At 39.3% G+C, this 131,643-nt stretch overlaps 2 protein-coding genes across 3 annotated transcripts; one reads left to right on the forward strand and one right to left on the reverse strand.

Moving 5' to 3' along the window:
- Positions 1–1,581: 1,581 nt before the first annotated feature.
- LOC129761436 (heat shock protein beta-1) lies at positions 1,582–19,434 on the forward strand (the record flags this gene model as incomplete). Its single annotated transcript, XM_055759155.1, has 4 exons — positions 1,582–1,658; positions 10,573–10,660; positions 18,190–18,285; positions 18,348–19,434. Coding segments are annotated over 4 exons (462 nt in total), but the record flags the coding sequence as incomplete, so codon positions are not given.
- Positions 19,435–19,445: 11 nt separating this feature from the next.
- LOC129764150 (gamma-aminobutyric acid receptor subunit alpha-6) lies at positions 19,446–90,780 on the reverse strand. Of its 2 annotated transcripts, none has more exons than XM_055762984.1 (8): positions 90,221–90,780; positions 69,099–69,295; positions 34,993–35,139; positions 34,157–34,713; positions 34,033–34,100; positions 33,218–33,970; positions 20,021–20,351; positions 19,446–19,906 (listed from the first exon to the last, which is right to left on the reverse strand). In XM_055762984.1, exons 2-8 carry the CDS (start codon positions 69,185–69,187, stop codon positions 19,749–19,751), a joined length of 2,103 nt encoding a protein of 700 aa, XP_055618959.1. In that variant the 5' UTR covers positions 69,188–69,295; positions 90,221–90,780; the 3' UTR covers positions 19,446–19,748. The 2 variants fall into 2 exon arrangements, with proteins under 2 accessions (XP_055618959.1, XP_055618950.1); XM_055762975.1 differs by having other exon boundaries at positions 19,447–19,906; positions 90,234–90,780.
- Positions 90,781–131,643: the final 40,863 nt, after the last annotated feature.

Raw genomic sequence — 131,643 nt, forward strand, 5'->3', positions numbered from 1 at the left:
ACGGCTACCAAATTGCGAGAGGCTTACAACCGATTCAAGGAATTGAACACTGAAATACAAATCGGATTTTAATGATTTGCTCAGTTCCGGCCTAAAAACTGTAAACTCTTAACTAGCTCGGGAACTCACAACGTGTGTGAATGTACCATTCACGAAAATGTGAATTGCTAAACGATCAATGTATTTTACATTTTCCTCTGAAGTAATTGCATCTCCTGAGTCTACGTTCTTTTCGAACCGCAAATTCTCTTGATTTGATGAAGCACTCAGTTTTGATTTTGACATGTAAGTTAAACGCATATTGTTCAATCGACGTTATCCACGCCATCGCAGCAAATTGTTATCAACATTTTGCCAAACGGTATACGTAGAAGTTCCGTGAACTGAATACATGAAGGGATATCTTCCAATGCAGTCTTGATTAACCGAACCACAGCGTTGTGTGCACACATTCCGGAGTGCAAAAATGCATGCGGGTACAAAAGTTTAAAAGTCTCTGGTAGGGAAACACTCTGGTAGGGAAACACACAGATTCCAGCGATCGTACATCAACCACTGCGCAATGGATTCCCGAGCGGACGCCAGCTTATATATGGAGCTATTTTTGAGCTATTGAAACAAGTTTTCGGGTCAATAATTAACAATCATTTAACTCTTGGGTTTTTAATACCACTCTGTTCAGCCGGCAAAGAGGTACTAACGTTCGAAACCTTGCACTCCAAGCGTCACTCTCTCGTTTTCGAAACGAGGTACAGAGTTGAAAGACGTAGTCCTACGTCAATACGGCTCATCTAATGGATTGAAAGTGTTTACAGATAGTTTGACATGTGAAAATACAGCAGTGGATTATTTTTTTCGCCGATGTGAAAATCGCATACAACTTTCTTAGAAAAAAGTATTAGAAGAAATGAAAAAAAATTGGTTTCAACGTTATATGTATTTATTTTCTAGTTATTTATCTATTTATCCTTAATCAAATGTATGAAGGTAAAATGAAGAGGAAGGTTGGCTTCACCTTCTATTTAGATTTTATTATCATCATTTACTAACCATACTCGAACAACAACAAATTAAAGTAACCTGAGCTATATTTCTAAGTTATTTTTGATGGTTCGATATAACGTGCAACTTTGAAATTGAAATGTACGTTATGTCGAAGCTTTCCTGTGTTCAAGCGACGAATGACTTGGTGTAATTTCATTTGAGGTTCCTCAGATTGATCGGAAGATGGATATGGTAAGTGGAGTGGTATGATTGCGGTGTGTGTGATAATGACAAATCATGATAAGGTATTGTTCATCCTTCCGTCATGACATCATGCGATGAACCCTGGAATTTTTAGGATCATTGCAGCGCGTGTAGCAAAACTAACTCTAACCTTTTCTGCTGCCCGTAGACAAGATGACAACTAACAATTGGATTTTTCTTCTTTTTTTCCCGCTCCGGCCAACCTAAACCGTGGCTAATTATCTTCCCGCAAAACAACCAAATGTTTGAAATAATACCTACAAAATCAAAACAACAAAACTGCGCATGCGCATAACCAATACTCCTCGCCAAAAATAAATATTGTTGCGGTGGTTTAACAACCCGAAACACGAAAAATATTGCAATAAAAACAAAAGCTTCTCAACCAAAAAGACAGCGACATCCAGCAGGTATTTACGAAATCGAGAATTTTCTTACGCTAGCATCAGTTATAGTTTCACTCTTATTTTAAATATCTGCCTGTGTCCGTGTGTAGAGCTCCACACCGTTATTAAAAGTATGGATGACTGTTATAATTCCGTAATCGTTTCTTGTTTTTCCTCCGATGTTACCATTTTTATATCTCCCACTAAAAGCATGATTACGTAGAAATTGCTTTTATTTGATCATCATTACTCATCACAGATTAGGTGGGGGAAGGGATCACACATCGGGTCACATTTAACTCCTTCAATTAATTCAGTTTCCCATCCGTTAGCTAGTTTCACTGTATCTCTTGCATCAATCCCATCAGCATCGATTGGATTCCATTATCCCTCTCGTAGATATTCATATACCCACGCCACCTACGCGCAACCAGAGCACACCCACCGCACGGAATGCAAAGTCAATATTCACACTCTCTAATTGACAATGTTGATAGGTTGATAGCAACAACAAAAAAAAAAAGTTCGATCTCCGTCCATCACATAACACACAAACAAACCCCAAACAACGGTAATCTATATGTGATTATTATTTATTACTGTTCAATCCTATTATTGGTACATGATCTCATCGCGTACCGCACTCGTTTATCATCTCATGGGCGAGGGGAGGGGATAGACAGTCGCGCTGTTGTTGGGTGATCTTCGCTTTTAAAATCAACAAGTGAAAATTAGCACATCACTCGACGCCGATGCAGCAGCAGCAGAGAAATCGCGCTCGGATCGGATCAGAATCTTGGTGATGGCGAATCAGCAGTGTGGCGTCATTTATGGAACTTATCCGTCGCTCGTGGATTTTCTGCAGGTTCACGCTGTGTCTGCTGTGTCTATGGCATGTGTCAATTATTCAAATTAGATATGTCGCCCCTCGTTACGGTCGCTGGATATGGTTCGAGGCTAGACAAATCGATTAGGACTCATTGGGTGACCTGATGTTGATGGGTTTATAATTGCTTGGAGTAATTATGTTTGGATTAACTACGAAAGCTAGACGTCGATCGATTCATGTCTCGGATTGAGCTGTTTACTTTTTTACTATCGGATTAGGTGCACACCTTGCCTACTAACCTTTTTTTAAATTTATTTGTGGCAAATGAACTGCTTATCGTTTATCGCTGCCCACTATTTAATTCAATCTTTAGCAGCCACGAAAGAACTGATAATCCTCTAAACCACGAACTGATTCTATATTTTATGAGATCAAAAATATCTTATCAGTCAGATCGTGTATCACTGATGGAAACAAGTTCCGGGCAGATGAAACAACATCTGGAACGCATCGTTTCCATGTATGTCTTGACATCTTGATAGCATGGTAAATCCATTTTCGTCCCTCAAGCATCGGTTCATAAGCACACGACACTGACATCCTTTTCGCTCTATCTATTTTCCAACAACTTTGTCAAACATCATATTTTAATCAGACCTCTGGATTTTGAGTAACGATTTTTTGGAGGAAAGATCAATGATCTTGAATGCGCCCTTTTTAAAAAATCAGTCGTAATTTGAATTGCTCATAAAATAATGAAAATTGTGATTTTAGGTAGACGAATTTCATGCCAACTCGACTGGCCGTTGGCATCACCATCTCAGATAGCAGTGAAACGTTGTGGGCGTAAAGACATGGGTCATTTAAGCAATTTTGCATACTTGAAATATTCGAAAAATAATTAGACTACTTTTTGGAAAAAGCCATTTTTTTTTCTTAATTTTTTTACAAAAATTTATAACTTAAAAACTATGATACCCACAAAATTCTTTTAAAGGATGAAATGTAGGAAATTATTTAGATTTTCACAAAAAATACCAATTTTTTTTGGGAAAAAATTGCGCTGACAAAAAAGTTAATTTAAAAATTAAAATTAATTTTTCTCAAAAACGTATTTTTTTGAATAGCCCTTACAATTTCCAACAAGTCGTCCATACATCGGAAGATGGGTACTTTTACAGGGAAAAAGTTTTTCGAACAACAACTTTTTCATGTTTTCTTTGAAAAAAATACAACTAATCCTAATTTTGTTCAAAGTCAAGATAGCGATATAGTGTATTCGACAAAGTTTTAGATCTAGTTAAAATATAAACTTTTGTCGAAGACATCAACTTTCTATCTTTTATAATTTTTGGAATATAAGTCATTTTTGTATGAAGACTCCTGAAAAAAATAATGTTTTGCTCGTAACATTTTTGTGTGTAAATTCTCACGTTTGACATGTTCTTGATATGTTTCTCAATAGAGAAAAATTAGCAGAGCATGGAAATTGCGATAATTTATACATAAAAATGTTATGGATTAAACATTAATACTATTTTTTCAAAGAAAAAAATTTAAAAGTTGTTGTTCGCACAACTCTTTCCATGTAAATGTGCCCATCGTCCGATGTATGGAAAACTTATTGGACATTTTAAGAGCTATTTATATCTATTTTTTCAGAATTTTGATAGCGTATGTTTTCGAGAAAAATGAATTTTAATTTCCAAATTTTTTGTTCAATGAAAATTTTTTCCGAAAAATTCTTTGATCATTTTTAATGAAATCCTACATTTCATCCTTTGACAAGAATTTTGTAGGTATCATAGGTATCATAGTTTTTAAATTAATAAATTTTTGTAAAAAATTAAGAAAAAAATTGTCCAAAAATTTCCAAAAAGTAGTCTAATTATTTTTCGAATATTTCAAGTATGCAAGGTGCTTAAATGACCCATGTCTTTACACCCACAACGTTTCACTGCTATCTGAGATGGTGCTGCCAACTCCTAAGACGAGCTGGCATTAAATTCGTCAGCCTGCATCATAAGTACCAAGTTTCAAAAAAAAAAACAAAAATTGGAGAGAATCGGGTCAGCGGCCGGCTGATTTGGCGTGCAATCGCTCTACAGATTTTACTCACGAGCAGTGTTTGGATTTCGATTAAAATCGAATGTTACACAATGTGTCATGCAAGTAAACTCTCACGAACATATAACCATATATGAGAGGATCATTCAGATACTTGTATGAATGTCAGTAATCACTTGTGTAATATTTAGTGATTAAACTAAGAGAGGAACGAAGACTGTTGATTGCATATCCGATCTGATCTAATTTTGTTCAAAGTCAAGATAGCGATATAGTGTATTCGACAAAGTTTTAGATCTAGTTAAAATATAAACTTTTGTCGAAGACATCAACTTTCTATCTTTTATAATTTTTGGAATATAAGTCATTTTTGTATGAAGACTCCTGAAAAAAATAATGTTTTGCTCGTAACATTTTTGTGTGTAAATTCTCACGTTTGACATGTTCTTGATATGTTTCTCAATAGAGAAAAATTAGCAGAGCATGGAAATTGCGATAATTTATACATAAAAATGTTATGGATTAAACATTAATACTATTTTTTCAAAGAAAAAAATTTAAAAGTTGTTGTTCGCACAACTCTTTCCATGTAAATGTGCCCATCGTCCGATGTATGGAAAACTTATTGGACATTTTAAGAGCTATTTATATCTATTTTTTCAGAATTTTGATAGCGTATGTTTTCGAGAAAAATGAATTTTAAATTCCAAATTTTTTGTTCAAAGAAAATTTTTTCCGAAAAATTCTTTGATCATTTTTAATGAAATCCTACATTTCATCCTTTGACAAGAATTTTGTAGGTATCATAGGTATCATAGTTTTTAAATTAATAAATTTTTGTAAAAAATTAAGAAAAAAATTGTCCAAAAATTTCCAAAAAGTAGTCTAATTATTTTTCGAATATTTCAAGTATGCAAGGTGCTTAAATGACCCATGTCTTTACACCCACAACGTTTCACTGCTATCTGAGATGGTGCTGCCAACTCCTAAGACGAGCTGGCATTAAATTCGTCAGCCTCCATCATAAGTACCAAGTTTCAAAAAAAAAACAAAAATTGGAGAGAATCGGGTCAGCGGCCGGCTGATTTGGCGTGCAATCGCTCTACAGATTTTACTCACGAGCAGTGTTTGGATTTCGATTAAAATCGAATGTTACACAATGTGTCATGCAAGTAAACTCTCACGAACATATAACCATATATGAGAGGATCATTCAGATACTTGTATGAATGTCAGTAATCACTTGTGTAATATTTAGTGATTAAACTAAGAGAGGAACGAAGACTGTTGATTGCATATCCGATCTGTATCAAACATCGCATACCATTTTCGAAGCCTGCATACAAGTTTGAACCTTGAACCCCATATATCGTCCCATTTTACTATAGCGAAACCCACTGTACAGAAAAGTGCAAAGCAATAAATGATACAAGAAAAATTACGTCATCATTTAGTCACCATTTGTGGAGAGCAGCGAATGGGAAAAGAGATAAAACGCGAGAGTTTTTGCTTCTCACTGGAGCGGTGTTGCTAGTAAAACTATGCCGTCTATATGAAAATATATATAAATTTCAAGGGATAGCGGCGTTAAAAATGGAAAATATAATCTGACTACCCTCCCTTAGCCTCTATCGAGCTAAATAATCATATAGTTTGCACTCTCTGAGACTTAAAAATCAGGATCTGCTACATTAGCTGAATATGAATCTTTCGCTTTGCGTGGTCCGTACGATCCTGCTGTTTCATGATGCATGGAGAGGTCGATATGCATATGTTAGAGGCAAACAAGAAAATAAGCTTTCTGATCAAAAGCGTATATGATAGCTTTGCTTGCATGCTGGTGTGCAATAAAGTGCGAGCCGATGCAGAGTTGTCTCGTTCTCTTTTGTGTCGTGATTTGCAACACATAACAACAAAAGAATACCGCTGGGGGAAATGTTTCCTGAAAGATCATATTTGAACGAACGAAAGCGATTTTTTCAATGAGTGGATCATTTGGCAAACACTGCTCACGAGTAACAGCTCCAGGCTCTAGCTCGTCAATCGCATTTTGCGAACAACCTCGCATGTGTGTGGCCTGCGATGAACTGGATTTTGAGTCAATTTTAGTTCTCTAACTATGGCGATGGTGTTCAAATATGTAGACTCTTGAACTTGGATGTCGACGGAGTGGGTATTTATTCGCGAGTATAAGTCATTTAATAACTGGACGCAAAAAACTGATCTTTCTAGAAAACTGATTAGTGATATACAATTTTGAGTAATAATAAGGAAATTCATTCCAATCACTTTAAAGGAAAAAATATAGAACAAAATTATTCCGATTTGTTTTTGATGAAATCTCGAACTTTGCATCGAATACCACTCATCATATTTTGGACACTCTGTTGGCTAACCTAAGCGGCCATTTTATTCCACCATTTCTTAATCTCTATCGCATTCCCATTCACTTTTCCACTCTTTTTGAACTTGTCAACTGTCCAATATTTCTCAATTGGGCGAAATTGAGAGCAGTTGGGTGGATTGGATGTCCATCCATTTCGCCGTTGTCACGATACCGTTGTTGTCCTTCTTCGCTGTATTGACAGTCTGCCAAATCAGGCCAAAATTTTACAGATCCATTGTGAGCTTCAATGTACATAGAAATTAGTTTTTTTTTCAGACTCTCCTCCTTATACATTTTGGAATCCATAGTCTTGTTTGTCACAAAAACCGTTTTTTTGTCCGTGGTTCAAAATACATCAGTGGTTCAAAATACATAGTCAGTTTTAACGAGATTAAAAGAATTTCCTCGGTGATCTTTTCCGGTTGAGAATATATCGTCGATTAGAGAAATACTTAAAGGGTTTCTTAGCGACCTTCTCAGGTTGAAAATTTACCCTTGGTCTCCGCGATTGTATAAAAATATGTAGATCGAGAGTTTTTAAAGGAGTGTTTTATGATCTTCTCAGGTCAGGAAAAATATCTATGTACTATGCACGACGAATAACGAAATGCATGACCGGTTAGAATGTATATTTTCTTCAAATCTCATTTTGCCGAATAGCTGAGAGTTCGCGTTTTTAGAATCACATCACTTACCGCAGTGAATTCTGATTTTTGTTAACCATTCCCACTATCCCTTTCATGATAAACGCTAGTCAACCACGCTATAGAGGCGATCCTGCTGATTGATTTGCTAGTCCCAAGCGTCATTCTGTGTGTTCTTTGTGCAATTTGGTTGGTTCAGGTCAATCACGGAGAGCAACTACGAATTGTACAGTCTACCCAAGCTCAAGCTCAAGTAGCTGTGAATACCCTGTCAGTTCATAAGCTGTCTTGTGAATTTGCGGGCTTACACGAATTTGTTCACGGCTTCCATCGAGTATAACTTCTTTGAAATGAATTGAATCGCGACGAACTTTTAGGTACTGAAAGGGAAAACCATTTCCAAACGAACTGTTGTCAAAGCATTCCAGATCCGATTACTAGAAGCGCTGCAGTGAAATAAACAGTGCGTCCAGATATTAATTGACTCGAGCTTTACTCGTAATGAAAGCTTTCCCATCACCATTTAGGGAGAGTCGGTGAAGCTGTCACGGACCGGGTCTAAATTTTTGAGTCGCAAATGAGGATCTCGACCTTTTACTCTATGTCGTTCGATTGACCACAAAAGTATCCTTTGTCCTGTAGTTCGACTGCATCAGTTGGCACAAAACACTGGGTGATGCTAAGACTACGAACCCGTGTGTGATCCATTTAAATCTGGTTATCTGACAATCACGAAAAATTATGTGTAACTTAATTTCTTCGTTTTGCCGAGCTTCCTTTGATAAAAATTTCACTATCATGTTCAAAATATTCTGCAACTAATGTTAATCGTTAATTATGAGTGGAAGAATGTTAGTTAACCTTCCTAGGAAACCTAGGAAACTTTCAGCGTCAACTTTCATCAGCGTGTTCTTTCTCCATCTTATTGTCAAAAGGTAGTGATTTATTGCCATTCTCTCGTACACGAGCTCTCGCGATCAACAACAAAAAAAAAATGCCAACAAAAATAGCAATATCTACGCACAGCTTATCGGTACGTGCCAAAGGTAGTAGAGTGTGCATTTTCCATTTGTTGTTTCACTCGCATTTTTCTAGTTGTTTCACTCCCTCGACAGAGGTGCAAACTTTGTGGGATTGAAACATTTTTGTTGGTGATAAACGCCACAGAAAAATTGAATATGTGTTCGTTATTTAAAAACCAATTGTTGGATCTCGCCACTGCCATAAATCAGTCGCAGCATCCCATTACTGTTGACGATGACGGCACTTTAAATTGTTTGCCGCTGCAGTTTTCAACCGGTTGATTCAAAGCCCTGTATAAAATCGGCGTCATCTTCTTCTGAACAATTCTAGATCCAATTTGGCTGAAGTGTATTATACATTCATCACCAGTGGAAACGCTTATCCAATTAATATGCATTCATGATCAAAAAATGCTGCCGCCCACCATTTTTTGTACATTGTCAAACCCTCGGAACAGGTTACTCAGATCACCTTGATGATCTGATCACACGTCCCATGCTTGCGTGGGCGTTACTTCGCGGCGTCATATATTACGTATTCCGGTGCGTGATACAACAAAACAGACAAAATGAAGAAGATGTAGGCGGCTGCTCTCTCTCACCACTGATATCTGGTCCCATTCGGAGCGAATGGATTTATGTGGTTTTAAGACATTCTACCATATTAGTCCTCATCGTTGGTGCTGCTGCTGCTACGGTTGTTATTATTAGCCAAGGCTTGAGTTATTTAGCACCTTCCTACACCTACCAACGCGATAGCAGTCGGAGCGGGAGTTCTCAATTACGTTAACAAGGCTCTTTGAATGGCTATTCTTCTGAACGGAACGAAGGAATGCTTGGACGCGAGGATGAATGGCCTTGCTGTGTGGCACGAAGTTGACGTCTCCGCCGCCGCCGCTAGTCGCTGAGTTGCTGATTGTGATTTATGGTTAGGAAATAATGGTGTTGCTATATATGCGTGCTGTTCCGTGAATGTTCTTGGGCTTCTTCGGGATAAACGACAGTGCAAAAAAGTTGTCGCCGACCTACTTTTATGGAGGTGATTCGATGGAGACACGTCATACACCTGTCTGCACGCAAGGAATGCCATATTCCGTGTCGTAAAACGACGGACTATTTGAGTTCTAATTTAACTATTTTTGTTCAGTACAAAAAAGTGGATACATTACTCTGCCGTCATTCCGTGGAACATGTTTACTCGCGCGTTACACAACGTTCTTGAACCATGTTTGCCAACATTAATGATAATCGAGACACCGGAGAATTATTCACATTTCCATCCAACAAAAGCGAATTATAGGGTTTTTCCCCACTCGTGAGTTGAAATGTTTTCCCCCATATTTCCACCAGAATATACCACCCACTCGCACATACATTCCCCCGGTCAGTAGGCGAAGACGATGGTTTTTCCGTAGAGAGGATGCGCGTTATATATAGATCTCACCCGGGACACCGCGCGCGCCGTTTCAAACATTCCACGGTTCGCATTTGATTCGTGAATATTTCATTCGTATCTCACCGTTTCTAGAACCATACGATGAGTGAAAACAGTTGCCGGAAAGTCAACTGGCACCTGTGATTTTCTTGACTAATTATAATGTTACATAAGGTTACCCTTCACAGGTTTTAACAGAGAAAATGCATACCATGGCGCCTTGGAATTTCGTTTGACCTTAAAATTCTTTTGTTACTAAATTTCATAACTATATTCACATTCTGAAGTTCCTAATCGATACACGCACACGACACGTTCATCAATTATTATTATATCACATAAATATCAAAATATATCTTTCACTCGAAACTATCAATCGTTACAAATTTGTCTGAAGTAAGTTATCGCAGAGGATAACATTTTTCAAACTACAAATTACACGACCATCTGCAATTCATTTTTGCATCTTTCCTGGAAAACGTTTCCTCTGTGACAAGGATTCCTATGCTGACACCAAATTGCACAATAGTAATGTGTGTTTTTCTATACTTTTAGCACCACCACATCGAACGCCGCCTCGGCCCTGAAACATCCCCAGCAGAGCAGCACACAGGTGCAGGATATCAATTCGCCACTGATACAGGTAGGGATTCGTATAAGTTATACCGAACATACATAAGATGTCACATTGAGGTTCTTATTCTGCAGTTTTATTCAGAGAAATGTATAAAACACGATACATTGTCTGATTAATACGGCTGGTGGGGTCTTATGCTTTTGCTACATGCTGTCGAACATTATCGCACAGAAAAATCATTTCGCCACGTCTTGCGGCATCTCATTGAGAGCTCAATTTAACTACATCAATTGTTTCCCAGTGATTAAACCGTTTGGCTGGAGAAGCTTATAGTAAATCAATTTGAGCTGATCCTACTATCAGGTTTACCCCACGTTCTTCCGCGATTTGGGTTGTAGTGAACTTTTTTCCGTACCCCGTTTGTGTAGAATAACTCTTTCTATTTTGCCGGCGTCTCCTGAATTGATCTCATACAGAATCCAATTTTGTTATTTATGCACCCTATCCAATGGCCTTGCAATGACTTGAAAATAGCTTGCTGAGACACGTCCCAGAATTTGACGAACGTCTCTTGATTTCAGTATAAATATTGGTTCAATAACATTCCCCACCTAGCGCCTTCCAACTTTATTGGCTTCCTTTGTCGCAGGATTTCAAAATCGTTCGGTAGATGCAACAGAAGATTTTTGATAGGGGAAATCAGGGTAAAACCGATTTCCACATATTCCCAAGAGCTACTATGTATCTTCGACTTCAAATCATTACAGAACCTCTCTTCAACTGTTCATGAGCCATTCTACAGTATCTGTTGATCATGTTATGATTGGTACTCGAATTTTGATAGAATACAAAAATAGATGTTTTCAGGTGAAATAAATGGGAGTGCGGGTGAGATCGACACCCTGGCGGGTAAAACCGGCACTTTGAAGAAACGAATGAAAACTTTTTACAATAATTTCAAAGTATTAACAAGTTATTTGCATACCATGTGGACACTTTGAGATCCCAGTTTAGATGACCATCCACTTGAATTGTGCCAATGGGCGTTGAACGAAGGGATACCATGAGCTCTGCCAGGCCTGTATGTATCCGGCCTATCCGGCCAATATTCACGATCCGGCCGGATACCGGATATTAAAATATAAATAATACCTCATGAATGCAAGATGAACCATAACGAAATAGCCCATCAAAATCGTGCATACATTATGAAAAATAATGTTCGATTACTGAAATGCCAGATTTTTTTTTTCAAAATCTATATAAATAAAAATCATTTGGTGTCCGTTCCTCACGCTTTAACTGAGGAACGGAGCAACGGATTTGAACAGTCAGTATCAGGATTGAAGTGTCTCAGTTTGCGTCAGGTTTATATGCTGAGAAAATTATGAAAACCATTCGGAAAGTTGAAAAAATTTAAAAGTCATTTTTTGGCAAGTTTTGTATATCTATATTAATAAAAATAATTTGGTGTCCGTTCCTCACGATTTAACTCAATGACGAAGCAAAGGATTTGAACAGTCAGTATCAGGATTGGTGTGTCTCAGTCTGCATCAGGAGTATATTTCAAAGAAGAAATTATATACTGTGAATATAGATCGCAAAGAAAGGAATCATTTCCAGAAGCGTGAGTGTTCGAAATTATATAAATCAGAAAAGCAATTGTGGGCGGGACGAAGTTTGCCGGGTCAGCTAGTTAAATTAATATTAATTCTAGCAAATCTTGTTGAGGGACCCCTGTCTGGAAGTTCGAAAATTATCAATTTTTGTGATGTTTTTTCGAATATTAGGAATAAAGTGGAGTGTTCGGGGATTTTGGTTATTGTTCAAGGTATATTTGAAGATTTATTTTCCATTTTTTGAGCGAACGAATAATGATTATTACGCTGTTGACAGCTGGATGCGTAGATACTGTCTGAAAATCGGTACCTTGCTGATGGTATCGGTTCTGAAACTACGGGATGTCGAAGAACGAATTCCAATGAAAATTTAGCTTTAGGACAATACCTAAAACGTTACATAGAGGTATTTGAAAATTTGAAAAATTGCCAAAATGTCGGCCATTTTTGTGAAAAATGAGTTATTTTTCATGAAAAATCGCTGTTTAGAAGTTCAAAAAATCGAAAAAATGAGATGTCAAAAAAACGGCTAAATAACGCTTTAGATAATTCATTTTTAATTGCTGATAAAAAAAATCAGCCAAATCGGTGCAGTGGATCCTGAGATATCGATACAACCAGCTGGAAAAAACAGGGATAATCTCATACTTTTGGCAGTAACTTGCCCACGAAATCAAATATCGAAAAATCGGTGGCTGCCATACAAATGAAACACAAATTTCTGCGTTACTCGATAATTAATCAAGCAAATGAAACCAAATTAGGCATATGGAGGTTTTAGGGTGCAACAGGTGTTTTTATGGTGGTTTGACACTCCTTTCCTCTCTCTAAAGAGGGGGTCGGGCGTTGCTGAACAACTGGAGAACTAATCAAGCGAATGAAATCAAACTTAGCATATAGATGTTTTAGGGATCGATAGACGTTTCTATGGTAGTCCGGCACTCCTCCCCTCTCTCTAAAAGGTTGCTCCCATACAGATGACCACAAACTTCTGCTTAACTCGAGAACTAATCAAGCAAATGGAGCCAAATTTGGGATGTGAGGGTTTTTGGGTACGAGAAATGTTTCTATGATGGTATGACACCCCTTCCTCCTCTGGAAACGAAATTGATTTTTGTTGGAAACTGGAAATGGATTTTAATGTGATAAAACGCACTCCTATATCGTCTTCTATCTATATAAATAAAAACTGATAGCCTCGAATGCCTCGAAAACTCGAGAAAGGAATTGTCCAATTTAGGGTTGTTCATTCTATCATATTTTCTGTATCAAACATTCATTCCATGTAACGGAGTAACATGTTATTTGCAAGTGGATGAAAAATTTTGCACGAGAATTGTGTCTGAAAATAATATGATATTATAATGTCGAGTTTTGGTAGAAGTATTTTTATAGTAAAAAATATAGTAAAACATAGTTTCATAGTAAAAAATAATTTTAAAGGGTAGATTAGAAGATCAATCAATGAACAGTGCTGCGATTGGACCCATGAACGTACGCTTAGTAAGAAAACGTGGATGTGATAACGAAAAATAAATTTTGGGTGGGACGAAGTTTGCCGGGTCATCTAGTAAATACATAAAGCATGTTTTGTAGTGAAGTCTCTCAGATTATCATCGCTGAAGACACAGCCCACAAAAATTGATACTCTATTAAAGGTCATTCATTCTAAGCGGAAAACTTTATCATCGTTCATTATATTAATGCCAAAATATGTTGATCCTTCTCCCTAAAATGTAATCCTTTTTTTGGTTCAGTTTCTTCCAGTTCCACATATTCGCAAATAGAAAGCCGAATATCCGGCTATCCGGCCTCGGTTCTACTACTATCCGTTCATCACTAATAAAAAGTGTGCCCAAATAAAAGTGTAACTGCATAAAGAATTGTAATATCATATTAAAGTTATTCGGTTTTGTCAGTAATGTTTTCTGCAATACTGTTTTTCTCCGAACAAACAGTATTTGAAGCTTTCGAATGCCGAAACTCCTTTTTAAGTTAAGGCACTACTATACAAGAACGACGCAAGTGCTTCAATTACGTACAAATATTTATTTTTTTTTGACGTAGGACTACGTCTTTCATTTCTATACCGGGGTGTAAAATCAAAGTTTCGAAAACGAAAGCGTTACGCCGGAGACCGAGATTTTGAGTGTTAATAGCTCCTAAACAACTGAACGAAATGGTATGATAAACACTTCATTCGAAAGATAAAATGTCTACGCGTTCTATACTTGTTACTTTCTGATCCAAAAACTTGTTTCAATAGTTTCAATAGTAGTTCAATAGTTAAATTTGCTTTCAAAATAGGCTATTGAAATCACCAATCGGTATATAAGCGAGCGCCGCTCGGAAATCCACTCAGTTCTAATTGAACAGCGATTGGAGCATGTTGTCGCTGTTGTGGTGAAGCTCTTCATTTATCATGAAAGCGCGGATGAACGGTGTCACCAAGAGCCTGTTTGTGCACCTTAGGCCAGAAGGGAATCCATCAGGAGGAGAGTGATAAACGGTCATAAACGGTTCCCCGGGAAGATCTCGAAGCAGCCGCTACACATACACGCGCGGAATTCTTTCCGTTTGGATGCCATTCAGCATCGAGAAAGATCCAGAAAATAATCTGCCAGTTCCTCTGAGAATTTAAAAATACATTCATGTGAAAGAGTTTATTTGAATGTTTCCTATCCATGTAACACTGTGACCAAATATGTTTCAATCAAGTGCTATTAACAGATGGTTATCGAGTTAGCATTAACCACTGGTGCGCTTCCAGTATCGAGGAAAATGTGGAAACATCTAATCGTTACTGAAAATAATCTGCCAGTTCCTCTGGGAATTTAAAATTACATTCATATGAAAGAGTTTATTTTAATGTTTTCTATCCATGTAACACTGTGACCAAATACATTAGGTTTTGTGATTTTTCAATCAATCGCAATCAACAGGATAGCTTCTGAAGATTATTCTTCCCCATCAGTAGGATATTTCCGTATCCAATATTGGATGCATAAAACCTTGTGCCTCCAACGTAACGCTCTCGTTTTCGAAGTTCTCCAAATATTCATTCATTCAGAATGAATTCAGATTCAACTTCATACAAATGATCTCTAAATCAACGATAGTCCTACGTCACCCTTGCGGTTATACCATAGATATAACCCACTTCCTGTTTTTTTTTGCAAGTGCATCACTTTGAGTTTTTAAAAATGTTATCTTTGATGTCCAATTTTTTGGTGCTCTCCCGGTGGATTTTTTTTTATCTCGCCTATTTGTCGTTCCAAAGGAATAAATACAAACTTCAATTGGGAAAGGCTGTCACAACAATGTATCATCCATAGATGTTAATTCTGAGCTTATGAAATTAGTACTATAGGCATTCAAAAGAAATGCGCAATATTCGCTACAAATCCCAAATTACGGTTGATTACTGCAAAGTTTCAGCTCAATCGGACATGAATCCACTCAGACTAAGTCCTAAAAGGTCGATTTTCGACCAAATTTCGACCAGATCTCAACGTTTCATGCAGTTTGAAGACATTTGGCATGAAAACATTTTTTCCCCGATTTCATGTACTACCCGCTTGGGAGATTTTCGAGGGTCAAAAAACCTAAATCATGTCTGATTGAGCTGAAATTTGGCACATGTCATTTTTATCAATTTTTTTGAGATAACTGTAAATCTCGACGTGTCATGCAATTTTAAGACATTTGGCATAAATTTTTTTTGTTAAAAACCCCGATTTCCAGAGATTTTCGGTTTTCAAAAAACTCAAATTTTAACGTTTGTGACACCAGTAAATGAAGTCCGAATGAGCTAATATTTTGCATAGGGTATATTATCGTGCAAATCAAGATTTCGATTCAAATCAAGATGCAAATGCAAATCAAGATTTTCAAAAAACTCAAACTTAGACTGCTTTGCGCCACTCTGCCTTAAGTCAGATTGAGCTGATATTTGGCTTGGGGTTTTTTTTTCGAGGTGGTGAACATTTTTTATGGGGTAATTTTTTGAAATTCGAGATGACCATTTTCATTGGCACCCTAACCTATATACAGCAATTCCATGCCAAATCGATATAGTGATTCTCAGATATTCATGAAAAGTGGTAGTTTTGTTCCTTTTCGTAAAATATTAGACCCGTATTTTTTTTTTATTCATTAGGGTGCCCAATTCGATTTCGGGGTTGTCCGAGAAATCCGCTTTTTCCTCTTTTTTCCAAACGCGACTTTTTTCAAAAATTCATAACCTTTGAACAACTGAACTGATTAGGATGTTCGACATATCAAATTAAAGCCAATGAGCTAGTTTTTTTTTTGCAAAAATGTTAAACTTTTGAATCTTGTTTTTATAATTTCGGGGCTGTGGAGTCGGAGAAAAAATTCCCGATTCCGACTCCTGCTGAAAAAAAATTAAGTAATTCGAAACCAGGTTTTTCATTAGAACGTTTTATTTACGATTTGCTCTGATTAGACAATAAAAAAACACCAAATTCAGAATGCTCGTAAAACAGATGTGACTTCATAAAATTTCAAAGCAAAGAACAGCCTCTTTACGCTGACTTGAGAACCATTATATCGGTTTGGCATGGAATGGCTGCATATTGACTCACTTTTGTTGTTTTTGGACATTATCGACTTATAAATGAAAATAAATTGACTTCAAAATGCATTACACTTGGTTCGTTATTGGATTAGCCCTCTTAACACGGTTTTACATTTAATGGCAGCCCTTTGGCTGTCTCACTTACATGATTCCGATGACAACTGTCTCCAGGAGCTGTCCGTAACAGAAAAATCTGCTAAAGATTCGGATAAATAGGAAATACTACTTTTTTGAAGGGAACTATCACTATCCTCCGATGCCATTGTGTTGGTTTATGGTTCGCTCTAGTTGAATGCAATTCGTTTTTTCACAATCTGCTACACAGAATTTTCGTTTTGGAGCCGTTGTCAACTGTCCGAATGACATGATTTAATGTCGATAGATTATCAGTGGTTAGCATCACACCTAACATGCCGGGGGTTCGGGTTCGATTTCGGTTCTGGTCGGGGGAATTTTTCGTCAAAGAAAGTTTCTCCGACTTGCACTGTGGTCACGCATATTCTAGAGCTTACCACTCAGAATTCATTCAAGGCTTGTTATTTGGGATAGAAATCTTAACTAAGTACTAATAAAAATCACGTAAGTAATACTACGTTGAGACGGCGAAGTTCCTCTAGGAACGTTAGTGCCATTTAAAAAGAAGAAGAAGATTATCAGTTTCTGCATCCAGTGGTGTAAGTAAATCAATTTTGAAAAAATGGCGATTCCTAATCTGAGCAATCCAATTACATACAATTTGCATCTATTCGCCCTCTCCCCTCTTGAAGCATCCAAACAGTATATAGATAGCCTCTTGATACTTAGAAATTATTGTAACAAGTTTACATTCGTTTCTCTAAAGGTGTCGGTTTTACCCGCACTCCCATTTATTTCACCTGAAAACATCAATTCTTGTATTCTATAAAAATTCGAAAAATCACAACGTCACGAATTATCTCAAAAGAAATCAAAAGCTGAAAAAAGTTAGTTGACAAACGGTGGCCTGTTTGTGGCAGTCGAGTACTTCAAAATGGTGAAGCACATCCCCACTGACCACTTGAGCGGATACATGATATCGAAGTTCCATCCTGTTTGGATCCACTGCGAGTTTGGAGTAGAAGGTACATTGGTGAGGAGATTTGCCAAGAAAGTATTTTTCTTGACATCTGGGAAAAAAATCCAGGAAGCTTAAAACAATTATATATATCTGAGCAGATGTCCTTGAGCTCAATGATGTATTATCGGTTTATTTGAATCTGCTATTTTCAAGACCTGAAAATCATACATTATACAATTGCGTTTTCTCTTTCACATCATTGTAATTTACATCTGATTATATCAAACTTAATATCAGAACAGTACCATGCAACTATATTTCATATTGTTCTCTTTTCCAGGAGGATGGCGACAACAAGGTATTGAAGCTCCGCTTCGACGTTAGTCAGTACGCACCGGAGGAAATTGTAGTGAAGACTGTGGACAACAAACTGCTGGTATGTGCCACAAAACAAGTGTATATATTTCTCCATAATTGCTTAAAACCATCCCTTTTTAGGTTCACGCCAAGCACGAGGAGAAGTCCGACACCAAGTCGGTCTACAGGGAGTACAACCGCGAGTTCCTGCTGCCCAAGGGCTGCAATCCGGAGCTGATCAAGTCATCCCTCAGCAAGGACGGCGTCCTCACGGTGGATGCTCCCTTGCCACCACAAGCGCTGACCGCCGGCGAAACTATGATTCCAATTGCCCATCACTAGAAAGACCATCCCGGGGGGAACGCAGCGATAACATCTAAAATCTGAAAATCAGTAGAGAGCGGGAGCAGCTCGTCTTTGAAGCCATATTGATACATTAGCCGCGCAGCGTGCATTCAGTGAACAAATGAACAGAATCATCAAAAGGAAAAAAAAACAAATCATTGCTTTTATACTCATCATTGTTTCTAGTTTAGAATTCACCTGCCAAGTAATTGGAATAGGAGATCAAGCAATCACTCCTAGAAGCAAAGCAACAGCATCACTTGTAAGAGGAAACCATTTTTTGATAAACGATATTTAATGTGATAGGACTAGTACGCATGCACACTATTACTTACGATTTGATAACATCTCCTAACACAATTCTATTGTTTCAACCAGTCAGTCACCATATGAAGCATCCGGTTATACAAAACACACAGTTTAAAGTGGCCTTTACTCATCGGTTTTACGTCGCATCAACGAAACAAAAAGCCTAACGGTTCTAACCTATTCTAAACTTAGTTTGTTCAGGAAGATTTTACAGTGACCAATCGCTATTGATTCTTGCTAAAACTTAATGTGCACCTCGACCGATCCGATTGATATTGCTAGCAGGGGTAACTCTGAGTACATTATTGTTATAACATTGGCGCGCAGCAGAGACATGTTTTTTATACGAACGGAAACTGCGTTTTAAGTGAGAAGGTTTCACACCGACTGGTATTTGCAGAGCGATTTCTTTTCTAGTTTTTTTGTTTTTCGATGCAACAACAATCGATATGTGTGTGATGACACCAAGAGACCAGATTTGAGTCGACTACAATCGTTTGTGTATTTGTGCTTTATTTATTTTATATAACGTAAAGTTTCTGAATAAGGAATAAAATCAAAACATCTAGTTTAAGCCGTCGAGTGGCTTGGCAGAACGAAAAAAGAAAGCACTGTTTGGCAGAAGGGTCATCTTAGTTCAAAAACTCGGGGTAAATTGTTACATAATAACTTTAATTATCAACAACCGTCGGTATTTTCATAATTTCATTTTAATTGGGGTGGGCTAAGTTTCTTTGCTAGGGTTTTAACTACACATACCTACTTGTTTGAAACCTCGTTCTTAAGCGAATTTGTCTATAATTTTAGTATTATCTGTCTATAGTACTTTTTCGTATATTGTATTTTGATATTCAATTCTCAATTCGAAATTTTTAGGGGTAAACGATCTTAACTTTGTTCCTTCAAGGGAGCCCACGTGAAATCAGCCTGATAGGTGTAATAGCATAACCAATAGAGTACATTGAAAAATGTGAAGGAAGCTGGAAACATCACTCTAGCGGCTTGATCAATCAGGGACACACTGTTAACGTGGCGGCTGGCTCCACCTTAAAAAATGAATGAATATGAGAAATTTTCGTTCCAAAGATGGGATGATTCCAGTTGCATATGTGTAATACAGTATTTGATTCAATGAGTTCAACAACAATTCATCACCTCACCTCTTCCAGAAGCTTCCCGTTGTCTCCGGCGACGAAACTGATCATCTCCTAGAAAGCAGAGCCACAACTGCTTCCAGCCTGGCTCTTTCGGGGGTTCGGTCTGAGTAGTCCTTTCCATCGTAGACAGATGCGAAGTCGTTGCCTTAAACATATGCTGCGGATCGTTGTAGATGGGACAGATAAGCGAGCTGCGTCTGCGCGCTGCCATCAATCGCTGGGGTGAATCGTGAATGGATGCTGGGTTCGATCGAACACCACCTCCACCAATCTCCTGCACATTGTCAATGTCTTCCCATTCGTCTTCGTCCAGTGGGATCTCGCCGCTTCCGACCTACGAGAGTAATATGGGATTGTATTTACAGTGTGCTTGTATAATGGACCGTTACTAGCTTAAGCATATAAAAAATCATAAGAAGAATATTCTGTAAGTAAACTACAATAAAGAAAACAGTGTTGTTCACTAAAATTTAATCTTTGAGCTGCTGAGGAGCGCGGCATGTTTTGTAACTATTTCAATTTATTTCATGTGCATATGATTTGATTCAGTTATAATCCGGAATCCCTTTTTATTTTACAGCAGCGGTCGTAGTAGGCGTGTCTGAATTCTTTTGACAGTAAATTGTTTGGAAAACCTGTATCTTACGACAGTAACATTTAACGTTGAACCGTTCTATTTTGAAAAGTTGTGCAGGACAGAAGCCGAGAGGAGAAATTTGAAAATATAACTCCAACCAAAGTACCATCCGGAGAATCCGCATGACAGAAGGTTATCGTAATTTCTGTGTTTGCAAGCAAACAAACAGTTGTTCATCAAAGTTTTAACGAAGTAAGAAGAGTGCATGCTGATGGATGACTAAACGTACGTGAAGATGGATTTTGGACAGCTATCGGGTCTGAAATTCTGTAAGGTCACTGCCAGAGGATAAAAACATTTAAGTTCGTTTTCGCTGATAAATTTTCCAGGAAGTTCTTGATTTGGCAAGGGATTTGCACCTGAGGACAGATAACCAAGGTTCTCGACACAAAGAAGACAATGGACTCGAAAATGTAATGGGGAGAGTGCCTGCAGAAATTATGTTTATCGTATGTTTATTAGTAACGGAATAAATTCCAAGCAAGTAGCACATTAAAAAGCATCATAACCGCACAGTAATTTTTAGAGTATTCAAACGTTACAGGGGAAATGCGGTTAAAATGAACACCCTAAGGAATATGCCCATTTACTGCGTCCAGATACCGCTACAATCTCCGTTCTTCGAAGAATATTATAGATTAACTAATTATTGTTTAAGATATAAAACGGTTTTTATTTTAAAAAGTAAAAATAGTACATATCTCTTTAAAAGAAAAATAGTTGTGAAACCAAACATTTTTTCAGTGTGCGATTAAAATGATCACCTGGTGGTGGTAAAATGAACACCTGTTCATATCATGTTGAATGGGTTAGATTTATACGTTGTTTCATGTCCAAATTTGTTTAAATCATTATTGAGAAAGTAGGTATATCCATGAAATAATCTGGGCCTATTCATCTAGAGTAGTAATTAGAATTTTCTCATACGTACAAAAGCGGGGTAAGAAACACATATCGCTTCACATATTGAAGTTTGGTTTTGCTTGGTCTGGCATATTTTCCCGGGGTCAAAGCCACAAAAGGAACACTTTGAAGGGCAACATGAGATAAGGTATATCAGCTTCAGAATACATAACATTCTAAGTGGAGCCGATCTGGCGTAGTGGTAACATCCATGCCTCTCACGCTAAAGGTCACGAGTTCAATTCTCACTCCCGACATTCTTCCAAAAATGGAAGTAAAAGTGACGAACCAGCCAAATGAGTTGAAAGTCACTATAATACAGACAAAAAAAATAACATTCTAAGTCATTATCTGGTGGTGGCTCATTTTACCCCACACAACAAAATAATTTAGAATGCGATTTAATCGATGAAATTAAACAAAATATCTGTTAACCTCGAATCGAATACGTGAACAGTTGTCCAAACTGATAACTTGTCGAAGATATCATGTCGAATAACTTAAATTTTACGGGAAATTCCTTAAATACGGGATATTCCTACTGTGAGAGATATTTCTGGTTTATCTTCTTCTTTCTTTGTTTTTAAGAGGCTTTAAACTTTGCAGTTCATTCGCCTCTAGTCTGGTTTATTCATTTTTTTTTCTACATTTGACAGTTTCATGCATAACAGGGTGTCTTAAATAGCTTCATATGTTCTAAGAATAGGATAATCAAGAAGAATCGATTGGTTTTTACTTGAATTGCCGGAATTTGAGCACCTGTTCATTTTAACCTCATTTCCCCTATATTGTCTTAGATGAACGGAATTAAGGCGCATAACGGTACAGTAAACATTCACTAACTGGGCGAAAAGGGAAGACCAGTTATCGACATTCTCGTTTTAACTGGTCCGGCATGTTAAACGTCAAATAAAATCGAGGGGAACTTCAATCGCGTTGATTATGAAATTGGATAAACAAAAGGATTCCAATTGAAGTTTCGCATTGAGTTCGGCAACAGGTATGAAATATAATTTGATGAAATTATTTTTCTGTAATTCAATCAATGTTTTTGTCATACGAAAATAATGTCAATTTTCATAACATTTCAAATTACATTCGAATGCCTCTCACAGCAAATCTTCCATTTGAATATGGCGTCGATTGTTTACGAAATTCTGCTTTCTAATTGGTCCAAAGTCCAGTTAACGTTCGCCCAGTTAAACCAAGACCAGTTAGCGAACGATTACTGTATATCATATATGGTTTGATCAATATATTGAAACGTTCGCTGTCATTTTTTTGCATTGATAGACTTCCAACATCGTCCTGAAGGCAAGTACGTGTATTTTCTGACCAGTGCAGCTCTTGATCTGCTCTCCAGTTTTAGCATAACAAGGGGCTATCAGCTATCACCTCCTGCCAGCGAATTCGTGGAACGCAATGATGTTCGTACTTTGGAAGCCCCTAATCCGCCTGCCACAGTCGTGCTTTCTCTATCTTCGTGCAACAATCGTCCCATTCCTGTGTGTGGGTTCGGAGAAGGGGTCTTTCAACCCGCGATTATGGTTCGAACAATTCTTTCCCTGATTCGCTTACCGCTTCCAGTGTTGTCGACAACGAACACAGTATAATAATGAGCGAATACTTAGTACAACTTGATGAAGTCTCTGCTGCATATTACTCGGCTTTTCCAGCCTCCAATGAACCGTTGCGTGAAGACTACGATGCTACCAACGATGAGATTAATGTCACTCGCGTGACGACCTGCTTGGAAACTGACTGTATCCGAATGTATTACCAGAACGTCAGATGTCTCCCGACTGAAAAAAGGTTATAGGAGGTTGTGTCCAAGATACAACCGCATTGTTGACGTAGAACTACGCTGTCATTTTGTATAAGTCGCTTGTTTCTGACTTAATTATTAATTATTTTAAAATGCTGTGAAATTTTGAAAGTAACTGTTTAGAAGAATGGTACGATCGCTCTAAAAAGGTTTTTTTTATTGTAGAATCAGTTGACGATAATTGATTGATAATTCATTCTTGCCATCCCAGAACAATACACAAGCTGATCGTATGTCGCAATTTGTTTCATGTCAATGCATTGAAAATTTACCTCGAACGCTATTCCGGTGGCCTTTTTCAGTTCAATGCATTGATGCAATGTCAAAGGCAGCAACGAAGCCTTTATGATGACGGAAAACAAACATTTACCATACCGTAAATGCTTCCCTCCCGCTATCTCCCCTCCTTGTTTATATTTATCATTACGGCTGCATAATTCGCACCACAAATCGATCGTTAATCATAGCATTAAAAAATTAGAGGATTGTTGCAGAGAGTTTTGCTACCGTCATGCGAAACCAAATCACTGACAAAATTCCAGAACATTTATTTTCTTGGTGAGCAGACGATAGCCTAGCTTGATGATTCCCCACACAATTGTGTAGCTTAGAAACTTAATGCAATGGCGTCAGTTTGATGCAGTGATCGCAATGCCAGAGACAGCAGCGAGTGAGTTTGGTCGCGTCCACAGCTTAATCTGAAACGAAGACATCTGATGACGCATAACAAGGAAGAACAAGCGATGTTCATTGCTTTGAGTACTGAACGAGACTTGAAAGTTTGATTGTTGAATTAAAGAGACTTTACACTTCTTCAGTTTATTTATCCCCAGCCTTCAAAAAGGCAATTGGAAAACTTTACTTTTTACTCGTATTACTCCTCCACCCCCATTGCCTCGAGAAAGGCATTCGATCCCTCACCGTCCAGCTCGCCCAGCAACGATGTTGTCCAGTCGATGTCCTCACGAAGAATGAAAGTTTGCCTCGGCGAGATCCACTGTATATACTCTAGGTAAATATTTGCCTTCGTTCTTTTTCTTTCCCCTTGTTCACGGAGACTTTAAATCTTACGATTTCCCCTTCGTTGCTGGTCGATAAGTTGCTCGTTATTGACGGCACGGGTAGCTCACAAATCAGCAGAACAAATGTATAGGCAAATGGAAACGCTTGTATTTTTCGTGAATTGTATTGTACAGCATATCAAACAAATCTTAGCGAATTTGCGATTCGTTTTGTATGTAAATCGCCAAAATCCGATCGCGGCAAAAATAGTTATTAACGTTAACCTTATTTCATAAAAACGTGACCTGTTTTCTGATTTGGCACCCTTAATGAAAGACGTAGCTCTACGTCAAAAGACATTTACCTCGGTTAGCGATTCGGAAATTGACGTTCTGATACTAACTGAGACGTGGCTGATACTAACTGAGATCATTCAACCCAGCTTTTCGGAACTAGATACAACGTTTACCGCAATGATCATTATGTCATTAGTACTGGAAAAATAAGGGGTCACCACCTAATTGCTGTTTCAAACCGTTGCATTTCGTCAGAATCAGATGTTGGTATAGTGACTAACATGGAACAGTTAGGGATAAATGTGAATGGGGGATATCGAACTATTTATTTCGGAGTGGTATATATGCCTCCAGATTCTTCTGCTTCCGTGGCATGTATAGAAAGTCACCTTGGTTCTGCACTGACCATATCTTTGTGGACTACAATCAACCTGGCCTGAGTTGGGATTCTTCGCCTGCTGGACATATGTCCATTGATCCTACTGACCTAACTGTGGCAAACAGTGCACTCAGTTATGGAATGACATTACTCGACATGAAGAAGATAAATCGCCTAGTGAATTGCCTCAACCGTACTTTAGACCTTGTTTTCGTGAATGCCGAGGTCGCCAATCAGTGTAATGTAATGCAATCGCCTGAAATTCTCGTTGATGCTGATTCATATCATCCTACAATATTGGTCAACCTCAAGTGTCCCTCTGTCATTCGATTCAATGACTTATCTGACGACAAGGCGTTAGATTTTCGCCACGCTGATTACATTGGTTTGAATGGGGCCTTACGATTAGTCGATTGGTCATTTCTAGATGTAAATGTCGTGAATACAGACGTATCTCTTTTCAATCAAGTGCTCATTACACTACTCCGTGAACATGTTTCTCGACCCAAACTGAAGCCTAAACCAGCCTAGTTGAATTCATGGTTTCACCGACTAAAAACAGTCAGATCTACTGCGGTGAACAGATCTCGACTTTTTATGCATTTTTGAGGCATTTGAAATCGATTTTTTTTCGGAAAAATTCAACGAGGGAGTGTCGTCATGGATCTAGGTTTTGTATTGAACAGTGGCCTCACCTTCTAGAATCATTGCAGTAGCATCATTGCTAAAGCGAACAAAAACCTGGGATGCATATTAAAAGTTGCAAAGAACTTTCGTGATACGTATTGTTTTACAGCTCTTTTCTACGTCCTCGTTCGCTTTATTCTCGAAACGGCGGTGGTTGTTTGGAGCCCTCACACCGATACTTGGTCCGGACGAATTGAGTCTGTTCAGAGGAAGTTAATCAGGGTTGCACTTCGAAATCTTCCATGAATGAACTCGATGGCTCTTCCTCCATATGGAAGCGATGCAAACTATTAAACATGGATACACTGGCGAAAACGAGAGACGATTTGCGAGCTGTCTTCGTAGGAAAATTACACCTTGGGACAATCGACGCATCAATATTCTAGCGAAGGTCAATGTGAATGTGACCTCGAGTGTTCCCTTCCACCGGACAATTTACGGTCAAAAAGAACCAAGTTGTGCTATGTGTTATATGTTCAATTCTGTTTACCATTTGTTCGATTTTAATATTAACTGTGAAACTTTCAAATGTCGCTTGCGTGATCGTAACATAATTTAATTTGTTATATAATTTGTTAGTTTGTTGTTTTCATTATGTAGACCGTGTCATCAGATGATTTTGCTAATAAATAAATAAAGATAATAAGCATTCTCTGATTTTCGGGAACTCGGTGTACGATATTCACTGAAATGTCAGTGGCTTCTATGTGGGCCTCAAGTTCATCAAGAATGGTTGGTTTGTTGGCATAGTCACAACGAACATAAATGAAATGTATTAAGTCACACGATCTCGGTGATCAGTTACGTGGCATGTTGCATCATCCTGTCGGAAGGGAATGTCATTACAATTGATTTAATTAACTTTACAAATGAAAACATTTCCCAATAACGCTTGCATTTCCCAATAACGATTGCTACAATATCTGTGCGACCTTCAGTTTTTTTTAAAGTACCCGATGATACCACTAGAGAACAATCGTTTTTTTGAAGAAGCACTATTACCACAAAAAACTACATGTTAGCGGTTGGAGTTTTGACGTAGGACTACGTCTTTCATTTCTATACCGGGGTGTAAAATCAAAGTTTCGAAAACGAAAGCGTTACGCCGGAGACCGAGATTTTGAGTGTTAATAGCTCCTAAACAACTGAACGAAATGGTATGATAAACACTTCATTCGAAAGATAAAATGTCTACGCGTTCTATACTTGTTACTTTCTGATCCAAAAACTTGTTTCAATTGTCTTAAATTTGCTTTCAAAATAGGCTATTGAAATCACCAATCGGTATATAAGCGAGCGCCGCTCGGAAATCCACTCAGTTCTAATTGAACAGCGATTGGAGCATGTTGTCGCTGTTGTGGTGAAGCTCTTCATTTATCATGAAAGCGCGGATGAACGGTGTCACCAAGAGCCTGTTTGTGCACCTTAGGCCAGAAGGGAATCCATCAGGAGGAGAGTGATGCTACAAACGGTTCCCCGGGAAGATCTCGAAGCAGCCGCTACACACACACACACGCACGGAATTCTTTCCGTTTGGATCGAGAAAGATCCGGAAAATAATCTGCCAGTTCCTCTAGGAATTTAAAAATACATTCATGTGAAAGAGTTTATTTGAATGTTTTCTATCCATGTAACACTGTGACCAAATATGTTTCAATCAAGTGCTATTAACAGATGGTTATCGAGTTAGCATTAACCACTGGTGGGCTTCCAGTATCGAGGAAAATGTGGAAATATCTAATCGTTACTGAAAATAATCTGCCAGTTCCTCTGGGAATTTAAAATTACATTCATATGAAAGAGTTTATTTTAATGTTTTCTATCCATGTAACACTGTGACCAAATACATTAGGTTTTGTGATTTTTCAATCAATCGCAATCAACAGGATAGCTTCTGAAGATTATTCTTCCCCATCAGTAGGATATTTCCGTATCCAATATTGGATGCATAAAACCTTGTGCCTCCAACGTAACGCTCTCGTTTTCGAAGTTCTCCAAATATTCATTCATTCAGAATGAATTCAGATTCAACTTCATACAAATGATCTCTAAATCAACGATAGTCCTACGTCACCCTTGCGGTTATACCATAGATATAACCCACTTCCTGTTTTTAAGGAGGAAATGCAAATAGAAGTTTGCGTTACGCGTATACTGTTTTATTCATGAGGGATCCAGTTTCGGGAATAGTTGTCGAAACAGTCAGTTCTATTTTTAAATTGAGCTAACATCAGTGTTTCAATAGAAGTTAGTTATTTATTTACAATGATGCTTCATCCCACGCAGCGATTAGATCTTATCCATAATATTGTTTCGCTAAGAAACCCAGTCCATAGCTGTAGTTCTCCAACTCAGTCCTGTTCCACCCGGTTCAATAGCTTCGCTCGCTGTGTTTTTCTTGCCCCCACAGGATTCGATGCGAACACCACCTATTGCGGGGCTGTTGTCTGTCAATCTTGTAACATGCCCGGTCCATCGCACTCATTCAGCCTTGGCGAGTTTGTGGGTGCTGGATTCGCCAGTTCATCAGTTCGTGGTTCATCCTCCATACTAGCGTTGCTTTAAGAAACACCATTACATTTTTTTTAATTGAAGAAAATAAAAAAAAAGTCATGAAACTAACTATCGAACAATTGAAAAATCTCATCCCCTATCCTAACGGAAATACCCACTTCTGATTGGTCGAAATTGACGACAAATGCGGCGGATCCCTAACAGAGACATCAAAACCAAGCTGCCTGGGGAAAATCGGTATTGCAAATACATGAAAGTAGGGAGAGCTTTTGTTCCTACCGAAATGGATTCCCTAACAGAGACATCAAAACAAAGGTCCCTAGGGGAAATTGGCATTGCAAATATATGCAAGTCGGGAGCATTTTTATATTGCAAGTAAGGTGAGTGATACGATTAATTGTAACAAATAAAATTTAAATTTGGAATGTTGGTTGCTTCGTGAAATTTAATATTAATGACCGATCGAGTATTGTGAAAAATTTAGCACAAGTGTAAGTGTAAAATTGTATATGGTAGCAGATGTTTTAAAAATGACTTCATATATTGGGTTGGGGAAAAAGAAATGTCGTATATTGTCAATATATGGCAACACTTAAACATATCTTGTGTTGTACTTATCGCATCGGGTCATACTATACGGCTATTTAAAGACGACAATCTGTGCTACAAATGTCGTTTTGCCAGTGTTGTGATTGTCCTTTTCAGTCTCAAGTTATATCGCGTCAAAGATGGAGGCCACCAAGCAAGAAATTCGCCATATTTTACGTTTTTACTACCTGCGAGGTAAAACTGCAACGAAGGCGGCCGAAAAAATTCGTGTAGTTTATGGACTCAATACTGTAACGATTCGCACAGCACAGCTTTGGTTTGATCGATTTCGCTCTGGTGTAGTGGCTGTCGAAGATACACCCCGTACTGGTAGGCGGCCAATCGTCGTGAAAACCGATAAAATCGTTGAAATCATCCAAGTAGACCGGCATGTTAGCACTCGCTCGATTGGCCAGGAACTGGATATAGACCATAAAACCGTTTGGCACCATTTGCAGAAGATTGGATTCCAAAAAAAGCTGTATGTATGGGTGCCACACGAGTTGTCGCAAAAAAATCTTTTAGACCGAATCAACGCCTGCGATGCACTGCTGAAACGGAACGAACTCGACCCATTTTTGAAGAAGATGGTGACTGGTAATGAAAAGTGGATCACGTACGACAACCTGAAGCGAAAAAAGTCGTGGTCGAAGCGCGGTAAGCCAGCCCAAACCATCGCCAAGCCCGGATTGACGGCCAGGAAGGTTTTGCTGTGTGTTTGGTGGGATTGGAAGGGAATCATCCACTGTGAGCTGCTCAACTATGGCCAGACCCTCAACTCGGTTCTCTACTGTGACCAGCTTGACCGTTAGAAGCAGGCGATTGACCAGAAGCGGCCAGAAATGTTCAATAGGAATGGTGTTGTTTTCCACCAGGACAACACTCGGCCTCACACATCTTGGATGGCCCGCCAGAAGTTACGGGAGCTCGGATGGGATGTCCTATTGCAACCATCGTATAGTCCGGACCTGGCTCCAAGTGATTATCATCTCTTCCGGTCCATGTAAAACGCTCTTGGTGATACTAAGTTGGCCTCAAAAGAGGCTTGCGAAAACTGGCTGTCTGAGTTTTTTGCAAATAAGGAGGGGAGGTTTTATAAGGGGGGGATAATGAAGTTGCCTTCTAAATGGCAACAAGTTTACGAATAAAACGGCGCATATTTGACTTAAATTGAATAATTTTAAGTATGTTAAATAAAGTGTCAAATTTCGATCAGAAATACGACATTTCTTTTTATCCAACCCTATATGATACCCCTTCTTTCCACTAGTTCGGTATACATTCTATAAGATTCACTGGACTTCCCTTGAAGATCTATATAAAGCTGCCCGTTTTGTTGTGTTCATTTTCACCCAAGGAAAGTTTATATGGTGAGAAAAATTGGAAAAGTGAAGATATATTAGAAAAAGTGATTTCCCATATGCTCATATAGTATTAGTTGTTGTTAGTCCAATTAATTTCTCATTGGGTTGAATAAACACTCAGAAAGTAAAAGTTATAAAAAAAAAATTACCTTTCCCATTTCTAATATGTTTTCTCTATATTAAAGTAACACGTTTTTACTAATGAGACAAAATGTTAATTGTGTTCGGGGTTGGTAATTTTATCTTATATTACATTGGTGAGTTTTTTTTCTTTATTTCATCCATACATAACATAGGAGGCATCTCGTCTAGGATCACAGAGGGCGGTTTTCATCATATCTCGTTCCACTTCGGTATCTTTTATCTGATACGCACCATCCAACGACTGTTTACCATCCTTCTGTCACCATCACTCGGTAAACACTTGTGGAGTGAACAAACCATACCCAACAACCAAACAAAACGGCTCTTTTCAGGACCACCAAATCATTATCAAAGAGTTTAACGATGCAATTCTTCATACATATTCAAAATCAACAAATCGGAATCCTACGACAACTACGCGGTCGTGTCTCGGACACAACCCTCCTGTGGCTGTTTTGGCCAGAATTGGAAGATCCTCACATCAATGGTATGTGGTTTCAACAAGACGTTTGGTGGTATTTCGAGAAATTGACCTGTCGATTGGCCGCCTCGTTCATGCGATTTGACGCGATTGGATTCCTTTTTATACAGACAAGCCAGCAACTTTAGAAGAGCTCAGAGACAACATACAACGTGAAATTTGCAGTATTCTGGTCGAAATGTATGGCCGAGTAGTGGAAAATTGGGTCCAACGGATAGATCGCTTTAAACGGGTCCATGGTGGTCATATGACCGAAATCGAATTTTATTCTGAAAATGTATGAGTGGAACTACAACCAAATTAAATTTGAACTCAATATCTTAAAAAATCTGTCAAAGTTGACAAGTTCTTAATGTAAGACCCGTCATTTAGTCTTAGACTCATTTATTCCAAGTTCAATTGGATGTGGATAAGGATCTGATACTTGCGGCACTTTTTGAGGATCTGCAGCAGTGTTAACATCTGGTCCGTCGACGAGCAACTGGGCATAAATCCGACCTGACAACTTCTCACAAAGCTGCTTACTATTGACGATAGAATTCGAAAGAGGATCTGAGACAAAATTAAATTGGCACCATTCAGGATCGTGATTGCACGGTGATTCTCACGATTCAGCTCGTCATAGTTTTTAAAGGTGGAGCAGATTACCCCTTCTTTCCACCAGTTCGGTATACATTCTATAAGGTTCACTGGACTTCCCTTGAAGATCTCTGTTGAGGCCATCCTTAGTTGTAAGTTTTGGTGCTCTTTGGCTGATTAATGACCTCCCTAACTTTACCCATGGTAGGAGATGGTGCATACTGCCGTAATCTCGCAAAGTGACGCAAGCGCCAGAGGGAGAAATTTTCAGTACGAGACTTTTCGCAAAATTGCATGTATAATCAGCATATGCGTACATTGCGAAAATCTGATCTGTACAAATTGTGTACAATTGATGGAAAAACATTGCCATCTGCTCGATTTTTGAAAAAATGCAGTTTTATTTAAGCTATGTTACCAACGCCAGTTTGTTGTGGAAACAGCAAATTTTAATCGCTGTTTCCACAACCGATTGGCGTTCATCCATCAAAGTATGGGAGAATCTGTTTCCAAATATTTTCTACAACATGCCACCGTTGAGTGGAGCAAGAGGTAGCATCAGAGAGAAGAGTTCTGCACATTTTCCGTCTTTGTAGCGTGTGTCGAGCGGGCCAACGTAGTTGAGAACCCGATTGTAATAACTATTAACAGCATCTTCTATTCCAATCCAAATGCAATTGAAAACATCCGTGTTGAATAAGATAATGCCGTCCGAAATTATCCGATGTAAAGCAAATACAGTTTACGCGAGGATGTTCTGAGTTTTGATATAAGATGCGTTTCGATGGAGATTTTAGACATTACCCTTCGATCAACTCTCAGCTGCAATTCATCCGAAAAAGACATTGAGCAAGTGAGGTAAGTGAACATCGTTAAGATGCTTTGTCCCTTGATTGATGTTGTTATTTGAAATGTTTTGTCTCTTCTCGTTCATTCTATGCCATCAGAACGGATTAAAAATCATATCGCATAAGATTCCAAATTACGTCACATTATAAGGGAAATGGCGCTTGCGCCACATCACAGTGGAAATGGAGCTTACGCCATTCCGTTTTGAAGCTTTTACGTGGTCATTTTTCCACATTTCTATAAAACTTCGCAGTCGTTTGAAAGGATTTGGTATTCTTTATCGATTTATAACATAAAAAGTAAAATGTCAATTTTGGCGCTTGCGTCACTTTGCGAGATCACGGCAGCATTGTCGTTGTCCACTGCACCGGTGAGTCCTCTTCAACGTCATCTTGGTCTCCTGTCTGTGCGCTGTTCAGGAGTTCATTATAGGGCACTTGGTATCGTTCCACGGTTTGTCGTCAACCAGCGGTAACGCGGTTTCAAGACGAACGTTGCTAGCATCAAACGGCCCATTTGTAGACAATTCTTCTTGAATAGCGTTAACGTTCCCTGTTGAACTTTTGCCGTCTCAACGTATGTATTAACTAGCGACATTTATAAATGCTTAGTTGAGATTTCTTATGCCAAATAACACGCCTTGAATGTATTCCGAGGGGCAAGGTCTTAAATACGCGTGACTACAGTGCAAGTCGAGGGAAAATTTCTTTGACCAAAAAACCCCTCGGCCAGAACGGGAATTGAACCCGAACACCCGGCATGATAATGTGAGACGCTAACCACTCGTCCACGGGTGCACCTCATTTGTGAACAATAGAGATCTTATTTTAGTGTATTTAGTGTAAAATTTCGTCGGCCAAAGAAACGTTGACGTGACTCTCAAGTAGAGATACATTGTCGGCTTTATGTGTCTAAATGATAGAAAGCGAAAAAAAACTTCAAACTGACTCACCTTGGTAAAATAGTGCACCCCGGCGAATTCCAGCAGGGTTGCAATACAGTAGAAGAAACTCATCAGCAGGAACCAATCCAGGGCTGTGGCGTAGCGAACTTTCGGCAAATCTGTCCTTGAGTCAAGGCTTATCGTTGACAAAGTCAGCACGGTTGTTATACCCAATCCAACCCGATCACTGGTAGCCTCTCGATGAATCCAAAACGATACCCACGATAGGACGACAATCAGGATGCACGGGACGTACACCTGGATCAAAAAGTAGCCCGTATGACGCTGTAGGTTGAAGGAAACATGCAATACCGAGAATTCACCCTCTCGGCGAGCAAACGTGTAATTCTTCTGATGAAAACTGATCAGATCGAACTGACTGAGGGTCATTCCGGGCACGAAATTGACCGAGTCATCGTCCTTCCACTGGTAGAGCAGCTGCTGTCTGGAGTACGCATAGCTTCCCAACACGAGCGGGCACGATTGGCGGTCCATCGGAAAGCTCCGCAGCTGCATGAGGCACGATGCTTTAATGGTGAGGCGCATGGAGTACAGTATTTCGCCATCCTGACTCAGCCGGAGCAGCTTGTTTGGAACAGTGATTGTGTGCACATGGGAATGTTTCCCGTTGTAGAAGTAGGTGTCTGGACGCCAGATTCTTTCCAGCATTTTGATGCTGAGCGAAAGGCTCTTGATGGGACCGTGGAAGCTGAGGCGCTTATCGCGCCAATACTGGCGGAAGTAGCAGTCCATTGAATAGTCCTGGAGAAGACAAACATATATTTGAGAATTTCTTCCAAATGGATGGGTTGCCCATATTTTACCATATCCAGTTCCGATACCGGTCCCATACTGCGTATTAAAATGTTGGTTTTCACTATTGTTGGCACATCTGCAAAAAATATATAAATTAAATAGAGTTAAGGTTTCGAGTTAGTTAACGTTTACCCTGTCCGTGCGTAGGCATTTGCGAGTTCTCGTAGCTCTTCAGCAGATTCTCCAATATCTGGGTGATATTCTTGCTCAACATATCGTCAGCCGCACTTCGTTTTCTCACGGTTTTGTAATCGTTATACTCGGAGTGTCTCGAAGCATTCAACGACCCAATCGGTGGTCTGTTAATATGAGATTCTACTCGAAAAAGCTTATATTTATCCGCGATGAAATTGTCCCTAACTTCCTCTCCGTCAGGGCTGCGTTTCCGGGGTGCAGTGCTATAAATGTAGTAACGTTGGATGCTGCGATGGGGTTGGTGCTTCTCTTCTTCGTGTACTCCAGCCGGTGCCACCAACGACATCGATGATGACGACCTTAGGCTGCGCTCTTTGTTCATATCGAGCAAATCAGATTGGGCTGATGCAATACTTGATACTGAAACATGACGGAGCCGACGAAGTTCTATGGCTGGAGGTCGATTTACTCGTGAGTTACTCGCATCGTTATCGTCAATCTTCGAGTAGAAGGATGAATTGCGTTGCTTGCGGTTGTGGGGAGCGTTATTGCTTCTGGGGATAGAATATAAAGAAACATGAGTTGCGTGAGTGCTGGTCCATATTTTTGGTTGAACATGTACATTTGTCTGAATTGCTGATTCCTTGAATTATGAAAAATATTCTATACATCTTCCTACAACTCTGCAGGATTTGTTGATTTTATTTTGAGTTTAATTTTATTCAGATAATAAACATCTATCCCTGTTTTGCGATTGTTCAATTTGAATTAAACTAGAATTTAATTGATGATGGAAAAATTTATATCGTGCAAAAAATAAGCTTTCTACCTACCTCGGCAGGTAATAAAAATATTTGTGTTTTCGCAGATGACCTATCGAAATATTCGCCGCAATCAGCAATCCATTCTCCAGCGTGTTATGCTGCTGCACGTGTCCTGTTTTCACCGTGTAGCAGGATACTCCCTGACCGCCCAGTTTGCTGGAAAACAGGTGAAGGAAAACAGAATGATTAAGGAACAAAATCTATTACCCGTTTTATAATTGATTTGATAGATAATCCTTTATAAGAATTCCGCGCGGTTGATTTTATCCCATCATGTTGACGGCTCTTTCGTTCGTGAATATTTGAATTAAATCCCAGACTGTTTTGAAACTTTAACGGAACAAATTGAAAGAAGGAACTCCTAAACTAAAGAGCGAAGTAAACAGGCATACCTCCAGGCAACCGCGAAAAGCACATTCCAGGAACCAAACTATTACATTAGATCAACGATGTTCGAAAGTGAAAGACACAAAGCCCCTCATCAGAAGCTGTCCGAAATTAAGAGGGGATATATTTTGCATCCTCTTTCTGTCGTATCATACAAAATATTTGCGCCGGCTGAATATTTCTCTTTCAGGAGGTTGAATTCCCTCCCACCATTGGAGACACACAAAAATCCGAACCAGCTAATCCTTTCAGCAGTTCTTTCATGTTTGGTCATATCTTTGACTTCACAGGGTTTACAATGGCGAAGGTTTTCGGCATTAATGGCGAGAGTCCGGCTCCTTTTGTATTTTGCCAATGTTTGGAATGCCCTTTTACGGCGAACGCGCTGATCGAAAGATAAACGTCTTGGGATTCGTGAATTAGTCCCAAACGGAGAAGGTTCAATGAGCGGTTTATGTCGACCAGATTTTGTTTGTTTGCAACGGATCATAGAGAATGGTTCTTTTTGTTCTAATGATGCTAATTACTGCAATGGTTGTCCTGTTTGTATTTTGTGTGACAACTGGGTCGCTGGTGGGATTTGATCCGCCCCGTTTGATCTTGTTACTGGACTGATGGCAGGATGATTTACCGTCAATAATTTATTGGAATAATAATGTTGTAAACTAATTATCTCTTTTATTCAAAACAAATATTCTGACGTAGGACTACGTCAAACTGGATGATATGGGGGTGAAATGAGAATCAAAACACTGAACATGTAAGAAATGATGAAAGCTTTTGAACGCTCATAACTCGACCATTTCTTGACAGATCTACGAGATTTATTATAAATATTTCTACGCTTCTATCACAGTAAAGAAAACTATATATTTTAAAACCTATTTTTTTATTCGAACGCACAAAATCTCGCATTTTGATTGGTTCAATTCTTATTCCCCAAATTTTACCGTCTAAAAGGAGCATGTCAAGTAGTACCAAAGCTCAATTTGAATATATCCATACCATTGCGAAAACAACCGCAGCTACCATCAAGTATCATTCTATCTAGAGATGAACAGACAAAGAAGTGGCTTGATAAATATTCCCCCGTTGCGGTTATTCTTCAGTTTATGGTTTGGTATCGTGCTGAAAGGACATGAAAAGTTGTTAGTTTCGAAATGCATTCTCAGAATATGCACAGAGAAAACTGTACAGTACTGAGGTTGTATTGGCGTCCGGAAGTAAAGCGAAAGAGATATGTGAAGCTTGGATATCGCTTTCGCATGAATTTGGATTCTAGTGTAGGTTCGTTGAGCGAGCAAACCTTGCACTTCCGTCATAACGTCATAATAAATATAAACAACCCAAACCCAGGTTTATAATCAGCCAAGACAACGCAATAGTTGATAGAATAGTACCACAGGCGGTGTCACCTGACCCGAACAAGATATGGTTGGTTTAAGAGAGCTCCGCCACGATCTACTGTGAGATTTAAGCTTGAATCACCGGACAGAACGCACTCAGAAACAGTGGTGGTACCAGTATACATCTAAATATTAATGATACAAATAATGTACTAAAAGCTAAAAAATAATGAGGCAACTATCAGTTAGCAGTTATCACACCCCTTCCTTTAATCTAAGGCATGGATGAGACTAAAATAAAATCGTGGAGCATATGATGAATCTATTAACTATGGATAACGGAAATTCAACGAGCCCCACGATTTTATTTTTGTCTCATCAATGCCCTAGATTAAAGGAAGAGATATGCTAACTGCTAACTGCTACTTGCCTAATTATTTTTTAACTTTTAGTACATTATTTGTATCATTATTATTTTTTCTCACAATGAAACCGTTTAGCTTAGAAATCTTTTTTTACTTTTTTTATTTTCTAGTTTTTAAGTACATTATCTGTATTATCAATACATTGCTCAACAATGAAAACATTCCACTATTTTTGAAAATATTTTAATTTATACCTTTTTTTCGGAATGTTTTCATGATTCTATAAGTCAAATCTTTTCATTTGATACCGATAATGATGAGATTGCAAAAAAATATATAGTCGACCATTTCGTGCCGGCGACCTCCCTGAATTTATGTTGTTCATAATGTAGTTTGTTCTCCAAGTTAAGTCCATTCATTTGATACACATCTCCCAATTAACATTTTTTAAACTAATATGAAATCGTCCATTTTCTAGCGGGGGCCAAATTGGATTTTTCAAGATAATGGAATACACAGTGTTATAATGACAGCAGAGTTAAAGGTGTGTTCCATATTTCAGATAAATTAATCAAAAGGAACGGGGTAACATTTTTATGATTGTGGGACAATTCTACAGACATACAAACACCCATACAAACAGGTCAAGTTGAATGAAACCGTTTAAAAAAGTATTTGGCTATTTTGTTACAGCGGCCATCTTGGATTTGATTTTTTTCTATAATAAGCTGTGATCTTCTGGTCAAGCTCATTTATTTGATACCCATTTTGATGGGGTTTTGAGAAAACATATGATTCGCCATTTTGTGATGACGGCCATTTTGGATTTGCATTCTCCATTAAAAACTGAGTCCTGCTAGTCAGTCCCTTTCATTTGATATCCATATTGATGAAGGTTTCGAAAAAAATATGTATATATCGCCATTTCGTTATGGTGGCCATTTTTGATTTGCATTTTTCATGTATAACTGTGTTCTACATGTCAAGTCTTTTTATTTGATACCCATATTGATGGGGGTTTGAGAAAATATGTAATCCACCATTTTGTGGATTACATATTATAAATAACTGTGTTTTACTAGTCAAGCCCTTTCATTTGGTAACCATATTGATGGGATTTTGGAAAAAAACGGAAAATAATTATTAACGCTCAAAGAAGGAATCGATTCCTCCTCGGAAATACCCAGCGCAAATAGTACCCACTCCCCAAGCCCCAACGGTTCGAATCATCGCTGATCCGGGGCAGGATTGTTAGCACTTGAGAAGTAATGGATTCCTCCTGGGAATTACACAGTAAAAATAAGACCCCCTTCCCTAACAATTCCAACTTCCCAATAACAACGATCGATTGCAGCATTTCTTTGATATGTAATATAATATCCATTTCGATAATATCCACTACACCATATCATATCTTGTTCTTCACTATCATATCCATAGTCAATGGCACCCATCGGTATCGAATTATCATCAATATCACGATTTTCGCTAAATGCTTCTTTCAGTTCGGCCTGCAAAAGCTTTTCTGAACTCTAATCCATCAAATTTGGTGTCCCTGAACAGGGCCGTTGATTATATGCTAAGGTAATAGCACGTTCTCCTCGGATACGACGGGTCAGCTGGATGTACTTGGGCATGATGTGACGCGTTTTGCGTGGCTCAGCACACAAATTGTTATCTTTGAATAGGCCTCCTGCGGTGCCATAACGGCGGAACTTTCGAAGCGTAGGTCGATTTTGAAGTCCTTTGCAATTTCACGAACTTCGCTAAACGCTGGAAAGGTAGCTTGCGGATCAGCAATTCGGTCGGCTTCTGATAGCGGTGAATTTCACGCATAGCGACGGTTCCCGGTCAGTAGCGATGTGGCTTCTTCACACCTCCTGCGGCTGGTACGCTTTTTCGAGCTGCTTTCGTGGTGCCTTACCACCGATAGATTTACGATCTGTATGCTTGGTCTCAATGAAGCGAGTTCTCACGGTACAAGAGTAGAGGTAGCAATGGACGAAGGCAAAGGAAGCGTCATGTTTTATACCCTTCCGTTCGGTTCAACTGCAACTGAAGAGGAATGGAATTGGAAAAGAAGACCATAATGCATAGGCGTCTGAGTGCGATCGTCTTCATCTCACATCGCCGCATCAACTGAATGGATTTCCAGAGCGTATGTGAGTTTATATACGGTGTCAATAACCTGTTCTCTAAGCAATTGTAAAGGTATTGAAACAAGTTTTTGGTTCAATAATTAACAATCATATAACTCGTGGAACAGAAATGAAAGACGTAGTCCTACGTCAACAGATACACGTGTGTTTTCCCTGTTATAACCCGTTTCGGGTGAACCAAGTAGGCCGTGATTGAACGACCCTGAGAGGAACCACCGAGTCCATGCGGGCAGATAGGGCGTAACAGGCCTTTTTTACAACTGAAAACATTTTCGTATTCGGACAGGGACGGAATGCGGAACTTCACATTCCATCTGATCTACTATCAAACAGAAAGACTTCCTATGTCGTTCTTGCAATCCTTGCGGCTTTGAAAAGGAATCTCATTCAAAGTTGTCACCTATTGTCCTGCCTCAAAGATGATGATGGAGGAAAACGATATTGCACCCAGAATTGCAGGCTGGGTTTTGACGTAGGACTACGTCTAACCGGAAGATATAGGAGGTGAAATGGAAATCTAGGCACTGAACAAGTAGGAAAAATGCAAGATTTGGAACGCTTATAACTCGAGCATTTCTCAATAGATCGCAAAGGTTTTTGCATCAATTGATAGGAAATATATCTACGCATCTATCATAACGAATAACATTTCATTTTTCTTGAGATAAATAATTGAATAATTGTGAAATATCAAGCATTGTCAAAATGCACTATGTGCCCATTTTTGATTGGTCCATTTTGTGCTCCTCAAATCGAACCGACCAAAACGGGCAACCAGAGCAGCAGCGAAATAGAATGAAGCACGATTGGAAAGGAAAAAGAAAAAAATGAACGAAACATTGGTCGCAGTCTCACACATGCGTAATTCTCGAGCCAGCCAGACAGCTTAAAAATCCCCGCTCCGCTGCCGTAACGATCATTCTCATTCAAACCGTACACCACATCGGTTCGCATCACAACACATCAACAAACCAACCCAAGCAGGCATGTCTGGACATGGTAAAGGAGGAAAAGTGAAGGGAAAGGCAAAATCCCGCTCGAACCGTGTTGATCTGGAGTTCCCCGCAAAGGTAGCTAGGCCGAGCGCGTTAGTACCAGTGCACCAGTCCACCTAGCCAGCGTTATATAGTTTCGGCCGCCGAAGTGATAGAGTTGGCTGGTAAAGCAGCTCGCGACGATAAGAAAAACCGTATTCAGAACAGAATAAATCAAGACAACAACAGGCAGTTGCAGCGAGTGGCGAGTGGCAAACGCAATCGCAAAACGGCATCAGGTAGCAGAAGAAAAAAAGTTTGTTCTTTATACAAACTGCTTTGGTGACAAATCCAGAACAAGGCGGCATCGAGGGCGTTCGAAATGGTTTTTTTTAAAACCAAGATTTCCAAGTTTTCTAAATTGGAACCATTCCATAAAACAAGGCGCTTTTCAGGGCCATTAAACCTTCCAAAAAAGAGTTTAGGAAATACAGTTCAATGCTTTCTAAAACAATATCCAAAAAAATAATAAAACACAAATTGATTTTTTCATAATTTGTTTGCCAGGATATGATGAGTATGTGAATTTGGCAGTTGTTCTGAGCTTATTGATTTTCACCAATTCTTAAATTGCTTCTAGATTGAAAGTACAGTAATTTACACTTATCTCGACATTTAGCTAATTGGACGGACCTGTAATGCGACATATTTAGTTGGACATTTTTGTAAACATAGAGTCAAACCTTCCATGTGGTTGTGGTGTGGTGGTGTGGTGTGGTGTGTGTGGCCCCATGTGGTGGGGCCAAACTATGACCCCACATGGAAAGTTGACACTGTACCACTGCCATCGCAAATGTTCAATTGCAGGTTAAAATTACCTCCAATCCGATACTGAGTGGTGGTAATGCGACGTGCCATTGAATGTAATTTACTGTAAAATATGTCACAAGCTGGATGGGAAGAAATTTTCCAATTGTGAAAGCTGTGGCGAGTGGCAAATGCAATCGCTAAACAGAAAGGTTTAGCCGAACAAGATGGGGGTCATTCGGGATCAACCGTCGTCGCGTTAAGAAGTATCTTTCGGTACCTAGTAAAGTGTTGAAAATACTGTCTAAGTGGTGAAAATACTGCCTTTCTCAAGGCATTTTGCCCTTTTCCAGTTCAGTGTGCTTTTAATATGAAAACTTCGTCGGATGTAAACCAGAGTTCAGTGGATCACAAATCTAAAAGGAAAAAACGTGGTCATTCAGCAGATGGCATGGAAAATCAGCTTCTTAACAGGAACCCGTTCTCATCACTGTCGGACTGTATGCAAACAGAGCCAGATGGCCCAGCAGAAGTTCAACCGAAAAAATCAACTCATAAGAAGAAACAACCTCCACTGGTTGTTAAAAATGTGGAAATAAAAACCCTCGTCGAATCAATTCCAAAATGTGGTGTGAATCCGATGTTTAAAATCACTCGGTTCGGAACAAAAATTATTTGCGACTCAGCTGAGGAATTCAACAAAGTGGAAAAATATATACAGAAATGCGAGTATGAATACTACACACACGACAAACCTGGAGAAAGACCCTATCGAGTTGTTCTTCGTGGTCTTCCATTGGTCGACCCTAAGGAGCTTCAATCACTGTTACAAAGCGAATGCAAACTTGAATGCAATGCCGTACACATCATCAAACGAAAACTCGAGTCTGTGAATCAAGATGATGCAATATATCTTGTTCAATTCCAAAAAGGGTACACTACCCTTAAGAAGCTGCTTGAGGTCAAATATGTTGCGAATTTCTTTATCCGTTGGCAGGCCTATCGTAATAAGCGTGCTGACGTAACTCAGTGTATGAATTGCCTGTACCACGGTCATGGAACTCGGAACTGCCACCTGAAGGGCAGGTGTAACAATTGTGGAGCTGCTCATGCTACGGAAAGCTGTCCAACGAAAACTGAACCAGCCAAAAGATGTGCAAATTGTGCAGGGTCACATCCAGCAACAGATCGTAGTTGTCCTAAACGCGCCGACTATATACGTATCCGGCAACAAACAACACATTCAAATCGAACAAGTAGAACATCAACCAAAAGACCACCTGTGCCAGAATTCAATGAAAAAGAGTTTCCTCCTATGCCAAACTCTGTGGAACCAATACGACCTTCAAATTCAGTAAGCTCTCAGATTCCAAGCTACGTCGGAAGCTACTCTCGTTGTCTTGATCCTCGCATCAGAGCTAAAATGCAAGAACAAGCTGTAAATCCCAGCCCAACGGAAAGCGATCAAGCCTTATACAGTTCCTCTGAATTGTGGGCAATTTTCAACGAGCTCTGTGAACGTATAAAACTGTGCAAAACTCGCGTGGACCAAATGCAGGTTCTTAGCGATATGATGTTCAGATATGGGGTCAATTGAGCCCCGCAAAATCAGAATTGCAAATTGGAACGCTCGCTCTGTTCGACCGAAGAAGATTGAATTGTGCAACTTTTTGACCCAACAAAATATCGACGTGGGCATTATAACAGAAACCCGGCTAAACCCTTCTATTAATTTCTCGCTTCCAAATTACATTATAACCCGGCTAGATCGTTCCAATCAAAGTGGTGGCGGTGTGGCAATCATAATCAGGCGTGGCATCAAGTTCGAAATAATTTCTCATCCAAAGACAAAAATCATCGAGGCAGTAGGCGTGAAAATCCATAGTTTTCGTGGTCACATTACGTTTTTTGCTGTTTATACACCAAGACAGTGCGTAAATAGAAACGGTTCGTCAAATATCTTTGTAGAGGACTTGGAGAAACTTACTAATAATAGATCAAGGTTCGTGATTGCAGGCGATCTTAACGCTCGTCATGGCTTGTGGCTGAATCAAATTTGTAATAAAAATGGCAAACTATTAGCCGATCATCTCTGTTCTGGAACCTGTTCCATCCACTTCTCGGATGAACCAACATTTTTATCACCATCGGGATCAACTTCCACGATAGATTTGTTTCTGTCAGATTTGCCATTATCGAAACCGATTACACACTATGGGTTAAGTTCCGATCACTATCCGGTGGTGTGCGAATTGGAATGCTCTCCAACTTCAGTTCCAGCTATGAAGCGAAGAGATTATCATGGAATTGATTGGGTGACCTTCAACCGAATAGTTGATACACATCTTCCTGATGATCCGATACTATCAAGTACAGAAGCGATCGAAAACCACTTGGGCATTTTTGAACATGCAATCCACGTTGCAGAGGACACTTGCGTCCAATGGGTACCTGTTAGAGAGACATACATCGCAATCGATTCATATACAAAACGTCTAATTCAGCAGAGAACGTACGAAGACAGTTTCAACGAACGGGTTGCCTAATCAAGAAACAAGAAACCCGCTTTCTCAGTCATCTCATTGCTGATCGGATGGGGTATATTAGAAACCAGAAGTTTGCTAGTGAGATAGAGCGTCTAGGAATACATTCAAACCCTTTTTGGAAATTAATGAAAATACTAAAACGGAAACCGAAATCTTTACCTCCACTAAAGGATGATTTAGGTGGAATACTGGTATCACCGTCGGAGAAGGCGAATGCTATCGCGAAAAAATTAGTTGAGACCCATAACCTAGGAGGAAACATCGTAAGTTCAAACGAAGCTGCAGTTGAACAATCAATTATACAACTAAACATGCGAAATGAAAACCCAGTTGCTGTTAATGTAACGGCAGCCGACGTTAACATGGCTGTGAAACTCGGGAAGAATATGAAGGCCCCGGGAACCGATGCTATTTTCAACTTAGTACTGAAAAAATTAAATAACAGAACCTACAACTTCTTGGCCGCTATCTTCACCAGGTGTTTCCAATTGGAATATTTTCCTACCAGATGGAAAACAGGTAAAGTCATTCCGATACACAAACCAGGGAAAGATCCTACGCTTCCAGCGAGTTACAGGCCAATCACGCTTCTGTCTGCGGTGAGCAAAATTTTTGAACATATAATCCTCCAGCGGCTGATGATACATATCGATCAACAACAAATCATTATTCCGGAGCAGTTTGGATTTCGCAAACGTCATTCCACAGTACACCAATTGGTTCGTGTGGAAAAAATCATCAAGAGGAACAAGGCTTTATCTAACAACTGTGCTATGGTGCTACTAGACGTGGAGAAGGCCTTCGATAACGTTTGGCACGATGGCCTAATCCATAAATTAGTAGGAGCAAATTTCCCACTGTACCTAGTAAAAATGGTGCGTAGTTATTTGAAGACGAGAAAATTTCGTGTGCATATTACTGGTTCCTGCTCTGAACTATGTGATATTTCTGCGGGTGTACCTCAAGGCAGTCTTTTGGGCCCCTTTCTATATGTGGTATACACCTCCGACGTTCCCCAACTACCAGCTGGTTGCAGTCTTGCATTATACGCAGATGACAGCGCCATCATTGCGAATGGCAGGATACCAGTACATTATAGATCAAGACTTCAACGAGGAGTAACGAGTTATGTGGAACCTTCATAGTTGGAAGATTAAAGTAAATGAGGGAAAAAGTCAAGCTATTCTATTTAAGCATCGCCCTTCGCCGAAGTTATCCCCTCCACCAAACTGCTACATCAGTGTAAACGGCAGCCGCGTGAATTGGACCAACGAAGTAAAGTACCTCGGAGTTATTATGGACGATAAATTACTGTACCGTGCACACACGGATGAAATCAGGCGTAAATGTATTGGTCTATTGCAGTCCCTATACCCAGTGATAAATCGAAGATCCAAGCTTCATTTGGAAAATAAATTAGCAGTATTCAAAATGATTATTGCTCCTGTTGTTAATTACGCCATGCCGGTATGGGGTTCCTGTGCTGAGATGCACAAGAAAAAACTGCAAATAGTGCAGAACAAACTCTTGAGGATGATCCTTGATGCACCACCTCGAACTAGAATTAGAGACCTGCATAGTATTTCCGGGTGCAAAACCATTCAGCAACGTATAGACGAGTCCTACGAGTGGTTAACAGCGAGCGCTGCATCGTCTGAACATCGTCTCATTCGTGAGCTAACAAATTAGGAAATTATGAAAATTTAGGTTAAGTAGGTTATAAAATTAAAATCAATATATGATGAAGATTCATCAAATCTAAAAATAAATTTACAAAACAAAAATTTAAAAAACAAACATAATAATAAAAAAAAAAAAGGTTGAAAAATTGAAAATTGTATCCCTTGAAAATGAAAACATATGTATAACACTATAGAACTGAATAAAATTATAATTAATCTGTAAAAAAAAAAAAAAGAACAAGATGGGGATATCGAGTGATAACAAAACAATAAACTCTTTAGATTGAAGATAATTTTGTGATCCTGAAAAGGACCCTTTTTAGCCTGCATGTGAATCCAACGAGCGAACAAATCGTAATGAATGTATTTTTTTTGCCATCGCTCCCTTTTAACGCTCATTCGTTCGTCTCGTTGGACTCGCCCCTCTGGCTGAGTCTGCCGTTTTGGTTCTATCCTGTGAGTGTGTACCGCTAGAGTATAAAACTCGCGGACCCCAAAAAAATATCTTATTTTCTTTCAAACCGTAAACCCGTGTGGTTGTACGGCATCGGCATCGTGGACGTAACAAAGGAGGGCAAGTTAAGGGAAAGGCAAAGTCTCACTCGAACCGTGCAGGTCTCCAGTTCCCTGTTGGTCGCATTCACTGATTGCTCCGCAAGGATAACTAGGCCGAACGAATTGGTGCCGGAGCACCAGTATACCTAACAGCGATTATAGAGTTTTGGCCGTCGGAGTGCTCGAGTTGGCTTGCAAAGCTGCTCACGACAATCAGAAACCCCGCATCAAGAACAGAGCAGCTTCGGTTCGGCGCTCATCAAGGCAACAATTAGTTTCAGTGAGTGGCAAAGTATTTCTCCGGCACCATCGCATTAAATGTAATTTACTGAACAATATGTCACAAGCTGGATGGGAAGAAATTTTCCAACTGTGAAAGCTGTGGCGAGTGGCAAACGTAATAGCTAAACAGGAAGGTTTAACCGAACAAGATGGGAATATCGAGTGATAACAAAAACACAACACCAAAGGTTCTTTTCAGAACCATCAACATATTCATAAAGAGTAAACAGGAAACTAATCCATTTTTCAGGTAGATAGGTAGGTATTCACGTAGGAGAATGAAATAAAACAATATATTTAAAATATATATTTAACAAAAGCTGTCCCCTTTGTACGGTCACTCCGGTTATGTCCCCGACATTACCCACCGTCTTTTTTCTTCTTGAAGAATGGCGATTGAAGCATGTCGTCTCGTTGAATCGAGCCTCTGCGGTTCACCAAGTTGACCAAGCGGGTTGCAAGAGGATGAAATGCTGGGAGAATAACTATGGTAACTATTTCCTGGACCACGGGGTTCTACACCGGCATCATTGAGACGGAGAACTACATCCATACCTCGCTATACGGCCGCTCTTTTTACAGCATTTCGCTATAACGGTTCTCTTCAATTCAGGCACGTTTTCGATTTATGTTCCGTTATAACGGTAAAAAAAATTGAGGATTGATTCAAGATCACTTTTGTGCAGGAGTGAAAAAATATTTGCGAGACAATAACTCAAGCAACAACAAAAAAATAGGTATAACATATATTCCATGTAACATGAAGTTGTTTCTTTTTTTTATCCCTTTTGTTTATTTTAGGCTCATTAGCATTTTAGCTGTAACAGAGCCGAATTTTAATAGTGTACATGTCACATATCTATCATATCTATAATTAGCACATTACACAGTTGCCATTTTTCGGCGTTAGAGTATTCCCTTCTATACCATTGCAAATGGTACACATTTACACAGTAGCCATTTAGGCGTAAGAGTTTTCTATCTGTTCTTCCATTATCCAGTTAAGACTGGACAGCGGAGACAGTCGTTGATCCATTGTTGAGTTATTTATAGAACAGCAGCCCGATGTTTCTTGCAGAGCAGAGCAGTTGTATGGATGAATCGATCTTATTTCGACCGTGGATCGATCTCCATCGCTGATGATTGTTGCGTGAACGTAGTTATTCTGTAACAACACAAAGATGGGCAATGGGGGCCCTGAGTTTTGAACTCACGATCGATCGCTTACTAAGCGAACGCGCAACCAATGTGGCTACGGAGACCCCCTTGAAGTTGTTTCATTTTTGTTTATAGATTATTGTTGGTTTTTATGTATGTATGTTGTACGTATTGTATGTATTTTTGATTCGAATGAAATTTTAATTTTTTAGTTTTTTAAATTTTAATTAATTTAATTTTCGATTCAAATGAAATAAAAATAAAAAGACAAAATGCATTTTAAATGATAAACCATGTTACATATTCAACAAATTTGGAACCAATCTGACCGTATTTGTATTAGAATAATTGATTCCTTATACGGCTTTTCGCTTTGCCGCCAAATTTCGTGGTCGTATCTAGGCCGTAAAGCGAGGTATGGGTGTACTGGTAATACAAGGATCGATGCGAAAATCGGTTATCCGACAAATCCACGAGTAGGGACAAGTTGAGGCTAAGTCGAAAAGGATTGTTAAAAGTTGTATCCCTTGCGTTTTAGTAAGATGAAATTCTGGAAAGAAGGGAAGGTCTCCGTCATTCAATCCTTAAAGATGCGTTGACCATCTTGACCATCTTGGTTCATTAGTAGTATCCAAAAAGGAGTACCGCTACCTGTTGGCAGTCATGGATGCAGTAATTAAAGCGATAATGCAGGAACGGGCGGAGCTCATGGAGCTTCTCTCCTGCATATTTTTCAGTTGCTCTACACCCCTAGCAATGAATGCAGCTGGCAAGCTGCTAGAATACTCCGTAAGGAAGTCCAGCACATCCTGCCTAGATCCGAATTCTCTATTCATCATACGAATGTGCATACATCTGTAGAAGTGAGAGTTGGGTAAGGTCGGACGGGTACGGAGGAGAGAATCCTGAAAATTTAATTCTTGAGCCTTCGCTAATGTCTCCTCAACATGGAATCTACGAGGAATAAATGACTTATCAAAATTTGACAATATTAAGCTGTTTCTTGACCAATGTAATGTGTCCATAGATGTAATTGTAATTGGTGAGACATGGCTCAAAGCTGAATACTGTTCGATTTATAACATTGTTGGGTATACAGCTGTATTTTCGTGTCGAGAAGTCTCTGCTGGTGGGTTGGCTGTTTTTGTGAACAATTCAATAAGAAATAGAATTATTGACAATCAGACTGTGAATGGATTTCATTTTATACACATCGAGCTGTCTATAAATGGTCAGTTATTTGAAATACTAAGTGTATACCGTCCTCCTTCTTTTGACTTCAACAAATTTCATGACATTTTAGAAAATAAACTAAGTGCCTCAAAGTCTAGACCCCTATTCGTTGTTGGTGATATCAATGTTCCTGTGAATCTGTCACATAATAACATTGTGTTACGGTACACTAGCCTCCTACAATCACTGGGATTCGTGTGTTCGAATACCTATGTAACACGTACAGTAAGCAATAATATTTTAGACCATGTTGTATGTAGATTTGACGATGTGCCATATCTTCGTAACGACACGGTTTTTTCAGACTTGAGTGATCATTCGTTGATAATCTCCTCATTAAAATTATATGGATGTAAAGAAAATACTAAATTGACTAAGACTATTGTAGATCGCAGAAGTCTTAACGCCTGCTTTAAAGATTTCCTGAACACGGTTGTTTGCGGAGAGAGCGTCGAGTTGTGTTTGAGTAATCTTACGTCAACGTACAACTCAATGTTGTCTCAATGCTCCAAAACTATTTCTGTGGAGATAAAAACCAAAGGAAAAAACTGTCCTTGGATGTCTTTTGACCTTTGGAAATTGATAAAAATGAAAAACAAAATTCTGAAGAAGGTTAAGACTCGACCAAATGACTCGCACTTGAAAGAGATGTTAATACACATAACAAGCAAAGTTCTCTCTGAAAAACGTAAATGTAAAAGAGTATATTTCCAACAAGTGTTGAACTACTCAAGTCAAGCCAAAATGTGGAAAACAATTAATTGTTTACTTGGACGCTCTACCCAGAAATCAGAAATTACACTAACCCACAACGGTGCGAAAATTTCTAACGATGAGGAAGTGTGCGAAATTTTCAATAACTATTTCTCGAAAATTGGGCAGGAATTATCGAACAAAATTCCCAGAAATAACGACCACTCACCGCTTACTCATTCTCGATATGTCCAAAACTCGATCTTTCTGCACCCATCAACACCAAATGAAGTTTTAAGAATAATAAATGAACTGAACAGTAAAAAAACTTGCGGCCCTGATAACGTCCCGGCACAATTAATTAAAGAGAACTCGTCAGCTTTCGCTAGAATCTGCTCAGACATGTTCAACAGAATACTAACCACAGGTAGTTATCCTAAGTGCCTCAAAGTAGCTAGAGTAGTGCCAGTCTTCAAATCTGGTGAAGCCTCGAATCCATGCAATTATCGACCAATTTCAACGCTTTCTGTATTCAACAAGATTTTTGAAAGAATGCTTGTGAACAGATTATGCGAATTCTTCGACATAAATAAAGTCTTCTACAAGTTTCAATACGGTTTCAGGCGAGGTTGTAGTACGACAACAGCAGTCACTGAGCTTGTAGATGAAATTATTAATGGAATTGATCGAAAAATGATGGTTGGTGCACTCTTCCTAGACCTTAAAAAGGCTTTTGACACTATCGATCATAGTATATTATTGAAAAAACTGAACACGTACGGAATCCGAGGAATAGCCAATGATATAGTGCGAAGTTATTTAACTGATAGGCAACAATATGTAGCAGTAAATAATGCCAAAAGCACATTGTGTTCTATAAATATTGGGGTACCTCAAGGCAGCAATATTGGACCTCTGTTATTTTTGTTGTATGTGAACGATATTGGCAATCTACCTTTAAAAGGAACTGCAAAACTGTTTGCTGATGATACAGCTCTATTTTACCCAAGTCCCGACTCGGGAACTATAGTGTCACATATCGAGTATGATCTGGTTCTTCTTGGGGATTACTTTCAGTCCAATCTACTGTCACTCAACCTGACGAAGACTAAATACATGTTCTTCCATTCTCCTAGGAAGGAAATAACGATAGGTGCTGATCCATATATTTTAAATGTACCTATTAAAAAGGTGCATAGCCTCAAATACCTGGGTGTCATTTTAGACTCAACCTTGTCGTGGAGCTTCCATGTAAATTTCGTCGTAAAAAAACTCGCATCCCTTTGTGGTATCTTGAAGAGAGTATCACCTTTCCTGCCTCACAAAGCTCTGATTAACTTCTATTTTGCATGCATCCATTCTCAACTCCAATACGGGCTACTGGTTTGGGGCTATGCATGCAAAACAAGACTTAAAAAAATACAAACATTGCAGAACAGGTGTCTTAAAATAATTTATAGGCTACCGAGTTTGTACTCAACTCTAGACCTGTATCAAAATGAGACTCACAGTATCTTGCCTCTTATTGGATTGCGGGAGCTTCAGTCTTTGAAACTTATACATAACATATTACACAATAACAACATACACCATAACATGACAATCCCCACCGCGAGTCATCATTACGTTACACGACAAGCACAACACTTATTACGAACTCGAGCAACATCTAGCATTGGTCAACAGCGTTTTCTTTTTAATGGACCGTCGCTATTCAACAGTTTACCTTCGCATATCAGGTCGATAACCAGTATAGACTTGTTCAGGGCAAAGCTGCGATTGCTCCTGAAGACGAAAATTAACTCTTTTTTAATATAGATATTTCAATTTTTTATGTAGACAGACTGACAGACAGACATAATTGTAGACATACAGTAGTCTGATCTTAATAATTAGTTTAATTGTGCACTCTTTTTGGATCCCTTAAAAGAATATCACTTCACTGGGATCCAACAGGTACTAATTGTTATGTGTTGTACTCTTACCTCTAAGTGTTGTAGCGTCCTGTGAAACAAAAAAAAGGAGACCAACTCTAGGAAGCTCGAGTATGAGTTTCTTAGAGATGGGGGTGAGAGGAGGGAAAAAAAAAAAAAACATGATAAGTTGAATAATGGTCGAACGATAGCGTTGAATACTCAATAAGACAATATGCTGAACTGTACGTTGTACAAAAACAGGAATTGGGTTATATCTATAATATAAACGCAAGGGTGACGTAGGACTATCGTCGATTTAGTGAGCATTTGTTTGAAGTTGAATTTGAATCCATTCTGAATGAATGAATAAATGAATATTTGGGGGATTTCGAAGCGTTACGTTGGAGGCACAAGGTTTTATGCATCCAATATTGGATAGGAAAATATTCTACTGATGGGGAAGAATAATCTTCAGCAGCTTTCCTGCTAACTGCACTTGATTGACAAATCACAAAACTAAATGTATTTGGTCGCAGTATTATATAGATAGAAAACATTAAAATAAACTCCTTCGCTTGAATGTAATTTTCAATTCGAAGGGGAGCTGGCAGATTATTTTGTAGCAACGACAACATCTTTCTGGATTCTGCTCGATAACCAGCAAACAAAAAGAGTTGCGCGCGTGTATGTGTGTGTGTGTAGCGGCTGCATCGGACTCAAGCGGAACCAATTTTCGATGCTGTTACTCTCTTGGTCGCCTTCTTCACAAAACAAAATGTATTCGGCCACAGTATTATATGAATAGGAAACATTAAAATAAACTTTTTCGCTTGAATATAATTTTCAATTCCAAGGGGAACTGGCAGATTATTTCTCAGCAACGATCACTTCTTTTCGGATTCTTCTCGATAACCAGCAAATGAAAAAAAATTGCGCGCGTGTGTATGTGTGTGTGGCGGCTGCTCCGATGCATCAAACGGAACCACTTTTCGATGCTGGTACTTTCTTGGTCGCCTTTTCAGTGGCATCACTCTCTTCCTGATGGATTCCCTTCTGGCCTAAGGTGCACAAACAGGCTCTTGGTGACACCGTTCATCAGCGCTTTCATGAACGAAGTTAGCTTCACCACAACAGCGACAACGTGCTCCAATCGCTGTTCAATTATTGGTGATTTCAACAGCCTGTTTTGGAAGCAATTTTAAGGCTATTGAAACAAGTTTTTGGATCAATAAGTAACAAGTTTATAACGCGTGGACATTTTATCTTTCGATTGAAGTGTTTATCATACCATTTAGTTCAATTGTTTAGGAGCTATGAATGCTCAAAATCTCGGTCTCCTGCGTAACGCTTTCGTTTTAGAAACTTTGATTTTACACCCCGGTATAGAAATGAAAGACGTAGTCCTACGTCAAAACTTTTTTAGACCAAATTTGAGTTTTGTTCAACCTTTTATATTTACCTGGTTAATATGTCAGAGAAACGTTCTGAAAACATTCCACCTACTGCAAAGCGGTTTTTGCACAACACGACTGAAATGAACACTTGCTGCAGGGGTTTTTTTTAGTTGATGTTCGACTGCCTGCATCGATGCAAAGCTCATGAGACTGAATCTCGACGTTTTTGACGTAGAACTACGTCTTTCAGGAAGGGTGTCAAATCAGAAAACAGGTCACGTTTTTATGAAATAAAGTTAACGTTAATAACTATTTTCACTGTGCATTCGATTGTCTCGCCTGTATCCAGTTATTCCCGATGGATTACACCCAGAAGATTCCAAAACACACATTTCATGAACGATTGGCAATCGTGGAACTTCTCTTATGGCATACCTCTTTTTATTCTGTGAAGTCCATTGTAAGAGACGTTAATCGAAATTTTGATTCATTTTCGATTTCTTTCTCCAGCATAACTCCAGTATTGCTTCCACATATTTCTTCGATATCCTCACGTCTGTCTTGATGTTTACCCAACGGAATGGAGAGTTCTAGTCATAGTGGAAGCTGAACATCGATATCTTCCGGCCAAATTCTTCGTTGACTGCCTTGAATTATCCCTAATGTCGTCGCTGACCTGTTTAACCTTATCGGTTGCGTGGGCGGCCACAACGTGGCAAGTCTCTTTAACATCTATCTTTTTGGAACCTGAAATATCACTTCTTGCGTGCTCACAATAGCGGATCGAAGAAACGGGTTCGTTCACTGTATGACCCGAGTCGAAGTGATATCGAATAAATATCCCCAAATAATTTCTGATCAAACTAGGTCACAAGGTCTGTCTTTGACTGTTCGATTTTGACTTGTAGTTTAAATATTCTCCTATTTAGTCGCTCTAAGTTCCTGCTAAAGGCTGAATAGACAACAGTCCATTGAGGATCAATTACCACCTACCTTTTCAACGGTTCCAGCTCAACAAGTGGGTTTGGATAATAGGAGAATATCCCTTCAATTGTGTCGTGTCCAGCGGAGTTGAAGCTACATGAGGAGATGTTAGTAGCTGATTAAGCACCTGATTTGGCTTCAACGGTTATATCAGAACGCATTGTAAACTCCATCATATCTGTTGGGCTCAAAGCTACCTGAGGCGTTGCTAGAAGCTGAACAGACCAAAAGAAGATCTTTTATGGGAACATTCTTGTAGTAGTTGTTGTTATTTTGCATTTCTTCGAGATATGATGTCGATCAAGCGAGGTATAAAATTTCGTTCCACGAATTTGTCCGAAATTTTCCAGTAATTTCTTGTAGAGCCGCCTTGAGCGATTATTCGCCGTAAGATTCTGCTTCGTATTACGGCCTCCTTTCAAACGGAGCGAGACATGGTGAAAATGGCAGATGTTCATCTTGTTCATCTGCCATTTTCACCATGTCAACACTTTCGAATGAGTTCAAAGGTGATTTTTTCATGCGAGCGTGAATAGTTGTTCAGTGACGCACTCACGTCATGAGTTGAAGTAATAGCTATCTTGTATTTCCCCATTTAAACAATTCAAAACAACTCCAACTCATCTTATTCTAATGATCCCAATATTGGCACTTCAGAACTTTAAAGGGCACATAATAATTCCGTATAGTTCATATTCACTACATCTTCGAAAGGGGCAAATCCAAAACACACCACGGAGGCAGCAGACATAGTTCGCATGTTTGGAACTGCTGAGCCGACAAACAAAACGGATAGTCGACATAATTACCGTCGCGCTCGAGGGCTCGAGAAGGACACCACGTTTCCTTTTGTCTTAACTGCAGGCATTCCACGTTCCGCCGCCGTCCCGTTCTTGGCTGACTTTAAACGATGACACTCTTCATTATTCCTCTACCTTGGGAACTCATCAAAATTTAAATTCAAGTGGTTTAGTGCAGTTTTCACTCTGCTCTTGAGCGCGTTGTCCTTTCTTTCAAAGTTTATTTTTTCTCTCTGGTATAAGGCTTTTTCCCAGTCTGTGGTTCTGTACACTCATTTGCATGTCCACCATGGTTGAGTGATACACGTGCAGGCTGCAGTGTGGAAAATTGTTACATGTGACTATTGGAACATTACTCCGATGTTTGACATTCGATTGTGTACGGTCAATATCTTTCGCCGTAATGGAATTTGTCCCACTATGCCAAGGCAAACTGGCATTGCGCTGCAGCATTTCATCTCCTCACTGAATCCGTATTCTTTTCTCTAGTGATTCTTGACTTGATTCTCCGCTCATCCTCGATGGCAACAGTTTTAATTGCTGTTGGTTGTTTGTCATTATGCTCTTCATCCCACTTGCATTCACCCACCCGCATTATGTTCAATGTTTGCGTCTTTCTTTTGTGACTTTTTCTCTGTCACTGATCATCGTGCATACACCTCCCTCCCTCCCTTGCTTTTTGCATGCAACATAACTACTGAGGCCGGAAGCAGGGAATAAGCTTTCGCGTACTTAATTTACCGCAGACATTTGCTTCCGTTTCCACTACTTCTTGCAACTGTGCTTGCTCGATTAACGCTCATTACGGTTGGGCGGAAGTGCTCCAGTGGAGAGTTGGTTGCGCGGCGGAATGATGTGTTATTGGGGCAGGAACGTTGACATCGTACAGCTAATGCTGATGAACTGCGGATTGGGATGCTACCAAGAAAAACAGGGGGTTTCAATTGTGTCCATGAACAATTTGCGTACCTTTCCATAAATAGAATACACTATAGGAAACGTTTGGTCAATAGCGTTGCAATCATGTGCACGTGTATCCATACATATATAAATATATTTTGTTTGTCAATGCACTTCGCCGGATGCATATATTGGAAAATTTTACAATATAGCTATGCTTCGATCTCTCGGAGAAACATGAGCTAAAGTCGAAATTGGAAGACGTGTGCGATGGCTTATTGCTCTTCTGTTTGCTTATTTCCGGGCATTCTGGACATAAAAAAGTATGTCGTTGTGTCAGCTAAACTCATTCTCGAATTTCCCACACAGAAAGAAGACCGTCAGCATTATGGGTGTAACTTTAGTTCAACGAATTTCATTTATCGAACACATAATAGGATCAAGCGGCAACCAAAGAGGAAGAATACTCTAGATTTTCCTTAATTTCAAAGAAATCATCAAGAGATGAATATCTGAACATACATGTTAATCACTTCTGATATTAAGTTTATAAGGTCAAAAAAGTGAACAAACTTTCTTGTCAGAAGAATTAAACGTGGTATATATCTTCCGTCAAATTAAAGTGAATGTTCAACTGATCCATTAATCACATACACTGGGAGAAATTGCTATAAGCGCGCCCAAGTATTTTACAACATCTTTTTTTAAATAGTATTGCGCCAAACCATTTCAATTATGAAGCTTTCGTAAGCGTATTCGTGTAGCTAGATTGTTTTGGCTAGAGTTTCTCTACTTTTTTGAAATAAGATTTTTAATGTTTTGGAGCGGAATTCCTATACACTTTGTCAAACTGCTATAAGACCAGGGGTGACATTGCGTATTTCGAAACGAGTAACTCGTTTCGAGATAATTCAAACTCGAATCGAATCTATTTTAGTATTTATATCTTTTTCGAGTTATTATTCTCAGTGTACTAGATTTCGAATAAAATTTGTCTCGAAGAGAAATGTCAAATTTTTGGGTTTGTAAACAAAGCAAACTTCATGGTATTGCAAATATCAATGCCGAAAAACAAATTTAATTTGATATTATATTGGAATTGTGATTAAAAAGAAACGATCACCAAATGTTTTTTGACGCTCGCGATAGTGACGCTTATTCCACAGAGGCGAGAGTTGGGGAATAAAAGTGACTCTTTCGCTAAGTGAAAATGAGTGAGTTTGTCTTATGTACGTTTCCGATATAAATGATAATAATCATTCTTTTGTTTCAAGGTTTCGGCAGTATATCAGACTTAGTCGACAAGCATTTCAAATACAATCGTGTTCCAAACAACTTTCACTACTACTCCTGCAGCTTTGAAATTAGCGGCCGTTATGAATCTTCTGGCTTCTTGCCGTACCAAATTAATGTAATGATGATGATGATGATGATGAAATGATGCCACTTCTGGAAAGAAGCTTATGCGAAAAATGGATCGAATTGGATACAACATCGTTTAATGAAACGAAGCAATATTTCTTTGACAAATTCAAGATACCCGGTGTATTGATGGTACTCATATACCCATTCTAAGGCCTACGGAAAAAGAATTGCGATTCCATAGTGCTGAAATAAAAGTTTTGTATTTATACTCACACACACACAAATAGACGTCAAGACCACAGGAAATGCAATTGCAATTTTCTTTGATGTAAGGTTTAGCATTAAAATCAACGTTTCACTAGCATTTTCCCATACGACGATCAACCATTTCTTGTCGAGACATTTGTTCTCGTTTCGAGTTGAAAGTTGCTCGAACACAATGTTACGTACTGGTCAAACTTTGCTCGAAACTCTACTACTGCCTTATTCATTTGGCTCAGTTCGAGCTCGCTTCGAGATTCATAATGGCAAAAGTGGTCGAAACGAACAAAAATCACTCGTTTCGAAATGCGAAATGCCACCCCAGGTATGATCTTGCTGCTTTGTGTCATTGTAAACAAACAATGCTTCAATATATATCCTGGTGTGTAGGTTTTGGTGACTACCATACACTGCATGATTTTCATATGTGTGTGTGCAAGCGCTGAGCGTAAACGAATGTTTTTGTATTTTTCAAGTGTCAAATTTCTATAAGACCAGTTACATTTTCCGTTGTTTTAGTTGTTTTCATCAATAAATCTGGAAAATGCCGAAGGGAAATGTGCTCACGGAGAGGGAGAAAGACAAATCGATGCATTTTACCAAGAAAATGTCGATATCAGAGAAATTGCTTCTCGGAATGGACGATCCCATCAAGTAGTGCTCAATTATTTGGCGAATCCTCAAGAATATGGTAAGAAGGAGAGAGCTCCACGTAAATTGAAGCTCTCTGATCGGGATAAGCGGGAAATAGCTAGAACAGCTCCTAATACCTCAAAATCGCTTATGCAAACAATATTTCAATTTTAATGCTACTCGGGTGACAATTCGTCAAGTTTTGGTAAAAAATATTCACATATAGAGGGCTTAGAAGGTTAAAGTTCCTCATCTCACACCATCTCACATCGGAAGACGTATTGTATTGTGAATTCGCTTCGTTTTTTGGTAAAGAGTCGACCCTGATGTTAACCTCTTGGCTAGCGAATACTTACACCGTCGATTCAATACGGTAGATCATTAGCAGTGTGACACCAAGCGGGTGTGGTATTTGCCGTTGGGGCTAAGGATTCAACCCGAAGAAATCTGAAAAGTTGCGAATTATATGGGATGCAACAGCAAAGGTTCGTTGAATATCCTTGAACGAAATGCTTCTGAAGGGTCCGGATCAAATAGCATCGCTGCCAGAGCTGTTGTCCCGGCAGTTCGCGGTTACTGTTTCCGCTAACATAGCAGATATGTTTCACCAAATTCTTATTCGAAAGAAAGACCGTAATGCTCCGCGATTTCTGTACAAACTTGACAAACACTTGAAGTGTTCCTGATGAATGTCGTCACCAACGTCACCAAGTCGCTCAAGTGTATTCCATTACGTCGATGATTTATTGGAGTGTTCCGAAAGCGTCGAAGAAGCAGCTAGAGTTATTAAATAGTAAAGGTAAAGGTCATCATACGTAATTTCCAGTCGAAAAGATCCGTAGTGCTCAACGATCTTGGTGTGAAGGAGGACTCGGAGATGAGCTCCTTGGATTTGTCGAATCCTTACTAAAGTGAACGTGTGTTGGGCTACATCCCTACGTCAAAACATCTACTAAGTAAGATGTTTTGAATTATTCCACATTGATGCAACCGAAAATCTAAACTGATAGCTGCAGGACCACACCCACCAAAGGACAAGTCCTAAAGTATTTGATGAGTTTTTTCGACCCCATTGGCTTAACGAATGAGTCATAAGTGGCGGGACTAGATTAATGCAACATTTCTGCCACACGCGCTAGTGAGAGACGAAAAGCTGCTGCTGAGAACAAGATTGTACCAGGAAGCTGACCAAGAAGTTCGACACGTCGCAGAGCACACTGGTCAGAATCCTGGCGGCGGAAGGCACGAAACGTTACAAGCGAGCAACCAGACCGAAGTACACGGAGAAGTAGCTGCAAGAAATCCCGGTGAAGTGCCGAAACCTGCGCCTTAAGTACTTTAAACCGGTAGTCACCATCGTTATGGATGACGAGGAGTACGTTACGTTCTCAAACAGTTCGAATGATTGGGAAGCTACTATAGCTCAACAACCGTATCCGTAACCGTCCCGATCATGATGGCGAGGAATTTTTGAGGAAGATTGAAGATGAAGAACTGCTATCTGTCTAATTGTTTCACACCTAAAACGCTCCTTATATGGACTTGTGAAAATGCAATACAGAATTGAATTTAAAGAAAAACTTTTTTACCAAACGTGATTTTATTTAGTCCCGTTAAGTATGCCTCACCCGTTAATTGAGTATGGATTCCTTCATTTTCACAAAAAGGCTGGAATCACATTTACGCAAACAACTCAATAGTACTAAGGATATCAACCTGAGATCATCGTGTAGTTCTGTCAGGTGCTCAAAACAAATCAAAGCTTCTCCAATTTGCATGTGCATAATGGAAAAGCTACCGGCTAACCAGTTTCATGACACGAGTACAAAAATGATAATATGAAAATCACAGTTGAACGCATATCATTCCGTTTGGAAAATTCTGCGTTACTTTTTTTCTGTTTCGTATAGGGGAGATGGGGGTAAGACGGACATGTTAAGGAAAACTTTCATTGTATCTTTGGAAACTCATGTTTTCCAAAACTTAAAAGCAGTTTCTTACAGTTCAATATACTGGCTTTCGAAATAATTGTCCAAATGTTTTATAAAAAATGTGTTTTTTCATGTTTTTTTTTACTGAAATTTAAACAAGCCGATAAGTAGAACATTTTTATCGGTGCGGGTATAATGGGCATGTAGTGGGGGGAATATGGACAGGTCAACAATATATGAAGCGTAGAAGTTTATCGCTCGCGAGAGGAATAATTTCGCTCTCTCTCAGTGTTTGTGCGTCCAGTAACTGAAATAGAACAAAAAGAGAAAGCAATATAAAAAGAGTTCAATATTATTCCCTTCACTTTCCATCATGTATTGGATGTGATTATGGATGTGACTGTCCATTTCAACCCCACTAGTGCAATTATTTCAATAATTTAAATGTACCATTTACGAAAGAAGAAAGAATTTACTTTTCCATACATACTTAATATCGCTTCTCTGTCAACTCACAAACCGATACCATTAGCGAATTCAATTTTGCAATTAAATCACTCAGAATGCTTAATATCGAAGCCGCACAAATTACATCCACTCGCGTAATCATGATTGATTTTCGGTTTATGTTTCCCTATTTCAATTTTGATCAGTGTTCATTGTCATGGGATGGTTTAAATATTCTAGAACAGCATGAAGAAGGGGTTCCCATCAACAGAAATTTGCAATTCATAAAGCAACTATACAAATCAACCACCTGTCCATCATACTCCCATTGTCCGTCTTACCCGCGGTTCCCCTACCACTGTACAACCAGACAAACCGGGTTCAGCGGTATTTATTTCCATCATTGTGGTGTTACCAATGTCAAACACGTTCCGCCAGGACGCTGCACGTGACTTTTTTGTGGTTCCCCAAAATTCATGAGCATTATTTTCGTGTTAAAGAGGGTGGCAAGATGCCGCCGACGACTTTGAAGTATAATCCAATGTAAACAAATTTCGCTCGAACGGGTGCTGTTGGATAGCTTGGTCATTGGGTGGGTTTGTTCAGTAGGATAGTGCTCACATTTGTTTGTCATCGGAATTATTGAAATCACGATAATGTGAGCATTAAAAAATTAAGTTTGATCTAAAAGCTATAATCTAACACCGTGTTTCGCGTTATTCAAGGATAGACCTAGCTACAACCGGAGAGCATCCAAAACATGTACAAACACATCAATTCCAAAACAAATTTAAATAACCTGAATTGCGCTCGAGTTATCCCGAGTTCCATCCATAAAAATTAGAATAATTTCAAAACTAATTAAAACAATCTTCCAGCCAACCGCGTGTCCAACAAGGGAAGTGGAAAAGCATATCCCCGCCAAATAGTTTTGTTGTGGCTTCCGTCTGCACTGGGTCCACAATTCCCTCAGCTGCTGAGATGGGCGAACTGACCGCGCGGAGCGTGTTAGCCTGATTTCCATAAATCTCATCTCAACACACACACACACACACATATACTCTCCAACGAATTCTCGGGAGTTTTAGTTTGAGTGGAACTTGATTTCGGGGGGAGAAAACTATTGATTAATCATCAGTTTATTTTTTTCGACGTAGAACTACGTCTTTCAAGAAGGGTGCCAAATCAGAAAACAAGTCACGTTTTTATGAAATAAAGTTAACGTTAATAACTATTTCCACTGTGAACGGATTCTCATGATTTGCATACCAATCGAATCGGAAATTCTCTAAGATTTGTTTGATATGCAATTTCAATTACAATTCGCTAATCTCTAAACGGTTTAAATTCATAAAAACTGGAAGAATTTCCTTTTCCCCATACATTTGTTCTGTTGATTTGTGTGCTAACCCTACCCGTATTTTGAATGCTTATAACTCGAACATTTCTTAATAGATCGGAAATATGTTTGCATCAATTGATAGGAAATATTTTTACACGTCTATCACAACTAATAAAATGATATGTTTCATGAGATGAACAACTGTAAAATGTCAAGCGTTATCTAAACGCCCTAACTGCCAAGTTTTTATTGGCCCGATTTACGGTCTACCCAACACAGACTTCAAAATCAATGCACCTGTGGGAATCCGCTCTGCAAATATACATGCAAGTCGAAGGTATTTTTGTTCCCACCGAGCTGTGTTTCCCTAACACGGACTCAAAATCAATATGCCTGGGGAACCCGCTTTGTCAAAACATGCAAGTCGGGGGAGTTTTGTTCGCACCGAGCTGTGTTCCCGTAACACGGACCTCAAAATTAATGCGCCTGGAGGAGTTCGCTTTGCAAATACATGTAAGTCGAGGCTGTTTTTTGGTGTTGAGTACATTTGTACTCGCTTGTCGTTGTGCAGACCGGAATATGTTTCTCTAAAACGTACTTCTAAACTGAGAAGCCTGGGAAAATCGTCATTTCAGACTATACTAGAGGTGAATGAACTTTCGTGGTTCGAGAACTACGTAACATGAGATTTGCGATAATTTCAGAGAGAAATGTAAAATACAATGATCGTTTGACAATTCTTCCGTTCATATATGATACCCTAGGCATCATATCAAACGTAAAAGGACATTCATCTAATTTACCTGTAACGAAGAACATAATCTATTACAATGCATAAATTGATCTTACATGGCAACTGTTCAAACTTTTTACTTACAAAGCAAATATGTTGAATTCAATTGAATTCGAAAATTGTTTCATTCAATCGATAATTTATTCAGTACAATACAAATGCTTACTAAGACAACGGTAGCCCCACATCAACCCTGCGTTATATCATAGATATAACCCACCCAGTTTTCCCACAAGGGCCCTGATTAGGGCTAGATGGGAAAATAAGACCAGGTGATGATCTTGCTGCTTAGTGTCATTGTAAATAAACAATGCTTTAATTTACATTCTAGTATGTAGGTATTGGTGACTACCATACACTGCATGATTTTTATATGTGTGTGTGCAAGCTCTGAGCGTAAACCAAAGGTTTTGTATATTCAAATGTCAAGTTACTATAAGACCAGTTACAGTTTCCGTTGTTTTAGTTGTTTTGATCAACTAAATCTGGAAAATGTCGAAGAGAAAAGTCCTCACGGAGAGAGAAGAAAGACAAATCGATGTATTTCACCAAGAAAATGTTGATATTAGAGAAATTTTTCGTTGGATTGGGCGATCCCATCAAGTAGGGCCCAATTATTTGGCGAATTCTCAAGGATACGGTAAGAAGGAGAGAGCTCCACGTAAATCAAAGCTCTCTGACCAGGATAAGCGGGAAATAGCTAGAACAGACTCGAATACCTCAAAATCGCATGTGCAATATCCGCGTTGACGGCATTGAGCTTCGTATTGCGAATTGGGGGAGGAGGCATGACATTATGGGTTTGCAGGAGAAATGAACACACTTTTAAAATAAAAATTATGAATGAAAATTATTTTTCCCAAATAAAATTAGTACTCTATGTAAATGAAAATTATTTTTTCTTGCAAATAGTGAAAAAATATCGCACAAAACTTGTTTTTAAGGATAATTTCATATTATAGTGGTAACTTTTGTTGAGAATATCTGAAAATTCATACAAAGAAGTTTAAATTAGGGTCAGAACAACGTACTTCTTGTAGGTAAATAACGCCAAAAAAATATTTTCATACAAATTTTAGCAATTTGGAACTGCATTAGGGCCGACTAATCTGATAGAGAATAGTTGGCCTCATACAAACTAATGTCGTATCCAGATGTCGACACCATTCCGCCGTCAACGCGAATTTCAACTACTCAACTGCTCGGGTGACAATTCGTCAAATTTTGGTTGAATACCCTCACATAAAGAGGGCTTAAAAGGTTAAAACTCCTCATCTTACACCATCTCACATCGGAAGACGTCTGAGTTTTGCTGAAGCTCACATGAACCGACAGTGGGACATGGTGTGTTGTGACAAAGAATGTTTCCAAAAAAATACATTTTGCTATATACCATAACGAAAAGTTCTTCAATGTGTAGGTTATCTTCACTGATCAAAAAAAGTTCAATTTGGATGGTTCTGATGGTTTTAACGGGTACTGGCGTGATTTACGGAAAAAGGAACAATATTTTTCAACCAGGAATTTTGGTGGAGGCTCGTGCATGGTTTGGGCGGGATTCTGTGCAACCGGAAAGCTCAAGATAGCTTTTACATCATTCAAGGATTGCACAAATGTTCTGGAATCCTCTCTCCTACTGTTTTTTTTTGCGTGGATATCATCACCAAAAATCACATTCCAGCAAAACAATGCTACTATTCATACCAGCAAGTAAACTAAGCAATGGATTAAGGACCAAAAGCTTAATTCTTTGGACTGGCCGGCTCGCTCTCCAGAATTGAACCCTGTTGAAAATCCTAGGGGGGATCCTTGTACGCAGAATCTACACTGAAGAAAAGTGGTACACCACGATTGAAGAGCTCAATGTCGCAATGTTGAAATTTCGGAAAAATGGAAAAATATCGAGAAATCCTTTCAGCAGAATTTGGTAAATTGTATTCCAACACGAATTTTCAAGGTTATTAGTCGAAATGGCAAGGTTAGTAAATATTGACATGTAAATCAGCCGATCGTTTTAAATTTTGCATTGATAATACTTATGAATTTTGAAGTGGTCTTTTAGAAACTGGACAGCTGAAATTATCATATTTAAGCACAATAAATAAACAAACAACTCTTTTGAACGAAATTGACGTTAAATATACTTTATTCTAAGCATTCAACAATGTGTGAATGTATCTTGTTGAAATTCTAACTGTTTGTGTTGCAACGAAATAGAATCAGGGTGGTCTTTTAGAAGTTGGACAGAGTGTAGTGCGGATATAGAAGAGTATCCAGAATTTTGGAATATAGATATACATTGCATTTATTTGGATACAACGTAAATTTCATGGAAGTGTGCTTTCAAATCTCCTTAGTGTTGCATGTTGTGGGGTTCGATTCCACCTCAAGCGGAATATAGGAGCAAAAGTGTTAATAGTTTGTGATCGATATCTGAGTGGGAATGAGAAATCCTTGTTCCGGTTAGCAACGCTGTTCAATCGTAAATGTAATATATAAATATATTATAAAGGGTGTGTCACATCAAATTGCATCACGGAAAAAACGCTGTAGAAATTCGCCCAGTAGACCGATCCTTTTGAAAATTTTAGACAGTAAAATAAAAACTATTAAACAACTTTTGGCATTTTCTTTTTATTCATACTTCGAGCCCAAGCCCGTATGCTCGCACCTTCCTCTTTACCCCGTCCATAAGGTTCTGTACAACGTCAGGTTGTAGTTTTTTTTTTAACAGAAATCCATTTTCTCTTGAAGTCCGCCTCCGATTTGACAACTTTTGGGTTCTTCCGGAGGGCCTGCTTCATAATCGCCCAATATTTCTCTATTGGGCGAAGCTCCGGCGCGTTGGGCGGGTTCATTTCCTTTGGCACGAAGGTGACCCCGTTGGCTTCGTACCACTCCAACACGTCCTTTGAATAGTGGCACGAAGCGAGATCCGGCCAGAAGATGGTCGGGCCCTCGTGCTGCTTCAATAGTGGTAGTAAGCGCTTCTGTAGGCACTCCTTAAGGTAAACCTGCCCGTTTACCGTGCCGGTCATCACGAAGGGGGCGCTCCGCTTTCCGCAAGAGCAGATCGCTTGCCACACCATGTACTTTTTTGGAAAACTTGGATAGTTTCTGCTTGCGAATCTCCTCCGGAACGCTGAATTTGTCCTCTGCGGAGAAGAACAACAGGCCCGGCAGCTGACGAAAGTCCGCTTTGACGTAGGTTTCGTCGTCCATTACCAGGCAATGCGGCTTCGTCAGCATTTCGGTGTACAGCTTCCGGGCTCGCGTCTTCCCCACCATGTTTTGCCTTTCGTCGCGGTTAGGAGTCTTCTGAACCTTGTATATACGCAGGCCCTCCTGCTGCTTGGTCCGCTGGACGAATGAACTTGACAAATTCAGCTTATTGGCGACATCCCGGACCGAACTTCTCGGATCTCGTCTAAACTGCTTAACGACGCGCTTGTGATCTTTTTCACTGACGGCATCCATTTTTGCCGTTCTTAACCTTCCGGTCGATGGTTAGGTTCTCGAAGTATCGTTTTAGTACTCTGCTGACCGTGGATTGGACGATTCCCAGCATCTTACCGATGTCCCGGTGTGACAACTCCGGATTCTCGAAATGAGTGCACAGGATTAATTCACGACGCTCTTTTTCGTTCGACGACATTTTTCCAAATGTACGAAAAATTGACAGTGAAGCATGGCCAACGTGATCTATACCCTCTTATCTGATTATAAGCGAAAGCTGAAGATATAATTCCTAAAAATTAAATTTCTACGGCGTTTTTTCCGTGATGCAATTTGATGTGACACACCCTTTACAGGGTTTTCCTTTTCGGGCTTCCGAAAGTATACAGCCCTGCGCTGACAACCGTTTGACATAGCTGTCAACCAAAGCGTCATATCGTTAGTTGAATGTCTGCCATTTTACAATATGGATCGTTTTAGCATCGCACAACGTGTTAATTTTGTTAAATTATACTATAAAAATGATGAAAAACCGGCAAATGTTTTTCGAGCATTACGGACGGATTTTGGTCGTCATGGACGGCCTACAGAGCACACAATCGCTAATGTAGTGCGTAAATTCGAACAAACTGGATCCGTAGCGGATATTGTGAAACCTGTGCATCATCGTAATGTGCGTTCGGCCGAAAATATTGCTGCTGTTGCTGCCAGTGTGGAGGATGACCCGAATGTTTCGATTTCACGGCGTGCTCAGCAATTGGGCTTGTCAAACACATCATTGTGGCGAATTTTGCATTTGGACTTGCACCTACATCCATATAATGTTCAACTGGTACAAAAATTAGAGCGTGGTGACCATGGAATGCGTCGGGCATGCGTCGATTGGGTGAACGAACAACAGCAGCAAAATGCTGAATTTTCGCATCAAATTTTCTTCAGCGATGAGGCACATTTCGAGCTCGGTGGCTATGTGAACACCTAAAATTTCCGTATATGGGGCTCAGAAAATCCACACATGATTGTTGAGAGGCCATTGCATCCGCCAAAAGTCACTGTTTGGTGCGCATTATAGTCTGGTGGAGTCATCGGGCCGTATTTTTTTGAAAATGAGGACGGCGAGACGGTAAATGTGAATGGTGAGCGCTATGGCCGCATGTTAACCGTTTTTTTTTTGCCACAAATTGAACATACGGATACGGATGACATGTGGTTTCAGCAGGACGGCGCCACGTGCCACACAACACGACCGAACATGGCCATATTGCGAACGAAATTTGAGGGACGCATAATTTCGTGTTTTGGTGATGTCAATTGGCTGTTCAGATCATGCGATTTGAACACGCTAGAGTTTTTTTTGTGGGGTTATGCGAAAGACCGTGTCTATGCCAACTCTCCGCAAACTCTTGAACATTTGAAAGACAACATTCGTGAAGTTATGACCGAGATACCGCCCCATATGTGCCGAAAAGTCATCGAAAATTACCTGTTCCGGATCAAGGTGTGCGAGGAAGCCCTAGGTGGACATTTGAATGATGTTGTATTTCACACATAATGGCATAAACCAAACTTTAATTTGAAATAAAAGTTTCATCGAAATTCGAATTCTAAGTGTGTTTTATTTCAATTTACTTTCGGAATTTAATGTTGAAAAACCCTGTATATCTAATATTCAAATCTACAGTATGGTAGCGATATTGATATTATTCTCTATTAGTTTACCAGGCCAGGATTACCAGTTTGAATTGATCGAATTTCAAATGAAAATGTTTACTACTGAAGTAGTAACAATAAAAAAAATTATAGGAGGTTGTGTTCAAGACACGATCGCATTGTTGACGTAGAACTACGCGGTGGTTTAATTCAAGTCGCTTGTTTATGACTGCAGATATTATTATTAATATTAATGCTACGAAAATGTTGAAATAACCATTCTACCAGTTCGGTCGCCCTAAAATGTTTTTTTTTATTGTAGAATCATTTGACGATAATTGTTTTATGATTCATTCTTGTGCTCGCAGAACAATACATGCTCGAGGTACGCGCAGCTGTCATCCTTAGTGGAGAAAGTTTTGCTACTGGCAAGCGAAACCAAATCACATACAAAATTCCAGAACGACATTTAATTTCTTGGTGACTAAATAAACAAAATAAGCTCTATCTGTTAATCCCCATAACCTCGAAAAGAGTAGCACTGCTTCATGATGATCAAGATTAGCGCAAATATAATCCTAGTTGAAAGTAGTTTTGCGACTGGCACGCGGGCACAAATAAATTAATAACTTAATGTAACTTATTGAATAACTTGGAATTCCCCAAAAAATGTCTTGGTGCACAACCTTAACACCTGCTCCACCATAGCGTCAGTTCAATGCATTGATGACAGAAATCAAACAATGCTAACTGCTTGGAAAAAGGCTGAATATTTGCCCGAGCAGAGATTCATTACTAATACCCTAGCGTGAATATTTCCCTCCCGCTATTCCCCCCCCCCCTTGTTTATATTTATCATTACGACTATTACGGACTATTACGGACTATTACGACATTACGGACCAGATACAAATGGGGTTTCAGCGTAGCGAAGATGCACTATTTTTACGTACGGGTTATGAAGCGCGCACGTACGCATACAAATATCTATATACGATGGCTTGAAGCAACTAAATATACCCACACGTTTTGCGCAGAAGGCCTTTCTGTTAATATTGCCGTCTCGATTAACGTAAGTGACATCATTGGTGGAGAATGTTTTGCTACTGGCACGCGAAACCAAATCACACACAAAATTCCAGAACATTTATTTACTTGCTGACGATATCCTAGCTTGATGGTTCCCCACATAATTGTGTAGCTCAGAACCTTGATGCAATGGCGTCAGTTTGATGCAATGATTACAATGCTAAAGACATCAGCAAGTGAGTAATTTGATCGCGTCCACATCTCAATCCGAAACGAAGACATGTGATGACACAAAACAAGGAAGAGGAAGCGATTTCATTGCTTTGACTACAGAATGATACTGAAAGTTTGCCTTCCTTCCTTGCTTGAGACTTGAAACTTCTTCAGTTCATTCATCTCCAACCTTCAAAAAGACCCTTGGAAAACTTTACTTCATCCATCATATTACTCCTCCACATCCATTGCCTTGAGAAAGGCATTCGATCCCTCGCCATCCAGCTCGCCCAGCAACGATGTTGTTCAGTCGATTTCCTCACGAAGAATGAAAGTTTGCGAAGAATGAAAGTTTGCTGACGTAGTTCTACGTCAAAAATTATTTTGAAAATTTCGCTGCATTCTAAAATAATATTCGAAGTGGTAAACAAGAGGATTGCATAATATGATTGCGTAGTTCTACGTCGAAAATGCGGTCGTGTCCTAGACACAACCCCTTACAATTTTTTTTCCAAAATATTTTTTTTTGTTAAGGCTCACAAGCGTTAGCCTGACAGGGCCGGGAGTACAATATTTTGACAATAATTAATAATTTGTAACCGATTACTCGCGGTTGGCTCGAGGTTAGTATTACAATTTATCATCACCATCAGTTTATGTTGGTAAACTATTCATCGAAGTGGCGTGGCGGTTTGTGTGCAACACAGAAAAATGGGACTTCATTTTATATTGCAAGCCTGAAAGTTATCATATATGACTTATTCATCGTATCGTATCGGTATCGACGTTTCCAATTAATAATGACAATACTCACCCGAACGACGAGGATCCCACCAAAATGAGCAGCAGCAGCATCTTCACAACCAAATCATTGCTCCCTCGAAGGGTGAGCAATTTAGTCATAATTATCTCGTTCCTCGCACAATCGTTTGTCAATTAAAGGTGGCGTCTCGGATTTTCCACGAAGCGAAATTGATTGCTCGATAATTGAATCTTTCTTCCGGAGAATTTCTGCGAGGAAGAAATAAGCAAATTGAATTTGTTAAATTCGATTCTGAACAAAGTTCACTTTCCCAGAGCCTTCGGTTATAAATGACCATCAATATTTGTCTCTTACCTCCACCTTCCCTTCGTTAATATATCGAATATCGTAAGTGCCCTTTCACTCCATTCATTGAGGTGATGCCAACAATCTTGTATCATTGATGCATCTATGATAGCCTGGTGGACGTAATGGATCCGGTCGAAACAAATCTTTTGGATCACAACACGTGCCGTAGTATCCTCGTGACGTATAGACCCCCCCCACCCTTTTCGATGAGTGAATTAAAAGCCATTTAAGCACGTACAATAGATTTGTTCCCCACCGACCGACCCATCACTCATATGGTACAGGGGTGTATGTCCCGGATAGGGTATAGCAATGGAGACACGAGACAAATCCAATAGCGAGGATGTTATTATTTCATTCATGGGCCTTCAGATAGATGGACTCGAATGCGTTGCCCGTTGGTATCTGGATGACAGATTTTCTCGCCTCGTGAAGTGATTTCTCTAGTCTTTGATACATTTTCCGGGGGAGAAAAAAGTATCACTCCAACATACTTTGACTAATGCGAGTATCGTGGTGTGAAATGATTCATATTGTTAAAAAGGTGTATTTCAAGTGTGTTGTAAACGGAGACAAAACATACTTTCATCGCGGTTATTTACCGCGAAATTGTCCTGGTCTGAAAAGGGAAAGAACGAAAAACAGAGTGGAATTGCAAATGCTGTTTCAAACCACGTTTTTTCCTTGAAGCACGGAAAGTAATCCGAAATGTTTCCATCGTCGCTTATCCTGACATCATTTACTGTGGAATATTGAAAATATATATACGGGGATTTGGAACTGGGGCAGAGTGCAAATGCTCCGATGTCGTCTGTATTGGGAAATGTTCATTATTTTTCCTGAAATAAGCGAAACCGGCGACGGATAATAGTATCGATAAGATAGTAGTCGATATGCAATCAGTTAGCGGTAGATTAAAATGTGTTTATGTTCGCCAATCTTACGGAATTGGGATAATGTAAATATTGTGGGAGAGATCCGATAATCCTTTCGAATAATCTTCCAGAGGAATTCGAGTTATGTAAGGTGAAACTAAATTTAAGTGACCTGATTTGGACCTGATATTAATATCATACATGCACCCTCATACTATTCCTCCACCACCACCATGTTTGAACGTTGCCTTCAGATTTTATTACTTTTTTTTTTATCTGTATTATAGTGACTTTCAACTCTTTTGGCTGGTTCGTCACTTTTACTTCCATTTTTGGAAGAATGTCGGGAGTGAGAATTGAACTCGTGACCCTTAGCGTGAGAGGCACGGTAGTTACCACTACGCCAGATCGCCTCTACCCCGTTTAATTCATCGTTGGCTTTCTCCATACGAAACGATAACCATCGGAGCCAAAAATATCAAATTAGGACCCATCTACGGAAATAACATCTTAGGGGCTGTCCACATACCACGTGGACAACTTTAGGGGGGTAGGGGTTACGGAAATGTCCACGCTTGTTCACGGTGAGGGGGGAAGGGAGGTATAGATAATGTCCACGTGGACACGTTAAATATATAGTTTGAAAAAAAGTCACATCCGTATTTAACAATGAATGAAATTTATTGTGCATCTCCGAGGAATTTATCGGTGTTTATCGAGGTTGAGTTGTCTGAAAAAAACCCATTTTTTTCATATCCGATTTATTTTTATTGGTTTGAGAAGACGATGCTGAAATGACAGGATGAAGACATCGTCAAAGAATCAACGTCAACGGCTAGAATGTACCGTTCTGAATCATATTTCGGACGCTTAAGGCATATGATGCAGAAAACAGATCTAAGCTTTATGCACAGGTATTATTTGGTTGATATTTTTAATAAATTAGTTCAATATGCTTTTAAGCTTTCTACTTTGGTACCTAAAGAGTGTTCGGATCAAAAAGTGGTCAACTTAAATTCGCCGTATTTTTTCCAATCATTCATATAAAAAACCTGATCACCCCTCATTTTGTAGGTATGTGTGTGTAGAAAGATGCCTCTATTTGAATTTTGACATTAGATCTTCAGTTATCAAAATGGCGTCAAAGCAAGAGGAGCGACGAATCAAAATTTTGTACATGCGTCGTGAAAATGCAAACTACACGCACGCAGAAAATAGCAAAATCGTTGAATGTGGCCAAACCAACCGTCACCAAAGTAATAAAAGTGTTCGGGGAACGTTTGTCGATAACTAGAAAGCCTGGATCTGGGGGAAATCGAAAGCCGGGAGCCGCAGTGACGAACAGAAGAGTGGCTAGCGCTTTCAAGCGCAACCCCAGCCTCTCCGTTCGAGGTGTCGCAAATAAGTTGGGAATATCGACTACAACCGTGCATGAAGCTAAAAAACGATCCGGACTATCGACTTATAAGAAGGTACTAACTTCAAATCGCAACGATAAGCAAAACCTTACGGCAAAAACAAGATCTCGGAAGCTGTATACGACATTGATGACAAAGTTTGATTGCGTGGTAATGGACGACGAAACCTACGTCAAGGCAGACTTCAGACAGCTTCCTGGACAAGAGTATTATACAGCAACCGGAAGGGGAAAGGTGGCAGACATTTTCAAGCATATTAAACTATCAAAGTTTGCCAAGAAATATCTCGTTTGGCAAGCTATCGGTACCTGTGGCTTGAAAAGTGACTTTTTCGTTGCAACCTGGACCGTCAACCAGGAAATTTACGTGAAAGAGTGTCTTCAAAAGCGTTTGCTGCCTTTCCTGAAGAAACATGACTTGTCTGAGCTGTTTTGGCCGGATTTGGCATCCTGCCATTATGGAAAAAGGCCATGGAGTGGTATGCCGCAAGATGCAGGTTGTGCCCAAGGATAAGAACCCTCCCAACACACCAGAACTTCGCCCAATCGAAAAAATTGGGGCGATAGTTAAGCAGAACCTTAAGAAGACCCAAAAAACTGTTAGCAGCGAGAAGCAGTTCAAAGCAAACTGGCGTTCTGCGGCGAAGAAAGTGGATAAGGCGACTGTACAAAATCTGATGGCAGGCGTCAAACGAAAGGCTCGCCAATTTGGACTAGCTCGACCGGAATCTTAACTGAGTATTTTTTCCGTCTTTTATACATATTGAACTTCAAAAAGAAAGATACTTAGATTTTTTTAATAAACAAATAATCGATTTACACGCAATTTAGTTTGACCACGTTTTGATCCGAACACCCTTTATTTGATTGAAAACATTAAAAAATCATCGAATGAAATGCTTTTTAAATCAAGCGAATAAGAATCAATATTCGGACCCTAAATCAAATTTCGGGCAAATTGAATCCAAATTTCGGACACTTTATTTTGTATTTTTTGGAACGAAAATTACATTACACTTGATTATATTTTATAGTCAACTGCGAAACACTTACCAAGCAATCACAGTAACCTGATAACGATGATGAGAACTGATGAAACACGAGAGAAATTTAAATATTGATGAAGGGGTAAATTCTACGTGCTCACGCTAAACAAACGATAATGAGTGGATATTGTATTTTGGATGATTTTTTTTGTACTATGTGATAATTCAAATGTAATTCTTAAATGAAGTGATAGTGAAACCAAGGAATTACCCTAAGGAAGAAATTGTGATATCAATTTTAAAGTTATATGATCAGTGCATCAAGCATTTCAAAATATTAGAACAAAGTGTCCGAAACATGATGTTGTCCGAAATATGATTCAGAACGGTATATTAAAAATATACGACTTTGTTTTCCTAGATGGGGTTTTTGGTACAACTTCCGCTCTTGATGTAAAAAACCGTTTCGCTTTCATCTTATGAAAACTTCCAAGGTTTCGTGAAAATAAAACCCAACCAACAAATTATTTTATGGATACACGCACTGTATCTTTCCAAAGTATTCTTAACATCTCTTCTTCGTTCTGGAATACGCTTCTATTGGGTTGCCCAGAAAGTTCATACCGTCACTAATGATAATCAAATCCAGACGCTGATCAAGAATAATCCTCAGTACACGACATATGAATTAGCAGCTCCATTACAAATACAGTAGAACCCCGATTATCCGTGAAATAGTTTGGGAAGGTCACCGCGAATAACGAAAATCGCGAATAACGCGCTAATAAACTAAGAATGAGGTGCAAACTAGTGTTGGGCGATCTTTACAAAAAGAGAGATCTTGTCGAATCGATTTTCTAAACGGCGTAGGGATCGATCCACTGATTATATCGGTACCAACGAATCGTTCTTCGAAAAATCAATAGCTTTTTTCCCAATTTATCTGATTATTCTATAGGAGTGTTGCTGTCATTGAAACAGGGAATACAAATTTAATATTTCTGTTCAAACATCAAAAGCATTTTGTTTTGATCCTCAGCGTTAAGGACACAACAAATTTTAAAGACCACAACAAATATTTTCAGGGATATTCATCTTGTGACGTCAGGGAGTCGTTTCATCAAATAAATTTATTGAGGAGCATTATAAGAAATTCAACAACTGGTATCTGCCCAGAACTCGGCTAACATCGATCCCATAAAAGCCAAACGTGCCATACGTCTGTCATGCAGTCGAAGCCGATTCTTGATTTTGGTACAAGTTCTAAAAATCAACCCTTCACATGGAATTGATGTCAACATCTAGTTCAGTTATTCTATGAACCACTGGTTGAGCCAAATAGCTGCCACTAGTTCTGTCTCTATCAGCATTTGTACGAAATTAAATCGTAGAGGAAGCGATCGAAATGTTGTTAGGTGGTCTTCGGTGATATTTATTTATTTATTATTTTTTTATTTATTTATTCATTTCGTCAAACAAATGTAGACTACACACTTATACACTAATGTTACAATGTTTTCTTAGGTTAAATATTATTTTTGCGGTAAATGTTTCTTTTTAGCTGTTTTTTATTCATTGTTGTGTCAATTATTTCGCAGTGCTGATTGTATATACGCATCATGCGATTGATAGGGGCGTTATTTGCATAATTTGTTCTGGATGTTTTGGTTAGAAACAAATTTCGCGTTCTTAGTTGACGCCCAGGTACATAGAAATTTAGTTTTTCTAGTAATTCAGCTGAATGTACTCGTTGCGAAATTAGGTCATTAACAAAAGAAAGCATTGCAAATTCACGGCGTTCTTTTAGTTTTTGGATGTTTATGAGCATGCAACGTGCTTCATATGAAGGAAGTGGAAATGAGGTCCAGTTGAGTTTACGAAGTGCAAATAGAAGAAACTGTTTCTGGACTGACTCAATGCGTTCTTCATGTACGACCATATACGGGTTCCAAACGATGTTACAGTATTCCAGAATAGGCCTTACATATGTAATATATAAAAGCTTTATTGTGTATGGGTCCTGGAAGTTATGTGAGAAGCGTTTGACAAAACTTAACACACTATTCGCCTTATTTATTACAGAGTTGTAGTGTTCTATGAATGTGAGTTTACAGTCCAGGACGACGCCTAGATCTCTAACTATTTCACATTTTTCTACATTTTGATTTCCAAGACATATTACAATATTTGGTACATGTTTTTTTCTGCTAAATGTTATAGAGTTGCACTTTTTCACATTCAGTGTTAGTAGATTTTTATCACACCAAGTATGGAATACATGTATTTCGTTTCGAAATGCTTCGATGTCGTTTTCATTTCCAATTTCCGCGAAAAGCTTCATGTCGTCGGCATACACATTGATACGCTTGTTCACGGTTTGTTAGATAAGAATTGAGCCAGTTTAAGAGTCTTTGTTCCATTCCTATTTTCTGCAATTTGAAGAGTAGTAATGGAATGTCGATGCGGTCAAATGCTTTACTGAAGTCAGTGTAAAGAGTTTCTACGTGTTTGCCATTTTCCATTGCATTCAAAATAAAAGTTACAAAAGCCAACAGATTAGTTGCAGTTGAACGGCCTTTGAAGAAGCCATGTTGCATACACGTAATTCTATTCTTTACTTGTTGGAAGACTTTTTCGTTGACTATTGCTTCGAATAGTTTAGGAATGCAAGAGATAATGGCAATTCCACGATAATTACGTACGTCAGATTTAGCGCCTGATTTAAAGATAGGTACCAAAAAAGATTGTTTCCATTTTTCTGGGAATATTCCAGTTTGTAGTGACATATTGAAAATGCAATGTAAGGGAAGGGTGAGTTCCTCAGCCAGGTTCTTTAGGAATATAGGTGCTATTCCGTCAGGTCCTGGTCCTTTTGTTCCGTCTAATTTTTTTAGTGCATGGCATATTTCCTGTTGTGAAAGATAGTTCACCGATATGTCATTTGGATAATCCGGTAAAAATGAAAAGTAGTTCCGATCGCGATTTTCTTCGGAAAATGTGGTATATACTTCCTGAAAGAAATTTGCAAAGAGATTACAAATTTCGTTCGAAGAATTCCTCACATCCTCATCGAGATGCATCTGCGATGGGAAGTTATTGATTTTTAGCTTAGACTTTACGTAATTAAAGAATTTCTTCGGGCATGATTTGACTTCAGTTTCGACCTTTCTATTGTACTCTTCGTGTGCACTTTTAATTGCAAAATTTAATTCTTGGGAAATATTTTGATATTCAAGCAAATTTTGATGACTTTTGTCTATTTTGTATTTTTTATGTGCTTTTTGTTTTTTATTATTTAGATTTCTTATTTGAACGTTAAACCAAATAGGATATTTGCTGGTTGAATTTTTTCGTCTTCTTTTCTTCGGCACAAATTCTGATATTATGTTATTCAGAATTTCGTGAAGAATATGTACAGTTAAGTTGACATCTCGTTCGCTGTTTAATAAAGTTTGCCATTCTATGGCTTGTAGGCTACATTTGATTGCTTCAAAGTTCGTCTTGTTATATTCCGGTACTTCTTCATACTCCCAGTCGATGGGCAATTGTCTATTATGTATAAAGATTGAGTATTCAATTGCTGTTTGAAATTTTTCATTTTTCCAAAGAGGAGTCATGGACTCATTCACACAAAAGTCGTCGGTGATGTTAGTGAATAATAGGTCTAGATAATATTTTTGGAAATTTTTTACATGATTTATTTGGTTAAGACCGAGATGTGCAATTTCGTCAAATATATATTGTAGGGTTTCATTTTCCCCGACGACTGGGAGTAGAATGCATTCATTATCATTATCGGGAATGAAGTTTACTTTATTTTGATTGAAGTCGCCATAGATATGCAATTTCACTTCTGGTTCTAGTGTTTCTGCAATTCGATTTGCCGTCTGAAAAAATAATTCATACGACTTTTTATTTGCATGTTCGGGTGGGAAATACACAGAAGCAAATATGTGTACTTCGCCAGCTATAGATAATTTTGCCCATACATGCTCAAATTCTTTATGTTTTTCGGTTATAAGTTCCTCAGAAGTGAAATTTGCATTAATGGCAATGAGGACCCCTCCTCCAGACTTCTTCTGAGATAACGATAAGTTGCGGTCGTGCCGGAATACGTTAAAATTATTTCCAAAAACTTCTTCGCTTCTTACGCTTTCGTCCCAGCTAGTTTCAGTTGCAAGAATTACATTGAAAGAAGCGGGTAAAAGATTTTGATGAATTTCCTTCATTTTTGCTGGGCTTTTCATGCGATTGAAGTTTTGACAGTATATCAAAATTTCAGTCGCATTCTGTTGAGAAGGCGGAGAAGTTTTTGAAAGACTAATTCTACTTATTTTACTGTTTTGATTTTTTCGACTACTATTTCCCTCTAAGGGGCGCGTCAACGTCGTTGAAAGTTTAGCGGACTGTAGAACTTTGTAGATGCTTCCCTAGCATGTTGTAGCCGTTGCGTGTGTTCACTGGACAGGAATGCTCGGTGTGATGTGTGGTCTGCCAAGGCGTCAATGCGTGAAACTCCCAGCTCTTCGTGTACTTCCAGGAAAATTTCACGTAAAAGGTTTGTGTCTGTTGGTAGAACTTCAGCTGCGAGCATTACTGATGCACTAGTTCTTGTAATTCCACGAATACAAACAGCCGTTGTTTGGTCGTGGAGAAAGGACAGATACGTCCTCACTTCATTGTTTGGCATCGAAATCCGACCAGTCCGGTTTCCAATGCCATTTATGGTCAAAGCGGCGTCATCCTGGAGAAGTGTGGTCTTCCTTCGTATGAACTGTTTTGATGGATGCGCGGCTTTCAGATAGTTCCTCTTCTTAGCTTACAGTTGGCTTGATAGTGTGGGAGACACTAGAGGAAGACAGAGCACTTGCCATTTCTTCCATTTGTGTTTTTACTTCGCACGCCAGTGTGATGTGCGAGTCTGTCAAGTCAGTTTTTAGGGACTCGAATAATTGGGGCAGAAGGTCGATGGAGTTTGTTGTTGTTGAATGTTTTATTTCCATTTCTGCAACTGCGACTGATGCCGCTAATTTCGCTGCTGATTCTACTGCTGCGCTGTTGTCCGTTGGGGCTATTTCTAATAGCGATGTTATGGCATTTTTGATTTCCGTAGTGCTGGTTTTTGTGCTGCTGAAGACTTGCGAGACGCTCTTTTTTATATCTTGCAGCATTTCTTCTATGTTCGAGAGGGTTTCATCGTGTGTTGCACTGAGCGATTTGAAGTTGTTTAGTAATTTATGATTGGCTCCGAGTGTCATGCCAATGTTTTCGTTGATTGATTTTAGTGGCTTCACAAGCGACTTCATGCGAGGGTTAGTTATGAATTCTTCTTGGCAGTCCTGACATAGTGAAGGATCATGAAGGAGCATGAAGGATCGCAAAATTTCTTCATGATTTCGTTGCGCTCCCACACAGGCGGCGTGAAATTTGCGGTTGCAGGTTCCATAGCAACGCCACAAAAAGCGATTGTCGCTGAGCGCACAATTCACTATTCCGCACTTCATTACACTCGCGTCGATAAAAAAAATGTAAATAAATAAAGTGGAGCGTGCGGGTCACGTCGTAAAAAAGTAAGATTGTTTACTAATAAAGAAAAAAGTTACTTAAAAATATACTGGAGCGCTGGTGAAACCGGTCTGTACTCAACGACGGTTGAAAGTAAATTAAAATCGATGTATACTGAAAATAAAATCTACAAAAAGTTTTTCAAAGATCGAAAAAATTGGAAGCAAAAAAAAATCGATTTTTTCGATTTTCTGGAGTACAAAAGATCGATTCAAAAAATCGGAAATCAGAATCGAAAATCGTAAATCGATCCGGAATCGCCCAGTCCTAGTGAAATGAAATGAAAATATTTTAGCAGAAAACATTTAATGGATCGTATTTAGTATTTTCGATCGTGGCTGGTGATGCAAAAACGAAGCATTCACAATAATGTTGAGTGAAAAAAATCTTGGAGCCAGCCAAATGACCTACGTTAGCTATCCTCAAAGTCTGTCTACACCAGGAGAAAGTCATTCTTTGTTTCAAATACAGTGGAACCGCGATTATCCGGCCTTCCCGAAATTCGTCAGCGAGTGAAAGACTCATGCACTTTTGTTTAGGTCATGGCTTTCACATTATCACATTATTCACATTATTCACATTATTATGATTTCTGTATTGATAAAACAAAGTTTTCATGCTAACATATATTTTTTCCATGTTTACACTTCATGTTTAGCCCTTTATTGCGTTATCCGCGATTTTCGTTATACGTGGGGAGCTAGCCAGACTATTCCGCGGATAATCGGGGTTCTACTGTATTGCGTCCTTAGATTACCATTTGTTCAGGCCGGTGGAAAAAAAATTTAAAGGACAATCATAAAAAACACGTTGCGCAGTCTTTTGACAAAAAAAAACAAAGAAGTTCTGCGATGATGGAATTTTAAAGTTGCGTGAAGGATGACGAAAGATTTTATTATTTTAGGCACTGACTAAGGGGCCGTACAATAATTACGTAAAGAAAAACGGGGGGGGGGGGGGGGGAGGTAGAGTTTTGAAAAATCTTATTTGAGGGGGACGGGGGGTGAAAAAATTGAAGAGAAATTTTTTTTCTCGTTAATATTTGTTAATTTTCAATTGACTCACCTTAGCGTGTCGCATGAACAAAGCATACCTTTTTTCCTACACTAACTTTGATGAACGTCTAAACTTGTTTTGGTTGTGTTGTGTTTGTTTGGCTCTTTCGGTTTTGTTCGGTTTCCTCGTCAATATTATGTTCCGTAATGTGATTTGAAGTGAAAAAGAATGTCAAAGCAAGATGCCTATCCGGAAAAATCTGGTCCTGAAGCTCAGCGTAGAGCAAACGCGGTTTGGTATGAATGCAAATCTGAATCCAAGACGTTTGAAGACTTGCAAATTGTTGTTAATCGGAAAATCAACGATTGTGAAGCACTCCAGCTCCGAAAACGCAGTGGATACAGCATGTTTTTAGCAAGGTAAAAAATTAAATGATATTTTCAGCAAAAAATTGCATTGCCAACAATTCTTTGACAGGCCGCTACGCAAACTCAAACAAAACACAAAGATCCAGAACCACAAGTTTCTACATCGACCGAAGTGACTAATTTGTCTCATGATACAGGTGCCGGTACGTCCTCAACAAAACGATCCGATCCCGAAAAGAAGCATCATAGCACTCCCTCCCAAGACCGCATTTCTGCAGAACTTTCAACACTGCGAGCCCAAAAAGATGCACTGGTAACTGCCAGAGATGCTGGGTTGAGTGATGATGATCAGCGGATATAAAGGTGAAGGAACAACTTCTCAAGCAGACCAAAAAGAACGCTGAATACCAATAGAATTTCAGAACGAAAAGGACGGATGCAATTAAAAAGTTAACAGCTTTGAATCCTGAAAATGCCCACATCCTGGCAGTAAAAAACGAACCTGGAAGACCAAGTTTCGAGCAAGAGGATAAACTGCTTGAGACAATAGTGGATTTGGTTTTGCTGAAAAGTGCCGCGGACGAAAGACGGAGAACGGAAATGATAAGAACTTACAGAACGTTGGATGATCTACATGCGGCGGTCATTGAGCAAGGTTTTGAGATTTCAAGAACTGGCCTCTATTTACGATTGCTCCCAAGAAACTGTACAACAATCGAAGGCAAGAGGCACGTGGTTACAGCCCCGGTAATTTTTAACCTTATAGTGAATTAGCAGAGGTTAATTCACTTTTCAACATTTTACTTCTTACAGGTCAAGCTGTGCAAAGCACAAACAGATGAACACAAAAAACATGTCGACGCAGTTTTTTGCACAGCATCAATCAGGAATGTTGAGGCTTTAGCATCGTTCTTGGGTCCAGAACAGGTCGTGTTCATTAGCCAAGATGATAAGGCTAAGGTACCAATAGGACTGACGGCTGCAAATAAACAAAGCCCTATGATGATGCATTTAGAGTATCGCGTAACTCTTCCCGGTCATGATTGGGTGGTTGCACCCAAGCACAAGCTTACGCCTTCGGTTTATAGTGCAATGGGAATCAAGGAACGAGAGCTTGGATCACCGGATGCGGTATCCTATTCAGGGCCAACATATATAGGCATTCGAAGCCTTAAACACTCACCATCAAACGCAAATACACACGCAAATGACCTCGAGATATTATTGAGTTTAAGCAGCTTCGAGCCTGTAGTCAAAACTGCTGATGGACAAATGAAACCAATATTGATTTTTTTCTGTAGACGGTGGGCCTGACGAAAACCCTAGGTATTACCTAGAGGATTCACTTAAAGTGACATTGCATGAAACAAGATCAAATTTAATATATGAATACTTTGTAGGTACCCCAAAGTTATTGCATTTACTATAGAGCATTTCCTTGATTATGATCTGGACGCCGTTTTCGTCATGACTAATGTACCAGGCTTTTTAACAGGGTTGAACGTCGAATGGCTCCATTAAGCGCACAGCTGGCTGGTGTGATACTACCGTCTGAAACATATGGAACGCATCTGGTTGGACAAGGAAAGAAAATTGATCCAGATCTTGAACTCAAAAATTTCACAGCGGCAGGAGAGGTACTTGCAAAGATTTGGAGCGATTTAGTAATCGATGGACATGGAGTTGTAGCAAAATTTAAGCCACCCGGAAATGAGCAAAAACTTCCACAGCTTCCTGATTCCTTGTGGTACGGTATTCATGTACGTGAGTCACAATATGTCTTACAATATGTGAAGTGTAGGAACCCTTCCTGCTGCAAGGAAATGTGCAGTAACCTATTCAGTATTTTGCCGGACAGGTTCCTGCCTCCCCCTTGCCCGATCAGGCAAACAACAGCCGGACTACTTGTTCCAGAGCCATCTGATGTCAAGAACAATGATCAGTTTTCACCATTATTCCAACGTCTTTCGTTGCAAATTTTCATCCCAATCCCGCAAGGCGTAGGTAAAATGCCTTACGACATGTATTGTCCATCGGTTGCCAAAGATATTCATGGCCGCATATGCTCAGAATGTGGTCTATACTTTGCTTCGAAAAAAGCCGTGGATGGTCATTCCAGATTTATACATTCTATACGACGCAGTGCCAATACCAAGATTAAACCATCTCGCGTTTCAGCCAGAAGAGGCAAAGAACTTCTATGTGTTCTACTTGACAAGGAAACGGGTTCAGGAGACGTAGAATGGATCGACGCTGATAACGTGGATGCTTCAGGAGTTTCTGAGTATATCCCAACATATGATAACAACATGAATGCTGAAATTCGTTCTGTCCGTGAGTGGATCACGAATGAATTTACAACGGACAATTCATTCCGTTTTTTTTCGATATGTATACACTGACTTTGTACACTTATCACTCTGTGCTATAGTTTTGTTAACGACTGTGTTGTTTTACAAACTGCTTTTTTTTAAATAAAATTTAATTTTTTTTCGAAAATCTTAGTAAGATTTTTTTGAGGGGGGAGGGGGTGTTTTTGAAAATCGTACAAAATCTTATTTGGGGTGGAGAGGGTGTTGAATAAAACGAAAAAACCTCTTACGTAATTAATGCACGGCCCCTAACGTCTATTAGTTTAAGCAATATAGGTGTTGATCAAATCAAAACTACATAACACCACACAACATTTTAATGTTTTGAACAGCGTGATGATATCGATTTTTTTATGCCACTGAGGCCTTGTTTCATTGTGTGATTCTCTCCAAAACTTGAGCAGCTCAGCCAGTTTACGTCAGTTTATGTTACAAAATCTCCGAGATAAGATTCACAAGTGACGATAATATAATGATATAATGTAAAAATAACGTAATATAAAGTAGTAATAACTTACACCCAGGTTTTATTTAAGCGTTTTTTTACGCGGATTTTCCAATTAACGCGGTTTTTTTACGAGGTACGTATCCCCCGCGTAAAAAACCTGGGTGTAAATGGAATTTGGATGAAACTAAGGAGTTGTACAAATAACTTCACGGATAATGTTGGGAAACAAATCAAAGAATTGAGTACAAACCGCTATTATCAATAAACTATTCATAAACTTTTATATCAATGTTTAAACATAGTATAGCATCCCGATTTTTATTCAAAAAAACATGAAGTGGGTTATATCTATGGTATAACCGCAAGGGTGACGTAGGCCTATCGTTGATTTAGAGATCATTTGTTTGAAGTTGAATCCAAATCCATTCTGAATGAATGAATAAATGAATATTTGGGGGACTTCGGAAACGAGAGCATTACGTTGGAGGCACAAGGTTTTATGCATCCAATATAGGATACGAAAAACCTTGTTCTGAAGAATAATCTTCAGAAGCTTTCCTGCTAACTGCACTTGATTGACAAATCACAAACCCAAATGTATTATATGGATATTTTATGGATAGAAAACATTAAAATAAACTCTTTCGCTTGAATGAAATTTTCAATTCCAAGGGGAACTGACAGATTATTTTCCAGCAACGATTAGATATTTCCACATTTTCCTCGATACTGGAAGCCCACCAGTGGTTTATGCTAACTCGATAACCATCTGTTAATAGCACTTGATTGAAACATATTTGGTCACAGTGTTACATGGATAGAAAACATTCAAATAAACTCTTTCACATGAATGTATTTTTAAATTCCCAGAGGAACTAGCAGATAATTTTCGGGATCTTTCTCGATGCTGAATGGCATCCAAACGGAAAGAATTCCGCGCGTGTATATGTGTGTGTGTGTAGCGGCTCCTTCGAGATCTTCCCGGGGAACCGTTTGTGGCATCACTCTCCTCCTGATGGATTCCCTTCTGGTCTAAGGTGCACAAACAGGCTCTTGGTGAAACCGTTCATCCGCGCTTTCATGATAAACGAAGTGCTTCACCACAACAGCGACAACATGCTCCAATCGCTGTTCAATTAGAACTGAGTGGATTTCCGAGCGGCGCTCGCTTATATACCGATTGGTGATTTCAATAGCCTGTTTTGAAAGCAATTTTAAGACTATTGAAACAAATTTTTGGATCAAAAAGTAACAAGTATAGAACGCGTTGACATTTTATCTTTCGAATGAAGTGTCAAAATCTCGGTCTCCGGCGTAACGCTTTCGTTTTCGAAACTTTGATTTTACACCCCGGTATAGAAATGAAAGACGTAGTCCTACGTCAAAAAATCGACAAATGTTCACGTGGACAACAGGAGAGGGGTATAGGAAATGTCCACGCTTGTCCACGGAGGGGGAGGAGGGTGTCTAAAATCGTGCTTTTTCTGTCCACGTGGTATGTGGACAGCCCCCTACCTGTGAGTCATTGATGTGTTTCATGCTGTTTGGAATAATCAAATTGGAGTTACTGTTTTTTTTGCTGAGAAGCGGTTTGTCTCTCTGTGCTCGGGCATTCAAGTTGCCCTTCCTAGGCACATTACCAACTGTTTGTTTGCTCAATTTGATTTTTACCGATAGTATAATGGATCGAAATGTTTACTTGAACACCCTGAAGGAAACGTGAAGCAAAGTATCAACAAAATGTGATGGAATCGAGGATTCAAGTTTTGCCAAGACAACGACCCAGAGCTCAAGACATATAAGGTTCGCACATGGTTACATTCCAATTACTCAAAAGTTGATATTCCTCCACAAGCTTCCGACATCAATCTCAGTAAAAAACTAAGGAAGTTATCTGTATATGAATGTCTGTATATGAAAATCTGTAATTTAAATTTTCAAAAATAACTATTTTGAAAACCACTTGATGAAAAAATTGATGAATATTCCTCCCGAATACACAAAAGACGGGTGGGTAATGTCGGGGACATAACAGGAGTGACGTAGGACTATACAAAGGGGACAGCTTTTGTTAAATATATATTTTAAATATATTGTTTTACTTTCTTCTCCTACGTGAATACCTACCTATCTACTTGAAAAATGGATTAGTTTACTGTTTTCTCTTTATGAACATGTTGGGGGTTCTGAAAAGAACCTTTGGTGTTGTGTTTTTGCGTTTTTTTTTTACAAACTTGATTCTTGATTTTTTTTCTGAAGGCTTTGTACTTATTAAATGTTCAACGCCGGGCATCTTTCGGTGTATGCACATATCGTACAATCAAAATGATGGCTGTGATAGAGAATACATTGGTGGTCATCAGCTCATTCACTATCATATATTTCACTATTGAGCATATTATCGTACCTTAAACTGTGGTTTCGGAGACGAATGAATTGTAAGATTTGTAGTCTCCGCAAACAAAATAAATAAAAATGAAACAGAACTGAGGTTTTGGAGACGAACTCTACGATCTGTCGAGAAATAAACGAGCTATAAGCGTTCTGAAAAACCAACAGTAAATACAGGGACGGATGACCTTCGGATTAAAGTCCTTTAAAATAAGAACAGAGCAGCAGGAAATACATAGCTCATCATGTTGCTCCTTAGTTATTTTTCTATACAATGCAGATGTAACGTCCGTCAATTTTCAACATCAGTTATCAACCAAAGAAAGCAGTCCTTGCTACCGAGAAATTTCGTTAATGCCATCCTGCATACAATGTGTTGTAATTTGAAGCCACTTTTAATTCGGAAACCATGTATGGGTTTGTGAAAACTGAATGATCAATTTAAAAGACCTCAGCCACCAATAAGCTCAAGAACAAGCATAAACAAAATAAATCGGTTTATATTATATGTCATATTATGTCACTTTAGAATGCATTGTGAAATGTATTGTGAAAAACTTTTAATAACTCTTCTTTGAAAGGGTTAATGGCCCTGAAAAGCGCCGTGTTTTACGGTGGCTGGTTTTGCCACCAAAGCAGTCTGTATAAACAAACTTTTTCCTTCTTCTACCTGCTGCGATTGCGTTTGCCACTCGCTGAAACTAGTTGTTGCCACCGAACCGAATGTGCTCTGTTCTGTAGGCGGGTTTTCTTATTGTCGTGAGCAGCTTTGCAAGCCAACTCGAGCACTCCGGCGGCCGAAATTCTATAACCGCTATTAGGTATACTGGTGCTCCGGCACCAATCCGTTGATGCGATGTGATGTGCGTTAAAAGGCAGCGATGGCAAAAAATACATTCATTACGATTTGTTCGCTCGTTGGATTCACATGCAGTTGTTTCTAGCAAACACGAATGTACCGAAGACTAGTGGAATAATGGAAAAGCCGCCAAAAAGTTCGGCACGGCGCAGAAGAATATCTCGGAAACCGACAATAGGGAGGAGAATGAATCATATGCTATCTACATTATAAGGTGCTGAATCAGGATCATTCCGACACCGGTTTCTCATCGAAGGCGATGAGCGTCTTGAGCTTCGTCAATGCATCTTTGAGCGTATCGTAGCGGAAGCCCCGGGTCTGACCCACTACAATAAGCGGTCAACCATTACGGCGTGGGAAATTCAGATCACAATCAGTCTGTTGCTGCCCGGTGAACTTGCATGCGGTTTCCGAAGGTACCAAAGCGGTGAAGAAGTATACCAGCTCCAAATAAAGAGCGTTTTCCGACTGCTGATTCGGAAGCAAACACTAAAAAGAGTCCTTTTCAGGACCACAAAATCATCTTTAATCTAAAGAGTTTATTGTTTTGTTATCACTCGATATACCCATCTTGTTCGGCTAAACCTTCCTGTTTAGCGATTGCGTTTGTCACTCGCCACAGGATTCACAGTTGGAAAATTTCTTCCCATCCAGCTTGCGACATGTTGGGTCATAACTTGGACCCCGAACTCCGTGTTTACAAAAATGTCCAACTAAATATGTCGCATTACAGGTCCGTCCAATTAGCTAAATGTCGAACTAAATGTAAATTAATGTAGTTTCAATCTAGAAGCAATTTAAGAATTGGTGAAAATTGAATAATCGAGAAAGTCTCCAACCATCAATAAGCTCAGCACAACTGCCAAATTCTCAAACTCATCATATTCTGGCAAACAAATTATGAAAAAATCAATTTGTGTCTAATTATTATTTTGGATAATATTTTAGAATGCATTGAACTGTATTTCGTAAACTCTTTTTTGAAAGGTTTAATGGCCCTGATAATCGCCGTGTTTTATGGAATGGTTCCAATTTAGAAAACTTAGTACTCGTGGTTTTGAATAAAAAACCATTTCGAACGCCCTCGATGCCGCCTTGTTCTGGAGTTGCCACCAAAGCAGTTTGCATAAAGAACAAACTTTTTTCTTCCGCTACCTGCTGTCGTTATGCGATTGCGTTTGCCACTCGCCACTCGCTGCAACTGCCTGTTGTTTTCTTGATGTCCACCGAACCGAATGTTGTCTGTTCCTAATGCGGGTTTTCTTATCGTCGCGAGCAGCTTTGCCAGCCAACTCGATCACTTCGGCGGCCGAAACTATATAACGCCGGCTAGGTGGACTGGTGCACTGGTACTAACGCGCTCGGCCTAGCTACCCTTGCGGAGCAATTGGCGGATACACATACGGGAAACTGGAGACCAACACTGTTCGAGCGGGATTTTGCCTTTCCCTTCACTTTTCCTCCTTTGCCATGTCCAGACATGGCATGTTGTGTTGGTTTGTTGATGTGATGTGATGCGAAACGATGTGGTGTACGGTTTGGATGATAATGATCGTTACGGAAGGTAGGAAGGTATTGTATTATAGAGACTTTAAACTTTTTCAGTTCATTCGTCTCTAGCCTTGAGAAAGGCCCTTTGAAAACTCTACTCTACTCTACTCCAGCGCTACCACCTCCACCCTCTTGCCTTGAAAAAGGCACTCGATCCCTCGCCGTCCAGCTCGTCCAGCAACGATGTTGTCCAGTCGGTGTCCACACAAAGAATGATCGTTACGGCAACGGAGCGGGGATTTTTAAGCTGACTGGCTGGCTCGAGAATTACGCATGTGTGAGACTGCGACCAATGTTTCGTTCATTTTTTTTCTTTTTTCTTTCCAATCGCGCTTCGTTCTATTTCGCTGCTGCTCTAGTTGCCCGTTTTGGTCGGTACGATTTGAGGAGCACAAAATGGACCAATCGAAAATGGGCACATAGTGCATTTGGACAATGCTTTTTTTTTCCCAAAATATATTTTTTATTAAGGCACATGTGGCGTTAGCCTGACGGGGCCGGGAGTCCAATATTTTGACAATTTTTGTCTTACAACTATGTTAGTAATATGTAACCGATTACTCGCGGTTGGCTCGAGGTTAGTATTACAAGTGTTCTCATAATTGGTATGTTGCAGTCTTCGATGCTCTATGCGTGTGCCCGACACGGGCTACTTCCTATTGGGATGCAGCTGACCATTAATCAGCAACGCTCCCTAGTCTGTACCCCATATCTAGCGTGGTGCGTCTTTCTCGACTCGAGGAATCCAGGATAGAATGGTCACTAGCCGGCGCAATCATCAGTTCGTGTAGAATTGTCATGAGCGGTACAACCTTTGGCTCTTGTTGAATGATCAGTGGACTGCACAACCTTTGGCCCGTGCATCTGTAAAGAGTGTGTGTATGTTGTACAATGCTTGTTATTTCACAATTATTCAATTATTTATCTCAAGAAAAATGAAATGTTATTATAGATGTTATATGATAGATGCGTAGATATATTTCCTATCAATTGATGCAAAAACCTTTGCGATCTATTGAGGAATGCTCGAGTTATAAGCGTTCCAAATCTTGCACTTTTCCTACTTGTTCAGTGCCTAGATTTTCATTCCACACCCTATATCTTCCGGTTAGACGTAGTCCTACGTCAAAAAAACTCGTAGACAAGGCCAAAGACAGCTAAAGATAATTTCAATGAACTAGGGATACCATACTAATGATGGGATTCGGAAATAGGCCAACGCCTTCGAAATCGAGTTGAGATTACAACCAGTGTACGATTATTAGTTTGTGTAAATTTTCATACATTAGCATTCGCCATTTTTAAAGAAATTAAAACCATTATACTCAAAACAGATAGCAAACCTTTTAACTCTCATATGACACAATGACTTTATCTAAATAGAATGTTCCGAAAGCTTGTTTTCGATTTTCAAACGAAGGGAAAAGAGATCTGCATGATGGAGTACGATTACGGGTTTGAGTCACTGTATATTATGCCATCAGTTCTTCTTCTTCTTCTTTTATTTGATAATAGAGACTTCAAATCTTTCGATTCAGTTGTCTCCGTATCATCAGTGGTGTTTTTGTCACGAGTCACGCTTGCTTTTGTTATTCGTGTTAGGGAAATGCCTTGCGCTGTGCACAAATGTATGCGAGTTAGCAACTGTAATTTAAACGTTATTTCAACAGTTAGTTTCTTAAATTTTTACACTTATCTCGGAGTTTCTAAAAAATCGATATTGCATCTTTTTGTTCATTGTTGAGTGTATTTGACTCTCGTGGTTCAAAATTAAAGTATTGAACAAAAGTTCTGTTTCCTCCTCACCCGCAATTTTTGATGTATCGTGGGTGGTTTCGCGGTTTGCTCGTAAATTATGGGTGAATCGATAGTGCTTTTGTTTCAGACGTTGAGAGAACGCATACAATACACGCCACGTCAGATAATTAGAAGCAAACCAATTGTTTCCTTCTTTTCTCTCCAATTATGGTATTCTCTATCGCTTTGTTCCTTTGTTTCAATAGAAGATCTTCAGTAGTAGTGCCCCTATTCGGTATTATTATCGGCTCTGCCCTACTCGCGGAGAAGGTATTATGATATACAAGATTCTCAGAGATGAAGATTGTGTAATGCAATCATGGGGAAGCAATTGAACAAGTGATTTTTATTTTGTGAAATGTTCCATTCCATTCAATGAATTATTCTTCCAAATCAAGAGATTAGACAAAAAAGAAGTTGGGCTGCATCAAACTAACACTGAAATCACTGAAAAGAACTATTTGGATTGAATTGATGAATTATCACAAATTTGAAAAAAGGCGTTTAATCCTTTGCGGTCGTATTAAATTTGAACATGGGTATCATATTGGCCGTAATTATTTTTACTTGAAAAAGCAGTGATGTATGACTTTGTGAGATTATATACTGTATATTCATAACATGTGAGATTATGAAAGATGAACATGATTTTTTTTTCGTGAACTTCAAATAAGTATTTACTGAACATGTGTTTCAAAGAGTTAAAATATAAATTCATATAGAAACTTCGATCATAATTTGAGCAATATATCTATTTTTACAACCAATCCGAAAACTGGAAAAAATGGAAAAAAATGAGAATGAATAATTCTACAAGACACAAAAATGGACAAACACTTTGAAACACCAATTTGGTAACACTTGGTAATCTTGTTGTACACATTTTGGCCATCATAGCATCATCACCACCATCATCACTTTGTGAGGGTACTATTCTGTAACCAATTTTGCCGTATGATGTCATTTTGCATTTAAGTAACATGGGTGTTAAAGTTAGCAACAGACTTGTAGATATGTTATAATCAATATGTTATACAATACACACTTATTTGAAAATTAGTAGATTTCTAACATGACGGTAAATTTGAGTGAACTATGAAATCAATGAAAATTGTTCGCAAAACCACGTTTCATTAAAATCTTCATAGTGCCGAAGATAAGCGAAAATTTTCTAGTTATTGTGGTCGAAGTTCTACTTACAAAAAACACTCACATCTTCTTTTATCATTCCGCTCGAATAACTGGAGTAGAATACGGCACTAATCATCTTACTACGAATCACATCGCTCAAAGTTGGTTCATAGTTTCAATCATAACGTCTAAACCACTAAAACCACGTGAAATAACACCACACTCGGCAGCCACAAAAACAACCCCGTTTCGTTTTGTTTCAACTTTGTCTCGTTGAGCATACACGCACCGGAAAATACCGCCTCCGTGTCACATTTACCGCAAAACGAAATGGTTCTTCTGTTGGCGGCGAAACCAACAGTTCTTCACTCGCTGGAGATCCCGACTGATGATGCTGCCGATGGACCACGCGGCCTGGAAGCACAACTCCCAGAAGATGTTGTGGCAGTGCGCATCGTTCGATACACCGTGTCGTTATGTTGAGATTAGGTGGGCCTCCGTCGCGTCGTCTTCCTATTCCGACTTACGACAAGACGGAACGAAAGTTTTACAGGTTTACAGGGCGCACGGACTTTTCCCGCCATCTCTGCCGCTTCGCATACATATGACGGCCGTAACGATGCCGCACACATTACGATTACGACAGGAGGCACGTGCTTTTCCGGCTCCGGCTCCGAGATAGGGTTGAGAAGAAAACGGAAGAATAAAGGGTTCGCTCCCGAGATGAAACATAGTGGTAGGAGAGCGAGTATCTCGTTCTCTGCAAAAGATATGTGAGAATTTGTGTACAAACAGGATTGCTGTTATGGATTAAAATACTTCCGTTAGGATCTGCTGGATTCGAGCAAGTTGGGATTTAATTTTTTAATTATTTCTAACACATGCTTTAACTCTTTGTGGTCGTTTGTCTGCTTTCATCCACCGCAGCAAAAACTATGCTAAACTAATACTTTATTCAACAGTAAATTTCGGCCCGCCCACAATTGGTATTTTAATTTAACTAATTTCTAGGGTTTATTTTATTTTTTTTTCTGGTGAAAATCATTGTGTCTAGCTGCCATTAGTGCTCTTGAAGTTTTCGTGCTCAAAATTTCAGTTTCGTGTTCAAAAACGGAAGTTATTTGTTTGCGAAATGCTCAAAAAAGCACAAAAGGCCTGGCCGAGTAAGAGAGTAAAAAGTGCCCCAATTAACTAAGAAATTTTGACGGTTTATTTGAACCCCTATGTGGTTTAACATAGGATCTAGTGATAAACGTACTTTTTCGTTTATTTCACGCCATCCTCAAAAGCTTTGAGATAAAAATACAAAAATATATATATATATATATATATTATATTAGGCTGTCAAAAAGGACTTTTTTGACAGCCTAATATAATATATATATATTTTTTTTGCGGTATTTTCGCGAGGTGTCGTTGTAAGCGCGTAGTTCTAGTTGTATTCATTGTATCGAGTCATACTAAAGCTTGTTGGAAAGGTATTTTTGCGCGCTATAATATAGCACTGACAGTTTTGTTTGGTTAAGTCGTTCGTGAGTTATTGTGTCGCAAATATGGAGCAAAATAAAGAGAAAATCCGACATATTTTACAGTACTACTATGACAAAGGCAAAAATGCATCTCAAGCTGCCAATAAAATTTGTGCAGTTTATGGACCCGATACAGTTTCCATTTCCACCGCACAATGATGGTTTCAACGTTTTCGTTCTGGTGTAGAGGTCGTCGAAGATGCGCCACGCTCCGGAAGGCCTGTCGCTGAATCGCTGAATCGCTGAATTAGCCGAGAAAGACCGGCATAGTAGCAGCCGTAACATCGGCCAAGATCTGGGGATAAGTCATCAAACCGTTATTAACCATTTGAAGAAGCTTGGATTCACAAAGAAGCTCGATGTATGGGTGCCACACACGTTGACGCAAAAAAACATCTTTGACCGTATCGACGCATGTGAATCGCTGCTGAATCGCAACAAAATCGACCCGTTTCTGAAGCGGATGGTGACTGGCGATGAAAAGTGGGTCACTTACGACAACGTGAAGCGCAAACGGTCGTGGTCGAAGCCCGCTGAAGCGGCTCAGACGGTGGCCAAGCTCTCATTAACGGCCAGGAAGGTTCTGCTGTGTGTTTGGTGGGATTGTTAAGGAATAATCTATTTTGAGCTGCTTCCCTATGGCCAAACGCTCAATTCGGACCTGTACTGCCAACAACTGGACCGCTTGAAGGTAGCACTCATGAAGAAAAGGCCATCTTTGATAAACAGAGGCCGCATTGTCTTCCATCAGGACAACGCCAGGCCACACACTTCTTTGGTGACGCGCCAGAAGCTCCGGGAGCTCGGATGGGAGGTTCTTTTGCATCCGCCGTATAGTCCGGACCTTGCACCAAGTGACTAACACCTGTTTTTGTCCATGAACAAAACGGCGCATATTTGACTTAAAACAGATGATTGTAACTAATTTTATGAACAAAAAAAATACCGCAGGACTTTTTTGACAGCCTAATATTTTTTTGTCTATCATCATTGTCACGGACAGTTGCGTGTAAAAATAAACTCCGTGAAGTGAAAGAGTTCATTTCCGTTTTTAAGAGACATGTCAGTTGCATAATTCCGGGCGTTTGAACGTTATGTCGGTTGCATAATTTCGGACGTTTGAACGTTATGTATGTAAAATTAATAAGTGTATGAGGTAATATTACATTTAATTGAACGGCAAGTTTGCGATTATACCTGGATGATTCGGTATTTCAATGCCAACTATTCGGACTCATTCCATGAATCATTTGCTTGGTGCGTTAGGTTGCTGAATCAAACGCTGAATCAAAGATGAGGAGGAATACTTGGTTGCTGTTGAATAATGTAGTTGTTCAACATATGGGAAGGTAATTTTATTTCCTCTTTCTATAAATTACTCTAGAGATAAAGCATGACATCATGAGTTTAATAATCGATATCTCGCATACTCTTGTACTCAGCTCTGTCCTACGGGACATGAGGTTTGTTATAATTATTTATGCAGAAACTGGTCAGTAGCATAATTTTCATATGAAACATCTGATGACTTTCAAGGAATTTACCAAAAGCAGAAAGTTATTCAGATTTTCTTCAGACGGATATCAAAGTTATGGAAAAAGAACTAGAGAATAATATAAAAATTATTAATTTAAAAGCTTTGCAATGATACATTAAATTTTTCCTTATTTGAAACTTCAAAATTCTTTCATTCTAAGTATGTCTTCAAAACAATATCGTTGAAAATATCTATTACGTAAAAACAAAAGATCAATGGCCTTATTCGATGTAACTATCGTCCCGATTCGGGTCTTGTCCACCAATTGCGAATGTTTGAATTACAAAAACCAGCTCTGCAATGTTGGAAAAACATTACAGTTATTATTTTATATTCAAAATATCAACAAATCAATATTATACATAATCAATCATAATGATCGGTTTTGGGCCAGTGGCCTCCATTGCCATTTTATGGGGTTGCAACTCTCTGTTAGTATAATCCTTAAAATAGAAACAAAAAATTCTATTCATTTAGGACAATCGAAATTAGACCTTTCGCTATGTTTCAATCGGTCTACGGGAGATACATTTTTAGTCCTCAATTACATCCCATAGCGCATTTATCGAATCCCAATAAACAAATTTATGTTCAGAGAATTTCAGGCGTCAGGATTTCGTTCTAAAAATGACACCAAGCGGGTAAATTGCTATTTGTTTATCTTTTCTTTCTTAAAAAGGAAGACAAGATTCAAAATGTTAGCAAAAAAACTAAATAAATCCTAAATTAAACATACTCCATTCCGCGTGACTAGCTTTCACCATCTGAAACACAAGTGACAAATATACCTGTTTTTCTCCGTGACATGACAGTATCGTGGTATTCATAATAACACCGAGTTCATCAAAGTTGTCACGACGGATGCACTCTTCTGAATTCTACACATACGGTGACAGTCGTAATAACGTTGTATACAATCCACTTCGTTTTCACCGTGAGGTGACGTTCGTGATCAGGCCCAATGCTAAGTGCTGTTCGGTTACGTTTCTGGCCATCAGGCGGCCGGAATATTGCTAAAACGGTGGTCTATCAATACCAACGGTGTTTCAGAGCGAAACCAATTCAGATCCAACAACAAGTGGGTCAATTGCCATGGGAAAGAGTGACAGTAGGTCGTGCATTCCTGAAAACCGGGGTAGACTATTTTGGACCTGTATATATCCGCGATGGACGCCGAAAACCTGCAAGAAAAACTTATGTAGCGCTGTTTGTGTGTATGAGTACGAAGGCAGTGCATATGGAGCATGTTACAGATTTGTCGACTGAACGATTTTTGCAGGCATTGAGACGGTTTATTTCTCGACCTGGCCGATGCACGGACATCTTTTCCGATTACGGAACAAAATGCGTGAGTTGTTTGATTTGCTCATGGATCAGCGACATCATGATGCTATCTCCAAGGAATGTGTAAACGAGGGGATGCAATGGCACTTTATTCCTCCAGCAGCCCCACACTTTGGTGGATTATGGGAAGCTGCGGTACGTTCAGCAAAATTCCATCTACTACGTGTGCTAGGAGAAAATCCGGTCTGCCAAGAAAATTTCAGCACCCTTTTGGTCCAGGTAGAAGCGTGTTTAAATTCCCGACCGCTTAGCCCAATGTCAGATGATCCACCCGATCTGGCAACACTGACTCCGGCTCATTTTCTGACAGGTGACTCGCTTCAAAGTATTCCGGAACCTGATTATAGCACGGTCCAGCTCAATCGATTAAGTCGATGGCAACTAGTGCAAAAGCAATAGCAGGATTTATGGAAACGATGGCGTACTGAGGAATGTTTGAATGTTGGTAATCATGGTGGATGGAATTAATCCACCAATGCAATGGAAGAACGGTCGCATTGAGGAACTACACCCTGGAAAGGATGGTATAGTACGTGTAGTTACTGTGCGGACATCAAGTGGCTATTTAAGCGTCCTGTAGCAAAACTTTGTTTGTTGGCAATGGAAGGAAACTCAACTAATCATAATGAAGCTGGTCACTGAACATCATGGTGCAAGAGAAGATCACTGTTTACTTCGGAAGTCCGGAGACACTTCAGGGTGCGCGAGGATGTTGCGGGATTCAATTGCAGTGAACGGTATCCACTCTGTGAGGATTTCTATTGGGTATTTCTCGGCGCACGCTTACCAATGCATTGTCGGAGTTCAATTTAAATGTTGGTAAGAATAGGGTATTGTACTGTAGTTTTATTGTAAGAGGAGATCTTTTTGAAACCACTGTACCGTCAATCGTCCATCAATCCAGTTGTGCCTATCGTATTTGAAAAAATGTTCAAATGCTGTGTAGTAATTAGTTAATTAGTTAATAAATGTAACGTAAATGTAATGTAGTTCGTCAATAAATTCAAATCAAAATACACTGCGGATTTCCAATATACATAGGAATCATTCTTCCAAAAATAATAGCAATTTATAATAAGTCAAAATCCTAATATTGAAATCATGAACACATTGAGTTTTAAAAATTCAGTATTTCACTTTCAGAGCTTTTTCAACTGAATTGATTTCTAAGTCAAACAGTTTTCAATCCGGAAAATTTCTCCCAATGTCTGTCATCACTGTAACCTTCTCTCGCAATCCTCATCCACTGAGACGACGACCATCTCCCGAGCCGATTATTTTCTCCTCGCGCGAAGATGCTGCTGCTCTTCTCCCAACGATTTATCCCATCTGTATGCGTGTTCCACCGGAATGGGCTCGCAGATGGTTTTGCCATGCTTTCCACATTCGTTTTCCAACTAGTTCCACTGGAGAGTCCTTTCGAGAAAGGGTTAAGGCGCGAAGCAAACTCCGAGGCCTCTGAGCTCTAGTATCGGAATTCGACGACAGTGTGCTTCTTCCTGGTGGACCATAAGCCATGTAGTGTTAAGTGATTGATTGCAGAAGAAGTATTATGGAGGCGGTAGAAGTGATGGGGCGTGACACGCTTAATGATCTGGACGGGTTGCATTGCGGTGGTTCTGAAGGGGTGGTGTGAGATGCATCAGAAGCAGCTGCCAAGAACATCATGCTGCTAGAAGCACCCGCTATTAAACATTGAAGTGTGTGATTGGTGTCAAGGAAATTGGAACAGATTGTTAAGTGAAATTCGATAATTGCTAGAGTTGTAGAACTTTGAGTGCACAGATGATGCTGATGGACGGTTTTTTTAATGTCTGACGATCAGTTATTACGGAAATAATTAGGATTAAGCAGGTACGTTGCCGTTAATTGGATTGCGCGGACAGTTGAGTACTGATCGTTATATCATATCGTTCATAATTATCAGAATTATAATTACACCGTCGAGGTTTTTACTTTGTATAACATGTTTAACGTTCATTAATTTAAATTTGGGATTTAACTCTGAGGCGGGAAGATTTTTCATTCCCGGAAATGTAAACAGTCTAATTGAAAAAATAGCCACGTCGAGATTTATAGTTTGAGACGAGATGCGTGTTCGAGGTTCAAATCAAAGAATGGCGCTTGAAAAAAGTGAGATAAAAACAATGGCTGTTTTGATTTTTTCGCTTGACATTCTAAGATGTATTTTCTCAATTGCTCGATGTTCAGATTTCAATGGTACATTTGTTGGTGTTAGCAAAATGTATTCACAACAATTTTTTTTAATATTGTGTGGGTAGAAATTTCAGTGTTATTTTGTTTGAAAGATAAAACAAGACAAAACCAGTCAAATTCATTGGGACTTTCTAATATAATACAATTTTTCGTTCTGATGTTGAATGTGACTGCAGTTAATATGGCGCATTCTGAAGTTCTTGATTTTAGAGGCGGCTTTGTTACGGTTTGAGAGAGCTTTGTTCTTACTTTTTAAAGTATTTCCATCCACTAGCCACGAACTTGTCTCATCTTTCTGACAGCATACGATTTCCTCGTCTGAAGAACTGCTGATATTTCCTAGTTACCCACTACCGAATTTTTGGTCTCTTCGTAAGAATAAAAGAGTGTTGCTCAGTCAGGTCATGCGCCATAGATCGAAACAAATAACAGTCGGGATGGACGATATCTGGAGAATATGGCGATTGGCGGTTTGAAGACTTCAGGAACGTGTGCTCGAGAGTTGTTTTTTAAATAAATCGTTCGTTTTTACAGACTCAGTTACATAAGTTTAACGAAGCTCTGAACTTATTGAACTTATTTCATCTTTAAAGTGTACGTGCTCTTTGAACCGCAAATTCACTCGGTTAATATTTATGAAGTTCAAGCACTTAATGTGGATTTTGACATACATCTCGATGGCATATTAATTGAACAAACGATGTTATCGTAGCAAATGATTATCTTCGTCATGCTAAGGGGATATTCGGACGTTTTTTCGAGCTCCGAAATAACAAATCAAAAAATATTTTCACTGTTCATCATATCACTATTTGTTTATCTATCTTCAAACATAAATTGAACGGAAAAAATATTCATAATTAGAATAGTAACAAGCTGATGAAGTGAGGGGATTGAAAAAATAATTTGTGCCATAACGATTCCAGCCTTATCTGAGTCAAAGAAATCGAACAGATTCTGAATTAGTAAAAAGAATTTTCAAAAAGTTCCCAGTCGATAACAGACGAAGACAAGACATCAAAATGCAGCTAAAGATAACTATACTCGCGTCATTCGCCTTTGGAAATACTGTGACTTGAGGCACCTCACATCATACGGGGATTTTCGAAAAAAAAATGTTGATACCAAATGTCTTTAAATTGTATGAAACGTCGAGATCTACTGTCATCTTGAAATTTTTTTTTGTTAAAAATCGACACAACGACTCCCAACGTTTTTTTGGAATATGAGGCAAAACGTATGGTTTAGGGTGCCAATGAAAATCTTCATATCGATTTTTCATACGGGATTCCCTGAGAAATGTTGATTTGCACGATAAAATATCCCCTGCAAAATATTAACTCATACGGACTTCATTTACTATTGTCGCCGATCTCAAAATTTTAGTTTTTTGAAAATCGATAAATCACCCAATCGGGGTTTTCAAAAAAAAATTTTTGATGCCAAATGTCTTAGAATTGCATGAAACGTCGAGATTGTCTTAGATTTGTCATCATTTTTTTAAACCCCGATTTCCTTTACTCCTTTGGTGATTTTTCGATTTTCAAAAAACTAAAATTTTGACCGCTGTACGACACTAGTAAATTGAGTCCGATTGAGCTGATATTTTGCACAGGGTAGTTTTTCGTAGGAATCAACATTTTTAATCAAGTTCGCTTTGAAAATTCGAGATGGCCATTTTCATTGGCACTCTACTGCCCATCTACGGGACGATGTCCGACTGATTACAACACAAAGAAACAACTTTGTACAGGTATAGTACACGTCAAGAAAGATGAAGTCACTGGATGTTTTGTTTGGTCAAGTTGAATAAATTCGATGTAATCGGAGCTTCAAACTCATACATAAGCGGCAGCTCAGCAGTGTGGATGTACATGAATTCCAATGCATTTAGATGGGAGGCCTTCCTGATCCACTTTTTGAGTCTCGCGTTGTCCCAGCCAATTTCATGATTGAGCCCCATAAAGTGAGCTGCTGCACTCGATTCGCTGGGTCGCTTATTTTCCACGGCGTTTCTATGCTCCCTCAAACGTACCTTTAGCTTAGGACGGGTTTGGCCAATGTACACTGCCGGGCAAGATTTACACGGAATTTCGTAAATACCGAACTTTTCCGACCGGCGGGATCTTATCCCTGAGAGAACACAGAAGGTCTTTCAGTGTATGAGCGCTCTTATAGGCTGTTTGAAACCCGTGTTGTTTAAGGACTCCTTGAATGGCATCTGTCACTTTCGGGTAGAACGGAAGGCTGATCCTCTGAATCTCCTCTTTCTGCGGTGGTAGCGTTTTGGCGGTGTTTTTTTTCCTTTCGTGTTTTCGGAGCATCTTTTGTTGTAACCATTCAAGAAAGCAGCCTCGTGGATTTCTTCCTTTCTGCTTCAAATTCACATTGTTTTCCATCGGAATGTTGAAAAGACGATGTGACATCGACTTGGGGAATCTGTTCTGTCTGCGATTAGGACGATTTTTAGCGGCCCGAAAAAAACCCAAAAAAATTTTCCTTCGGTTCGCCAATATTAGTCGTCTGTCCAAACATTATCAAGCTTCGGGAAAAAGCGTTGTTTCAAAAAAAGACGGGTGGGTAATGTCGGGGACATAACCGGAGTGACGTAGGACTATACAAAGGGGACAGCTTTTATACTCTAGCAGTACACACTCACAGGATAGAGACAAATCGGCAGACTCAGCCAAAGGGGCGGGTCCAACGAGACGAACGAATGAGCGTTAAAAGGGAGCGATGGCAAAAAAAATACATTCATTACGATTTGTTCGCTCGTTGGATTCACATACAGACTAAAAAGGGTCCTTTTCAGGATCACAAAAAGTCTAAAGAGTTTATTGTTTTGTTATCACTCGATATCCCCATCTTGTTCGGCTAAACCTTCCTGTTTAGCGATTTGTTGTCACTCGCCACAGCTTTCACAGTTGGAAAATTTCTTCCCATCCAGCTTGTGACATATTTTACAGTAAATTACATTCAATGGCACGTCGCATTACCACCACTCAGTGCCGGATTGGAGGTAATTTTAACCTGTAATTGAACATTTGCGATGACAGTGGTACAGTGTCGACTTTCAATGTGGGGTCATAATTTGGATCTCTATGTTTACAAAAATGTCCAACTAAATAAGTCGCATTACATGTCCGTCCAATTAGCTAAATGTCGAACTAATTATAGATTACTGTACTTTAAATCTGGAAACAATTTAAGAATTGGTGAAAATTGAATAATCAGGAAAGTCCCTAACTATCAATAAGCTCAGAACAACTGCCAAATTCACATACTCATCAAATCCTGGCAAACAAATTATGAAAACATCAATTTGTGTTTTATTATTATTTTGGATAATGTTTTAGAAAGCATTGAACTTTATTTCCTAAACTCTTTTTTGGAAGGTTTAATGGCCCTGAAAAGCGCCTTGTTTTATGGAATGGTTCCAATTTAGAAAACTTAGTACTCGTGGTTTTGAAAAAAAACCATTTCGAACGCCCTCGATGCCGCCTTGTTCTGGATTTGCCGCCAAAGCAGTTTGTATAAAGAACAAACTTTTTTCTTCTGCTACCTGATGCCGTTTTGCGATTGCGTTTGCCACTCGCCATTCGCTGCAACTGCCTGTTGTCTTGATGTCCGCCGAACCGAATGTGTTCTGTTCCGAATGCAGGTTTTCTTATCGTCGCGAGCACCTAAGCCAGCTAACTCGATCACTCCGGCGGCCGAAACTATATAACGCCGGCTAGGTGGACTGGTACACAGGTACTAACGCGCTCGACCTAGCAACCTTTTCCGGTGCAATTGGCGGATACACCTACGGGAAATTGCAGACCACCACGGTTCGAGCGGGATTTTGCCTTTCCCTTCTCTTTTCCTCCTTTGTTGAGTACACGATGCCGATGCCGTACAACCACACGGGTTTACGGTTTGAAAGAAAATAAGATATTTTTTTGGGGTCCGCGTGTTTTATACTCTAGCGGTACACACTCACAGGATAGAGACAAATCGGCAGACTCAGCCAAAGGGGCGGGTCCAACGAGACGAACGAATGAGCGTTAAAAGGGAGTGATGGCAAAAAAATACATTCATTACGATTTGTTCGCTCGTTGGATTCACATACAGACTAAAAAGGGTCCTTTTCAGGATCACAAAAAGTCTAAAGAGTTTATTGTTTTGTTATCACTCGATATCCCCATCTTGTTCGGCTAAACCTTCCTGTTTAGCGATTTGTTGTCACTCGCCACAGCTTTCACAGTTGGAAAATTTCTTCCCATCCAGCTTGTGACATATTTTACAGTAAATTACATTCAATGGCACGTCGCATTACCACCACTCAGTGCCGGATTGGAGGTAATTTTAACCTGTAATTGAACATTTGCGATGACAGTGGTACAGTGTCGACTTTCAATGTGGGGTCATAATTTGGATCTCTATGTTTACAAAAATGTCCAACTAAATAAGTCGCATTACATGTCCGTCCAATTAGCTGAATGTCGAACTAATTGTAGATTACTGTACTTTAAATCTGGAAACAATATAAGAATTGGTGAAAATTGAATAATCAGGAAAGTCCGCAACTATCAATAAGCTCAGAACAACTGCCAAATTCACATACTCATCAGATCCTGGCAAACAAATTATGAAAACATCAATTTGTGTTTTATTATTATTTTGGATAATGTTTTAGAAAGCATTGAACTTTATTTCCTAAACTCTTTTTTGGAAGGTTTAATGGCCCTGAAAAGCGCCTTGTTTTATGGAATGGTTCCAATTTAGAAAACTTAGTACTCGTGGTTTTGAAAAAAACCATTTCGAACGCCCTCGAAGCCGCCTTGTTCTGGATTTGCCACCAAAGCAGTTTGTATAAAGAACAAACTTTTTTCTTCTGCTGCCTGATGCCGTTTTGCGATTGCGTTTGCCACTCGCTGCAACTGCCTGTTGTCTTGATGTCCACCGAACCGAATGTGTTCTGTTCCGAATGCAGGTTTTCTTATCGTCGCGAGCAGCTTTGCCAGCTAACTCGATCACTTCGGCGGCCGAAGCTATATAACGCCGGCTAGGTGGACTGGTGCACCTAGCTACCTAGCTACCCTTGCGGGGAACTCCAGATCAACACGAGCGGGAACTCCAGATCAAGGTTCGAGCGGGATTTTGCCTTTCCCTTCACTTTTCCTCCGTTGCCATATCCAACCATGGCTGCTTGTGTTGGTTTGTTGATGTGAGGTGATGCGAAACGATGTGGTGTACGGTTCGGATGAGAATGATCGTTACGGCAGCGGAGAGGGGATTTTTAAGCTGACTGGCTGGCTCGAGAATTACGCATGTGTGAGACTGCGACCAATGTTTCCCTCATTTTTTTCTTTTTCCTTTCCAATCGTGCTTCATTCTATTTCGCTGCTGCTCTGGTTGCCCGTTTTGGTCGGTACGATTTGAGGAGCACAAAATGGACCAATCAAAAATGGGCACATAGTGTATTTGTACAATGCTTGATATTTCACAATTATTCAATTATTTATCTCAAGAAAAATGAAATGTTATTCGTTATGATAGATGCGTAGATATATTTCCTATCAATTGATGCAAAAACCTTTGCGATCTATTGAGAAATGCTCGAGTTATAAGCGTTCCAAATCTTGCATTTTTTCCTACTTGTTCAGTGCCTAGATTTCCATTTCACCCCCTATATCTTCCGGTTAGACGTAGTCCTACGTCAAAAGATTTTTCAAAAACTTGAGCAAAAAATTTAAAAAAATACCAATTAAAAGGGGGTATTCGTGGCCTAATTGGTTGCGTGTCCGCTACTAAGCGAACAACCATGAGCTCATAACTCAGGGCCATCAACTGACCATCTTTGTGTGTTATTTTAGCTACTACGTCCATGTATCAATCATCATGTGATGGTGATCCCAGCCTCTCACTCCACATACGATCGATCTGCTGCATCGGTAATTGGTGCTATTTATAAACACAACAATGGAAGCCTTATATCAACAGTCCCGCTGTGTCCAACCGTGAACTTTCGAACAATAGAAATATTCTTACGCCGAAAAATGCGACATGTGTTGTGTATCGATAGAATAGGAATGAATACTCTTACGCGTAAATGGCTAATGTGTAATAGATAAAAATGTGTATCGATGAGACAGGAATACTTTTACGCCTGAACTACTGTGGCTTCTGTGAAAGTTGTATAAAAAAAATGTACACGAAAAATGTACACGATAAGTTCGGCTCTGTTACAGCTGAATTTGCTAGATGAGCCTAGTAATAAAAATAAAACAGATGGGATAAAAAATCGACTTTCGGTGGATGTTATATTTCAAGAAAAGAGGATAAAACCTTGAAATATGGCTTCTACCAATAGCCGGCCTCCACGGACCGGTATATAACATCCGACTCCAACCATTTCGGCGCACAAAAGTAAGTTGCCTTTCATTCGATATCACATCGAACTTCCGGAAGGCACTTTTGTACTATAAATTTCCCCGTTCACGGCCAGTCCGGAGCTACAAAAGAGCCGCTTTGACATCCCCTTCTCGCTGATTATCAGCCACAGCAGACTCTTCTTGGGGAACTTGGGAACTTGGTGTGTGAAATAAGCTTCATTTCGGAGCTCACTTCCTTCGTTTACTTTATTTATCTATTCATTTATTTACTATGACTCTACATCCCATTGAGATTAGATCTGATTCACTACTGTTCTCCAATAAACCCGGTCCATGGCTGCAGTTCTCCAACTCCCGGCTGCACCGACTCTTGCCAAGTCCTGCTCCACCTAGTCCAACCACCTCGCTCGCTGGGCTCCTCTTCTTCTTGTTCCTACCGGATTCGATGCGAACGCCACCTTTGCAGGGCTGCTGTCCGGCAATCTTGTAACATGCCCTGCCCATCGCATTCGTCCAGCCTTGGCGACTTTCTGGATGCTGGGTTCGCCGTAGAGTTGCGCCAGTTCGTGGTTCATTCTCCTTCTCCATACTCCGTTTCTCTGTACACCACCGTATATTGTTCTGAGCACTCGGCGTTCGAAAAGTCCGAGCACTTGTGAGTCCTCTTCAAGCATCGTCCATGCTTTGTGCCCATAGAGAACAACCGGTCGAATTAGGGATTTGTACATGGTACACTTCGTACGGGGTCGGAGCCTGTTGGACCTCAAGGATTTGCGGAGCCCATAGTAGGCACGACTTCCATTGACAATGCGTCTTCGAATTCCACGGCTGTTGTTGTTGTCAGGTGTTATCAACGAACCAAGGTAAACAGATTCCTCCACCACCTCGAGCTCGTCGCCGTCGATCACAACACTACTACCAAGAAGAACTCTGTTGCGATCAGTCCCTCCAGCTAGCATGTATTTAGTCTTAGACGCATTGATCCCAAGCCCAATCAGCCCTGCTTCATGTTTCAGTCGGGTGTACAAGTCGGCTACCGTCGCATTTGTTCCTCCGATTATGTCCACGTCGTCGGCGAATCAGATAAACTGACTAGACTTGTTGAAAATCGTGCCCCTTCCTTCCTTCGTGGGGGAAGGGAAATACGAAGTACCCTGTTATACAAATGAAACACAAATTTCTGTATAACTCAGGAACTAATGAGGCAAAAGGAATCAAATATGACGGTTTTAGGTGAAGTGTCAAACCACTATAGAAACATTTATTGCCTCTTAAAATCTACCCACTAATTTTAAAGGGTAGATTAGAAGATCAATCAATGAACAGTTCTGCGATTGGACCCATGAACGTGCGCTTAGTAAGAAAACGTGGATGTGATAACGCATAGTTTGCCAAATACACGGCCCATACCGAGTAGGATATAGATTCACGCTTATGCTCTCCTTTATACTCTAAGTAAACATTTTCCAACTTAATTTTATAATGAGGTGTAATATTATCACGCATTTATGCAACACCAACCAGTGGCTATGTGGATAGCGTGGTAGTGTAAAACAGCTATGCATTCTAGCCGGCCTTGGTTCGATCTTCGTTGACATCGTTTGGGCACAATCCCAAGCTGCCGTTCAGTCTGAGAGAAAGAGATGTCTGCTCCCACACATACAAACATTTTAAATCTTTTGAAAAAGGTGCTTCTATTTGTTCGACCACAGTTCGAGTTGGAAAAAAAATCCTCAATGAAAAATCCCCTGGCCAAAAAGGATATTGAGCAAAAAAATGATCTCGCTTTGGCTGGATATTCAGGTCAGGAAAACTATTAAATTTTCTGCGGTTATCGTTCAAAATAGAAAAATATTATCAAAGTCATGTCACATTCACTAGAATCAACGTTTGTGAGACATTTCGGTGCCAATTTGAAAAAGTTGTTGCAGAGCAATAGCTTTTTTGACATACGACTTCGTTGAAGAGGGGGTGTAAGGTGTAATATAAATCTAAACAGTGAGAATGTAATGAAAAATGAAAGATTTTGAACGCTTATATCTCGACCATTTCTCGGTATTTCTATGCACTGTTACAGTATAGAAAATTATATGTTTTTACAAATATCTATTGAAAAATTGGAATATGCCAAGCACTATCTGATCGATAATCAGTTGGATGGAGTGAGAGTTATGAATTATTTTACTCAGTGATTTATTTTCTAGTTTCACTCAGTTTCACAGCGAGTGACCAACAGTATATGTTAAGAAAAATTATCAAATCAGCTTTTTAAGGGCTATGTAGAGTAACGAGGGGCAACGGTGCGCACCTAACTGTTGTCGTCCAATAACTCTTGAAAAAAAAAAGCAAAGAAAATTCCGTTTGTTTACCAAATTGTAACTATATATACTACCTTCGAAACGTAGTACAAGCATTTCTCGTGTTTGTAATTGGATAAATACCCTTTTTAATACAAAAAGACAAATGCGCACCTTTGCCCCCACCGTACGGGGCAAAGGTGCGCACTTATTGAATTGAACTTCTGAGATAACTTATACCAAAATTAAATGCTTTATCATCAGAAGTGGGAGAAGCATCATTACTAGAGAGTGTAGGCACCGTCCATTAGGCAGGAGGGAGTGTTTTGGGGTTTTTTATGGGTGGATTAAGAGTGGGTGTTATAGTCGAACATACCACATGGAAATTTTTGGGAGGAAGAAATCTGATAATATAAGATATCTGAAAATGTCCAACATTTGAAACAGAATTCGTTTTTATTAATAAACTAGCTGACCCAGCGAACTTCGTCCCACCCATAATTGGTATATTGATATAAATCATTTCGAACACTCAAGTTCCCACAGAGATTATTTTTATGTACGTAATCTATACTCGCGGTATATAATTTCTTTTTTGACATATAAACCTGATGCAGACTATGACGCATCAATCCTAATACTGACTGTTTAAATCCGTGGCTCCGTTCATGAGTTAAATCGTAAGGAACGGACACCAAATCATTTTTATTTATATAGATCAAGTTTCTAAATACATAGTTACCTTCATTGATTTATTTGAAACTCATTGTTGAAAAAAAAACCAACGTTATGAAAACATAAACATAAACGAAACATAAACGTTATTAAATGAATGCATGGTGAAAATACAAACATTTTACATTTGAAATTCATTCTGAATTATTTTTAAGCAATTGTTTATTTTTATTTCTCATCTTGGATTTCGGTTCTGAGGATTCCGACGCTTTGCCTTGGAGCGCTGTTGCTTCGTTGCGCTGTTGTGGGGTTCGAAGAGACAGACGGTGTTTCCACATGAAGCTAGAAGCCCAATCTCTTCCTGCTAGTTTTGCAACTTTATTGAATTCATGCCGAAGGTTGTTGGCCTCCGAAATATCGAACACCATGCGCCGTAAATCTTTGAGAGTCATACCATAGAAAACTTTGTCCAGTGGCCTGCAGATCATCAGACTGCTCACTCGTAAGTACCTTTCTGAACCGCACTAGGTGCTCGCTGACACATTCCAGCAGAAGTAGAAATGTCAATAAAAGAAGAGTCAAATCATAAATCACTTTCTAATATGAGCCTCTTCCTCGGAACTGATTCAGAAATACCGAGGTCCGCCGCAATCCGACACTTCAAGACTCCCTCCCGAAGCCTCTGTCGGGCCATTTGAGCATTTCTGGAGTGTATTTCAGTGCAATCAGTTTTCTTCTTGTGGGTCCCGTTACAAATTTTGTTGAAAACATTTAATAATTTTTTTTCAGAGCAAAACGCTAGTGCGAACTTTTACCCCACTGCGCACCTTTGCCCCACAAGCAATTTGTGAACTAATCGAATTTTTAAAAAAAGCTCTAGAACTTTTTCACAAAAACGAATACGCACTATCTTCTACTATAGAATGTAGATTTCCTTGACAGTGTAGTTTCGAACTTTCCAGTTATTTTAGGTAAGTAAATCGCCATCTCTAAAACTGAAAAAAATAGATCAAAACATCGCAAAACTCTTTTTACTTCATAACTTTTTGCCACTTTCATGAAATGTATCTTTTTTATATGTGTGAGCTGCTGAGGTAATAATGTATAAAACGACTACACTGTTGTCGAAATTTTATGCTCGTTTGCTTCAGAATGGCCAATGCGCACCTTTGCCCCGCACTACTCTATTAGGTGTACCGGTAAGTTTCTTCGAGTTTCCACGAGACGACGAACGCCGTTTTTTCACGTGCGAGCAGCTGCTCCAACGGCATAAAAGAAAGGTTTTTTTTGCATCGAATCGTTACTGGCGATGAAGAGTGGGTCCATTACGATAATCCAACAAACGTCGAGCAACGTATGGGTTCCCCGGCCATGCATCAACATCGACGACCGCGCGGAATATTCACGGCCAGCAGGTTATGCTGTCTATTTGGTGGGACCAGCTGGATGTGGTGTACTATGAGCCGCTATAACCGAATGAAACCATTACGGGGGACCTCCACCAACGACAATTGATGCGATTTAGCCGTGCACTGCAGGAAAAACGGCCACAATACGGGCAAAGACACGATAAAGTTATTTTGCAGCACGACAATGCTCGGCCGCATGTCGCCAAACCGGTCAAAACATACTTGGAAACACTAAAATGGGAGGTCCCACCCGCTGTATTCCCCAGACACTGCTCCGTCCGATTACTACTTTTTTTTCGATAGATGCAACATGGCCTGCTTGACCAGCACTTCTCAAATTTTGTAAAAGACAAAAATTGGATCGATTCGTGCTTAGCCGACAAACCGGCCGATTATTTCCGCAAAGCTTCACTGTCAATTTTTCGTAAATTTGTAAAAATGTCGTCAAACGAAAAAGAGCGTCGTGAATTAATCCTGCGCACTCATTTCGAGAATCCGGAGTTGTCACATCGGGACATCGGTAAGATGCTGGGAATCGTCCAATCCACGGTCAGCAGAGTACTAAAACGATACTTCGAGAACCTAACCATCGACCGGAAGGTGAAGAACGACAAAAATGGATGCTCCGTCAGTGAAAAAGATCACAAGCGCGTAGTTAAGCAGTTTAGACGTGATCCGAGAAGTTCGGTCCGGGATGTCGCCAATAAGCTGAATTTGTCAAGTTCATTCGTCCAGCGGACCAAGCAGCGAGAGGGCCTGCGTACATACAAGGTTCAGAAGGCTCCTAACCGCGACGAAAGGCAAAACATGGTGGGGAAGACGCGGGCCCGGAAGCTGTACACCGAAATGCTGACGAAGCCGCATTGCCTGGTAATGGACGACGAAACCTACGTCAAAGCGGACTTTCGTCAGCTGCCGGGCCTGTTGTTCTTCTCCGCAGAGGACAAATTCAGCGTTCCGGAGGAGATTCGCAAGTAGAAACTATCCAAGTTTGCCAAAAAGTACATGGTGTGGCAAGCGATCTGCGGAAAGCGGTGCGCCCCCTTCGTGATGACCGGCACGGTAAACGGGCAGGTTTGCCTTAAGGAGTGCCTACAGAAGCGCTTACTACCACTATTGAAGCAGCACGAGAGCCCGACCATCTTCTGGCCGGATCTCGCTTCGTGCCACTATTCAAATGACGTGTTGCAGTGGTACGAAGCCAACGGGGTCACCTTCGTGCCAAAGGAAATGAACCCGCCCAACGCGCCGGAGCTTCGCCCAATAGAGAAATATTGGGCGATTATGAAGCAGGCCCTCCGGAAGAACCCAAAAGTTGTCAAATCGGAGGCGGACTTCAAGAGAAAATGGATTTCTGTTAAAAAAAACTACAATCTGACGTTGTACAGAACCTTATGGACGGGGTAAAGAGAAAGGTGCGAGCATACGGGCTTGGGCTCGAAGTATGAATAAAAAGAAAATGCCAAAAGTTGTTTAATAGTTTTTATTTTACTGTCTAAAATTTTCAAAAGGATCGGTCTACTGGGCGAATTTCTACAGCGTTTTTTCCGTGATGCAATTTGATGTGACACACCCTTTATTACAAAGTTATCTTGGAATAGTCTCGTTATCCCACAAAAATATTGCCGAAGACCAGAATATCCCAGCCAGGATTGAGCGTTGTACCAAAATGGCGAGTTCTCAAAAACGCAAACCCTAAGCCACATTTTTCATTTGAGGAACCGGTTGTTTACTCTCTATCTCTCTCTCTTCCCCAACATTTATCAAATGACATTAAAATTGCCAGCGGACAACTCCACTCAATTTTTTCCCACATACGATAAGCCAGCCTCGTACCAAGCATCTTTAGCAGCACTATTTGTAACACCAAACAAACCCATCCGTATCCCCTTTCGGTTAGCCATCGCCAGCTTAATCTCCGCTCATTCATAATAAAGCCCATGGAATGCACTTTGCGGTTCACTTTGTGTGTGGGTGTGTGTGTGTGTGTGAGGAGCGTCCTTTTCCTTTGATAGTGCACAATTTTCCACTTTATATTCTCGGCATACAGCAGTTGCATCCTTCCTCGAGGGCACATAGTTTCGACACGGGACAATCAACAATAAAATTTTTGTAAAAGACAAAAATTGGATCGATTCGTGCTTAGCCGACAAACCGGCCGATTATTTCCGCAAAGGGATCCGAGAATAGCCAGAGAGATGGGAAAAAGTTGTGACTACCGATGGGCAATACTTTCAATATTAAATTTGTGATTTAATATTCAAAGTATTTGACGGCATTGCCATTGAAGCGTTGGCATTTTGAAGCGTTGGCATTTTGAAGCGTTGACGGCATTTTGAAGCGTTTGAAAACGGCATTTTGACACAACACAAAAATAGAGCATTTTTTTAGTTTATCAGATGAACATAGGTTTAAACATTTTTATACTTAGGTTTCTCCGAGCAAAGAATGAAGGTCAACAACCCACAAAATTTGGTTGGGATCGGTCCACAAATAGAGGAGTATTAACTGTCTCCAGAAGTTGTTGTCACGTCCCGAAAAGTATACGATCCATTCCAGTGTGACGTAACAATATTTTGACTCACTACAAACACTTTTTTTTGCGTTTTCATGAATAAATTACACAAAATTAAACGATGTTATAGTAAAATTAAGAAAATTTTCAACAAAAATCATCAGTTGGAGAATATTTTATAGTTAGATTGGCTTGTTGTCAGTCAAATACTTTTGTGACGTGGCAACATCTGACTTTTTGCTGTTTCGGACTGTTGAACAGTAATGATTAATTAAATTAATTACAGTTCCGTTTCAAATCATACAAATCATCTTTCTTCTGTTTTATCAACAATATATGAACGTAGATACCATAATATAAGATATAATCTTGAAACTTGTATGGAAACCCCATACGAACTGGACTTACCAGCGGATGTCGAATATTGTATTCCGATGCCATTTTGGAATCGAGGATGGTGACTTCCGGTTCGTTCAAAACGGATATAAAAGACCGGGAATGGCATGCAATCCCACAATACGATCGTGAATGGTAATGTTGGCATATATCCATGGGTGCGCGAAGAGGAATAAAAAAAAGGTATGATAGTGAGAGATAGGATTTAAGTGAGAGGGAGATAATGTTTGAGTGGAAAGAACATAGCCTTAGAGCGACGTGTGTGGAGTTATACAAAGAAAGTGCACATACAATTGCACACGCAAACATCAACGATCAAAGTCAACGTCAAAGTCAAAGTCATCTTCAACACGCAAACATAAACGCCCTTGCCCAGGTATGTGCGCGGATGCATACAAAGAGTTTATCTAAAGTTTCTGATAGTAAAATCAAATGCGTTCCCCCTGTAGTGAGCGCCACTCGATGAACCAGGATTGTGCTAGCCATTGATGGTAAGCGCTAGAGTGAACGTGTTAAACAATTACGATATAAAAACTGGAGGCCGGTTTAGGATCACCCCGACTATTCCCAAATAACATACCGTGTATTACAGGTAACGGTAGATTCAATTTATATAGCTTATTTTGATGAACATACTATAAACCATCAAAATTGCCTTGCTTCGCAATGTATCTTAAAAGAACATAGAACTCATTTTGCACACAGGTCGAATATATTTCTTCTCTGTTTTTGAAGGAATGAAAACAAAACAAAACAAAAACAAACAAAAATTGTCCGCGTTATGACACCTTTCATTTGACACTATTGAAAATTCAGTAGGAAGCATCGTTCCTGAGATACAAAGGAGGGTAGGTTCAGGACCACCTTCCCCTATAGGATGGACTTTTGGAAGGGGAAGGGTAGATCTCAGAGGAGACTAAGAAGTATTCAGAGTAATAAAAAAAACATAAAAAATAGTATATCGCTTGATACAATACGGTGAAATTCTTATTAAATACATTTTATTAATTGTGTGACGCGACAACGCTTCGTGGAGATTGGGCTGGCAACAAACGAATTCAACTGCAAAATATTTTCCAACTGAAGATTCTTCTAGTTTACCGTTTGGAAATCGTGTGATTTATACATGATAACGAGGAAAAAAAACCGTTTTTAGTGAGTCAAACCGTTGTCACGTCACGCTGGAAAATGAAAAAATGAGATTTACTCCATCGCCTCCTCTTCGGTATTGTCCTTGTCTAGAACATTGTGTGGGTGGTAATAAGTGTATCGCCAGGTGAAGAAAAAAAATCATAATTAAATTACCGCCGCGACTAATAATGTACACCATCTTGCATCGAACTGGTTGCAGGTGGTTACTGTAATTAACACATACATAGTTAAGGATGCTACAAATTAAAGGGTTCTACTAATACCCTACATTGTTTCAAATAGTTTGTTGCATACATTGTTGGATCTATCCCAGAATATGGGAGATTTGATATGCTTTCCCATTTTTATCAGATGCAACAATTATAGTGTACCCTACAAAGTAATAATTGTTTTTTATTTGCGAAATTTCGACAGATCGTTAGATATATTATAGTGTACTATTCAAATTCATGTAACCATCACCATTTTACCAACTTATCTAGTAGATTCACAACGTAGATTTATGTAATGTAATGCACTGATGCTGTAAATTCTTATTTTTTGCTAACATTTCTGATCATTGTTTGTTGGCATTGTCCGATGGGAAGAACAACATTACTGATGATCAGGACCGTTGTTATTCAAAGGTGTATTACAAAGTTATCTTGGAATAGTCTCGTTATCCCACAAAAATATTGCCGAGGACCAGAATATCCCAGCCAGGATTGAGCGTTGTACCAAAAAAGGCGAGTTCTCAAAAACGCAAACACTAAGCCACATTTTTCATTTGAGGAACCGGTTGTTTACTCTCTATCTCTCTCTCTTCCCCAACATTTATCAAATGACATTAAAATTGCCAGCGGACAACTCCACTCAATTTTTTCCCACATACGATAAGCCAGCCTCGTACCAAGCATCTTTAGCAGCACTATTTGTAACACCAAACAAACCCATCCGTATCCCCTTTCGGTTAGCCATCGCCAGCTTAATCTCCGCTCATTCATAATAAAGCCCATGGAATGCACTTTGCGGTTCACTTTGTCTGTGTGTGTGTGTGTGTGTGTGTGAGGAGCGTCCTTTTCCTTTGATAGTGCACAATTTTCCACTTTATATTCTCGGCATACAGCAGTTGCATCCTTCCTCGAGGGCACATAGTTTCGACACGGGACAATCAACAATAAAGCATTGGAAACTGCGCTGCGATACGAAGTCGGCTAGTTCGGAAGTGGTTTCGGGAGTGCGGCAGGGTAACCGCGGGCGAATGAAAAATCTCGAAATATCTGCGTTATGAGGTTAGTATTCTCTTCGTGACCTTTCTTTGAGTTCGACGCGGATAGTTTCCGAGATTATGTATGTACGTGTGTGAGTGTGTGTATCCACATCCACTCTCGCCACATCCCGTTTCACAAGCATTTAGTACTCCGTAAACAATAGTTTACCTTCCCGCAAATAACGGTGAGCAGGATTTTCCAAGATGACAAAAGGGCCGAGGGTCGTGCATTGGCCGCACAAGTGCATACCACTGTTAGGTAAGGTTTTCTCAACAGAGCATAAACAAGAAGAGAGGTACCTGCCCTAGAGACGCAAAAGGGTGAACCTGAAACACGAAAAAAGATGCTCTGCGGATAGTGCATTGTGCAAACAGTGTCACAAAAGAGCAACAGAATGCTTCTGGCTGAGTAAACAGGAGAAAGCTTTTGGTCTTGAACAGGTATTTGTTGCTTTGACCGACAAATGTGCAACTAGCAGAAAAGTGTTGGATGCTGCGAGGCGAACGGAACAATTTACATCTGCCATCGCAGAAATTTATGGAGGAACGGTTTAATGGATCTTTTTGGTTGAACGGCAAACTGTCGAATGACTTCGATGAGCTGTTTGTTTCGAGTACTCGTTTATTTCGGACTTTCGAAGGTAGAATCCAAAATTATATACCATATGCACAGGACTCAAACTGTATCACACTATTATCTCTAAAGAGTTTGTTTCAGTAGGCCAAAAAATTAATGAGGGATTTCAACTCAGAGCTCTGAAATAGTTGACTGCCTGAACTCACCGAATATCACAATCCAGAAAGTTGATTGTCGTCTCTTCTGTCGTATGTAGTATTCACATAATTTGGCACCCTGCGATTTTTGTGTTTCCCAAAAAATAATAAATTAAAAGGAAGTTTTTGACGACATTCGAACAGTTCCAACAAAAGCGACGAACGTCATTCCTCGAAATGAGCATTTGAACAGTTGTTAAATTGAAGTACAAATATTTTAAGCATGAAGATTGTACTCGAAAAAAATGCAACCCTTCCTTTTGTTTAAAACTTTTTGTTGTTGAAAGTTTGGGTAACACTAGTTTAGCGTGTAATGTTTACATGTGTGAAATTTCGTCGCAATCTGTCAAGTGGTTATCGAGATGGGCTCCAAGCAAGAAATTCTTCGACAAAAAATTATGGGCGCGGTCTTGGAAAATCCAGACCAGTCCCACAGATGGATCTGTGGGCGGATACGAAGGGCAAGCTCCGGGAAACAAGAAAGGTCTTCAAGAACGACCAGTATTTGAAGAAAGAGTGGATGAAAGTGTGTGAGTAAGATGGCCCAAGTATTATAAGCGAAGCACAGATCACTCAGTGTGTTCGTTGTAGTTTCGCTGGTTCAGGCCAATCACGAAGAGCATGTACGAAGTCTATAAATTCATGCTCGATTAAGGTGTAGTCAGGAGAAGTATAATAAAACCAAGTAATTTTTTCTGTAAAATGCAATCAGTTGTAACAAAATACAGCCATTCCATGCCAACCCGATATAGTGGTTCTCCGATTTTAGTTGAAATTGGTAGTTTTGCTCCTGTGTAGTGAAGAGAAACTTAAATTCATCCATCTACTCCGTCATCCACAACAAGAGCGCTCCTCATTGCTCTATAATCACCATAGTTCTAGATATGTGCGAGCGCAAGATGATGGAAGAAGTTTTTTTTCACTCAACACTCGGTCGCACTATAGTCCGGAAAGTGAGTCCACAAATTCTCTACAGTTCAGCGGAAAAATTCACTGGAGAGTATACTTTGGTGAGCTCTTACCTGTGCGCTCTGGCTGGTACTCTGGTGGAGGTAAAAAGTATGCATGTGGATCATATGTCGAATGATATATATATATATATATATATATATATATATATATATATATATATATATATATATATATATATATATATATATATATATATATATATATATATATATATATATATATATATATCCGCGTAGTTCTAGTTGTATTCATTGTATCGAGTCTTACTATAGCTGGTTGGAAAGGTATTTTTGCGCGCTATAATATAGTCCTTGACAGTGTTTTGTTTGGTTAAGTCGTTCGTGAGTTATAGTTTCGCAAATATGGGGCAAAATAAAGAGAAAATCCGACATATTTTACAGTACTACTATGACAAAGGCAAAAATGCATCTCAAGCTGCCAATAAAATTTGTGCAGTTTATGGACCCGATACAGTTTCCATTTCCACCGCACATCGATGGTTTCAACGTTTTCGTTCTGGTGTAGAGGTCGTTGAAGATGCGCCACGCTCCGGAAGGCCTGTCGTCGAAAATTGCGACAAAATCGCTGAATTAGCCGAGAAAGACCGGCATAGTAGCAGCCGTACCATTGGCCAAGAGCTGGGGATAAGTCATCAAACAGTTATTAACCATTTGAAGAAGCTTGGATTCACAAAGAAGCTCGATGTATGGGTGCCACACACGTTGACGCAAAAAAACATCTTTGACCGTATCGACGCATGTGAATCGCTGCTGAATCGCAACAAAACCGACCCGTTTCTGAAGCGGATGGTGACTGGCGATGAAAAGTGGGTCACTTACGACAACGTGAAGCGCAAACGGTCGCGGTCGAAGCCCGCTGAAGCGGCTCAGACGGTGGCCAAGCCCTCATTAACGGCCAGGAAGGTTCTGCTGTGTGTTTGGTGGGATTGTCAAGGAATAATCTATTATGAGCTGCTTCCCTATGGCCAAACGCTCAATTCGGACCTGTACTGCCAACAACTGGACCGCTTGAAGGTAGCACTAATGAAGAAGAGGCCATCTTTGATAAACAGAGGCCGCATTGTCTTCCATCAGGACAACGCCAGGCCACACACTTCTTTGGTGACGCGCCAGAAGCTCCGGGAGCTCGGATGGGAGGTTCTATTGCATCCGCCGTATAGTCCGGACCTTGCACCAAGTGACTACCACCTGTTTTTGTCCATGGCGAACGAGCTAGGTAGTCAGAAGTTAGCCACAAAAGAGGCCTGTGAAAATTGGCTATCCGAGTTTTTTGCCAATAAGGAAGCGAGCTTCTATAACAGGGGTATCATGAAGTTGGCATCTCGTTGGGAACAAGTCATCGAACAAAACGGCGCATATTTGACTTAAAACAGATGATTGTAACTAATTTTATGAACAAATGAAAATTAAAAAAAAATACCGCAGGACTTTTTTGACAGCCTAATATATTGAATAAGATTGCACTCTTCTGTTCACTTATCAGTGTACTCTTCAATGTACTCCTCAGTGTGGCAGAATACGGATCAGCTCGAGCTCCCAGGAATAAAGAGAGTATAAGAGAGTGTGGCTTTCTCGCACCAAGGTTTCTCTCAACTAGCGTACACTGACTCTTTATATATTCGCCGGTGAAAGGGAAAATCGCATGGTTTCTCTTTGATAAGTGATGACTCTATCCTCAGTTTAGGCATGGAGCTTAAGCTCGGGTGTATCATTTCAGTGAAATTCCATCACTGATGTGTATTATCAATTATTCTCCATTTGCCACTGAAAGGCGTTTATCAGTTGGCAGAATCAATGGAGGGATGACCTTGGATGGTTTTACTTTATTCTTCCAAAAGATTTGATGAGAGCCTGGTTCAAAAGGTTAAACGTTGATAGAGATTTTATTAGATTGATGTCCAGATGTTCAGATTGTCCAATCAATTCGTGTTCAATCACATCTTTTATCGTGTAGGTCTTGCTACTAACAATATCTGTAATTGTGATCCAGAATACCATGATATCGAGCATGTTGTTTGGTAATTCAAAAAAATAATTCCATTAAAAAAATTTAACTGACAGACCATGATACTTAGTTTAAGTAGTCCCGATCTTAATATTATGAGGGTCGTTAAAAAATAAGTTTCAGTGCCTCACAAATCGCGGAAAAATAAAGTTAGGGCAAAAACAAGGTGATTTTCGTAATCTACGTTTTATTTTCTATTTTTCTACATAATCGCCGTAACGTTCATTTTTCATAGCGCGGCACTAGTTTTTCTATTCCGAGCGCGAAGTCTGTAGCGTCCAACTTTTTGAAGTACGGTGTAACTGCGTCACGAATTTCTTAAATGTTATCGAATCGTTGACCGCCGAACGCCTGTTTCATCACCGGGAATAAGTGATAGTCGCTAGGGGCAAGGTCTGGGGAGTAAGGAGGATGCTCGAACCATTTGATTTTTTTCAATTGCTCTTGAGTTACGCGAGCAGAATGGGGCCTTTCATTATCGTGGATGAGGAAAACTCCTTTCGTCAATAAACCTGGCCTTTTGTTCTTAATCGGTTCAAAACTTCACAATAGTACAATGATGAAATAGGCGTTCGGCGGTCAACGATTCGATAACACTGAAGAAATTCGTGACGTAGTTACATCGTACTTCAAAAAGTTGGACGCTACGCACTTCGCGCTCGGAATAGAAAAACTCGTGCCACGCTATGAAAACTGCCTCGAACGTTACGGTGATTATGTAGAAAAATAGAAAATAAAACGTAGATAACGAAAATCACCTTGTTTATTGTCCTAACTTTATTTTTCCGCGATTTCTGAGGCACTAAAACTTATTTTTTGAACGACCCTCGTATGTTACCCAAGATATCTTATTTAGAAGTAATTATGTTATTATTTTACCCGCTTCATTTTCCTGAATTCACTTGTCTGTTCTCCATTCTCTTCCCTATAAAAAAGCAGAACTTAGCACCCGATGAGATCGAAAAACGTTTAAATGAGGGGCTTAGAATGAAAGGGGTGTAAGTGATTTGATCGATTTCTCTACATCGATTCTCTCTTTTGGTCATAGCTTAGCCTCAAATACATTCCCAGCTGTATTTGACAAAGTGGAAGATAGGTCAGAACTTCACCTATCAGATTTTATAGCAAACTTAAATTAGAACGTTTTTGCAATTGAGTTATTTACTAAAGAAAAAATTGATGAAGAGAAATCGATTAAGTCACTTACACCCCTTACATTCTAAGCCCCTCAAATGTGAGTTTCCTATAGAATCCGATAGATGAGGTTCTGACCTATCTTCCACATTGTCAAATACAGCTGGGAAGGAGTTTGCAGCTAAGTTATGACCAAAAGAGCGAGTCGATGTAGAGGAATCGATCAAATCACTTACACCCCTTTAATTCTAAGCCCCTCAATTAATATTCATTACCTGGCTATAATGTTATTTCAACTCTCTACAACAATGTTCCGAATATCGTGACAACGTAGGAGAAAATGCTATTTTCATCCATAGTACATTTCTGTAGTTATAGATTTAGTAGCTGATTCGGCAAACGTTGTTCTACCATAGAAATTATTTCTAGTGAATATTTTGGGTGTAAAATGAAACATTTGTAATGTATTGGAAGCGTGTTTGAATGTTTTGACGATCTATAAAATTATCGAGTATCTATTGAACATACAGAACAAATGAAAACCTTGTGTGTATAGTGTTTAGTGTTTCTTGGTTCAATGTATTACAGTTACGTAACTGAAACGTTTGATCTCCTCAAAGTTAAATATAGAGTGAAGAAAGTAAAATATTTTTGTCGTAAAGTAGAAAAATGAAATGTAGGAAACCAATATCAATTTTGTCCATTTGTTGTCTCGTTGGTGAAAAATATGCGCTTGCCGTTTTCAAGATGGACGGATAAATTCATAACTGTTTAGAAAATGGAACCAATGGAGCTGATGTACCGGTCTATTTGGTAGCGCATTATTTAGTCGTTGTCATTCAATAGAATATTCACATCGGTATTCTGAATTTGAAATAGAGCCATATTGCATCCTTAATTCACGGAATTGCAAATGTATTTATTGTTTTACATTGAATTGCAGTACTCAACATTAATATGGACATTGAATGTTCTGCTCAGCTGAGGCGTTGATTTCTTCGTGGATATATTGGACATCCGCGTACGCTTGTGATCGTGTCGTTGGTGCAATCTTAAGGAAAACGCCTTGTGAATATTACATCCGCCATGCAAGGTGATAAAAGTTCCACGCAAAAACTATGATAACTATATCGAACAGTCATCCATATCCCAGAATCCGATTGGTTTTTTCGACTTCACGATTCGATCGACACATCTTTTGCATTCTTTAATCCCTTCGTCTTAAATTCAATCGTTCTATATAAATGTGGCAACCTTGCCTTGTCGCAAAACGAACGTCAAAATAATTCATGCGGATTTGTGAAGTAATTTACTCTCTATCAGATTGGCAGACTCCGAATCCAATTCAAATTGTTGAAGTTTGAACGAAAATGATTACCCGATGTCGTTTAAATGCACATTTTACGTTCAAGATTTTTCCCAACTTGCAGGGAATGTATTACTTTTTTACATAGAACACATTTGATATGCAGAGATATGCATGTATGTCGAATTGTGTGGCAAGGCAAGTCCCTGAGCTAGTTACATTCAAGGCGTATTGCTTGGCATAGAAATCTCAACCAAGTACTACTAAAAATTATGCAAGTAATACTGCGAGGATAAGGCGAACGTTGGGAACGTTAGTGCTATTGAAGAAGAACATGGAGAGACTCGTATGAGCGATGTGCGTCAAGGAAGAATTCTAGATTACTGCCTTTTCTTCGATTCACAATTTCTCGCGTCAATGTGCAGTCGCCTTCTATGATTCATTTTGATTGTCATTTTGCAAACCGAGCAAGTGTGATTTGAAGTATTTCAATAATTTGTTGTGCCCATTCAAAAATACTTCCAGCTCGCCGGCGATACGCTTGGCTTTAAGCCGGGTTCAGACGGTGCGAGTAAGCATACGAGTCGGTCTAGTCAGTTACTGCAGTACAGCTACTCACACCGTGTGAACACATCATGCCAGTTAGTGTCATGTGTGATCCGGCGTGCGAGCTACTTCAAAGTTTTTTGAATTTACTCACACTCGCATCCCTCAAAACGTCAAAAACAGAATTTAGCGCTCGAATCAGAGATGCCAAATCTTTACATTTTCTTTACATAGAGACATTTTTAAGATATTTGAAAATAAGCGAAGATATTTATAGACTTGAAAATTATTGTAAAACAAATAAAACCCTCATAGTTTCTAAGCGGAATCGTTGTTATTAAACGGTTTTATTTAGCTTGCCCAGTAATCTGTTTGTATGTTTGTGACATGTTTGTCTGTAGCGCTGACCCACATTAATAGAAATTTGACCCCCTTCCTGTTGACCGATTGATCAGAAATTTGGAACACACCTTTATCTCTGTAGTCATTACAAAACTGCGTATTTCATGATCTTGAAAATCCAAGATGGCGGCTGCTACAAAATGGCGGACTCCTTTCTTCTTCAAAACCTCATCAATGTGGGTTTTCCAAAACCCCATCAATATGGGTATCAAATGAAAGGGCTTGACTAGCAGAATACGGTTATTTAAGAAAAATGCAAATCCAAGATGGCTGCCACTACAAAATGGCGGACTACATATTTTCTAAAAACCCTATTATTATGGGTATCAAATGAAGTAGTAGAACACGGTTATTTATGAAAAATGCAAATCCATCAAAATTCTACCAAATGGCGGACTACATATTATGTCAAAACACCATTAATATGGCTCTCAAATGAAAGGGCTTGAATAGTAGTTCACAGTAGATCATGAAAAATTAAAATCCAAGATGGCCGTAATCACAAAATAGCAAATTACTTTATTAAACGGTTTTATTTAGCTTGAACTGTTCGTATGTCTGTAGGATTGTCCCACATTAATAGAAATTTGACCAATAGAAACTGACCGAATTTCTAAAATACCTTTTTCTCTGCTGTCATTTTAAAACTGCTTATCTTGAAAAATCCAATTTGGCTACAAAATAGCTGATTCCATATCATCTCAAAACAAGAGGTTGATTGAGATATGTGTATCAAACCAACGAACTTGACTTGGAGAACACACTATGTATTTTCTGCAATCCACTCAATATCGGTATCAAATGAAATTTTTTGACTGATAGAATACAGTACAATGGCTTTATTGTAGAGAAATATTCTAATGAAACAGATAATGTACTAAAAACTAGAAAATAAAATGAGTAAAAAAACTTTTTAAGTTGAACTGTTTATTCGTGATTAAACATAATAATGTACTAAAAGCTAGAAAATAATTAGGAAAGTAGCAGTTAGAAGTTATCACACCTCTCCTTCATTAGTCTAGGGCATTGATAAGACTAAAATGAAATCGTGGGGCACGTTGGATTTCCATTATCCACAATTAGTGACTTCATCATATGTCCCACGATTTTATTTTAGTCTTATCAATGCCCTAAACTAATGAAGGAGAGGTGTGATAACTTCTAACTGCTACTTGCCTAATTATTTTCTAGCTTTTAGTACATTATTATGTTTAATCACAAATAAACCGTTTAACTTAAAAAGTTTTTTTACTCATTTTATTTTGTTTTGCGCGCTGGTGGGACACGTTTTCTTTTTGAGATAGTTTTCTTGGGATTCTAAATATAAAATCATTATCGGGCACAATTTTCATTCAAAATTCACTCACAACTTGCAAAAAAAGTATTGTTCTAAGAAACAGAATACATATTCGATTTTTTTTACATATTCGATTTTAGTTTTTGAGGCGTATTTATTCCTCCTGCAAATTTACTATCATTTTCATTTCACAAATTGGTACACGAAGCTGTTGTCAAGGCGAAATAAATCAAATTTTGAAAAATCTTTTAGACTGCCATTTGTAGCACCACATACTTTCGGAACTATTTTAGCTATGGATGTTTTCGTGATTCTAAAAAAATATCGACAATAATCTGAACGATATTCCAGAAGAAAGGCACACCATTTCTAGTTTCACTCATGTAGGTATAGCATTCCTCATGAGTGTATATTGCGTTGTATTTGTGGAGCAATTAAATCCAACAGTTTTTTCACTTTTTCCGGTGTTATTCTCAACACGGCTCTGTACTCTCGGGGATCATCATCGTAGAGTTACTTCAATATTGTATTTGTTGCTTCTTTTCTTTGCATCCAATTCCTGGCCCGAATCCTTTTTTCTTTCGTCTTTTTCCGGATAGTACCTTCAGTTAAAAAAAAATCAGCACAAAGTATTTTTAAACACGGCCAGCGTGTGTTTCGCGATAAAATTGTGTAATGATAAATTCAACTGAAAACCTAAGACGAAAACTGCCAATAAAGAAGTCGATTTCGCATCAATCATCTGACAAATTCGGATCTGTTTGCTGTTTCTGACTATTTGATGGACATTTGAAGAATCGCCTGGCATCTCTGGTAAACCTGTGTCATAGTATCTAGTTTCTTGCCAGCAGCTCACATTGTGTGAACGGACAAGGCGAGTCAACCATTTGTCAAGCGAGTTCACCGGGTCAGTAGCTGCTCATTGTGAAGTCAGCTACTAGCAACGTATAAATGGGCCTTTAGACGAAGTGAGGTTACTTGCGAATGTATGGATGAAAATTCGATGTAGCGGGGTGCTAGGCCTGTCATTTAACAACATAAATAAATTCGTTCTGTTAGAAAAACGACCGACGGTTAAGTTATTTGATTATTGCTTGTACAAAACTCCTAAAATCGTTTAATCGTGGTAAATTTGTGGTTATATGTATTGTTTGTAACAAAATATAAGAAAAATAATATTCTGATTTTTTTTTCTGCATGGGACCACTCTAATCGGTATTAAATATTTAGTAATCGGTATCCGTATATAGTTTACATCTTATTCTAATAATTACCAGATTTTTTGAGCATAGGAGTTCGGTAACAAACACCGTGACACGAGATTTGTATATATACAGCCATTCCATGCCAAACCGATATAGTGGTTCTCAGATTTTCGTGAAAATTTGTGGTTTTGTTCTTTATCGCAAAACATTAGATCCGTATTTTTTCATTAGGGTGACTATTTCCATTTTAAGGTTGTCCGAAAAATCAACTTTTTCCTCTTTTTCCAAAAATGAATTTTTTCAAAAATTCATAACTTTTGAACTACAACACCGATTCATATCAAATAAAAGACAATCACCTGGTCTTTTTTTGAAAAATATACTATAAATGCAGAAAATTTGAATTCTGCTCTCGTTATTATTGATTCTATTCGCTTTTTATTGTTTTCATAGTCTCGGGATCAAAGGCGCTATATTTTTTTAATACTTTTTCTGGAAAGCTAAGAATTTGTCACATAACATATGCCGAAACCAGAGAGGCTTTTTTTCCGTTTATGAGTTCTACAGGTATAGTATTTTTTTAAAAATGGTGATTGGCTTTAATTTGATATGTCAATCATTCGAATCGGTCTAGTAGTTCAAAAGTTATGAATTTTTTAAAAAAGTCATTTTTGCCAAAAATGCGAAAACATGTTTTTTTTGGACCATCCTAAAATGGAAATGGTCACCCCAACGAATAAATTTAAAAAAACGGGTCTCATAATTTGCGATAAAGAATAAAACTACCACCTTTGACGAAAATTCTGAGAACCACTATATCGGTTTGGCATGGAATGTCATTTATATATTCTAGCTAGCTTTTTTTGAAAAAATAACACATCTGCCAATTAATTGGATTATTATCACATATATCCAATCTAGTCGCATAAAAATGTTGAACGAAAACTGAAAACATGTTAACTTTGAAAAATCTATACTTAAAAACGAAAAATAACATCTCTCTGGTATTCGGATATATTATGTAAAAAAACCTCAGCTTTCAGGAAAAAATATAAAAAAATGTGGCGGTCTTGGTCCCAAAACGGGCCACCCTCAAATGGAAATGGTCACCCAAACCAAAAAAAAAAAAAAAATAATACGGGTCTCGTAATTTGAGATAAAGAACAAAACTACCACTTTTGACGAAAATCTGAGAACCATCTTATCGGTTTGGCATGGAATGTCTGTGTATATATATATATATATATATATATATATATATATATATATATATATATATATATATATATATATATATATTCGACTTAGGTTTATAGCTATGAACATCTAAGCTATTTAGACATTTGTTTGCAAATGCATTGATAGCCCCTCGTTCTCTTCTGTATAATTAACAAAAATAGAAGAAACGGGTGATTCGACGCAGTTAGGGTAAGGTCATTTCACGATATCATGAGCTGTGCCAACAATTCATAATCGACATGTACGTGAAGGTAGAGACAGAAGCGGCGTGAGGAAGAATAAAGTCACTTGCCTCACATGTTATCATTTGCAAAACAGAAACAGCCTTTGCTATTACCAGACTAAAACGGAATGCAACGCTAACAACTACTAATATCAGAAGGAGTATGATAAAACTAAATAAATTTCCCTGTCAAATGTTGTATCAAAATATGTATGTTTTTTTCGATTGAATATAATCTCCTTTTGACGTAGGACTACATCTTTCATTTCTGTGCCGGGGTGTAAGTTCAAAGTTTCGAAACCGAGAAAGTGACGCTGGACTGCAAGGTTTTGAATGTTAATACCTCGTTACCGGCTGAATGGAGTGGTATAATAATCACTTCATCCGAAAGATAAAATGTCAACGATTTATATGATTGTCACTTATTGGTTCAAAAAACGTTTTAATAGCTTAAAAACTGCTTTTGAAGCAAGCTATTGAAATCATAACAATCTAGCTTGTTGATGATGATTGGTGATCGCAATGTGTTTCCGAACACGGACGTAAAATCTAGGCAACTGGAGAAACCGTCATAGCGAATATTGGCCAGCTGTGATTGCTCGCTTGCATAAGTGTTTGGGAAACCATAGCGGACAAATGCAAGGCGTGAGTACTTTTACTCGCATCAGTTTCTGTTCTGCTTTCGCATGAAACAGTCGTGAAAAATTGTTTGCGTGTGAATGCGTCCGAGCGTAGGAATATTCGCACCCATGACTTGGTGTTCTCGTGATGCAATCCAATAGCATCAGTTTCTATTCTGCTTTCGCATGGAACAGCCATGAAAAATTGCCACATCACGATAAAAACGAAATTAATTTTATGCAAGGTTATATAGACTTTACTTCGTTTTCACCGTGAAATGGCGCCCTCAGTTTTTACTCTGCGCATGTGATCATGAAAAATTTCGTGTTATTCTCACGAAAACAAAAATGAATCATGTATCAAACATCTTCAGTTGCTTCTACAAGGAAACTCAAATTCTATCGGTTCGTTTCGGGGCCACCAACAAACTCGAAAGAGTTGAATTTTATGTTAATAACAACTCCATACTTATACTTATCCACCCACACACTAACAAGAAAAGCTTTCAGCAATCTTTAAAAATATTCATTCATTCATTCATTCATTAAGAATTGATTCAGATGCAATTTCAAATAAATGATTACCGAGCCAACGGTAGTCCTACGTCTACCTTGCGGTTATATCACAGATATAACTCATTTCTTGTTTTTTCAGTGTACCCGCTGTACAATCAAATAGCAATTACAGTAGTGGATTGATTGAGCCACGTTACATAATCTGCGCTGAAATGAGACTAAGCTATTTATTGGACAACAGTTTCGAAGATTTTCATTAAAAAATACAAATTTTCAGCGAAAATGCTGGTCTAGGATAAAGAGGGGGAGGTCAACGTCCTAGGTCAGCCAAGTAAGGTTTATTTTCGATTTAATGCACCTATGTGCAACTTGAAACGTGATTATTAATTGAAAGATTAACGGAATTCTAATTATGAAATACATCAATCCTCTTACGAATGAGCGACATTGTAGGATTCGGTGAAAAATAATCCTTTTCAAAACGAGCTCCAAGAATACATTCCAACTTCTTCTAAAAATTCCGCAGATCATTTGTCCCGGTATGAACAAGTCTACACCACAGCTGACAGTATGTTTGGTATTAGTTTGATGTGAACCAAAGGGGAGAAATTTTAAATTCCTTCCTTGCCTTCTTCCAGGTGGGCTAATGCCGGCACTCCCGCGTGTTTATGAGAGCATATGAATTCAGCTTAGCATAGCGTTGCCCGAGGCACAAAATATACGACTGACGACTGTTGGCGCCGTACAAAACATAGGTATTCGGAATCTGTGGCTTGCAAAAGAACGCCGTATATGAAGAATTCGTGCTATGGAAGCTTTCGATACCATACCGTACAAACATTCACATTCACATGCACATACACACATATCCTTCCGGAAGCTACATCTCTGGAGCATGGATTTTTGTTTGATGATAGCTCTCGTTTGAGGAGTGATTGTGATTATTTGCCCCCCGGCAGCATTGTTGGTTTGCCTACCAAACAATCGATTCCTGTTCATCTTGTAAAATGATCCGAGGAAATGAGAAGCACATGTGCGGCGGAAGGGATAAGGTTTCGTGAATTCCATAACATGTAGGGGGCAAATTTTTTCGATAAGTGAAAGTATGAAAACATCAATTTCATCTATAGAATACTTCTTACCGGCACGTGTAACAATATGAAGGTGGATGCCAATCTTATCTCATCGACTTATATTGAACCTATTGATTTTTTTTCCAAAATTTCCGCGGCATTTACGCAATTTTAATAGCATACTCGAAAAATGATCCGAGCGAAACGATTCATCTCTAAGATGTATGAAAATATTTCTTCAATTGTGTGTATAATTCCATTCATCCAATCATTAGCATTAGCTAGTTTTGGGGAAATGGCTTATCTCAATCCTTTCCAAAACAGGGAGGTTCGTTATGGATTAGAAGTACGTTAGAAGTTATTCGTTATTGAAACAAGAAGTCGCCTGTTCATTTAGAAATAAATGGTTCTTAAAGCAGAACGTGGAATGCTCAACTCTGTAAGAAACATAACGATTTGATTTATGTGCTTTGAATATGAAGCATCTAAAAATTATTTGCACACAATCCCGCCCAAACCATGCACGAGCCTCCACCAAAATTCCTGGTTGAAAAATACTGCCCATCCTAATTGAACTTTTTTTCATCAGTGAAGATCAGGGCCCGAAATCTTTGAAGGGTAAACATGAGGACCGACTCTACTCTCAGTACCATCGCTTCGACCAGAACTGCTTCGGCAGTCGCCGCCAACAAAAAGTGACTTGACTAGAAAATGAATCAACTTGCGTTGACTAGTCCAGTCAGTGGTTATTCTAACTGACTCGACTAATGAATATAAATCTGCTTCTTCATTCAACTGACTTCAATCCACACTTCCATTTCCCCCTGACATTAATTCATTACGTCTATATAAAGAGAAACGAAAACATGATTTCTGATGCAAAAAAGAAGTTACCCCATTAAAGGACGGTTTATTGTCTATCCATCGTGAACTCAAACCAACGAACTTTGACATTTATCAAGTATGCTATAAAGGTCCTCGCGTTAGTATTAGGCGTGCAAAATAGCGCACACACACTGCACTTCATTTTATACGTGTGAGTAATTTTCGTGTACGATACGAAAGAATCTAGCTCACCTGTAGCGTATGTCAAACCACGTTGAACTCAAGCATCGATGCATGCACATGTACATGGTAGAGAGAAAGAGAGGAACGAATTTATTTTGGGGGAAGTTACTTCAAAATGCAATGAGGGAAAAATGAAATGATGTAGTCGAGTCGGTAGAGGGAGATAGCAACTAAACGCCCGACTAACTGTTCAGTCGTTTTGGCGGAGAAACTGCGTGAAGAAGCCAAAAGTCATTACTAACTGACTATGGATATAGTCAGTCAGATAGTCAGCTGACTATCCTCAGTTGACTATGACTATGCAGAGCCCTGGTGAAGATAACCTATACAGTGAAGAACTTTTCGTTATGGTATATAGCAAAATGTATTCTTTTGGAAACATTCTTTGTCACAACATACCATGTCTCACTGTCGGTTCATGTGAGCTTTGGCAAAACTCAGACGTCTTCCGATGTGAGATGGTGTAGGATGAGGAGTTTAAATTTTTCAAACCCTCTTAATGTGAGGAAAAATTTAACTGGTCTTACAGAAACTTGACACTTGGAAAATACAAAACCTTTGGTTTACGCTTGAACGCGCTTGAACACACACATATGAAAATCATGCAGTGTATGGTAGTCACCAATACCAACACACTAGAACATAAGTTGAAGCATTGTTTATTTATAATGGCACAAAGCAGCAAGATCATCACCTGGACTTATAGAAGTTGGATAGAGTGTAGTAACCCATGAGTTTTAAAACAACATTTGACAGCGAAATCAGTTGAACTGCGGAAGTTATGGCGAAAGCAGTAAAGCAACTGTGCTCCATGGTTTCTGCGTAGTGGGAGCTAAATCCCATTGCGAAGAAAGTGAGCATCGTCAAGTAGTTTGAGTGCGTCGGATACGTCAGTTCCGGTATTTAAAATATTCTAACAATTCTGGAGAAGAATAAAAGCATTGAACGGAAGGCTGTTATCAGTCGTCCAACGGTGCTACGCGATCGCAAATTGCAGTTGATGCTAAAGCAAACAACGAAGGGAAAGGTGTCAACATCGTTCCGGACTTTGGGCCGAAAGATCAGAGCAACGAGTTAGACTGTAAAAAAATACCTAGCGGAGATTGACATCATCACGCGGAAACGTAATTCAAGACCAGCCGTGCCGAAACAGCAGGCTGTGACTCAGAAACAAAGACTGGAAGTGTTGGAGAATGTTTTTTTTCGGCGAAGCGGAATCGCAACCGTCGTGGACGACGAGTCGTATTTAACGCTGGATGGCAATAACTGTTAGTGAACCAGATACTTTACGTCCCCCACCAAGGAGGTAAGATTCGACGTGAAGTACATCTCTCACACCAAGTTCCCAAAAAAGGTGCTTCTGTGGCTAACATTCAGCGAAAAGAGGATGCCAAATCCGCTCTTCTTCGATCAGAACTTGTGTTGAACGTGGAAAATTACAGCACAAAGTGCCTGCCGGATGTTGCCTCCGTCGTCCAACAATATCATCCGAGGATGTGGTGTTTTGACCGGACTCGGCCTCCGCCCATTACTCAAAGAAGTAGCTGGAGGAGATGAACTGCTTGAAGATAGATGTTGTTCCGAAGTTCGCCAACCCTCCGAACGTCCTCCAGCTGCGTTCCATGGAAAATTTTTGGGGCAACCTGAAGCGGGTCCACTCCAATAATGTCCAGTTTTTGCAAGCCTCTTTTGAGGCCAACTTAGTATCAACAAGAGCGTTTTGCATGGACCGGAAGAGATGATAATCACTTGGAGCCAGGTCCGGACTATACGGTGGGTGCAATAGGACATCCCATCCGAGCTCCCGTAGCTTCTGGCGGGTCATCAAAGATGTGTGAGGCCGAGCGTTATCCTGGTGGAAAACAACACCATTCCTATTGATCATTTCTGGCCGCTTCTGGTCAATCGCTTGCTTCAAACGATCAAGCTGCTCACAGTAGAGAACCGAGTTGAGGGTCTGGCCATAGTTGAGCAGCTCATAGTGGATGATTCCCTTCCAATCCCACCAAACACACAGCAAAACCTTCCTGGCCGTCAATCCGGGCTTGGCGATGTTTTGGGCCGGCTCACCGCGCTTCGACTACGACTTTTTTCGCTTTTCATCGGTCACCATCTTCTTCAAAAATGGATCGAGTTCGTTCCGTTTCAGCAGTGTATCGCAGGCGTTGATTCGGTCTAAAAGATTTTTTTGCGCCAACTCGTGTGGCACCCATACATCCAGCTTTTTTGGAATCCAATCTTCTGCAAATGGTTCCAAACGGTTTTATGGTCTATACCCAGATTTTGGCCAATCGAGCGAATGCTCACATGCCGGTTTACTTGGATGATTTCAACGATTTAATCGGTTTCCACGACGATTGGCCTACCAGTACGGGGTGTATCTTCGACAGCCACTATACCAGAACGAAATCTATCAAACCAACGCTGTGCTGTGCGAATCGTTACAGTATCGGGTCCATAAACACGAATTTTTTCGGCCGCCTTCGTTGCAGTTTTACAGGTAGTAAAAACGTAAAATATGGCGAATTTCTTGCTTGGTGGACTCCATCTTTGACGCGTTATAACTTGAGACTGAAAAGGACAATCACAACACTGTCAGAACGACACTTGTAGCACAGATTATTGTCTTTAAATAGCCGTATAGTATAACCCGATGGGATAAATACAACACAAGATATTTTTAAGTGTTGCCATATATTGACAATATACGACATTTCTTTTTCCCCAACCCAATATATTAGGCTGTCAAAAAAGTCCTGCGTTATTTTTTTTGAATTTTCATTTGTTCATAAAATTAGTTACAATCATCTGTTTTCAGTCAAATATGCGCCGTTTTGTTCGATGACTTGTTCCCAACGAGATGCCAACTTCATAATACCCCTGTTACAGAAGCTCGCTTCCTTATTGGCAAAAAACTCGTATAGCCAATTTTCACAGGCCTCTTTTGTGGCTAACTTCTGACTACCTAGCTCGTTCGCCATGGACAAAAATAGGTGGTAGTCACTTGGTGCAAGGTCCGGACTATACGGCGGATGCAAAAGAACCTCCCATCCGAGCTCCCGGAGCTTCTGGCGCGTCACCAAAGAAGTGTGTGGCCTGGCGTTGTCCTGATGGAAGACAATGCGGCCTCTGTTTATCAAAGATGGCCTCTTCTTCATGAGTGCTACCTTCAAGCGGTCCAGTTGTTGGCAGTACAGGTCCGTAATGAGCGTTTGGCCATAGGGAAGCAGCTCATAATAGATTATTCCTTGACAATCCCACCAAACACACAGCAGAACCTTCCTGGCCGTTAATGAGGGCTTGGCCACCGTCTGAGCCGCTTCAGCGGGCTTCGACCACGACCGTTTGCGCTTCACGTTGTCGTAAGTGACCCACTTTTCATCGCCTTTTCATCGTCGATTTTGTTGGTTGCATAACTTGGGAACTAATCGAGCAAATTGAACCAAAATTTGCATATGGATATTTTAGGTAGCAATAAATGTTTCTATGGTGGTTCGACACACTTATTGGGGGCTACCATACAAATGAAACACAAAGTTCTGCATAACTCTAGAATTAATCAACCAAATGGAGCCAAATTTGGGATGTGAGGGTTTTTGGGTACGAGAAATGTTTCTGTGATGGTATGACACCCCTTCATCCTCTGGAAAGGAGAGGGGGTCCCATAAAAATAATGCACATATTTCAACCAAACATGACAATAGAAAATTTTCGGAAAACTCTGAAGGAACATGGGAAAATTCGAAAAATTCGATTCACATGTGTTCTACAATTACATATTGATTAGCGTTGTTAGTCCATTTGATATTTGCGCCAACGAAATTGATTTTCGTTCGAAAGTGGAAATGGATTTTAATGCGATAAAACGCACTTCTATATCGTCTTCTATCTATATAAATAAAAATGGATTGTCGAATGTGTTGATAAGGGCAAAACTCGAGAAAGGAATTGTCCGATTTAGGGCTGTCTTTATTCTATCATATTTTCTGTATCAAACATCTATTCCATGTAACGGAGAAACATGTTATTTGCAAGTGGTTGAACGAGAATTGTGTCCGAAAATAATCTGATATTATAATGACGAGTTTTGATAGAAGTACTAGGGATTTATAGTAAAAGGTAATTTTAAAGGGTAGATTAAAAGATCAATCAATGAACAGTTCTGCGATTGGACCCATGAACGTGCGCCTAATAAGAAAACATGGATGTGATAACGAAAAATAAATTTTGGGCGGGACGAAGTTTGCCGGGTCAGCTAGTGGTCAATAAAATTCTGTTATATGGGAAATTTGTCCCATTAAATTATCTTTTGTAGTTTTTTTTAGCGCCATCCGAGATTCGTCCTTTTTCAATGTTAATGTTAACGTTAATGTACAAATTTAGAAAAAAAAAACT

The sequence above is a fragment of the Toxorhynchites rutilus genome, chromosome 1 (genome assembly GCF_029784135.1).
Source record: "Toxorhynchites rutilus septentrionalis strain SRP chromosome 1, ASM2978413v1, whole genome shotgun sequence".
Taxonomy (NCBI): Eukaryota; Metazoa; Arthropoda; class Insecta; order Diptera; family Culicidae; genus Toxorhynchites; species Toxorhynchites rutilus.

Coding starts and splice junctions, on each gene's coding strand:
- LOC129764150 (XM_055762984.1), bottom strand. CDS start 69,187: ATGACTAAATTGCTCACCCTTCGAGGGAGCAATGATTTGGTTGTGAAG. Junction 20,352..33,217: donor GGGTGCACTATTTTACCAAG/GTGAGTCAGTTT, acceptor TTACTCTCGTAG/GTCGGAAGCGGCGAGATCCC. Junction 19,907..20,020: donor ACGGGAAGCTTCTGGAAGAG/GTGAGGTGATGA, acceptor TCATTTTTTAAG/GTGGAGCCAGCCGCCACGTT.